The 144,179-nt window shown below is 44.8% G+C and overlaps 3 protein-coding genes across 3 annotated transcripts in view; 2 read left to right on the plus strand and 1 right to left on the minus strand.

Moving 5' to 3' along the window:
- Nucleotides 1–20,190: 20,190 nt before the first annotated feature.
- Nucleotides 20,191–97,196, plus strand: PEMT (phosphatidylethanolamine N-methyltransferase). Its single transcript, XM_075285230.1, has 7 exons — nucleotides 20,191–20,396; nucleotides 22,891–22,998; nucleotides 47,668–47,783; nucleotides 59,621–59,766; nucleotides 81,586–81,697; nucleotides 95,641–95,715; nucleotides 96,906–97,196. The coding sequence occupies exons 2-7, from the start codon at nucleotides 22,906–22,908 to the stop codon at nucleotides 96,955–96,957; spliced, it is 594 nt and encodes a 197-aa protein (XP_075141331.1). The 5' UTR covers nucleotides 20,191–20,396; nucleotides 22,891–22,905; the 3' UTR covers nucleotides 96,958–97,196.
- A 36,061-nt stretch (nucleotides 97,197–133,257) lies between these two features.
- RASD1 (ras related dexamethasone induced 1) lies at nucleotides 133,258–135,133 on the plus strand. The gene is made up of 2 exons (XM_075286099.1): nucleotides 133,258–133,599; nucleotides 134,130–135,133. The coding sequence occupies exons 1-2, from the start codon at nucleotides 133,278–133,280 to the stop codon at nucleotides 134,657–134,659; spliced, it is 852 nt and encodes a 283-aa protein (XP_075142200.1). The 5' UTR covers nucleotides 133,258–133,277; the 3' UTR covers nucleotides 134,660–135,133.
- Nucleotides 135,134–139,480: 4,347 nt separating this feature from the next.
- Nucleotides 139,481–144,179, minus strand: part of MED9 (mediator complex subunit 9) — a 6,340-nt gene continuing 1,641 nt past the window's right edge. Inside the window, exon 2 of the mRNA XM_075285822.1 lies at nucleotides 139,481–140,227. Within this exon, the coding sequence (XP_075141923.1) occupies nucleotides 140,011–140,227 (217 nt within the window). The 3' untranslated portion in view covers nucleotides 139,481–140,010. The remainder of the gene's footprint in view (nucleotides 140,228–144,179) is intronic.

Consider the following 144,179-nt stretch of genomic DNA (forward strand, 5'->3'; position numbering starts at 1 on the left):
ATAAAATCAATTAGTGGCGCTGCACAATGTCTCGGCGTAGCCCTTGAATACACAATATTTCTTTTAATAGAATTCTTGAAAATTAGGTGATAATAAGTTTTTATACAATTTCCTGAGTTTCCCTCTTCACTTCCATTATGCAATGATTCATGCGAGGAAAGTGCCCCTACCTATTGCATCATCAATGCCGGCTCTAGAGCTTATGCTGGGCCTTATACTAGTAAGCTATTCACCGCCTTCCACCCACCCAAAAAAACCCTTTTCACTGAAATTATAATGATTTACGATAAACAAAATATTCTATAAAAAGATTTTCCAAGATTTGCTTTTCCAAAAACCGAGCTGTAATACTTGACCCAATCGAGATAACAGCTGCGCCGTTTTTGGGACAAACAGACCCATTTCTCTAATTCTGGGCAAAGCTTTTAAATGGTTAATAACTAGGGTTGGGCAATCGGGATCGGAAAAGATCGGATCCCGATCGGCGATTGAGCAAATTTCACAATCGGGATCGGCTGAAAAATGATCGGAAATCGGATTTTGAAATCTCAAGATCGGCTCAACCCTAAAAGTGACTTTCCCCATAGAGAAGCATTGACTAGGGTTGAGTGATCGGGATCGACTGGAAAATGATCGGAAATCGGATTTTAAAATCGATCCTGAAATCTCAAGATCGGCTCAACCCTATTAATAACTTTTCAGACAACTTACACTAGGTTCACACCTACGTCATGGTGTCCGTTGTTCTGGTCCATCAGAACGGAAAAAAGACTACTATAATATTATGGAGACCGTCTGATCCCACTGACTATAATGGGGTCTGTAGGGTGTCCAATGTTTTTAACTGAAAGTGTGAATTTACGCAGAGACTGTGGCAGAGTCTCTGAAAGGATGACCCCAGCCATGTACTGTAGGGTCGTCATAGTCGCTGCATGTTTGCACACAGCTTTGCTCCTTCTATACCTGTATCCTGTCCGTGGTGACCTCCATGCGGGAGAACAAATCCCACCCCATGTATGAGACCTTGATGGGACTTGGCAGCACTGTAAGTGACCGTCTGCTTCACCCCAAGTGTGAGAAGGAGCTTTCACAAGTCCTTCCTTCCATCCACGACCAGGCTGTATAATCTACATCAGACCAAGTGAAGACACTCCGCACAGAGAACTAATGATTATGACTATGAAGTCTTCCTTCTTTCTCTTCTGTTCCTTAGCTGCTATGGACTCCTAGTATATCTACTCTTCTCAGCTTATGTGTGTCTATGTCTGTATTATATTACTGTGTATTATCCTGTATCTGTATTACTAGGCTGCTGTAACATGCTGAAATTTCCCCACTGTGGGACTATTAAAGATGATCTTATCTTATCCTGCTCAGAGAAGAGTCTGCAGTTTAGCCTATTAATTGATGAAAGTAACATCACCGATTGCTCAGGAACGGTGGGGGCTAGAGAAAGAATTCTAACTGCATTGAAATCAGTGGAGGGGAGTCTATTCAAGGATGTAAAGAGATGAAGTTGGTGGAGGTGGTGAAAGGTCCCCTTTAAGGCACCATATGTATAACAGCATGCAGATACTCTGAAAGCAATGAAGAATGACTATAGAAATGGTATAACTTCCCTAATTCATTCTGTAGTTCCCCTTTAACCCCCCCCCCCTCCATATCTTCTCTATATTATTTCCTCCCGTGCACACAGTAGATTCTATTTTGGTCAACAATCTTATAACAGTATTACCCTACTTCCATATTTTTTTTTGTGAATTATTAATAATGAGGGTTCGGTCTGGGTAAGATAGTGACCACCAGGGAAATAAACGCCGCACTTTACTGAGAGTTATACTTACTACAGTTATGGCATTGGCTGGAGCACTACATTTCCTAAATTACCCCTTAAGCCTAAATGGACAAACAGCTTGAGCGAGGCGCAGGTACAAATTGACCTATCATTCACTGATGAAGCCTCGCTGTAATCACATTTGTCTCGACACGTTGCGAGCTTCTGCCATGAGTAACCTTCGCTGTACCGTCTCCTTCCTGCTTCATTACCCACTGAAGACTGCGAATGGCGCAGACGAGACCTCGATCAAGTGCGGCTTTACCACCGGCGTAGACGAGGGCTGATTTCTCATATGGACAGGAGCTTATCACAGAAAGACAAGATGAGTGGATGAGTGGCGCGAGCGGCCGCTTCCTGCCATTACACATCCATCATGTCTAACAACCCAAACATCAAACTTTCTTATTTCTGAGTTCTTCTATTCAGACGTGGCGAAAAATCCTTTTTAAGTTTTATTCCATTTATTTTTTCGGTTCTAGGTCGCAAGGCCAGGCAGATGCCTTAATAGATGAGCCACAGACTCAACTATCTTCAGCCAGAAGAACCTCTGTGACTATATCTCTTCTTCCCATACATAATGTACTGGTATATAGAGACCGGCACTTCCGGGGTCAGGGGGGTCAGCGGCGGGCCTGAGGCTATTTAGACCCTATTCTGGTTTCGGCCCTCCGCTGGTTATTCGTTTACCCCACGGTATCCGCTCCCTAGTGACAAGCCTCTCCTGCTTCACCTGTCTCCTGTCCCTAGTTTTGGATTCCCTCGATTAACTGTCCGTTCCCAAAGATGTCTTGACTTTTCAAGCGGACAGCAAAACCCGACATGTAGGTTTCTGCTGTCCGCTTGAAAAGTCGGACATCTTTGGGAACGGACAGTTAAGGACAGACACGGACAGTAAAAGAACGCACCCGATCTCCATTTAAATCAATGCAAAATGTCACGGACACAGCTAGTGTCCGATGCTAATGTCCGCGCAAGATTTTGCACAGACAATTACGTCAGTCATTGACAGTAGTGTGAACGCTCCCTAATTTGGCACCTTGCTGACCTCCTGTGTATGACCTTTGGCTTCCACCTAACCTCCCTTTTGGATCCTGATTTGGCTACCCCGTTGACTTCCTGTGTATGACCCAGCTTCCCTGACTACTAGAGATGAGCGAACACTAAAATGTCCGATGTTCGAAATCCGATTCGAACAGCCGCACGCTGTTCAGCTGTTCAAACGGATTTCGAACCCCATTATAGTCTATGGGGGGAAATGCTCGTTTCAGGGGTAGGCAAAATTCAATACAATTATACTTACCAAGTCCACGAGTGGCGGTCGGGGAGTGACGGTCGGGCTGGATTCCCCTTGAAGTCTTCTCCCGGCGCAGCGCCCCCGTGGCGCATCGGGGTCTAGGCAGAGCCGACTGCGCATGCGAGAGCATGCCCGCGCATGCACAGTCAGCTCTGCCTAGGCTGGATGCCTAGGCAAAGTGAATTCCACCCGGAAGAAGACACGGGGACGCAGCACGGAGAAGACTTCGGAAAGGTAAGAGAAGAACCAATGTTGATTGGCAGAATGTATAGCATTCTGCCAATCAACGCTGGTTCTGCATCGAACCTTAAACTTCGAACAGCTAGTAGTGTTCGATCGAGTACGAGTATTTTGAATACCGTAGTATTCGATCGAACACCTACTCGATCGAACACTACTCGCTCATCTCTACTGACTACGCTTCTGCCTTCTGCTACCATGTGGCATTGGCTTAAACCTTCTCTTAGGTCAGAGAGACCGTCCACTCGTGTAGCATGTCTCATCTAGCTTACCAGCCACTTGCTTGATGGTGTCTGTTCCTTCAAGGGTTCTGGCTAATGGGTGGAGTTTATGTGTTTGTGGGTGGGATTTAAAGGGAATGTCTACCTTCACAAACCAAGTGTCGTGTTCTGCCTAGTATATCTATACATGGTAACAGAATCCAAACATGCCCAGCGTGGTCTAATCTTGTAGCCATATCACCATTCATCTGTCCATAACTTCTGTCTTATTTATAGTCCTGGATATAATGTATAGTCTTGTATTACCTTGCTGGTGTTGTCAGTCTACTTATGTAAGAATTAGGATCTAGATCATGACTATAGAATAGAAGAATTTCCGGTGACCACTTCCGTACACGTTGTTGCATGTGCTCCGATGGTGGTCACCCAGACAGGAAGTGGGTGCTAGTCAGACTGAACTCAGAGGGTGGCGCTACAAGAGGCAAAATACATATTGGTTCTGCACACTTATGTAATACTTGTGATATGATGTGTATGCCGATACTGTATAAAGTGTCCCTTTAATATGATTTATTGGCGCAGTATAGCGATCTATGTTCACTTGAGGTAACGATTTAACCTATTGCATCAGTAACTCTCTCCCATATGGCATGTACATGAGAAGTGACATTACACTTATGTAACATGCATTCAGTGCTCCTATGTGTTCACTCCTTGGAGAAACATCTGCTTAATGCAGCCATCTAAGCACATTACAGGCGTATAACTCACTTTTCACTCCATTTACCTGAATTGTACCTATTCCTGTTATAAAATGAAAAAGTGGATGGAACACAATTTCACAAGACTCGAAAAATTGCCACAGTAGCTACAGGAGGACGACAATCCTTACAGTATGCCATATACATGCGATTTAAAGGGGTATTCCCCATAAAAAAAACAAAACAAAACTATAACTATAACTAGAGCATGGCCAGGGCTCCTATAATACAAGAATCATAATGGATGAGGGTGCAATATACCGAGATCACTACTAGATAAGTAATGTAATGTATGTACACAGTGACTGCACCAGCAGAATAGTGAGCGCTGCTCTGGAGTATAATACAGGATAAGTAATGTAATGTATGTACACAGTGACTACACCAGCAGGATAGTGAGTGCAGCTCTGGAGTATAATACAGGATAAGTAATGCAATGTATGTACACAGTGACTGTACCAGCATAATAGTGAGCGCAGCTCTGGAGTATAATACAGGATGTAACTCAGGATCAGTACAGGATAAGTAATGTAATGTATGTACACAGTGACTGCACCAGCAGAATAGTGAGCGCAGCTCTGGAGTATAATACAGGATAAGTAATGTAATGTATGTATACAGTGACTACACCAGCAGGATAGTGAGTGCAGCTCTGGAGTATAATACAGGATGTAACTCAGGATCAGTACAGGATAAGTAATGCAATGTATGTACACAGTGACTGCACCAGCAGAATAGTGAGTGCAGCTCTGGAGTATAATACAGGATGTAACTCAGGATCAGTACAGGATAAGTAATGTAATGTATGTACACAGTGACTGCACCAGCAGAATAGTGAGTGCAGCTCTGGAGTATAATACAGGATAAGTAATGTAATGTATGTACACAGTGACTGTACCAGCAGAATAGTGAGCGCAGCTCTGGGGTATAATATAGGATGTAACTCAGGATCAGTACAGGATAAGTAATGCAATGTATGTACACAGTGACTGTACCAGCATAATAGTGAGCGCAGCTCTGGAGTATAATACAGGATGTAACTCAGGATCAGTACAGGATAAGTAATGTAATGTATGTACACAGTGACTGCTCCAGCAGAATAGTGAGCGTAGCTCTGGAGTATAATACAGGATAAGTAATGTAATGTATGTACACAGTGACTGTACCAGCAGAATAGTGAGTGCAGCTCTGGAGTATAATACAGGATATAACTCAGGATCAGTACAGGATAAGTAATGTAATGTATGTACACAGTGACTGCTCCAGCAGAATAGTGAGCGTAGCTCTGGAGTATAATACAGGATAAGTAATGTAATGTATGTACACAGTGACCGTACCAGCAGAATAGTGAGCGTAGCTCTGGAGTATAATACAGGATAAGTAATGTAATGTATGTACACAGTGACCATACCAGCAGAATAGTGAGCGCAGCTCTGGAGTATAATACAGGATAAGCAATGTAATGTATGTACACAGTGACTGCACCAGCAGAATAGTGAGTGCAGCTCTGGAGTATAATACAGGATGTAACTCAGGATCAGTACAGGATAAGTAACGTCATGTATATACGCATATGGGGGGGGGGGGGATTTACCATCTTTTTTATGCAAGCTTTTTGTGCACAGAGAATCCAGATGAATGTAACGCCAGTCTTAATAAATTCCCCCGTGACTTCACTTATGTAAGTACAGTAGAATAATGTCTTACATTACTTGCACCGTTGTGTTCAGACGTGATCATGTGTTTGATATGTGTTGTTATAACTTATGTTCATGTTTTGATGGCACGTATGGAGTATATACATTGTGTTTTGTTCCCTTTGTGTGTAATTCATGTATACAGCGATGTTTTACATCAGCTCATACTTGCAGCTCCTGAACACTGTCAGTGGAGGCAGCGAGATGATAATCCCCTCCGTGTTGCTGAGAGCCGGCCTGTAGCTAGGAAACAGATATAGCTTACAAGTCTTCACGCAGAAAGAACAGAACATCTGACATCTAAATGGTTCTCCGATTTTTGTACATCACATACATAACGCACCACAGTACATGAGGAAATCTGCAGGAAAGTTGATGTCACAAGTCGGATCGGTTAACACGCCATTTCCCCTTTCAGTTAGAATTTGAGGGTTTTGCCAATAGGGGGCCCACTGCTCGGAGCTCTCCTCTAAGAACCAATACCAATCACGCTCTCATAGACTCCCATGTTCCTATATTACATGGTCACCTGTGAAAACCAAATCTTGGATTCCCAATGATCAGGTACAATCACTTAGGAATGCAGGTTGCAGGTGTTTCATTTCCCTACAGCACCACCACAGGTGAAACAAGGTATTACACGTCAATTAGGTCTTAACAGGATCGGTGGAAAGTGTCTGGCAACTGGGGGTCTATCCATTGAGACCCCCCCACCCAACAATGAATAGGATAGGGGCCTGAAAGTTCCCTAAGTGTGCAATTACTTGGGAAAGCAGTGTTTAATTTCATTACAGCACCACCACAGGTGAAACAAGGCATTACACATCAATGAGTATAGACAGGATAGGAGGTAATTGTCTGAGAACTGGGAGTCTTAACAATTGGGACCTCCCATTGATTAACAGGACAGTGGCCTGAAAGCGTTCCATCGAGCGATGGTGCGTATATGTGGCCACCGTTCCTTTACATTTGATGGGGCTGCTGGAGATCACCATCCTGGCAACCCCTCACCACCACTTTTTGCCATAGTTAGACCACCAGCAATCAGATACTTTGCCCTGATCCAGCTGCTTGTGCCCCGGCAGGGCGACTATACAAGTGACCCTCTGACATGTCCCCTTTAAAGCAAGTTTGCATTTGATGGTTAATGAGATAGAAGCCGATCACAAGCTACATAGTAAAATAAATAAGCGCGCAGAACAGATTGAAACTCTATGACACACATTGAAGCTACATGACCATGTGATGAAAGTAAAACAAAGATTACATCATGATGTTTATTCAAGAAAACCAAACAAGACGTGATTTACCAAGTCTGCCCGGGGTAGCACAACCGCCGTACTCAGCATAGAGCCAACCAATCGGAGAATAATCTGCCCCAGGTACCAGGCTGGCTCTGTCCATGAGGAAAGGGGAATGACTTGCTATGTGATTTTCTTTTAGATTTTTATTTTTAGTTTTGTGTTTTATTTTCCTTATTTTATTTTACCAATCCTCTACTTTATTTCAGTTTGATATTTATGGGCCGTCTAGCGCTCTCACAGAAGCTGATGACGTCTTGATTTCCATAAAGGATAGGTTCAGGGATCAAGATGGAGATGGCCAGAGTCGAACTAGCCTACCAGACAACCCATGAAGGTATTGAGCAGATTTTGACTTGACCTCTAGAGGAACCTCCAATATATTCTGGCTCTGATACAGTCATAAAGTAATTGGATACAGTTGGACTGGCCCAATGGAGGTTCCTCCAGTGACCTCAGGCTCTGAGACAGTCATGAAAGAAGAAGATGAGTAGAATTGAATTGGCCCACCATTAAGCTCAGGTTCTGACACAGTTATGAAGGCGTTGGCTAGATTTGGACACACCCATCAGAGGATCCTGCTATTGCCTCAGGTTCTGATACAGTCATGATGGAGTTGGGTAGAGTTGGACTGGTTTATCAGAGGATCTTCCAAGGGGCTCAGGATCTGATACAATCAAAGTAATGCTGGGTGGATATGGATTATCCCACCAGAGGACAATGAGTCTAGGTTACCATCATGAAGGTGTTGGATAGGTTTGGACCTGCCCACCAGAGAATGATCCACTGGAATGAGGCTCTGACATAATCATGAAGGAGTTGGGAGGAATTAGGCTGGTCTACCAGAGGATATTTTGGTGGGTCCAAGTACTGAAATAATAATAGAGCCCCAAAGGTCCAACAGAAGACGACCTCACCTAAACTAGTGGATCAAAGGCCTGAGAGTAGTTGCATTTATTCTCCAAACCATAACTTTTTGGAACCTTCCAGAAATTATCTGTCATGGAACAACAACCAGGACAACAAGCTCTTGTACTGGAACAGGCTGAGGAAACATATCATGAATCTTTTGGTACCTTGTATGCATGTGACCAGTTCCTAATATCTTTCTTGAATGGCAAAGTCCAAACCTGTTGTCCCAACTATCTGTCTTGAGGTCATGCAATATGTCAGACATTTGTTCAAGTGACCAAATGACCGACTGTCTAATTTTTCAACAACCCATTTAACCTCATGGGTCTTGTTGAGGTGTGCCAGAACGTGGACCATCGTAGGTTTCTATGGTGGGACAATTTGGCACTACCAAAATGGAAGAATATCTTGGATGACCTTCTGATCTCCTAGAAAGAGCGAAAGCACGTGTCAACAAACTTTTACTTACCATCCTCCGATTATTAGTGAAGTTATATCTGCCCATGTACTGAACCTTGGTCAAAGAGAAGACGTAGTCAGTGTACTTTTCTAGACTTGGAACCACTGATGAGAAGGAAAAATTACCAGTCACCTCCCACACAAACACATTTATATAGTGTTTTCCATAGTGACCAGCGATTGTCCAGTGACGTCTCTGGAGACAGTGGGCTATTAATATGATCTATTACGCAGGCACTGACCACTGCGGTTACGTTAATACTTTATGCCATCTGATACTTACCAATATCTACTCCGTCTACAAGTTGTTTCCATGGAAAAAAATATTACTTTAGAAAGATTGACTTTATTTTTTATCACCATAAGAACCTGCATGATTCACCTTCGCATGATGTCTCTAAGCAGCACTTTGTAATACCGTAATTCCGATTCTCAAAGAGAAAACTGCGCTTTTAGTAGTGAGCCATTGGGTTTGTAGGAACCCTTCGGTGGTGGAGCCACAATGGGCGCCCAGTCTCCTACACTCTTACCGTGTCAAGTATACGGCATATTTACAGAGAATACAATGGCCTCATAATTAAGGAGAATGCAAAAGCCCAGTAAGCCTTAACATTACCAAGGTCTGTCTGGTGCTCATAGTAGCCTGAAGACAGTCTCTAAACTGTACGGACAACTGTTTAATCCTATTTGGTTCATGTAAATACTGCACATGTTATGTAATAGTCACATACTGTAATATATCTAGAAATCCCAAAAGATGCCCCGGCCCAATGCTCAGTATTATAAGAGTTATATAACTGCACAGAGGTTACAGTATTATAGTAGTTATATTCTTGTACATAGGGGCAGTATTATAGTAGTTATATTCTTGTACATATGGGGCAGTATTATAGTAGTTATATTCTTGTACGTATGGGGCAGTATTATAATAGTTATATTCTTGTACATAGGAGGTAGTATTATAGTAGTTATATTCTTATACATAGGAGCAGTATTATAGTAGTTATATTCTTGTACATAGGAGTAGTATTATAGTAGTTATATTCTTGTACATAGGAGTAGTATTATAGTAGTTATACTCTTGTATATAGGAGCAGTATTATAGTAGTTATATTCTTGTACATAGGAGTAGTATTATAGTAGTTATATTCTTGTACATAGGGACAGTATTATAGTACAGTAGTTATATTTCTATAGAGGGCAGTATTATATTAGCTATATTTCTGTCCATTAGGAGGCACTATAGGTTGAGTAGTCCAGGAGTCAGAAACTTGTTTCAAGCAGTCATCATCTCCCTTTTTCTGCTCTTTGTAGTAGGGGGACAGCACAGGACACTAATACCAGTTCCCCATAATAATTTACACTGACATTCACATTAAATTGGAGACTTTACAATGTAACTGAAATATTTTCGGCATTATTAATGTTAGTGTCTGTTACGTCTGTCCTTTAACCTCTTCTCTTCTCTCTGTCTGGAGTGACACAGGAAATGGTTTCTTCATATACAGGCAGCGCCGTCCTCTCTGACAAGCTGAATAACAATGTTCTGAGTAAACCATTAGATATAAGTGCTTGTCTATGAGCTCTTCAGATCTGTCTTAGAATCCATCTTCATGTAAACGTCAAGGACAGCATCCATTATCCAGATGTAATTCTATACTGCAAGGGTCAGTATAGTCAAGTGAGAGATGTAAGTAACGCACACGCTGCGCCTTCTAGCACATACACCCCCAGCTGTTCTCCATGGAAGTATTTTGACCCCCAACATGACTAAAACTGTCTGCACTAATCTAAGTCCCCAATGCGGACATAGAAATCTGAGTCTCAATAATGGAAAAACAGACTTCGTGTCCACACATAAGACAGCAAGTCAGAATGATGGTCACATGACACGGCAAAGGACCAGAAGGTTTCAGATAACTCACAAATCCATCTACTGGCAAGGTTACCTTCACTACAGGCTACATCACGTCGCCTTATAACAGGCCAGAGAGTGCATTTTTTTCGGGAGTGCTACTTTAGCAATCCTATATCGCTTTTCCTCCTGCCTAAAGGGCTCACTTTCTGGCACCCGTTGTATTAAAAGAATGGCCGTCCTCTGCCTTCACTTGCTTATTATGGGTTGTTCCAGGTGACTCGCTATTAATAGACAGTACATGATTTTATTCATTTTGTGGCTAATTTCTGGTTTTATACGTTGATCCTGGACAGCTGCACATGGGCTTAGGATCAGGACACAAGTAACAGACTGCTTTTCATAAACATGGCCCGCACACCCCGACACATGGCTGCAGTCATATACCTCCCAGTCATTCACCCCGTCCTGAAAAGACACAAGAGGCCGGGTGAAAGTGGTGTACTTCCATAGGGAACATATACATGGGTCAGTATAGAGGAAAAGCTGCTGTAAAGGGGTTGCATCCTATACCATATCCAGAGGGGTCCTTAGAGGACTAGTGAGACAAGTCAAAAAGGCAATAAAATATTACTTAATTACACAATAAACTTAGAGTAGGACCTCTACATTGTGATGTCATCACTTTCCATGGGACATCACTGGAAATTAGGTGTTACAGTTTTATGCAACTACCAATTAACCTATAGGGAGCTGTATGAATCTGTATACAGTGTGCTCCCTCTAATGGTGGTCATGGGTAAGTACAATTTAGCAATTTCACTCAAAGGCTTAATAGGAAGCAGTGTGGGTACTTTCATGCTATCTGTCTATCATTACATGCCCTATCGCTTCGCCATATTCGGCCTCGAAAGATACCGCTCTGGGCACACGGAGAGCATCTTGAGTTTTCCAAACCTGTTATGTCCCTGGTTGTGGTCGTATACATTGGCAATCAGTCAAAACAAAAGATTGTCACCACTAAGATAGTTAGAGGTAATCCTTAAAGGGGTTTCCAGGATAACTCGTTCTTTTTATATATGAGGCTGGCGAACGGATTACCAATGCAAATGTGAACAAGGCCTCACTCCATGTTACCTACAGATGAAGTCACAAATCAGCCCATTTGCAATATTCCTGCTTCTTCCAGGGTCTCCACATAATCTTTATAGCCAAGTTTTACCCACAGCTGCTTTCACAATTCAGTCGCTTTTCTATTTTCCTGCTTGTTCAGTATCTGATTCTTTTAGTCCATTCTTTCCTATATCTACATTTACAGCAAATCTCTCAGTGTTCGGTGCTTGTTCAGTTCTGCCTGCTTCTAGAATCAACCACAAAAAATTGCAACCAAATTGCATAGGGAAAGATTTCTGGTGGCGTTTCAGCCATTGAGTACCAAACCATCCAAAAAAATTTGGTCATTCTCCATCGAGATGGTTTTTTTGGACTGCTTTCAGCATTGTTGTGGGTTGCAGATACCTTACTAACAGACAATCCCTATAAATATACAGTCTTTACTTTCATACACAATTTAACAGGTGATGTTCTCCCCATTACACGGTCTGGTCTGTCAGGTCACCAGGTTCATTTGTGCCTGCTAAGAGAGCTATTGAAATGGAAAAAAGCAAACATAAAGCTTCTGTGATTCTCAGTATTTCTCAGAGTGGAGACTGCTATTATTTCTGGCTATTACAGCCGGCGTCTTCCTTCTACATTAACCACAATCTCTAGTACTAGTCACCCATCAGAAACCATTATGTGCATCGCTGTATTATAGGAGACACATAGAGCAGGTACACGGGCAATGTTCGGCCTGTGTACTATATTGCCACCAAAATGCCAAACCTGTGGTCAGCAAACATCTTACAGTATATAAGAATTGACATTCTTGGCAGCGATGTTGCACTTTGACACAAGTTCTCCTACAACAACGTAAAAGTGGTTCAGAAGTGATTTTGGTGTTAGGAAGGGACTAAATATAGAAAAAACAACTTATCAATAGAATTATGAGTACAATGCAGAACCAGCCTTCAACCACCTGCTCTAAGTCTCCCTCACCTTTGGGCGCACTGCTATTGAGGCTGCTTACTGTAACTGAATCCCACCATTCACTCCCTAGATTCTGATAGACTGTTAGGGCCAGTTCACACGGAGTTAACGGGCGCGCATTCTGGCATGTATACACGTGTCAGAATGAGAGCGCTCAAAACAGATCCCATTCATTTCAATGGGTCGTTACGAGCGTATAACGCGCGTAATTTTGCGCGCGTAAGTTTGCGGCCTCAAAATTACACGCATTATACGCCCGTAACGACCCATTGAAATGAATGGGATCTGTTTTGAGCACTCACATTCTGACACGTGTATACATGCCAGAATTTGAGCGCGTTAACTCCGTGTGAACTGGCCCTTACACATTCTACTTATCTTGGACTCCTGCTCCACTCTGTGCTCCTCGTGGCTATGGCTTTGTCTGACACTGATAGTAGGGGAGCTTTGGCTGACACTGATAGTAGGGGAGCTTTGGCTGACACTGATAGTAGGGGAGCTTTGGCTAACACTGATAGTAGGGGAGCTTTGTCTGACACTGATAGTAGGGGAGCTTTGACTGACACTAATAGTAGAGGAGCTTTGACTGACACTGATAGTAGGGGGGGCTTTAGGTGACACTGATAGTAGGGGAGCTTTGACTGACACTGATAGTAGGGGAGCTTTGTCTGACACTGATAGCAGGGGAGCTTTGGATGACACTGATAATAGGGGAGCTTTTTCTGACACTAATAGTAGTGGGGCTTTTTCTGACATTGATAGTAGGGGAGCTTTGTCTGACACTGATAGTAATGCAGCTTTGACTGACACTGATAGTAGGGGAGCTTTGTCTGACACTCATAGTAGGGGAGCTTTGTCTGACACTGATAGTAGGGGAGCTTTATCTGAAACTGATAGTAGGGGAGCTTTGTCTGACACTGATAGCAGGGGAGCTTTGAATGACACTGATAGTAGTGGAGCTTTTTCTGACACTAATATTAGGGGAGCTTTTTCTGACACTGATAGTAATGCAGCTTTGACTGACACTTATAGTAGGGGAGCTTTGGCTGACACTTATAGTAGAGGAGCTTTGGCTGACACTGGTAGTAGGGGAGCTTTTTCTGACACTAATAGTAGGGGATCTTTGTCTGACACTGATAGTAGGGGAGCTTTATCTGACCCTAATAGTAGGGGAGCTTTGACTGACACTGATAGTAGGGGAGCTTTAGCTGTCACTGATAGTAGGGGAGCTTTAGCTGACACTGATAGTAGGGGAGCTTTAGCTGACACTGATAGTAGGGGAGCTTTATCTGACACTGATAGTAGGGGAGCTTTAGATGACACTGATAGTATGGGAGCTTTAACTGACACTGATAGTAGGGGAGCTTTAGATGACACTGATAGTAGGGGAGCTTTGACTGACACTGACAGTCGGGAAGCTTTTTCTGACACTGATAGTAGGGGAGCTTTTTCTGACACTGATAGTAGGGGAGCTTTGTCTGACACTGATAGCAGGGGAGCTTTGAATGACACTGATAGTAGGGGAGCTTTTTCTGACACTAATAGTAGGGGAGCTTTTTTCGACACTGATAGTAGGGGAGCTTTGTCTGACACTGATAGTAATGCAGCTTTGACTGACACCGATAGGGAAGCTTTGGCTGACACTGATAGTAGGGGAGCTTTTTCTGACACCAATAGTAGGGGAGCTCTTTCTGACACTGATAGTAGGGGAGCTTTGCCTGACACTGATTGTAGGGGAGCTTTGTATGACACTGATAGTAGGGGAGCTTTCCTGACACTGATAGTAGGGGAACGTTTTCTGACACTGATAGTAGGGGAACTCTGTCTGACACTGATAGTAATGCAGCTTTGACTGACACTTATAGTAGGGGAGCTTTGGCTGACACTTATAGTAGGGGAGCTTTGGTTGACACTGGTAGTAGGGGAGCTTTGACTGACACTGATAGTAGGGGATCTTTGTCTGACACTGATAGTAGGGGAGCTTTAGCTGACCCTGATAGTAGGGGAGCTTTGACTGACACTGATAGTAGGGGAGCTTTAGCTGTCACTGATAGTAGGGGAGCTTTATCTGACACTGATAGTAGGGTAGCTTTATCTGACACTGATAGTAGGGGAGCTTTATCTGACACTGATAGTAGGGGAGCTTTTTCTGACACTGATAGTAGGGGAGCTTTATCTGACACTGATAGTAGGGGAGCTTTATCTGACACTGATAGTAGGGGAGCTTTAGATGACATTGATAGTAGGGGAGCTTTATCTGACACTGATAGTAGGGGAGCTTTAGATGACACTGATAGTAGGGGAGCTTTGACTGACAGTCGGGGAGTTTTTTCTGACACTGATAGTAGGGGAGCTCTTTCTGACACTGATAGTAGGGGAGCTTTGGATGACACTGATAGTAGGGGAGCTTTGGATGACACTGATAGTAGGGGAGCTTTTCTGACACTGATAGTAGGGGAACGTTTCCAAACACTGATAGTAGGGGAGCTTTGTCTGACACTGATAGTAATGCAGCTTTGACTGACACTTATAGTAGGGGAGCTTTGGCTGACACTGATAGTAGGGGAGCATTTTCTGACACTGGTAGTAGGGGAGCTTTTTCTGACACTGATAGTAGGGGAGCTTTGGCTGACACCGATAGTAGGGGAGCTATGTCGGAGACTGATAGTAGGGGAGCTTTGTCTGAGACTGATAGTAGGGGAGCTTTGTGTGACACTGATAATAGGGGAGCTTTTTCTGACACTGATAGTAGGGGAGCTTTGTCTGACACTGATAGTAAGGCAGCTTTGACTGACACTGATAGTAGGAGAGCTTTGACTGACACTGATAGTAGGGGAGCTTTGTCTGACACTGATAGTAGGGGAACTTTGTCTGAGACTGATAGTAGGGGAGCTTTGACTGACACTGATAGTAGGGGAGCTTTGGCTTTGATCCAATGCAAAATAATGGGAACTGATCTGTAATACCAAATGTGGCCACTACATAGAGAATGGAGCTGTCTGCTTCTTACTCCATTCTTAATGTATAAGCTGCCGGAAACAGCTGATCGGTGGGAGTGTCAGGTGCCGGATCCCCCACCAATCTGATATTATTGACCTTTCCTTGGGATAGATCCTCAATATTTTTTAGCCCAGAAACCCCTTCAATAGAAGCAGGCTGGCTCACACTGTTAGTACAGTGGCTTTAGCTGGTGGCAAGTCCTGGATGTTGGTGACTACGTGTAAGCCACTGGTTAGCTATGGCGACTCCGGCAACAGCCTGGTTCTCCAGCTGAACGTTGGTAAACCTGCCGCATTGTTTTTGGATTAGAGTAGTAATTACGGCTGATGACGCCCATCAGGTTTCCTCTTCTGTCATAGCAGTGATGCCCGGTTGTTTTTGGCTAATTATATTACACAATTTTATTCATTCCTAAATTATTTTATACCACTATTCAGACTGTCACCCTTGTAGCTCCACCACCTCTTCCTGGACTCTCTATGCACGAATTACCCTCAAATTATCCTTGTCCACCTAACGCGGGTAATTACCTCCCATTCTGAGCCATGATTCCGAAAACTCATTATTGCTTTTATTACTTTAATTATATGCAGAGATGTGAAAGCAAACGACAACTGGGAAAGACACGGCGGCTGGAGTGGTCGGCGGTCATTACATTCATTACCGCAATATCTTATCAATGGGTTTTTAATTGCTTTCCAAACTAAGCTCCTCGTTTACACTACCGTGCCATCTTATGTAACGCAATACACAAGCCTGAAACATGCGCCGTTATGTAACGCTGATAAGACGCGCCTGCCACCTACTGGCCGCCATCTTGCTTTAGGTCCTGAGTAGTGAATGGCTTATTGGCTGCTCTGGATCCTTCTAGGAGATTAGAGGGATCTACACTGGTGACCACTCCACTAACCACCAGCCTGTTCTCCAAGTGGACAATTGAGGGTGGTTTTTGGGTTTATTTTTTACATGTTTTTTAATCCATCACCTAATGGTTTGGAAATTCTCATAATCTAGCATGTAATAAAACAGCCCATGCTGGGGTAAGAGGATATATGCAGGGGCGGACTAGTCATTTATGTCTGGGGTCCCCCCTAGTCAAAATGTCTACATACCCATGCCTGGTCCTTTCCAGACGGGACTACACCTCAGCCTCCAGGGGGTGTGCGGCACACTGCATGAAGAACAAAGTATCAGCACCAAGCCACCTTGGACCAAAACAGGGCCCACTGGACTCAGGGAACCCATAGTCACCTGTATAAGCATGCTGTATGATTTTAAATCGGAGGGTTGGGTAGATGGGGTGTGCTATGACCGTCCCGTGCACCCAAATATACATAGTAGTATACACTCAATATTCTTTATATATATTTCTTATACTTATACATATATGCTACATGGAATTGATCCATAAATATATAAATGTGCATTGTCTGTGGCTGAAATCCATCTCCCGGCCAGGTTTTAGAGGATGGTTCCTCTTATTTCACTTAGCATATTGAGATTGGAAGGTATCTTTGTTATGTTGCGGTGCTCTCCATGTCCTCAGCGGCCCAGATCGTCCGCAGTGCTCAGGCAGAAAAAAAGGCAGATACGTGAGGTTAGGTGGCTTCACCTGGAGTAACCGGACCCTGTAGATCAGCGCTGAGATCAGCTGTTCATAAACAGAGTGTCTTGCATCCATTATTTATGTGAAGAGCCGTTTTAAGGTAATGGCTGCAGCAGCTGTTCTCTACAGCAGTGTATAGGGACATTTAAAGGGGAATTCCAACTCATGGGCACAACTTATTTCGGCCTATAAGGAGTCATTGCATGATCCCATTCCCAAACGTTCCACGATATAATACAAAAACCATTACACACTGCATTACCCACTACACTACAGGTGTAGTTGGGACAGGGGTTTTACCCTTCCATGTGCAACAGTCCAACTTTCAAGGTGTGCGGCCATACCACCTTATACCCGCTAAGACATCAAGGTGTAGATATGACTGCTTCTTCTGCATCCCTTATAGATTAGGCCTTGTATTAAAGGCATCATCGTGGCCAAGATGAGAATAACTAAGCATAAAAGGAGAGTGACGCTTCTCTATGTAACTCCCATAGAAGTCAATGGGGGCTATGGAAACAGCGTACCTAAATGGGCTACTATGTATCATCGCTCAGCTCTTTCTCTAAGCCCCATCTTGGTGGTTGGGACCCTTTAAGGATTCATGCACAGGGGATAACTGTGACAGTCCATACAGTTCTATACTATGACGCTATGGACACTCTTAATGGCGTAACTAAAGTCTTCTGGACCCTGTGCACCAGTTTGCACAACTTTTGTCCGTGGCCTCTACCTCATCCCTACAGCGAATTCTTGATAGTGATATGGGTGCTAAAATGTTTAATCCACCTTAGTGTGGTTAGGGTAATCTGTGGGTCTCCTTGGTTTATGGGCTAAATGGAAGCTGCAATCTCAATACTGATGTCAGTGCTGATGGGTCCTTTAAGGCTCCTGGGCCCCTCTGCATCCCCTCAAGTTAAGCCCCTGGACACTTCGTATACCACTGTTGTGTTACTATATGACATATTATGGATAGATTCTACGCTAAAAACAAATGCACTTGGAAATTTCCCAGAGAGATGAGTACTCCTTCTCCACCCCCTTAGTCAGCCTGGTTATATCAGCTAGAAACTGACTTATCTAGGGGTTGCTTTCCAGCAAAGTAACTGAAAGGTCTTGTAGTCTGCAAATATGAAAGTCTGCAAAACATAACCTTGTACAAACACATGGGAGCGAAACTCATCAAAACAACACGTCAGCGAGAGGAATGGGTGGAACTACAGACACTGAGAATGGGGGCAGCTGGGTAAACAGCCATCCTTTGCACAGGGACGAGGATGATAGAAAAAGTCAGCGTGACACGAGGGAAAGACAGAAGAAAGAGATTGTGACCCTGATGACATGTTGGGGTACATATCAATGGTTACAGTAAAGGGAGCGGGCTGAGCGTGTGTCTGCAGTCAAAACATTCTCATTGTATGGTCTCGGATTCCTTCAGAGCCTGGTGGGTGAGTTAAAGGATGATAATAAAATCTACCGCAAAATGGGGTCCATTGTAAAGGCAGCACCACAGCCGGGCTGTTGTCTATATGACTTGGATGAAAGACCTATAGAATATGGGCCTGTTTGGGACCACTTCCAATGTCCATACTCTGTAGTGCACGGAGCTGGTAGCAGATGACTCCGTGCCTTATATAGTGACGAGGTGCAGTATAGTACAGCCATTGGAAGTGGCTCCAAATACTTGATCCTTTTGATAGCTGGCTGTCGGCCCACCACCGAATGGACATTTATAGACTATCCTTAGGAAAAATTATTGAACAGCCCCTTTAAGCTACTGAGTGCTCCTAACTATAACATGACCAAGTGTGCAGGCCAAATTGGTGCTGCTTTTTTAATGGAAGTCACTCGCATCCCAGATGACGTTCGGGTGTTATTAGAGGGGGAGCCTTCAATGCTTTATTCATTTCTATGGGGGCTCTGTCCTTTTTCTATCTGATATCATGGAGCAGGATATGACCTGCCCTAGAAATATTGGAGCCCTTCTTGCAAGGTATACTTGTAGTGTCCATGGGCCCTCATACGGACGACCGTGTGTTTTCATGGGCCTATGAGCCTGGACCAGGTGCTATTTGTGGCCTGGGGTCACTGAAGTAAATTAAGGGGTTCCCAAAACGTCCATGAAGTTTCTAATATAGGGGTGACCTCCTGACATCCCGGAAGAATGGGCAAATCTCCCACATCAAACATATTTTATGTTACCCCAAAAAAAGGAGGTGTCACCCCATCCGTAAATGGGGTCGTGGCCATATCGAAATTTTCATCTGGGGACCTAATTCTAAAAGATGGCGAGCACATTTACAGTACTTTCCTCTGTATATTTTGAGGAGACACCTCATGGGCCCCCTAAGGCTCCCAGGCCCGGGTGTGCACCCCCTCACGTTCTGGGCGCAGGGGCTTCAAAGTGAACGCAAAGGTAAACCTTGGAGTGGACGCCATTACACACCAATGCAATAGAAATGGATGAAATAATAATGTATATTCCTGAAATAATAAACTATATCTGCCATTTTGTTAGCACCGCCGCCTCACACATGGCGATGCTAGTACTGTATATATTGGTATATCACGTTATATTTTATTGTAGTATTGTTATTATTATATAGACTATGAAGTCTCTGAGGTGTATAGTGTATAGTGAGTTATTACGTCACACCAGGCTATGATTTATTATCGTTTATTCTACTTTTCTTCCTTCACAATCACTTTATTTCCTCAGCCCCGCCATTACAAGGGATGCTGTTGTCATAGCAACCAGACTAACTGCAGCGGCATCCCGCAGCTCCCGCCCAAACCAACCCAGGGGGCGGGGCATTCGCTCAGCGTCGGCCAATCAGAGAGCGTCTTATATAAACCAATCGTCACAGTGGATCCCGTCCAGCCAATCAGAACACAGGTAACGTCTCAGGATCCCGGAAGTGTGTGAGTCTTTGACACGGTCCACGTGTGTGCTGACAGGAGCCGCAGTGTCCAGTGTGTGAGACCTTTAGTCAGTGACTTCGGTGGTGTCCTGATGAGGGCGCCACTCACTGGCCGTCCGTCATACACACGCTAGGCTAGCACACATAGTGGCTGCTGAGCACTTGGAGTGCTGTGGTGGGCTCAGTAATTTGGATTATTCTAAGGTAAATATCGCATGTGATGATTTATAGTGTCCGTGTACATTGGGGCTGAGTTACCTGTACAGCTGCCACTACTGGGTTAACCCTTGCACCATCTGACCATTGTTTACATTTAAAGGGGTTGTCCACTATGTTATACACAACATCTTGAGAATAGTAAGCTGTTTCCATGATTACAACAGCTTTTTGCTGCTGCGACCTGTTATGACGAACTCACTGAAAGATGAAGAATCCGCTGAACAGGAGATATCCAAAATGGACGATTCTTTTAAATGAAAGGGATTGTCCAAAAGTGATTCATGTTCCTAACGATAGAGCTAAACAGGTGGGAGGAGTCGGACCCTGATGCACCATTTCGATGGGATCCTATTGGGTTAGACTTTTGCACAGTCCTCCCTAGGGTCCATCTTTCAGGACTGTGTTTTTGATGCAGATTTGGAACTGACCATACAATGACTAATATGTTGACTACATCACTCTGTGAAGCTTCTGTCTAGTTCCTGCCTGCAGATGATCGCCCCTGCAGCATATTACGGCTTATAAATGTGTATGGTATAACATTGTAACGATCAAAATTTACTTCAGGACCACACAGACCTGTATGACGTTTCATGGCTTTGGACGCATCCCTGACCACATTGCGTGTTCTCATCCTAAATAGAACTTTTGGATGAGCCCTTTAAAAGGAGTCTATGAGGTCCTCAAGCAATAATAGCGCCAAGTCGGGGGTCTTTTTCTTTTTTTTTTGAGCTGTAGTTTTTATTGAAAGGATTTTTATAAAATACAATATAACAAAAGAGTTGAAAACAAAAAATAAGAACGTGAAGCAATGCATATACCGCCAAGTAGACTGGGAATGTATACACATCACAAAAAACTGAGAGTGGAAATGAGGGGGTGGGGGAGGAAAGGGAAGGAGTCAGAGACCATTCAAAATACAGTATGCGTCCCAAGGTGACCGTATAGCCTGGAACGCCTCAACAGTATGGTTAAGTCAAGTTCTCCACACTACGGACATCCTTAACTCGGGTTACAAGATCAGAGGGAGGAGAGGCACTCTTCCATCGGAGAGCGATGAGAGTTTTGGCTGCGGTACAGAGATATAGAAACAATTTAGAGGTCTGTTTACCCAGATGAGCAGGGGGGAGATTGAGGAGATAGATGAGGGGTTGAAAGGGACACCTTGGATAAATAGAGCGTCCGTAAGGGACCTGACCTCCAGACAGAAAGGGTGGATCCCTGGACAGTCCCAAAATATATGATACAGAGTACCCACTCCTGCCCAACACAGGGAAGAGATGTTAGGGTTAAGGGAGTGGAGCAAGGCTGGGGTATGGTACCAGTGCATAAGTAGCTTGTACTGGGTCTCCCGGAACGTAACACAGGTGGAGGATTTAGCTGCACGGGAACAGACAATTTGCCATTGGTTCAGGGAGATCTGCCTGTTCAAGGCCCCAGACCACTTCTCCATATATTTATGTGATATGGGGCCCTGCCATCCAGAGGAGGAGAGGATACATAAATACTAGAGATAAGGCCAGCAGTAGAGGTGCCCGCACGACATAGTTTTTCAAAGACAGTCGGTGGGGACAAGTTGGGGATCTTTAATAAGAGCAGAAACATACCTGTGTGATCACAAGCCAATGATGCGATACAGACGTAATCCCCTTTTAATGGATATGCAAATCAACTTGCAGGTGCAGTGGGGGCGGGGCCTGATTTTCTGGATTTGCCTACAGACAGCTGAAAGTGCTCCAGCTTGGCTCTAGACTCAATGGATGCAATGTCATGAGCCTCAGAAGAGAGAGCGGAATTCACCCAAGTGTTGCTGGGTCCTTAGACTAGATTCACACTGCAGAAAATGAAGAGAAATTCATTTTCTGCTGCAGGATTGCTGCGACAGAATGCCGATGTCCCTGATTTTTTCTGTGTCCTGCAGCAATCTCTGCCACCCATTGAAAGCAATGGGAGGCAGATCTGGGCCAGACTCTGCTCCCAAATCCATGGAAAATTCCTCAGTATGAACCTTGCCTTAAGTAGCTTATTGGCAGGAGACTTTACGAATGTAATATTGTCCTATAACGAAGTAAAGGTTGTCAATATCACAGTCTCGGAAGACCCCTTTAAGCTCTTTAGACACTTTAAATTGCATTGGACCTATCATGGGCTAGTGACCTGGTATCTTCATACTAGTAGGGACCAGGCTGACATCAGGGGACAAAGTCCAGAACACGGCCGGTGCTGGGGACTTTGTTCCGTGCAGCGGCAGATTGTCTGGGAATCGATGTACGACTTCTGATATAGATCACACGTGTCACTGTCTTTTAGGCCACTTATCTGTACTTGCTCAGTTATGAGGTCCTCTGCGCCTCAGTGACGTGTTGTAGCCTAGTGAATTATTAGGATGAGAATAACCAGTGGTCACAGGAAGGGATTCTGAATCACTCTACCCCTGAATGCTTCATATTAACACCAAAAAGGGAATTTCTTCTTGCAGGTTGATCTATCCATCATGGCGGACTTGTCGCAGTCCGTGCACCTGACAGATTACAACTTCCTTTTTGCTGTCGCCTGCATAATATTCAACCCGCTGTTCTGGAATGTGGTGAGTATTACAAGCTGACAGGAGAGAGGGTTTTCTGCACAATGTCTCTCCACAGAGTTCTTGTCCTCCTGTTCCCTGTCTCTTCTACCTTGTGTCTTGCGTGTTTTGTGATGCTGTATTTCGTGTACAGAGGCAGTATACAGAGTGCAGTATACAGAGGCAGTCTAATGTACAGCAAGTAAAACTCCCTGAACCTTCCTTCAGTAAGGCTGTGAAGCTTTTCATTCTACATCCGGTTTGTCATTTTTCACGAAAATGACATAGTGTGAGTTCATTACTAATAATTCAGGGACTCTGATTGTTCTTCCTGCAGGATCTGCAACCTGTGTTTCTCCAGCTGTTGCTCGGACTACCTGGGCAGGCTGGGAGTTGTCATTACGCAACAGCTGTTCTGCAGTTTTCTTGTTGCGAAATTTCAATTCCCAGCCTGCCATGATAGCTGCAGGCTGCCAAGGAATTCTGAGAGTTGTAGTTCCGCAGCAGTTGAAGGCCATTGTTTTAGGGGTTGACAAGCTGTTGCGGATCTACAACATCCAGCTTGCCTTGACAGCCAAAATTTGCCAAGGCATGCTAAGAGCTGTAGTTTTGCCACAATTGAACAACCACAAGTTGAAGACCATTGTCATGGGGGTTATCACACAACTTTCCTGCCTTCTGCTGACAGGACATGCTGGGACTTGTAGTTTCACAAGAGCTGAAAAACTTGTGTTTGGAGTCCATGGCCATAGAGGTTATCATATAATTCTGTTTCAAAACTACAATTCCCAGCATGCCCTAACGGCTGAAGACCATCAAGGCGTGCTGAGAGTTGTAGTTCTGCCGTCCTGACCCCTCATTACATCTCTATATATTAATAACCTTATTCTGCAGCACTTTACAAATTATAGGGTTCAAGCTCAGACAAAAAGACGTTACAGAGTAATAGTCAGTTCACACAATGGCACTGAGGGCCCTGCTCGCAAGAGCTTACAATCTATGAGGTAGAGGAGGTGACATCGGAGGTAGCATTGCTCATACAGTGGTCCGGACATTTTTGTGATACAGGTTACTGTCATTACACACATACGCATATATATATATATATATATATATATATATATATATATATATATATATATATATATATATTTAAAGCTGTAGTATCCGTCACCACTCTGTCTTTTACTGTGCAGTCGGTGCCTGGAAAATTTATGTAATGTGGATGAGGGCAACTTTGAGGCGATGGCACAGTTTTACATGGCGGGTAGAAATCTGGGACATCCACTTCATGCAGCTTGTGCTTGTTGTCATTGTTTAGATGACATGTAGCCTCCGAGTTCCTTCTACAGCGCCCATTCATATCTAGATGGACTTAATATCAGCTGCCCGCAGCGCCAGCACCTGCCATATAGAGCGGAGGTATCATTTCATAGGAAATGGAGTAACACAGATGGGGACAGTACAGGGGTCATCCATAAGCAGACGAAGTACCACAGTGCCTATCATGTTCTGCTTGGCCGGTGTATATAAGCCTATGATGTGTGGTGCTATCTCAGAGAACCATGCAACTTGTCCTCAAATATGATATTTCTGTATTTCTCAATGAAAATATTTAGGGACAGTGTATCACAGAGTCAGTGTATCTAAGCGTCATAGGTGTGATACTGTCTGCAGAAAGTACATCAAAGCCCATCGTTGTGTGATACTGTGTGCTGAGCTGTGTATCTAATCTTAGCGTGTTTTACATTATCTGCTGAGCCTGCGTATCTAACCCAGCCTTGAGGTACGGTTTGCTGGGCTGCTGTATCTAAGCATGTCATGTGTGATACAGTCGCAGATAATAAACTTATGGTGCATGTTTGTCGGTCAAATGATAACTTACTTTGCAGGTCAGTCCCATTTACGTGAAAGGGCTGAGCTTCGATACCAAGCATGGCCACTATACAATCTAGGGCGCTGTGGCTGGTAAGTAGTGAAGAGGCCGCAGTGCTCACTTGAATGCTGCTGCCTCTTTAGTCAGCTGATCGGTGGGGGGCCGGGGTATAGATCTATCCTAGGGATCAGTCCTCGATTAATCAGCCTGGAAAACCCCTTACATTGCATTGCACTTTGTTAGGTTATATTAATGTGTTGATATGTTTGGACTTAGATACCCGGCAGGTAAATATCTAACTCTCCTGGCATCAGATGCCGCTTGTGCACAGTGTTATGGTGTAATCCCTGCTGTGTTCACTGGGACCCAGAAGACTCGCTCCCGCCATGGTCTGTAGATTCCCTACTAATACTGACAGCAGATGTTCCCGAGTACTGACCTTCACCCCGGGATATTGCGCACCGCTCTGTACTCATCATATTTACTCCTATTACGTAAAGGTGGAAAAGGCTGGAGGATTGTATTAAGAGATAAAATACTCATACAGTTTAGGATCTTCTCTTACAGCTTGTCTTACACTCTAGTCACATCCAGAGCTGCATTTATCTAGGTGTCCTTCCTAGGGGTCATTCACAGCATAACTAGATTACAATAGCAGTAGAGGAAGTCATATTGGCTGCTATGGAGCCCTCGGAGACAGGGGGCCCATTCTACTGTTTTAAAGGGATTCTATCATTAGAGCCCCTTTTAAACTAAGTACATGTTGGAATAGCCTTAAGAAAGTCTATTCTTCTCTCACCTTTCTTTTTCTGATACGCAACTCCGTTCCTGAGAAATTTCTTCTTTCTTCCATATGCAAATGAGTATTCAGCACAGGGGGCGTCCCCTGTGCTGTCCGAAAACTCTCCAGCGACGCCTTTGTCTTCTTTTCCAGAACGCCTTTTCACCGGGTCATCGGCTGCAGCCTCAGCCAAAAGCTCCAACTTCGCAGGTCCGTCGGCCATTTTCCTGTGGCCTCTCATAAGCGCCCATTCGGCCACAGGAAAATGGCCGACGTACATGCGCAATTGGCGTTTTTGGCTTAAGATGCGTCTGATGATCTGGTGAAGAGGTGGTCCGGAGAAGAAGACAGAGGCATCGCTGGAGAATTTTCTAATGATAGAATCCCTTTAAAGGGTGTTTGGAATCTGTACAAGGCCATGGGAGTACCGGACCCTCTGTTGGAGGGTTTGCTTTGGACTACATGTTTTACATACTTCCATTGAAGTGAATGGGGCTGAGCTGCAGTACCAATCCCAGCCACTATACAGGGTACGGCAATGTGTTCAGTGTTGAGTAAAGTGGACGCAGCACTCACCTGACTCTTCAGCCAGCTGATCTGCGCAGGTTCTGAGTGTCAGACCCGCACCAATCACATAATGATGACCTACCCTACGGATAACTCCTCAATATAGAAGTCCTAGAAAGCCCCTTTAATACTCTTCACGATACACTTAGGGCAATTAAACCTAGTCAGCGACTATCGCCCCTATTTCCTGGTCCCATGTACGTTGTGTATTTGCACAGGCTGGCTGTGCACAGTATTCATTGCTCTGGATCTTGCTCGCTTGCAGCCTGGGCCTTTGTTCTCTGTCTGGGACACTTCGGTTATGTCTTCTGGTGGTAATTGTAGTTTGTGCATAGTTGGCAGGATGTGCAGCTGTCAGTGGCAGCGGGTTACAGATCTGTACAGGATTAATGAGCATGGCATGGCTGCGTTCCTTCCAATCTCTGAACATAAACCAGTTCACTTGGCTGGACTCATAATTAGGTCATGTTTACATAAGGAAATCCTACTAACCCCAAATATAGAGCGTTCAGGAGTACTGTCACCCCCTGAATCACTGCGCCCGCCGCGCCAAGGGTCACGTTTCTGGTCAGCGGTGGTGCTAGGCCGCTATGTAAGGGAATCTCATACGCTTCAGTCACTGTTATACTTCTATTTATACAACTGGTCTCTCTGCAAGAAAAAGTGATTGAGTCCTAATTCACTAATTTCGTGACCTGTATCTAATTCTAACCTGCGACTAAATCTGTTGTCCTCCATGTCATCTATTGTTTTCAATGGCCTGCTTCCTTTTATGTACTGCCTGCCAGCTTGTGCTGCAGTATAAAGCATAGTGGAGGGTTTGAGCAGAAGGTGACGCTCGAAAGAGACAGAAGGTAAGTCTCAGACAATCAGAGTCCCTGGTAGGACATCCAACTAAACTGGAGTCCCTGGTCGCAGCTATACAGTACCCTTATAGAACGGAGCTAAAAAAATGAAAAAAAATAATTGCCTACTCTCCTCTCCCCGTTGCTCCGGTGTCCTCCTCGTTCATCCGTTCCCGCGGCATCTTTTGACTTTGTGCTAAAGCGGCTTCACAGACCAATAATGTCATGTTCATCAGTTCCATAGGCTTAGTCCTATTCAAGAGAGCTGCAATACCAAGCATAGCCACAATGCTTGGTAAGCAGCGAAGAGGCCACAGCATGTACTCAAATGCTACGGTCCCTGCAGACAGCTGATCGGCAGGGTTTCCCTTTGTCGCACTCCTACCAATCTCCAGTTGATGGCTTGCCCCAAGATCACAGCCTGTAAAGTGCATGACCTATCCCATTCATGTTAATGGGAGAGAGCTGCAGTACCATTGATGGCCACTACAAAACGTTTGGCGCTGTGCCCCGAGCTGATCAGTGAGAGTTGCAGGACTTTAACGTCTCTCGATTTTGGTATTGATGAGCTATTCTGAGGTTAAGTCCTCAATGATAACGTCAAGGATGCCCATTTAGTTTACATTTATGCTGTTCATGTCCAGGGTTGCAGCTTCTTTGTACTCTCAGGGTGTCAGTCCTCACATCTCACAGCACCCCCTGCTGGTGCTGTATATACCTCTCTTGATAGAACGTTCTTTTCGGCCTAAAGCTTGGGTGGAGAGGTACAGCCAACATAAAGTTCTTAAACTTGTCCCTGAACCTTTCGCTCTAAACATTTCTGCTACCTGCCTGGTGCATACTGTACTGTGGTGCAATGCTCCCGACAGGTGCAGCCGCTACAGGACACATTGCCATGGGACTCCTGTCCTTGTTGCTGCCTCTACGGTCTTGCTTGTTTTTATTCCCCCCCCCCCCCCCCCCGCCCAATCTGAGCACTGAGATCAAGGCGCTCTTCTCCATTACCGATCCGTTCACCCGATAGTTCCAGGGAGCTCTGTCATTCCTGGGAAATGTTCCAGACTGTGCCTCTACCCAAGAATAGGGAACTCTATCCTATGTGCTGCGGTTGGGCGCCTGGGAGCCGCGGCCCGAGTGCAATTAGAAGGATGCGTACATCCAGTGATTGCGGATTTGTTATGTGTACAGCCGGGGAGATTGGGTTTCGCCTTGTGTTTTGTATCTTGTCATTACCTCCCTGCTGCCGCAGCTTGTGCAGGTACAGCCTGTCCTGCCCCACTGTAACATTGAACCACTGTAGGTGAAATTAAAAGCAAGTTAACCCCTTACGTTCCAAAGGCGAGGCCGACTGAGAGCGCTCGGCGCTCACGTCGTACCAAGTCCACAGGACGAGACATTCTAGTAGAGCTCACGTCTCTGAAGGTGCAGATAATTCTCCGACTTCCCGTGTAATCCAAGGACAGTCTTCGTGGTCTAAAATGGTGGCAGCTCCTGTTGGTGCAAGTTTTGGTGTTCGCCCCTTCCTTGTTCACACACAATAGACGATCCAAGTGTCAACCATGGATCTATACTATGCAAATCCAACACATATGAACAACCTTTAGGGGCATCAGTAGGATGTATGGAGGTAGGTTTGCCTTACCGTTGGCTATGACTGTCCGCTAGCATGGTAGAAGATACCAGCTCCACCATGTTCCTGGTAACTCACCATCATCGAAGGAGTGAAGAGGGTCAGATCTGTTTTCAGCACTGTTGAGTTTTAACAATGGGGTTCTTGGATTTGAATCCAACCATCGATGACTTCCACATGAAGTTGACATGTTCTTGTGCTTGTTTGCGTTTTCTCCCACATTACAAGATCCTACGGAAATGTAGACTTTGGTTCTATGGCACCTCAGAATACTTGGACTACTGCCACCACCTGACACTTTCCCTATTGGAAGGAAGATGAACATTTTGCTGTTTTGGACTTTTTATGGACCTCCATTTTTCCATTCCTTTTTTGCACTGACATCCTCCTGCTGTAATAGACATACTAAGGTGGATTTATTAGGAAATGTATGAAGACTGGCATTTTCAGCGCTGGTTTTTATATCTTCTGCCTCATTTATTACGAAATCTTCTCCAGTTTGTACTGCTGCATTAGATGATACGGCGAAGGTAGCGCGGTGGTGCAGACGCAAACGGTCAAAGATAGCAACACAAAATATGCAGCAAACCGGTTTATTTAGGGAAAAAAACAAAATCAGGAAAATAAATAAACCTTCACTTCAGGCACAAAATGAGCAAAGCAAAATTCGAAACGGCCATTTCGAATAGCACGCACCCATAGGAATGAATGGAAGTGGCCGGCACGCAGACTTTGCTGGCAGCCGGCCGCTTAACCCCCTGCGTGCTGGCTGCGTCCATTCATTCCTATGGGTGCGTGCTATTCGAAACAGGAGTTTCGAATAGTACTCACTCATCTCTAATGTTAATCTAACTATACGTCTGGCTTACTACCAGCCACACGAACAATACAAGCACGATTTTGTCTCACTGGACTCAGGGTTACAGGACAGATCCAGCCACTGCATCCTTTCACTCCCTGGATCTGCAGTGGAGTGCAGGACCTGCAGCCTTTTTCTAGGCCAGTATTGAGCCAAGGACTCACCTGAGCTGAGGCCTTCTCAAGACCTGCACTGGAACACACATAACTTAAAAAACTGGGGGAGATATAGCGATATTCCAACACTCTGCCTAACTCCTTCTCACAATGAGTAGACAGATAAGTAGACCATAACCGTCAGAAAACAGGCCATAGACTGAGACACAGGAGAAATACATCAGAATGCAGAACAAACCAGCAAACGTCCTTACAGGAACAAACAAAGCTGTGAACCTATATTGCTCAGGCAGGGAATAGCTTGTGAAGCTAATTTTAGATGCTCAAATTGAAAGGGATAGGATTGTAGGTGTGTAAAATAACTGATTGGGATAGTGTGCTTGTCATGTGGGTGGATCCAACAGCAGAAGGAAGTCTACGTGTCTGGCAGTGTAAAAGAGGACAGTAGGCGGCCAAAGTTATAAAGTATTAGGGCTCATTCACACGGGGGTCGGTGGGACGGATTTTAGCACCGAGAGTGACACGGGGAGCCGCGTCACTTTTGGGTCAAAACCCGCCTGCCACGACCGTTGCAGTTGCGGCTTCCCCCTCAAGAGTCGGCTCAAATGAATGGGCCGACTCCAAAGGTTGCTGCTGCCCAGCAGAATCCGGGCAAAAAGGGCTGCTTGCTTCTTAGATTACCATTTAATGGAGGCGGATTTTGAGGCGAAATCTGCTGTCAAAATCCGCCTCCTTGCCCCCGTGTGAACTAGCCCTATGTCAGAATCCAGAGGTTCAAACCAGTAACAACTGCTTTAGACTTTGGTATTGAAGGATTCCCCAGAAGATGAGACTGGAGTGAGGTCAGGAACAGGGACAAGGATCAGAGCCAGAGGTAGAACAACAGAAACCAGGGTGAGGATTATGCAGTTTCCAGGAACAAGGCGGAGGTCAGGATCAGTCAGAGTGAAATCAGCAACAAAGACAAAAGTCTGAGCCAGAAGCAGAACAACATGGACCATGTAGACCATCCTAGCAGTGAGACAGGATCAGTCCGAAGTCTCCACTGATACAATTGATTGCTGTTGTTGGACACAGGAGTTTACAGGAGGTGAGTATGTTTTGGGAGAAGCTCTTGAGTCGTCTGGTGGTTTTGTTCAGTCCAAAACAGAACTACTACTATACTCTGGGGTCTCTTCAGCTCCTATAAAGTGTATAACTCCAACAGGGGGCGCTGGTGAAAACAGAAGAAAGTTCCTCCAGGGATATTGAGGATATAAATCAAAAATAAAAAAACAAACAGTAAACTCTTTAGTACGACTTTAGTCCCTATTATCCAGGATTGACCTTTTAGCCCTTATTTTTATTACAAAGCCTTTCTCTCGAGTTGAACGTTTGGCCTCCAGGAATTCTCATACACTTTGTGTGTCTGCGGAGAGGACAAGGGAGTTCGGTGCGTTCCCATTACACGCCTGTAGAGAGCTGACGCTGTATTGTTCATACGGTAGGGACAGTACATTATCTGTAGCCTTGAGAAATATGAACCCGCTCCTCTTAGGAAGCTTTTTCCTGTCTATTGTGTTTTATGAGTCTGTTCTGTTCAAGTATGTTTTATGTCTAGATGTGAGGCTGCGTCCCTGTGCGATCATTTCATTGCTGTTTACTATGTATCAATAGGTCAGATACACAGCAGTAGTGCATTAATATATTATAGTCCTTAGTATAATGCAGCACTGTTATGTCTGAAAGTATGCTTCTTAAAGGTACAATTTAAAGTCCCTCCCTGGGGACAGCATCGGATAGAGCAGGAGACACAGAACTCAGGGGTATATAGTTTTCTATGATTTGCTTCAGTATTTTAATCTTAAAAGCTGCTTAAAGGGATCCTATCACTCAGACACAATTTTTTTTTCTAGGTACCACGTCTTCTTCTCCTACCTTTCGTCGTCTTCTCCGTGCCGCCGTTCGCCTACAATCTCGTTTTTTCTCGGTATGCAAATGAGCTCTTGCAGCACTGGGGGCGTCCCCAATGCTGCGAGAGAACTCTCTCCAGCGCCGCCTCCATATTCATCAGCGGCGTCCTCTTCAGCTTCTTCTTCCGATGGTGGCTTGTAACTTCTAGGCCTTGGGCAGAGCAGACTGCGCATGCCCACAGGCCACGAGAAAATGGCCGCTTACAGTACTGTGCAAGCGGCCATTTTCTCCTGGCCTGTGGGCATGCGCAGTCTGCTAGGCCCGAGGCCTAGAAGTTACAAGCCACTGCCAGAAGAAGAGGATGAAGATGACGCTGCTGACAAAGATGGAGGCGGCGCTGGAGAGAGTTCTCTGGCAGCATTGGGAACGCCCCCAGTGCTGTTTGAGTGCTGGGGTCCGCCCCCAGTGCTGCGAGAGAGTTAATTTGCAAACCGAGAAAAAACGAACGTTGGCGCGGAGAAGACGACGAAAGGTAGGAGAAGGCTATTCTGACGTGGTACCTAGAAAAAATTGTCTGAGTGATAGGATCCCTTTAAATGCATCCGAGCCTGTGAGTCCTGCCCCTCCTGCCCTAGGAGTCACATGATATTGTCACATGTCCACAAGTCATCACACTGCTATGGACCAGATACAAATCAAACACATTGCTGCAAGATACTGGAGGCAGATGAAGTATCCTGGAAATCTCTTTAAGAAGGGATACGGCTGTATAAATTAAAGGGGCAGTCAACTCCTTTAATACAACATCCACTGTGGTAACCACGTAATGGGTCTTGGACCATGACTGATCTGTATCATAATCGATAATATGGAACGGATCTGTCACACCTGTGCCAGTGCGAACAGTGTCTGATATGCAGTAACCACTGTGAAGAGACAGCTGCAGTGTAAAGCATGGGGGAGAAACAGAAGCTTGTAGTAGTTATAACTCACTGCCGGTTCCATGGTTGAATAAGATGCCAAATTTGCAGTAAGCTGGGTCATGAGGCTTATATTTTTGGATCCTGCTTCAGTCTCTGCCTGGAATATGGCGCGGACTTTGCAGCAGAATCTGCCTCCAGGATAACATTTTTGAAGCTATTTGTGATTCCGCGTTCTTCTTCATTCTTTCACGTTCTTATCAGACTTTTTGGATTACCTGTTGGGGACAGCCCGGGGGGGCCTGGTTTATGTGCAGATTTATTTTCTTCCCGTTTACTCGCTGACTGTGTCGTCCCTTGGGATTGTTTGTGGTCACTTCTGCTGTGTGAGCTTCTTCTTCAGTACTTGTCCTGTTCACATCCCATCAAGCACGTACGTCTGGAGAGACTCGGATCACACAAGTCCAGGCTGTCTTTCCATGGAAAGCGTAGGCGGGCTCTTTCTGTAGAATCGGGATACCTACTGGGACCTCCATATGATAATGGCTGCTGCCAAGCGCTGCTCAAATGGCAAACCCCAGGTATATAACGTACAGCTCCCGGAGAGCGGGGAGGATGAGTCGAGGTAAATCTTCATCTCAAATCCCAACGTGGCGCGCGCTTGTTAAGACACTTACTGGCCCATCTGCCGCCTTGGCTGCGGTTTCCGTCATAGGGCTCTGTAAACTCGGTTTACCTTGTTTTGTCATGTTCAGTGTCGACCAAGTTACATGTTATACATGGATTCATCTCCATCGTATGATGGAAAGTTCTGCAACTTTCTTGCACGCAAAGTCTTTTAGTTTCTCAGCGCTTTCATGAGGTCGGCTTGGTCCATGCTAGTCTTGGTCATCCCTGTCCTACCGAAGATTGCAGCCAATTTATGGCCCAGGGTCCTCCTGAGTCCATACACTGAAGCAGAAATCTACCCAACTCCTTGCTGACGTAGATTTATGGCATCGTGTACGCCGCCTAAATGATACCCGCTGTCATGTCCCCATTGAAGAAAGTAGCGTGTGGGGCGTGGAACTGAGAAAGTTGTAATTTTTGCCCCCAAATTTTCAGTTTTCTTGCATTTTAGGCCAGTTATTGGGTGCACAAGCCAAAGATAAGTCAGCCCCCTAGGGCTTCTCACAGCTGAGGGTTCGTTTCAGTATTATCATTAAAGGGATTCTAACATTAAAATGCTATTTTTTTTCTCCCTAACACGTAGGAATAGCCTTAAGAAAGGCTATTCCTTTCCTACCTTTAGATGTCTTCTCCGCGCCGCCGTTCGTTAGATATCCGGGTTTTCTTCGGTATGCAAATGAGTTCTCTCCCAGCACTGGGGGCGTCCCCAATGCTGCGAGAGAAATCTCCAGCACCGCCACCATCTTCGTCTGGTACGGCCTCTCTCCGTGTCTTCTTATGGCTCTGACTTCAAACTTCTACGCATGTGCAGTCGGCTCTGCCATCGGGACTCGGGCAGAGCCGACTGCACATGCCCGCGCCCAATTTTTTGTGGCCACAGAAAAATGTTGGCATGTGCATGCAGTTGACTCTGCCCGAGGCCCGATGGCAGAGCCGACTGCGCATGCGTAAAAGTTTGAACCCAGCGCTGGAAGAAGACGCGGGGAGAGGCCGTTCCAGAATAAGATAGAGGCGGCTCTGGAGATTTCTCCCGCAGCATTGGGGACGCCCCCAGTGCAGCCAGAGAACTCATTTGCATACCAAAGAAAACTGGAATTTCTACTGAATGGCGGCGCGGAGAAGAATAGCCTTTCTTAAGGCTATTCCTATGTGTTAGTGAGAAAAAATAGCATTTTAATGATAGGATCCCTTTAAGTAACACATAATGCCGGTACTGATACTTTGAGGCTAAGCCCCTTGCAGATGACCGTATGACTGGTCAATGTTCTCTCCTGGTTTTTACCGGATAGCACACTGACCCATTCATTTCCATGGGCCCGTACACATGTCCGTGAATTACAGGGCTGACAGTCCGAGCCACAAAATATGGAGCAGGCCCTATTCCTGTCTGATTTTGCGGCCCTGCTTCTGCGGCTCCTATTCATTGAATGAAAGGGGCTGTGGGACCAGAGAATGGTTACGTTACAGAGAATGGTTTAGACTGGACACCGTTGTAACAAACCCCCAGCTGTGAGAAGTAGGAAGCCGGGACAGATCAGAAAGAAGTGCATTATGCAACATGGCGATGATCTCCTATGAGAGATTGTATTGGCTCACGGCTACTCTCCCTATTCATGTGAAGTGAGCGCTGGTGCAACGGCGGTTTGTAGTGATTTATGATGTGACAAGCTGTGTACGCACAATGCCGCACATACACACACACAAATCCTGGCAACTTTGCAAAAAAGTGTCTACTGGTTTTTGCAAATCCCTGAAGGTTATGTAATGGGCCATCTGCATAAGAGATTCTACATCATGTACTGCTGCAAATGCAGAGCGGAAGATCAGATTGTGTTTGGAATCACAAAGTATGATCCGATGCTGCATACAATGGCAATGTATGGGGACCCCCAAAAATCTATGAGCCAAACAGTCTAATTCTCTGCCACATAGTACAGTGCTCCTCAGTAACCCACACAAACATAGTATAATGCTCCCCAGAGTCCACCAAAACACAATATAATGCTCCAGTAGTCCCTTACCTGGTACAATGCTGCTCGGTAATCCCCCCCACACACAATATAAGGCTCCCCAAAGGTCCTTCACATGGTCCAGTGCTCTTCAATGCTCCCTACATTACAGCTGGACATTCAGTTAGTTCGCCCAGAGCGTTTCAGACAATTAAATTTTTTAACAGCATTGTCTAATTCGATTTACCCGACATCCTCCATAACTGTACTGTATTCATTGCTGGGCTTTAAACGTGGCACCTGCATCAGTTGCTGCGAGCTGAGTGGGGTCTCTGCAGCAGAGTCCAGGCAGCGGTGTCTGTGATTAGACACATCTCTGCTCGCAGGCACTTATCCCTTTAGGTGCCGTAGTCAGATGTGACTGCGGCACCTAAGGAGTTCCATTGCTTTCACTCTCCAAAACCTTCAAATAACACAGTATAATGCTTCCTAGTGGTCCTCTACATAGTATAATGCTCTCATGTTGTCCCATACTCACAGTATAATACTACCCAGTGTCACTCACGTACTGTATAATGGTCCCCCACGTAGTATAATGCTCACAATTCACCCCATACTGACAATATAATACTACCTAGTGTCCCCCCCTAGACATTATAATGCTCCCCAGTGGTCCCCCACGTAGTATAATGCTCACAAGTCACCCCATACTCACAGTATAATACTACCTAGTAGCCTACACACAGTATAATACTCCCAAGTATCCCCACCCACACACAGTGTAATACTACCCAGTGTCCCTCTGACACATTATAATGCTGCCCAGTGTCGCACTGCATAGTATAATGCTCCCCAGTGGCCTACACACAGTATAATACTCCCAAGTATCCCCACCCACACACAGTATAGTGGTCCCCCATGTAGTATAATGCTCACAAGTCACCCCATACTCACAGTATAATAATACCTAGTGTCACTCACACACTGTATAATGCTCCCCAGTGGCCTACACACAGTATAATACTCCCCAGTATCCCTACCCACACACAGTATAATACTCCCCAGTATCCCCACCCACACACAGTATAATACTCCCCAGTATCCTCACCCACACACAGTATAATACTCCCCGGTATCTCCACCCACACACAGTATAATACTCCCCAGTATCCTCACCCACACACAGTATAATACTCCCCAGTATCCTCACCCACACACAGTATAATACTCCCCAGTATCCTCACCCACACACAGTATAATACTCCCCAGTATCCCCACCCACACACAGTATAATACTCCCCAGTATACCCACACACACACAGTATAATACTCCCCAGTATCCTCACCCACACACACACAGTATAATACTCCCCAGTATCCTCACCCACACACAGTATAATACTCCCCAGTATCCTCACCCACACACAGTATAATACTCCCCAGTATCCCCACCCACACACAGTATAATACTCCCCAGTATACCCACACACACACAGTATAATACTCCCCAGTATCCTCACCCACACACAGTATAATACTCCCCAGTATCCTCACCCACACACAGTATAATACTCCCCAGTATTCCCACCCACACACAGTATAATACTCCCCAGTATCCCCACCCACACACAGTATAATACTCCCCAGTATACCCACACACACACAGTATAATACTCCCCAGTATCCTCACCCACACACACACAGTATAATACTCCCCAGTATCCTCACCCACACACAGTATAATACTCCCCAGTATCCTCACCCACACACAGTATAATACTCCCCAGTATCCTCACCCACACACAGTATAATACTCCCCAGTATCCTCACCCACACACAGTATAATACTCCCCAGTATCCCCACCCACACACAGTATAATACTCCCCAGTATACCCACACACACACAGTATAATACTCCCCAGTATCCTCACCCACACACAGTATAATACTCCCCAGTATCCTCACCCACACACAGTATAATACTCCCCAGTATTCCCACCCACACACAGTATAATACTCCCCAGTATCCCCACCCACACACAGTATAATACTCCCCAGTATCCTCACCCACACACAGTATAATACTCCCCAGTATCTCCACCCGCACACAATATAATACTCCCCAGTATCCCCACCCACACACAGTATAATACTCCCCAGTATCCCCACCCACGCACAGTATAATACTCCCCAGTATCCCCACCCACGCACAGTATAATACTCCCCAGTATCCCCACCCACGCACAGTATAATACTCCCCAGTATCCACACCTACACACAGTATAATACTCCCCAGTATCCCCACCCACACACAGTATAATGCTCCCCAGTATCCCTACCCACACACAGTATAATACTCCCCAGTATCCCCACCCACACACAGTATAATGCTCCCCAGTATCCCTACCCACACACAGTATAATACTCCCCAGTATCCCCACCCACACACAGTATAATACTCCCCAGTATCCCCACCCACACACAGTATAATGCTCCCCAGTATCCCTACCCACAAACAGTATAATGCTACCCAGTATCCCTACCCACAAACAGTATAATGCTACCCAGTATCCCTACCCACAAACAGTATAATGCTCCCCAGTATCCCCACGCACACACAGTATAATACTCCACAGTATCCATACCTACACACAGTATAATACTCCCCAGTATCCCCACCCACACACAGTATAATGCTCCCCAGTATCCCTACCCACACACAGTATAGTACTCCCCAGTGCCCCCTACACATTATAGTGATCTCCAGTGCCCCGGTAGCCTTCAGTAGTGGTAAGAGAAGATGATATATGACTGCCAGTAGATGGCCACATTGGAAAAAGGAAGCTAGAAAGGGAGTTGACCGAAAGGAATCTTAACTTGACACAAGAGGACAAGCTGAGTATATTCTCTTTCAGGGTGAGATGCTCTGCAGATACGTACAGTGTATTACCTACTTGTATCTAAGTAATAGGAAGCAATTACATGAAGAGAACATGGCCTGTTTGTACCGCTCACCAGGAATAGTGCTCAGCCCCGCTCAATTACAAGCGAGCAACAAGAGGTCAAACATGGCATGAGCGGCCTATTAGCGGGCGAGTGCTGAGCGTGCGGGTGATGGACGGCGCATGTCATTATCTCATCAGTCCCGACCCCGTCCCATCGCTCCTATGACAGGTCTGCAGAGAGAACAGACTAAAATAAACTCCTGATGGATCCGCCGTACACATACACAGAGACAATTATCTTACCCTTCTGATAATTAATTCGCAACTTATGTTCTGTTCGTCAGAGCGGCCGCCGTGTGAAGTCTCCATCGCGCCCCCACTTTGTTTATATGTGATGTAAAAAATACCAACAGATTGAGAATAATATCAGTACAGTAATTCCTGGAACTTGTCATTTACAGCCGGATGAACTTTTGTTGCGGCCGCGTTCACTTCTTCACCCGGCGTACATAACATTCACAGAAAGTCATTAAGTCAAAATGGCTTCTGTAATATTTACGCAAGGCGGCGGAAGTCAATAAATGGCGATTTTCCAGTTATTGTGATGGTATGTTTGACCCAGAACAACATGTCAATGGGGACACTTTTTATATAACAGGTGATACATCACTCGGGGGTGGTATCGAATACACAGTCCTGGTCTTCAGTGGCCTCACATACAACTATCTCATGTGCAAGCTTCCTTATGTGCTACAGGTCCCGTGTGTGTAGTGGTTTAGTAACTATATACTTAGAATAACATTCTTACCACCTACTACGGCAGAAATATACCCCTGGTGCCTAATAGTAGTGTGTTATCCCTGGCATATAATGGGTTAGTAATGATATCCCCTGGTGTCTACTTCATTAGTAATGATACCCCTGGTGTCTAGTGGGTTAGTAATGATATCCCTGGTGTCTAATGAGTTAGTAATGATATCCCTGGTGTCTAGTGGGTTAGTAATGATATCCCCTGGTGTCTACTTCATTAGTAATGATACCCCTGGTGTCTAGTGGGTTAGTAATGATATCCCTGGTGTCTAGTGGGTTAGTAATGATATCCCTGGTGTCTAGTGGGTTAGTAATGATATCCCTGGTGTCTAGTGGGTTAGTAATGATATCCCTGGTGTCTAGTGGGTTAGTAATGATATCCCTGGTGTCTAGTGGGTTAGTAATGATATCCCTGGTGTCTAGTGGGTTAGTAATGATATCCCTGGTATCTAGTGAGTTAGTAATGATATCCCTGGTGTCTATTGGGTTAGTAATGATATCCCTGGTGTCTAGTGGGTTAGTAATGATATCCCTGGTGTCTAGTGGGTTAGTAATGATATCCCTGGTGTCTAGTGGGTTAGTAATGATATCCCTGGTATCTAGTGGGTTAGTAATGATATCCCTGGTGTCTAGTGGGTTAGTAATGATATCCCTGGTGTCTAGTGGGTTAGTAATGATATCCCCTGGTGTCTATTGGATTAGTAATGATATCCCTGGTATCTAGTGAGTTAGTAATGATATCCCTGGTGTCTAGTGGATTAGTAATGATATCCCTGGTATCTAGTGGGTTAGTAATGATATCCCTGGTGTCTAGTGGGTTAGTAATGATATCCCTGGTGTCTAGTGGGTTAGTAATGATATCCCCTGGTGTCTATTGGATTAGTAATGATATCCCTGGTATCTAGTGAGTTAGTAATGATATCCCTGGTGTCTAGTGGGTTAGTAATGATATCCCTGGTGTCTAGTGGGTTAGTAATGATATCCCTGGTGTCTAGTGGGTTAGTAATGATATCCCTGGTGTCTAGTGGGTTAGTAATGATATCCCTGGTATCTAGTGGGTTAGTAATGATATCCCCTGGTGTCTATTGGATTAGTAATGATATCCCTGGTATCTAGTGAGTTAGTAATGATATCCCTGGTGTCTAGTGGGTTAGTAACGATACCCCTGGTGTCTAGTGGGTTAGTAATGATATCCCTGGTGTCTAGTGGGTTAGTAATGATATCCCTGGTGTCTAGTGGGTTAGTAATGATATCCCTGGTGTCTAGTGGGTTAGTAATGATATCCCTGGTATCTAGTGGGTTAGTAATGATATCCCTGGTGTCTAGTGGGTTAGTAATGATATCCCTGGTGTCTAGTGGGTTAGTAATGATATCCCCTGGTGTCTAGTGGGTTAGTAATGATATCCCCTGGTGTCTATTGGATTAGTAATGATATCCCTGGTATCTAGTGAGTTAGTAATGATATCCCTGGTGTCTAGTGGGTTAGTAATGATATCCCTGGTGTCTAGTGGGTTAGTAATGATATCCCTGGTGTATAGTGGGTTAGTAATGATATCCCTGGTGTCTAGTGGGTTAGTAATGATATCCCCTGGTGTCTAGTGGGTTAGTAATGATATCCCTGGTGTCTAGTGGGTTAGTAATGATATCCCTGGTATCTAGTGGGTTAGTAATGATATCCCTGGTGTCTAGTGGGTTAGTAATGATATCCCTGGTGTCTAGTGGGTTAGTAATGATATCCCCTGGTGTCTAGTGGGTTAGTAATGATATCCCCTGGTGTCTATTGGATTAGTAATGATATCCCTGGTATCTAGTGAGTTAGTAATGATATCCCTGGTGTCTAGTGGGTTAGTAATGATATCCCTGGTGTCTAGTGGGTTAGTAATGATATCCCTGGTGTATAGTGGGTTAGTAATGATATCCCTGGTGTCTAGTGGGTTAGTAATGATATCCCCTGGTGTCTAGTGGGTTAGTAATGATATCCCCTGGTGTCTATTGGATTAGTAATGATATCCCTGGTATCTAGTGAGTTAGTAATGATATCCCTGGTGTCTAGTGGGTTAGTAATGATATCCCTGGTGTCTAGTGGGTTAGTAATGATATCCCTGGTGTCTAGTGGGTTAGTAATGATATCCCTGGTGTCTAGTGGGTTAGTAATGATATCCCTGGTATCTAGTGGGTTAGTAATGATATCCCTGGTGTCTAGTGGGTTAGTAATGATATCCCTGGTGTCTAGTGGGTTAGTAATGATATCCCCTGGTGTCTAGTGGGTTAGTAATGATATCCCCTGGTGTCTATTGGATTAGTAATGATATCCCTGGTATCTAGTGAGTTAGTAATGATATCCCTGGTGTCTAGTGGGTTAGTAATGATATCCCTGGTGTCTAGTGGGTTAGTAATGATATCCCTGGTGTATAGTGGGTTAGTAATGATATCCCTGGTGTCTAGTGGGTTAGTAATGATATCCCCTGGTGTCTAGTGGGTTAGTAATGATATCCCCTGGTGTCTATTGGATTAGTAATGATATCCCTGGTATCTAGTGAGTTAGTAATGATATCCCTGGTGTCTAGTGGGTTAGTAATGATATCCCTGGTGTATAGTGGGTTAGTAATGATATCCCTGGTGTCTAGTGGGTTAGTAATGATATCCCTGGTATCTAGTGGGTTAGTAATGATATCCCCTGGTGTCTATTGGATTAGTAATGATATCCCTGGTATCTAGTGGGTTAGTAATGATATCCCTGGTGTCTAGTGGGTTAGTAATGATATCCCTGGTGTCTAGTGGGTTAGTAATGATATCCCCTGGTGTCTATTGGATTAGTAATGATATCCCTGGTATCTAGTGGGTTAGTAATGATATCCCTGGTGTCTAGTGGGTTAGTAATGATATCCCTGGTGTCTAGTGGGTTAGTAATGATATCCCTGGTGTCTAGTGGGTTAGTAATGATATCCCTGGTGTCTAGTGGGTTAGTAATGATATCCCTGGTATCTAGTGGGTTAGTAATGATATCCCCTGGTGTCTATTGGATTAGTAATGATATCCCTGGTATCTAGTGAGTTAGTAATGATATCCCTGGTGTCTAGTGGGTTAGTAATGATACCCCTGGTGTCTATTGGGTTAGTAATGATATCCCTGGTGTCTAGTGGGTTAGTAATGATATCCCTGGTGTCTAGTGGGTTAGTAATGATATCCCTGGTGTCTAGTGGGTTAGTAATGATATCCCTGGTATCTAGTGGGTTAGTAATGATATCCCTGGTGTCTAGTGGGTTAGTAATGATATCCCTGGTGTCTAGTGGGTTAGTAATGATATCCCCTGGTGTCTATTGGATTAGTAATGATATCCCTGGTATCTAGTGAGTTAGTAATGATATCCCTGGTGTCTAGTGGGTTAGTAATGATATCCCTGGTGTATAGTGGGTTAGTAATGATATCCCTGGTGTCTAGTGGGTTAGTAATGATATCCCTGGTGTCTAGTGGGTTAGTAATGATATCCCCTGGTGTCTAGTGGGTTAGTAATGATATCCCCTGGTGTCTATTGGATTAGTAATGATATCCCTGGTATCTAGTGAGTTAGTAATGATATCCCTGGTGTCTAGTGGGTTAGTAATGATATCCCTGGTGTCTAGTGGGTTAGTAATGATATCCCTGGTGTATAGTGGGTTAGTAATGATATCCCTGGTGTCTAGTGGGTTAGTAATGATATCCCTGGTGTCTAGTGAGTTAGTAATGATATCCCTGGTATCTAGTGGGTTAGTAATGATATCCCTGGTGTCTAGTGGGTTAGTAATGATATCCCTGGTATCTAGTGGGTTAGTAATGATATCCCTGGTGTCTAGTGGGTTAGTAATGATATCCCTGGTGTCTAGTGGGTTAGTAATGATATCCCCTGGTGTCTATTGGATTAGTAATGATATCCCTGGTATCTAGTGAGTTAGTAATGATATCCCTGGTGTCTAGTGGGTTAGTAATGATATCCCTGGTGTATAGTGGGTTAGTAATGATATCCCTGGTGTCTAGTGGGTTAGTAATGATATCCCTGGTGTCTAGTGGGTTAGTAATGATATCCCCTGGTGTCTAGTGGGTTAGTAATGATATCCCCTGGTGTCTATTGGATTAGTAATGATATCCCTGGTATCTAGTGAGTTAGTAATGATATCCCTGGTGTCTAGTGGGTTAGTAATGATATCCCTGGTGTCTAGTGGGTTAGTAATGATATCCCTGGTGTATAGTGGGTTAGTAATGATATCCCTGGTGTCTAGTGGGTTAGTAATGATATCCCTGGTGTCTAGTGAGTTAGTAATGATATCCCTGGTATCTAGTGGGTTAGTAATGATATCCCTGGTGTCTAGTGAGTTAGTAATGATATCCCTGGTGTCTAGTGGGTTAGTAATGATATCCCTGGTGTATAGTGGGTTAGTAATGATATCCCTGGTGTATAGTGGGTTAGTAATGATATCCCTGGTGTATAGTGGGTTAGTAATGGTATCCCTGGTGTCTAGTGGGTTAGTAATGATACCCCTGGCGTCTAGTGGGTTTGTTAGAAATAATGGTATAATATTTCTGGCATGTGGTGGGTTAGTAATGATACCCATGGATTTTATGAATGGCTGTGTAAAGGCCCACTATCTGTATCCCTGGTGGTCCAGTGGCTATCACCCATCCAGGATCTGTCACAGTCCCTATGCTAGGCCATCTTCCTGGAGCGTGGTGATGGCAGTGACCTCCTTTAGCCATGTAGCTGCTGATGAAGGTGGACGTAGATCAGTAAAACCATGAGGTGCCCACACATTTCTATATTATTTGGACTAGAAGCCCTCTTTACTAACCCCATCTTAACCCATCGCTTTTCAGATCCATCTGCATGCACCAGTAATGGTCAGGTCTGTCTAACATCCTCCTCAGCTCACCCGTCTGTTCTTATTCTGAAGTGCACACATCACCCCGACCTCAGCCGCGTCTTCTCTGCCATCAGGCCATCCAGCCGCAAACCAGATAAGTTCAGCCATGGACGTGAGTCAGGACTGCCAAGTTACTGCTGATGAGACACTGACTATTGGTCATCCATCCAGACACAAAGCCAATGTCCTGTCCTGCACAGAGGCGCGTCTGTTCCAAGACAGGAGTACTAATGGGCAATTAGTTATTTTAGGTCATTTTTAGACAGATATTTTTAGATCACCCCCAGATTTGCAGCTGCTAAGATGGAAACCAAGACGCTCTTGGCTGCATTATGATGTGCGCTGGTGACCGGTCATTGTGTCACTATATGTGTCACCAGCATGTGATCTGCGCAGCTGGAAGATTGTACTAAATAAAATCAGATTAAATAAGCGGACACATAGATAATTCTATTACATGATGCCATGGTACTGAGCTGAACACAATGAAAACACAATAAAATTGTATTTCATCAGAAACGGGTTAAAGTAATGCACCGTGAAGCCACTAGGGGAGCTCAGGAGCTTTTTGTTGACTGTTTATTCATTGAACTCAATCTTAGACCAGTATGCACTAAGCTCACAAGTTCCCCCTAGTGGTGGCTACAGGCAATTTTATTATGTAGCTTTGTGCATTCGGGGCCCTTTATCAGGAAAACTGAGCTCCGGCCGCTATAAAGATGTATCAGGTTGTAGGGTTAAGGCAATGAGATGTGACAGAAGGTGCCGCTGATCAGTACAGAGTGCTCTGAGACACGTGGGAGACGCTGGCGATATGACCCTGCCCTGGACCAGACAGGGACAGAAATGACGTGAGTTGAAATCTGGTGCACCTGGTGTTTCCTACCAGTCTCAGGGCCGCGGCAGAGACAGCTGATAGGTAATACCCACTGTACTCCATGCAGCAAGCGGCTCATATCTCCTCTACGTGCACGGCTATAACACCTGGTGTTCCCCGAACTTACTGTACAGATATCTGAAAGGATTTCTAAATGTTTTCAGCCATACTATCATTGCTCCGATTTTCTTAAATAAAAAATGGGACTTTACAACTCATCTTCTTATGTCTCTCTTACGCAGATCCGTCTTCATGGTTACAGACTACATATGACCCTTGTCGTATGCATGCAAAAGATGGAAACCTGTCATGCTGAGTCCGGCCGTGAGCGCCGGGGAGCGTTTTGAGCTCTCCGCGGTGAAACTGTTTTTTTTTTAAACCGGACTCTGTGTCCAGTTTAAAAAAACGGTTTCGCCGTGGAGAGCATAAAACGCTCACGGCCGGACACTTTTCAAACCCATTCAAATGAATGGGTTTGGAAAGATGGCGGCAAGTTTCCGACTCCTGCCCCTGTTTTGTGCAGGAAACGGAAACCTGCAGAACGGACTCCCGGGCGCAGATGTGAACGAGCCCTGAGATGTACTGGACTAGTATAAAGGGTCTTTATACCCACAAAAGTTGTCACGATCCTGAATAGCAAATCTTGCAACCATTTCAGGCCCGGCTCACATCTGCGTTTGGGCCATTCCGTTCCCCTATCCGCAAGCAGCACTTTTCTCTGCACATTTTTCGAGTGGAAACCACACGGACCCCATTATAGTGTATGGGGTCCATGGGTTATCTTAGGTAAACCGCTTTTTTATGTGGATAGGTTTCCATTTGGAGGGAAAACCTGAACACAGATGTGAAACGGGTCTTATATGTTTAGGTGAAATACATACTTATTAGAGATGAGCGAGTACTGTTCGGATCAACCGATCCGAACAGCACGCTCGCATAGAAATGAATGGACGTAGCCGGCACGCGGGGGGTTAAGCGGCCGGCCGCCGTCAAAGCGGAAGTACCAGGTGCATCCATTCACTTCTATGGAGCGTGCTGTTCGGATCGGCTGATCCGAAAAGTACTCGCTCATCTCTAATACTTACACCTTCTATGTACTGAATATTTCCTATTATGGGAATATGAGCTAAAATCCTCATGGAGACCTTTAAAGGCCTTTGTCGAAATGACGGCATCCCTTTAAGTGGCCCCATAAGGTGACGGTATATGATGAGATGTTTATGGGAATGGTTCCATTCACACCTGTAGTGCAGAGTCACGCCTCTGTATCATCTCTTCATCTCTGTGTATCATATACAACAAAATTCTAGGAAAATCTACATCACACCAGTATGTGAAGAAGAGGCCGGCTCGGCTATACCACACGGGGCCGGGCGATGACCCGATTCTCAGGCTGTAAATTTTGGTGTCCTGTCTACCCTGCATGACTCATATGGGTACAATGTTGTTGAGCTAAGAGGACAGCTGAGGTTTTGCTACAGAGAACTAGTCCTGACCTTGGTTCCTAACCTGCGTCTCTCCAGAGGTTGAACCACTACAACTCCTGCTATCAGGACATGCCGAGAGTTGTAGCCAGCAAGTAACGTTCAGAGTCACAGAATAGAGACCGCGGCTCTAGACTCCACATCTCCAAATATCCAGAGCCGAAAGCCGCGACGGTCGAAAGTCGTGGCTAGCCATCGCAGGCGCATTTTGGTCCGGATTCTGACGCGGCTTTCCGTGTCAATATCCGGACCAAAAAGTTACGTGTGAAATAACCGTAAGAAAGTGAAACACGAAGTGACAGAAGAGACGAGCCCTTCACTGATCACACCTTCAGCCTGCAGGTACCAAACACGCTCAGGTGCTTTGTCATGTTACCAGACGGCATGTATAATGGGTCAGTGCATGACAGCCGTGTGCCAGATCTGTGCTCGCTCAGGCGGGCAGCTCATTTACAGATAGGCGCTGTTTATCACATTATTAGGGGGTCACTTAGAGGGCTCCGTCTATTGTGCAGCCATTAACATTGATAAGTTTGGCGAGCAATCTGTCCTAACGTCACAGCGAGCTGGTCCCAATGCCCTTGCCGGGCACCTATCTCCTGCCAGGGTTGTTTGCTGTCTGTTATGGGGTTGGCATTTCACTATTACAGTAAATGGTCATTCAGGTAAATGGGCAGATTAGCCGCATTGTGCTCTGTTCTATGGGATGGTGCAGAAGACCTTGGGCGTGACGCAACCTTCTCCATTGGCTCTGGGGCATCTGCTTGGATACCCGAGGTTAGGCTAATAAACAAAAGCCGCTTGTAGTTAGGGAAACACGGCCTGCACCAGTTTCATACATCAAAAATAGGGCAATGTCCTGTGTACACAAAACGGAGACACAAAGCCTTGGGGTAAGAGATACAGTTGCATAATAAATAGAAGGCTGCTATGGGCGATGCCCAGCCTCAGGTTGTCATGTTACTCAATCAGGTGAGGCCAATGGTGCAAAACAAGCAATAGTGTCTAATGCACATGCGGAGCTTAAAGAGGACCTTTCATCACTTCCACCAATTCCAGTTCTCATCTTCTACTTTTCCTGTCTTATCTATTGGAATTTGGAATTTTTTTGTCTAGCTCGTACCATTCCTGAGCAAGTCAGTGCAGGTAGTTTTGGTGCCTGATCTGCTAACTAGACTCCCTTATGTCAAGTGGGTGGTGTCAGGCAGGATCAGGCAAGAGGTGTGACTCAGAACTCCAGTCAAAGGTTGACAGTGTCAGTGCTCAGTATCACACCCCTTGCCTGCTCCTATTTGACTTCACCCCCTTGATATTAGGGAGTTTGGTTGGCATATTGGACACCAAAACGAACTGCACTGATTGCTCGGGAACGGTGGGGGCTAGAGAAAAAATTCCAACCGCATCAGAATCAGTGGAGTGGCGAGTACTAAAAGATGAAAATAGTTGGTGGAGATGGTGAAAGGTCCTTTTTAAAGGCCACACTAATTCTGGACCTGAGGCCCCTTGTTTTGCACCCAATGATGCATTTTAGTATATACTTTCTGAGTGATTTATTTTAACATTGTCATTCCTACAGGTAGCACGATGGGAGTACCATACACAAGCACTCTCCAAGTTTTTTGGATCACCATATGTCGCATGCTACATCCTGGGGACTGTAATTATACTTCTGGCCATCGGTAGGAGTCATTGGTAAGTCAAGGCATTGTATCTTATACAGGTCAGAAATTCAGAACTTCTCTGGAGACCAGTACTGCTGTAGGTCATGGATATAGCTGTGGTATTATGTTGCCATTATGTGGCGGTATTAGTAGTAACCTATAAGTTTTCAAGAGACTGCCTAGTGGTGCAGACCCGAGACCAGCTGAACTGCTCAGAATGACGCTTATGTCACTGGATTGTCTCTGCTCTGTCACATTTAAAGAGTTGGTTATGTAACGTCCAGACGTCTGAGATTTTATTTTTGCTCCAGAGATGGCGGTATAAAGTGTACACAACTTATGTCACATGGGATCAAAGTGTTATAGATGTCTACTAATCTACTATGAAAAAATCTTTTGTTTTCTCCCATTCTGCCTGCAGAAACTCCATGTAGCATTACTATGGAGTATACAGTCCTATGAAAAAGTTATTGCCCCCCTATTAATCTTAATCATTTTTAGTTCTAAATATTTTGGTGTTTGCAGCAGCCATTTCAGTTTGATCTATCTAATAACTGATGGACACAGTAATATTTCAGGATTGAAATGAGGTTTATTGTACTAACAGAAAATGTGCAATATGCATTAAACCAAAATTTGACCGGTGCAAAAGTATGGACACCTCAACAGAAAAGTGACATTAATATTTAGTAGATCCTCCTTTTGCCTCTAGTCGCTTCCTGTAGCTTTTAATCAGTTCCTGGATCCTGGATGAAGGGATTTTGGACCATTCCTCTTTACAAAACAATTCAAGTTCAGTTAAGTTTGATGGTCGCCGAGCATGGACAGCCCGTTCTCAAATGATCTGAAAACAAAGATTGTTCAACATAGTTGTACAGGGGAAGGATACAAAAAGTTGTCTCAGAGATTTAACCTGTCAGTTTCCACTGTGAGGAACATAGTAAGGAAATGGAAGACCACAGGGACAGTTCTTGTTAAGCTCAGAAGTGGCAGGCCAAGAAAAATATCAGAAAGGCAGAGAAGAAGAATGGTGAGAACAGTCAAGGACAATCCACAGACCACCTCCAAAGAGCTGCAGCATCATCTTGGGGATGGATATTTCAGCAAGACAATGATCCAAAACACTTCTCCAAATCGACTAAGACATTCATGCAGAGGAACAATTACAATGTTCTGGAATGGCCATCCCAGTCCCCAGACCTGAATATCATTGAACATCTGTGGAATGATTGGAAGCGGGCTGTCCATGCTCGGCGACCATCACACTGAACTGAACACGAATTGTTTTGTAAAGAGGAATGGTCCAAAATCCCTTCATCCAGGATCCAGGAACTGATTAACAGCTACAGGAAGCGACTAGAGGCAAAAGGAGGATCTACTAAATATTAATGTCACTTTTCTGTTGAGGTGCCCATACTTTTGCATCGGTCAAATTTTAATGCATATTGCGCATTTTCTGTTAGTACAATAAACCTCATTTCAATCCTGAAATATTACTGTGTCCATCAGTTATTAGATAGATCAGACTGAAATGGCTGCACCAAACACCAAAATATATAGAACTAAAAATGATTAAGATTAATAGGGGGTCACTAACTTTTTCATAGGACTGTATGCTTGGTATAGGGCACCATTATGTTACAGACCCATACCAGATTATCAGAATGTGCAGATTATTGCTGAATTAAAGGAACTCTTCTACATAGAGAGACGGATTCATTCACTGCTCCTCCTACCATGAGAAGAAATCAGAATATACTTCTTATAAGTATGTATGGGCTATACATAGTGCAGGGCTGTAGGGCAGAGCATGACAAGCAGTTTACACTATGGTTACCTGGTTGCGCTTGTCATTGACCTTGTTGCCTCTTACCACAGCTCAGCCTTTTACATATAGCGATATTTATGTCCTATCAGTTGTGGGACGTGTTTGTCGACCTTGATGTTTACTTGGTTTAGTCAATGTAGATACTTGTAAGATATAGTAAGTACTTGTAAGACCTAAGAATATCACATACCGTAAGTCCCTGGCAATGGAGATACATAGAGAGGAATAACCTGAATATAATAACCAGCCAGAAGACTTCATATCTGATGGGTTGTCAAACATGGCAGCTAGTTATATACTGTACTTATACATAGGAGCAGTATTATAGTAGTTATATTCTTGTATATAGGAGCAGTATTATAGTAGTTATATTCTTGTACATAGGAGCAGTATTATAGTAGTTATATTCTTGTACATAGGAGGTAGTATTATAGTAGTTATAATCTTGTACATAGGAGCAGTATTATAGTAGTTATATTCTTGTACATAGGAGTAGTATTATAGTAGTTATATTCTTGTACATAGGAGCAGTATTATAGTAGTTATATTCTTGTACATAGGAGGTAGTATTATAGTAGTTATAATCTTGTACATAGGAGCAGTATTATAGTAGTTATATTCTTGTACATAGGGGGCAGTATTATAGTAGTTATAATCTTGTACATAGGAGCAGTATTATAGTAGTTGTATTCTTGTACATAGGGGGCAGTATTATAGTAGTTATATTCTTGTACATAGGAGGTAGTATTATAGTAGTTATATTCTTGTACATAGGAGCAGTATTATAGTAGTTATATTCTTGTACATAGGAGCAGTATTATAGTAGTTATATTCTAGTACATAGGAGCAGTATTATAGTAGTTATATTCTTGTACATAGGAGCAGTATTATAGTAGTTATATTCTTGTACATAGGAGCAGTATTATAGTAGTTATATTCTTGTACATAGGAGCAGTATTATAGTAGTTATATTCTTGTACATATGAGCAGTATTATAGTAGTTATATTCTTGTACATAGGAGCAGTATTATAGTAGTTATATTCTAGTACATAGGAGCAGTATTATAGTAGTTATATTCTTGTACATAGGGGGCAGGATTATAGTAGTTATAATCTTGTACATAGGAGCAGTATTATAGTAGTTATATTCTTGTACATAGGGGGCAGTATTATAGTAGTTATATTCTTGTACATAGCAGGCAGTATTATAGTAGTTATATTCTTGTACATAGGAGCAGTATTATAGTAGTTATATTCTTGTATATAGGAGCAGTATTATAGTAGTTATATTCTTGTATATAGGAGCAGTATTATAGTAGTTATATTCTTGTACATGGGGGCAGTATTATAGTATTTATATTCTTGTACATAGGGGGCAGTATTGTGGTAGTTATAGTCTGGTAAACAGGAGCGGTATTGCAGTTGTTGTTTTCAGTCCTCTGACTCATGAATCACTGTGACGGTTGAGTCTCTCTTGGCTGTTACATAACACTGTGATACTTCCATACAGAATGATTCCATTTACTTGATGTGTTTGTAGTTTTGCCACTTATTGTGTATAATCCACCCTTGAAGCTGTGACGTCAGACTTACCAGATATCAGTAAGATGGTGGTGATGAATTATTTGGCTCTTATTCAGAGATCTTTAATCCTCTCCTCCAGCTGCAGTATACGGACGTCCAGCGGGATCTCGACACATTACCGCTCAGTAGGTTCTTTATATCCCGGTTTTATCATTTAGGACACGTATGACAAATTGATCCAAGTTCATCTACGAAACTAACTTTCTTATTTTTCCAGTTCATGTAAAATAAATATCAATTTTTCATATCATCTTAGTTTACAATCTCTCTATCATTTCATGTTTGCAGCTCCCATGTAGGCTTATTTGTCTCCATGATGACAAGCCCTTTGGGGTCTATTCCTGCAGTCATACAATGATTACAGGGTCAGACTACAGATAGTTTGTTGTCTGTTACCATGATGACAGTGTCCTGTTTTGGAGCTGTAGACTCTAAAGAATAGGAAATTTTAACCAAGTTGCTACTCCTGGCTTTTGCTGTTGTAGATTTGCTGGTACTTGTAGTTCCCCTGCAGCCTTTCAGATGTTCTCCCTCGTTTTGTGCCGCCATTGTCACATCCGCTATGTATACCGCCCCGCTGTCTATTTATATGAAGTTCCTTTTACCACAATTACTTACTCTGTGATTTTCGTCTGTCTCGCCGCCGCCGTCTCCCTCAGCGTTGTTTCCTTTCTTCCTGGTTAATTTTACTTTGTGGATTAATATAAAGATCAGAAGGCGCGAGCACCGTCTCCATAGAGGTACCGGGCCCCTGTTGTGTAAAATTGGGTAATTAGGTTAAATGAGGATTTAATTGGAGGCGATGGCGGGGCGCAGCGTTTCTGGGCAGATGCCGGCTGTTTGCTCTGTCATGTTTCCGAGCTGTGTCATACATGGCGTATCTGACCCACACGGAAATATATTCTGCAGAGCATTGTCTGTGCCAAGAAGCAGATGGCGCCCACCAAAGCTGATGGGACCTTGTAAGTGTAAGTCACTGATCCCCTGCAGAGCTAAATGTGAGCAGGTACTAGCTAGCACTCTGCAGGGGGTGCAGTGCCCAGAGGGGGTGCCATTGCAAGAACCAAGCTCCTTCTATACACATTCTGTCCCAAGGTGCCAAAGATGTAACTCAGGCTCAGTACAGGATAAGTAATGTAATGTATGTACACAGTGACTGTACCAGCAGAATAGTGAGCGCAGCTCTGGAGTATAATACAGGATAAGTAATGTAATGTATGTACACAGTGACTGTACCAGCAGAATAGTGAGCGCAGCTCTGGAGTATAATACAGGATAAGTAATGTAATGTATGTACACAGTGACTGTACCAGCAGAATAGTGAGCGCAGCTCTGGAGTATAATACAGGATAAGTAATGTAATGTATGTACACAGTGACTGTACCAGCAGAATAGTGAGCGCAGCTCTGGAGTATAATACAGGATATTACTCAGGCTCAGTACAGGATAAGTAATGTAATGTATGTACACAGTGACTGCACCAGCAGAATAGTGAGCGCAGCTCTGGAGTATAATACAGGATAAGTAATGTAATGTATGTACACAGTGACTGCACCAGCAGAATAGTGAGCGCAGCTCTGGAGTATAATACAGGATAAGTAATGTAATGTATGTACACAGTGACTGCACCAGCAGAATAGTGAGCACAGCTCTGGAGTATAATACAGGATAAGTAATGTAATGTATGTACAGAGTGACTGCACCAGCAGAATAGTGAGCACAGCTCTGGAGTATAATACGGGATAAGAAATGTAATGTATGTACACAGTGACTGTACCAGCAGAATAGTGAGTGCAGCTCTGGAGTATAATACAGGATAAGTAATGTAATGTATGTACACAGTGACTGTACCAGCAGAATAGTGAGCGCAGCTCTGGAGTATAATACAGGATAAGTAATGTAATGTATGTACACAGTGACTGTACCAGTAGTATAGTGAGTGCAGCTCTGGAGTATAATAGTCTGTAACATTTGTGATATTTGTTATACATATGAATGTATAGGTATAATTTGTGTTATTGCTCTGAGTATATTGGCATATATTATGGTAATGATTGTTGATGGGGGTGAAAGTGTTTTGGAATCCTTCGGGATCAGCTAATCCTTGTCTATGAGTTTCTGAGTCTTTCCCTTTAACTACTGGCCGTCTTGCTCTGTGACTGTATTAGTGTGACCTCCGCACCTGCTGTGCCCAGTGAAGTTTTTGGCACTGACGTCTTGTGGTCAGCAGGTCCTTGTTGTTTTCTAGCATTGTCACTAGCCCATTCACATGCCCCCGTGTTTGTTATTCCCGAGAAATCAATCATCTGGCTTTTTCTGTCTTAATCTGTTCCATCCAGCAGTTTGTTTTCCAGCGTTGCGTTGCCGTTGCCAGCAGTGCATTATCCCCGGTGCAGATGAAAGCCTATCTGTCCTTTTTATAATGTTTCTCCTGCTGTAATTCATTAGTGGGATAAACAGTAGTATTACATACGGCCGGGCGGATGATAAAACCGCCATCTCTGTTTATCTCCCTCCGATTACTCCGGAAAGTTTGTTAACTGCTAATTGTAAGCGAAGCAGCGGGGATTTAAAGGGGAACCGAGAGCGCCATTGTTACATTGACCTAGTAAAAAGACCCGCCCCACTGTGCAGCGCTCCCTACAGCGCAGAGAGATTTTATAATGTTATTGGAAATCGTTGTGCCACGAAAAAAAGTCCTCAGGACCCTTAAAGTGTCTTTCTACTTTCGCTGTTCACATCTATGCAAGAAGTGGAGGCATTTTGCAAATATATTACTTTACCGATTTTGGACAAATTTTGAGTTACATTATGATATTTTCAATCCTTATTATAAACGTGAAAGCTTGTGTGTTTGGATGTTTGAGGGTTTGGATGTTTGTTCCTCAATAACGCTGTAAACGACGTATGGATTACAGTCAGATTTTGCACATACCTAGAATGGCGCTTGGAAGGAAACATCGGCGCCTTACCATCCCTGTAGGTTGGCGAATTTCACAACCACGAGCACCGAAAGCGGAGGCTGAAGGACCTGAGAGGACGTCATCGCCCTGAGCTCCGATTGGAGCAGGCGATGGAGAGGGCGGAGGTGTAGATACTCAAGCCAGCCACAGAGCCTTCACGCTGGCATCTGATTGGAGCGGCCAATGCGGGGGGGCGGGGCTATCGTGGCTCAGGCCGGCTGACGCGTGGGACGAGGAAGATGGCGGCGCATATGCGGAGTGCTGGACACGGCGGCATCGTTGGAGCGCGCCCCACGTCGTGGATAGGTGAGTTTGCCTTGTACCCGTCGAGCGCAATGCCTGCCCGTACCTTCTGCGCAGCACAGTCTGCAGCCCCAATACACGCCGGGACACTAGGCGCACTGCAGCCTCATGGAGGGGTGCCAGGACCCCTATACCCCTCCAGTGCCATGCATGTCCATAGCTGCTGCGTCCCACTCTCTGCAGACCCTAGACACGCCGGGACACTAGCCCCACGGCAGGGGTCCAGGGGTTGTGGCGGGGGCGGCCTGGCCCGACTGCAGATGTCTCGCGCACGGAGAGAAGGGGGCCGCGGATGAAGTCATGGGTATTGATAGTCTTCTATAAAGGGCTACGTGAACTATTCATGTGGATACCCCAATACCCCATTGTGTGTAATATGATGGGAGTTGTCCTCTTTCAGGAGGTCCCCTAACCTCACCGAATTGTGGTTGTAGTCTTCCGGGAGACCCCTGGTTGATGGGATTTGTACTCTACACACGGGACCTCCAGATTCGTAGCTCAATGAGGTTGTATAATTTAGGGAATTACTCAGGATAATGGGAGTTTTCCTCTTTGGGGTTTGCAGCTGACCCTCGGACCTGTTGATGTGTCCTCAGGCTTGCGGGGCGTCAGCTGAATGTTATTTTATCCAAATTGTATTAGTTTGTTTTGTGGTTTCTTATAGAACAACACTGAGGTCCCGGACAGTGGTTTCCATTGTGAGGAGTCTAGACCAGAGTCACGTAGCCGACCGCCCTGTTATGTAACATTGATTCCCATCATCAAAGAGCCCAAATCCTATCAGGGTGGAGAGAGTCGCCCATCAGGTCACACGTGGATCCTCTTATGTAATTCCAAAAGTTCAGAGCGCCAGAACACTCTGTGTAAAATGTGACCGCCATGGCGAATGATATTATGTAAGTGCGATCTAATATCTGTTTTCTATGGGCAGGTCCCAGTATCCAGGAGATGGCGGTCACTGCACAATCCATATGGCGGAACCTGTTACCGACCCGACTCTTCTCTTTCATATACCAACGTGTAATCGGCCGAACACCAAGGGGTTAAACGCTTTGAATATTCGATGCCTTTATCCCCTTGGTGTTCGGCCGATTACACGCATTCCTATGCCGGCGAGGTATTCGATCGAATACCACTCGCTTCTCTGACCCGATGGACATGTGGATGGGGCGACTGATTCCCTTTTAAAACAGGCCTGTCGATTCTCAATCAGAATTCTGGATGCAGCTTTGGAAGTGACTGGAGTATAAGACATGGTCATGCCAAAAATCACCCCTGACCCCCTAACGGTGATGTCCCTTTAAGTGTGTGTTCATGCACTACTGCACCGCACTCGCCTAGTACAAGGGGGCATCACGTGAGGGTTGCCCAGTTTTAGTGGTATCCTGGCAGCACAAGTTGCCACTCTGTTCACAGCAGGGAGGGGGCAGTATGACAGCAGATGGCATCTCCTGGTTGATCCAGAAGCAGCACTGTCCCTCCATATGTGAAGTTCCTTCAAGCAGAAAGCAAACAGCGCAGGTTATGACAAAGTGCAGTAATATGTCAGATAAGAGAGCCGCGGGATGTGTTGTGTCTGCAGAGCTGACAACGTGGTGCGCAGCATCGCTTCAGTAACCCCTTCAGTTTTCCAGAAATGACAGTCACTAGATTGCAAGCTCTTTGGTCGACAGTCAATTCTACTGTATAAAGATCTGTGTCAAATCTTCAGCTCTGTTTAGGTCCTGTTCATCCTAATCCCCTGTTTCATGAATAGAATTCCAGAATTATGGTAAATACTGTTGATTGTGTCAGTTTGCGTGCTATTCGGGGTTGGCGGAAAGCTGGGTGTCCTTCGGCAGAGAAAGCTCTCTTCTGTGTCCATATACGTCCATGTCCATATTTCGCTCTCTCCCCGGGTCACATGAGGCTTAATGTTTTGTTTGCCCATTTTGCAGATCTGCAATGTACACAACCATTATGTGTGATCGGAAACTTAGCGCTCGTAATGTGCAAGTGGAAGAGTCATCACTCAGGTCTCCAGAGCTGTCGCTCTCCTCGTACACTGGGCATTATTTACGTGAGGTCTAATAAGGTTGCGAGAGGATGAGCCGTCAATTGTAAGAACGCGGACAACCCCTTTTTCCCAAAAATCTGATTAATATGGCAGGAAGAGAAAGGTATAGATTGTATTTATGGTACTGCCGGTAGTCTTAGCACCCTACTGCAAGACAAGCGGTCACAACCGACCCATCCCCATCTGAAACTGCTTTATTGAAGAGGACCTTTCATCCCTTCCACCTATTCAAGTGCTTTTTATCCTTCAATCGCCACCCTCCACTGACTTTTGTCACAGATGCAATGTTTTCGCTAGCCCCCACCGTTCCTGATCAATCAGTGCTGTTAGTTTTGGGCCATAGTATGTTAACTAGACTCCCTAATGTCAAGTGGGTGGTGTCAGGCAGCAGGCAAAGGAGCGGGACTCAGCTCCAATCATACGTAAACAATGTCACAGCTCAGATTCACACCCCCTTGCTTGCCCTGCGTCAAACCACCCGCTTGCCATTAGGGAGTTTAGTTATCCTATTGGGCACCAAAACTACCAACACTGATTGCTCGGAAATGGTGGGGGCTAGAGAAAAAATTCTAAAGGTGAAGGAAGTTTCTCCAAAACATCTTACCTGAGTGATAGTCTTATTGTCTGTAAGAGGCGGTCACGTGATACCGGTCCCATTTCAGACCAAAATTAATCAGATTTTCTAATGAGTACACGTCTAAGGGTGAGGACACATATTCAGGTTTGGTAAATGCATTGAAAATGAGAAGTATCATCTGTTCTTTAGGGTATGGGCAGATGCCTTGACTACCCACGGTGCCCAGTGGTTGCATGATCTTGCAGCTAAGCACTTAGGCTTTGTTCACACAGCGGAAAATGAAGAGGAATTTCTTCATTTGTAATCTAGGTGCCATTTTTTCTAGGTACCTGTCGCTAATTTTTGCTTGTTGTATCTGTCACCATGTGGAGCCACTGAAGATGGCTGCCAGATATTGAGTGCACTGCCCCTTTAAGATCAGATGTTTCCGTAATAAAGCCATGTTCACATACCACATGGATAAAGAGATGAATGGTCTTTGGACTGGATTCAAGAGCTCATTGACCTCGGAAGACGGAGATCTGGATGAGGTCCAGATGTGAGATTTATGGAAAAAAAATGCCTGTGTATAAACACAACATGGACTTCAGGGTGGAAAGACACTCAGAGGCCGAGACCGGCCCAAATAACTACAATTACGGCTTATCCTGAACTCCATAAATGTGAGGAGCAAAGACCATTAAGTGCCTGCGACTGTAAAGTATCCATATACTAACAGATGTAGTATCTATCCATCTATGGAAACTCTTATCTATCATCACATTAGCTGAAGTCTTCTCACTGGTACCTGGTGGAAATGATACAAATCTGATCTATCCGGACAGAGAACATTGTAACGGGGATTGGAAACATTAAACTAATAAACCGATAGAGTACGAGTCCTAACCCTCTATTGGGCTGCATGACTGAGGCTCTGACTTCCTAATTACATCATGGAAGACAGATCTGCATATTCATGTAGTACATGGAGAGATGGATAAATATAAGATGTGAGGCTGAGGTATACATGGAAGGTAAACTCACTGAATTCAAAAAATATTGTGCCCACCTATCAAAACTATAATCACAGGATTTCTCAGTGATTATACATGGAAGGTAGACACTAGGCAGATATGGAATAGATATTAATGAAATATTATATTCATAGATATGAGAGAGTAGATATTTAGATAGAGATAGATTGAATAGACAGTTTTGTTTACATTTGATTAGATGGATAGATAGATAGATAGATAGATAGATGGATAGATGGATAGATAGATAGGAGGGGGGCCACACGGTGGCTCAGTGGTTAGCACTGCAGCCTTGCAGCGCTGGAGTCCTGGTGTTCAAATCCCGCCAAGGACATAAAACCATCTGCAAGGAGTTTGTATGTTCTCCCCGTGTTTGCATGGATTTCCATCCCATGTTCCAAAAAAGACATACTGATAGCGAAAAATGTACATTGTGAGCTCTATGTGGGGCTCACAATCTACATTTAAAAAAAAAAAAGATAGATAGATAGATAGATAGATAGATAGATAGATAGATAGATAGATAAATAGATAGATAGGAGATAGATATTTGATAGATTAAATAATAGATTTTCTACCTAAATTGATAAATTTAGTATATAGATAAAAAGACAGCTAGTGAATAGATGATCTGAGATGGCTCAATAGATAGATATGTAGATAGATAGGTAGATAGATAGGTAGATAGATAGGTAGATAGATAGGAGATGGATAGATAGATAGATAGATAGATAGGAGATAGATAGATAGATAGATAGATAGGCGATAGATAGATAGGTAATAGGTGACAGATAGATAATATATAGATAGATGATAGGTGATAGATAGGTAGATAGATAAGAGATGGATAGATAGATAGGAGATAGATAGATAGATAGATAGATAGATAGGCGATAGATAGGTAATAGGTGACAGATAGATAATATATAGATAGATGATAGGTGATAGATAGATAGATAGATAGGTAATAGGTGACAGATAATAGATAGGTGATAGATAGATAGATAGATAGATAGATAGATACATAGATAGATACATAGATAGATAGATAGGAGATAGATAGATAGATAGATAGATAGATAGATAGATAGGTAATAGGTGACAGATAGATAATAGATAGATAGGAGATAGATAGATAGGTGATAGATAGATAGATAGATAGATAGATAGATAGATAGATAGATAGATAGATAGGAGATAGATAGGTGATAGATGAAAGAACTCTCCAGAAAGTGCATGCTCACATATACATATGGCTGCTTGTGGAAGGGCATGGGTGGGGCTTTGACTGTTCGGGGGCAGGGCTTAGCTGTATCCCAGTCACTATTTGGTGCCACCATGTGGGTTTCTATTAGTTTTGGGACCTTTATTTAGAAGAAAAAAAAATCACAAAAGCAGCTTCTCTGTCCTCACTTGGTCACCGTTACTTCTATGGTGGGAGTAGTCCGTGTTTGGGGATGAGTCTGTGTCACGTTCTGCGGTTGTGTTTCAGTTTTTCCTCACGTTCTGCCTGTTGTCTGACAAGTGTTTATGGTTATTTTCAGCTTCACTGAAGCGATATCCAGTCAGCCCCACTCGTGGTTACTGAAGAGACCTGGATTCTATTATCTTGGAGTGGCGCTGGTGGCGTCCGGCGGCGTGCTTGTTATCTCCAGCTTCCTGGCGCTGGGGTTTGTCGGAACCTATCTAGGTAATTTCTTCATTTCTAAAATCAGATCTTGTTTATGACTTCGACTTCTAGATTGTATCGATGGCCTCGCAGCAGAGGAAACCCCATGTGATGTCTGTGTAGACGTAAATTGCCGCCTGCTCCAGACATCACATGTCGTAGAAGTTTTCTTTAAAAAGTAGGAGATATGAAAAAATGTAACACAGATTAAAAGATCCATTTATCCCGGACCGCTTCTTGCAAAATAATCGATTGCCGTGGTCCAGATCACGTGTCAGACCTAATGAGTGAGCTCAACAGCGCTAAGGGTGTATTTGGGACCCCCTTCTTGTGAACTCTAGGGGTCTATCTGCTTTGGATATCTGAATGGTGAACAAATCCCAATGGTAAAACAAATAATTTTGGTTAAGAATCTACTGTTTTGTGCATACATCTCCTATGAAGGCCTATGTGTCTCCATGATTATAGACTACAACTAGTCCTTGAGAGCCGGCTTTAATATAGTCTGCCAGATCCCGTAACACAGGCTACTACTAGAGATGAGCGAACACTGTTCGAATCAGCCGATCCGAACAGCATGCACCCATAGAAATGAATGGAAACACCTGTGACGCCGGCCGGCCGCCGGCAAAGTCAGCGTCACAGGTGCTTCCATTCATTTCTATGGGTGCGTGCTGTTCGGATCGGCTGATTCGAACAGTGTTCGCTCATCTCTAGCTACTACCTGTGAGAATGGGAGAGGAAGGAGGAAACGGGATGACCAGGGGACCATGTGCTGGTTCCGTGACCCAGCATTGGTACCAACCCACAATTCCTAGCGACAGAGTCTAAAAATCTCCAAAGGAAACTGAGTGAAAAAAGACTGCCCCTTTAAAGGAAGTAACGGACATGACTGCAGAATCAGACTACACAAAGTTTTTCCATAGTCTGTTTCCGTGGACGTACAACAGTGCCAGACCTGTCAAACCATGGACACCAAAGGCGCCCAAAGGACCCTACTGAGTTATAATGGGGCCCATCAGGTTCTATAGAGGTGTCCATTGTTTTAAAGAGGACCTTTCACCATTTTGCCCACAGGCAGTTCTATATACTGCTGGAAAGCTGACAGTTCAGCACACTGTCGGCTTTCCCGATCTGGGCCCGGTGTGAAGAGCTTACGGTCCGGTACCGTAGCTCTTCTATGGTCAGAAGGGCGTTTCTGACACTCAGAGACGTCCTTCTTCACAGCACAGCCAATCGCGCTGTGCTGTGGTGCGGGGAGGAACGCCCCCTCCATCTGCTCGCAGTACTCGTCCATAGACGAGCATTATCAGGGAGGGAGGGGGCGTTCCTCCCGGCTCTCACAGCACAGCGCGATTGGCTGTGCTGTGAAGAAGGACGTCTCTGGCTAACTGTCAGAAACGCCCTTCTGACCATAGAAGAGCTACGGTACCGGGCCGTAAGCTCTTCACACCGGGCCCAGATCGGGAAAGCCGACAGTGCACTGAACTCAGCGCACTGTCAGTTTTCCGGCAGTATATAGAACTGCCTGTTGGCAAAATGGTGAAAGGTCCTCTTTAACAGCCAAAAATTGTGGTGCTTGCATCATATACGATAGAATTTGCAATGGGTGTGAACATAGGCTAAGGCCCCGTTCATACGGGGCAAGAGGGGGTGGTTTTTGGCGCTGAATCCACATCATAATCCGCCCCCTCACAATAGAGGTCTATGTAGACCACTAGCTTACTTTTTTCCGTGAGCGGCATGTTGCCGTTCACGGAAAAAATAAGCGAGCTGCCCTTTCTTCAGGCGGATTCCGCGGCTGATTCAGCCCCGGCATCCGCCTCGTGGCAGCACCTCCAGGCTAGGCCTATTCATTTGGGCCTACTCCAGAGCGGGAAGCCGCAATTGTCAGAAGCCGCGACAGTCGTATCAGAATCAGGACCAAAATACGCCATCCCGTGCCCTGTGTGAACGGGGCCTTAATGTTGAGGTATGAGAATATTATGGGGTCGGGGCAGTTTTAGGGACTTGCTACTGAACGGGCTAATTTTCTGATAAAAATATAGATTTTTTTTTTCTAAAACATTTTGACCTGTAAAAGGTTAATAAGGTGAAAGGGATTTCCCTTGTGTCCAAATTTTTCACATATCTCAGCAGGGAACGAGCCTGATAATATTTACACAAAATATACCGCAAACAAAAAAAAGCGCCCCCGGGAATTGAGTTATTTTTCCTCCTAGTCACAGCAGCTTGTTTATGTCACTTTTAGCTCATTTCCAGCTAAAAGTGATCGGAGCGGTCGGGGTAGGAGCCGGCACATTTCACAGTAATCATGTCGCGTCCCCGTACATTATCCCCGGATGATCGGCCCTCGGCTTCCTGCAGAAATAGCTGCACAGGCTGACAGCTTCATCTAACCAGACGCCGGCTATGTATACAATGTATGGCTCGTCTAATCTGCATATTTGCGTCATCCGCCAGGCGCAGGCTGCACAGCGCACAATGACCTTTCTCAGACGGCTGAAGACTGATTATTTTTTTTATTATTTTTTTTTTCTCCTGTTTTTCAACGATCTGTGATTACAAGTCATGTTTGTATAAAGGGGGGAAGGAATTTTTGAAATATTGCACTAATGTGACATTCGTTTGCTTACGTAGCTGCATCAAAACCTGACGAACATGAGGCGTTGTGGGGGAGATTGGTAATAATTGGAATAAAAGTACAAAAATACATTCACTTCTGTGGGACTACTGAAGATAGACAAGTAATAAATGAAGCGGCTAGACCACTATCATCCCATTTAGACAGGGCACAAGGGACCCCCCATTTTTGTGAACAGGGGGGCATCATCCAACTGCCAAGACCCATGTGAATGTTTGATTAGTGGTCTCCATTCATCTTTCTTTTTGTGCCCTATTAGAGGGACAGCAAGGATGTATCCCAATTGCTCCCTATAACTTCTCCCCTGTGCGGCTATCCTGGTAAGAAGGGACTGAGTTCCCCTATTCCAGCCATTAGTCAGGATCCCCATGTTTAGAACTCTTCAGTTTTACTCCTGACCCATGTTGTCTGTTTTACGTCTTAAAGGGGGTGCATCAGCAGAACCCAGCCCGTACATGGATAGGTTAGGGTCGCATGAATCAGTGTATTCCCCTTGCGAATCGCTCCCACCGTTACCAGCTACCACCTCCATTGTCAGCATGCAAATAAACTCTTTGGAGCAACAAGGACATTACCATTGCATCAAAGAGGTAAGTGGCAACTCCTTCATTGCTCCAAACAGCTCATTTGCATATTGATAAAAATCATATCTCCGCAACAGAGGCAGCAATTCACAAGGGGAAAACACAGTTCGGTTAGAGTCCCCTGAATCAAACTGAGGGGCTGGGTAGATAGGCCAGTTTCTGGTGACACACTCCCTTTAAATTCCTCGTACCTGACAGCTTGAACTTGACATCAACTTTTATCTTGTAAAAGTTCTGTTTCTCACGTCATAGATCCTCGGGGGTGTGGAACTGCTCTAAGAGATAAGCAGGGGCGTTACCCTCAGCCATCAGCATGGTCTCTGCTGAATTCTGATTGGATACAATGGGCCACGCCTCCACTCATCCCTTGCACGAACCTTCACAGACATTCCCCTTTATTTTCTTACCTCTTCCTCCTGGTTTTAGCTTTTTTTCTCCTCTTTTTTGGCCCGGGTTTGGTATTTTCTTATGTAACAGGGAGGTAGCTGTGTACTTTAGATTTAATATAAATTCCTTAGTAAGTGATGTAACATAAGTCTGATGACAGACTGTAGACAGAAGACGCAGAGAATAAGCAGAACCTCTATGAAGTAGGAAGTAATAGTCTGCACAAACATAGCTTACCTCTGTCCCAGCGTCCGTGCCAATGGCGGGCCGCCCATGGCTCCGTAATCCTGGGTGAAACCTCAATTACCTAGAATGTAAAGTCAACAAAAAGAAATGAATTCAGTTCCTTGGAAGCTGTGATGGCTGGCGGAGCGAACACAGAACCTCCCGCCTCATACATGAAGGACATATAGGAAACACATTATGGGTGGAGTGACGGTGTCCAGGAACGCAGAGTACCAGACGTGATCGGGTCAAGCGTCGAAATTCTACGTCATTGGGAAATTATCTGCCTTATGTGGAATGTATAGAAAAATATACAAAAATATATGGAGACCAGCACCAGTACCGATTCCACAAAGGATATCTATTGAAGGCGGATGTCAAATTCCTCTTTATTTTATGCCATGTGACCTAGCCAGGGTCTCGCACAAGCTAGAGCTTAGGAGTACGGATATATCCGATATGTCCTTGGCTACTGAACTAGTTCCTTGCCAGAATGTAACACAAACTTCCTGGCAGGCAAAAGGAAATGACATCTATTTGGACTGTCTGGGCAAATACATGTCATAGAGGAGCGAGACCCCACCTCTATAAGCCTGATCAGAGGGACGCCTACGAGGAGAATGGGGGGTGGATATATATTGGGCTGAGCTACACAGACCTCTGAGCTATACATAGCTTTGTCCATGTTACATCTTGGCCCGGTGCCCACAATATCCTAAATCTCCTTACACCAATTATATTAGAATATACCATTTCATAGACATGCGGTTGTCACAGCTCCGCCTCATAGCGCTTGTAATATCATGTGTTCTGCTTATGGCGCCATCATAAGAGGGATTCTAATACGAGAGGTATGTTAGGGAATTTTTATGTAGACCGCACAGTGGTTAAAGGGATCTTATCATTGGATACCCTTTTTTCTTGCTAACACGTACGAATAGCCATAAGAAAGGCTATTCCTCTCCTACCTTTTGATGTCTTCTCCACGCCACCGTTCGGTAGAAATCCGTGTTTTCTTCGGTAGGCAAATGAGTTCTCTCGCTGCACTGGGGGCGATCCCCAATGCTGCGAGAGAACTCTCCAGTGACGCCTCCATCTTCTCCTGGAACGCCCTCTCCCTGTGTGTTCTTCCGTCCTGGGTTTTAATCTTCTAGGTCTTGGGTAGAGCTGCGCAGGACTGCGCATGCGCGGGCCACAAGAAAATGGCCACTTACACCAGCTTACTGTGTAAGCGGCCATTTTCTTGTGGACTGGACATGCGCAGTCGGCGAGATTGAAAGCCAGGATGGAAGAAGACAAACGGAGAGGGTGTTCCAGGAGAAGATGGAGGCGTCGCTGGAGAGTTCTCTCGCAGCATTGGGGACCGCCCCCAATGCTGCGAGAGAACTCATTTGCATATCGAAGAAAACCTGGATTTCTGCCAAACGGCAGCCCGGAGAAGACATTGAAAGGTAGGAGACGAATAACCTTTCTTAATGCAGTTTTAATGATAGAAAGTGTTGCAGCGCTAGGTTCTTGAATGCAAACCAAGGACCACATCTGCATAGCCTTGGCCTGTCTTCCCTATATTTGTGTGGGCTAGCTCCAGTCCCCTCCCACATTACAAAGACATATTCATAAGGTAATATGGAATTTATAGTGTGAGCCCCAAGGGGAGCAGGAACCAGTTTGAGTGATGGCTATCTCTGTACAGCAGCGCAGTATATAGCACTTTTTTTTTTTTAGGTATGATCGTGCACTTCCGCATTTTTTCTTCACCTGTGTTGTGTGTTCACCGTTCTTAGACAACCTGAGAGTTGGTTTAATCTAGAGTGAATTAATAGCCATCCGAGGCTGTATTATGACCCTACATCCGGTACACACCAGGCCAGTCCGGCTTGGTAATAGCACAAAGTACCTTGTAATGTTGTGTGTAATGAGCTTGTTTTTCTGTGTAATGACATGTCCTCGTATGGCTCGGGGGCAGTTTCCACACTGAAATAAGAGACCACCAATAAACTGGACTAATAGAAAAAGGAAATATTTACTTAAAGGGTTATTTCCTTTGGATGATCCGCTATTGGTAAGAGAGTCACTTGTGATAAACTGATCACAGAGCATGGTGCTGCAGGTTACCCCCACCATTAGCTATAATCTATGGCTCGATCCCTCAGTGATCAACTACAGTCTATGGTAGATCATGGCTGCAAGTGTTTAATTTTCCTACAGTGACACCGCAGGCGAAATGAAGTATTACACCATTCTTGGTTAAATCAGTGGACTGCATACCTGTGAACATTCTGGGGTCATCCAAAGCCCGCGGCATTCTCTGTAGTCACCGGATATGGGACCCGTTCTCCATTAACTCCTTAATAAAGTATTTGGAAATGAGCTTTCTGAACCAGACACCATCTCGCTAGGGTATAGTTCCCTCTGCAAATATCATTCAGCTTTCTGAGACTACTGACTGGTAATACTTTGACAAATACAAACCCCCCTCTCTTGATACAGCGTTTTGTATTTTTGACATTCTGGTTTCTAGAAAAGTTGGGTGATAGAGTCTTCCGTAGTGTATAAGAATAGTGTTCTATAGATATAGGGCTATATAGCCAGTATTGCGGTCAGTGGGACATCAGGTAGGTAAAGAAGATCAGCATATACTCTCCTCTATCCCCTGCCTTTGGTTATACACTGCTTGCCTCCATCAGCCAGGTAAACAATGCAGCCCCGAGTAGTGAGTCACCCGCTCAGATTGAGGTTTCTATGTCATGGTGACTAAGACATCAGCTCCTGCCCGAGAATGAAAAGCGCCCATTGTCAACCTGACTACGTAACACCTCATTGTGTGCAAATTGTAGGTCAGCTAAGGAATGATCCAGAAGACCCTGAGGGCAACAAGTGCACCTACGTCCGTATTACTCTGCAAATCCGACATCTTATTTCTAACCACCATTAGATGTTGGTTTTTCAGTTGTGTTGTAATGGGTAGTTTATGCTGTGGCAGTATAGACCTCAAAATGGCCGCCATCGCTAAAAAACTCCAAAAAAAGTGTCAGCCCACATCCAAAATAGGAACGATAAAGTGTATTTGAACTGAAAAACCTAAATATCTTATGCAATTCTTGAGTAACATTATGTTTTCTTCTCCACTCACATCTGAATTCTCATTTATATGGCCGGCTTTAGAGCTCTTGTCACATGTCTGACAACGATGTGGAGGTAATCTGTTGTCTGTTTCCAAGGGCAACCAGTAGAAATTCGAAATCAGAAATGTTTGAGTGTTTATGAAGTATAAAACATGAAATTACTGAAAATCTGTACCAAAACCCTAAAGCCAAGGATTTACAGAATACAGTTGAAAAAAGGTATACCGTACATCCATCCAGTTCAACTGACTGTTCTGCAATGGTTGGATGAGGCGCCTAAAACGTTTCATCCCATGTGGCATTGTCTAAAATAAGTTGTATGTAACCTGCAGTGCTGTATAATATGCCCATTTGCCATTTGAGACTCTGGAAAAGCACAAGACCTGCTCTATAAGCTGAAGGAGCAGCCATATTGTTTGTCACAGCTTTCTCTGGAGCTATGAATCTTAAAGAGGGCTTTTACCGACTGAAGCTCTTTAATGGATTCCACTCCACTAATTCCAGCACATTTGAAATTTTCTCTCTAGCCCCCACCATTCCTGAGCAATCGGGGTAGTTATTTTTGCTGCCTGATAACCTATCTAGACTCCCTAATGTCCAGTGGGTGGTGTCCGATAAGAACAGGCAAAGGGCCGCGATTCTGAGGGTCTTTAAAGATGGCAGCCGCTTTGTTGAAGCATAGCCGCCATAGCTACCGGGTCTCTGTTGTATTCTACAGCGGAGACCCAGCCCTAATGCCATTCTGATCAAATCAAATAGAAAAAATAAAACTAAATAAATAATAATAAAAAGTTTTAAAATATATTAAAAGAAAGAGGAAAAAAAACTATATGTTCAAATCGGCCCCCATTCCCTAGCATACAAATAAAAGTAATAGATTACTGTGACACACAAACACATGAGGTCTCCCTGTGTCAAATAAACACTCGGTCTACAAACTTCTAAAACAGTGAAAAAAAAAGAAAATGGCCAAATGTTAATTAAAAGTGAACAAAGCAATAGACATTCCCCAAAATGGTAAAACTGAAAAGTACACCTGACCCTGCAAAAAAAAAAAAAAAAGACGCCCTATGCATTCCCGTACACAGAAATATTAAAAAAAAAGTTCCGGGTGTAACTTATGGCGACTTTAGAAAAAATTTTTTTGCAATGCTTTAGATTTTGAGATTCTACCATTAAAAACCTTTTTTCTGTGAATAAGACGTCGGAATAGCCTTTAGAAAGGCTATTCGTCTCTTACCTTTAGATGTGATCTCCGCCGCGCCGTTCCTTAGAAATACTGGTTTTTACGGGTATGTAAATTAGTTCTCTCGCAGCGATGGGGGCGGGCCCCAGCGCTGAAAATGCGATGAGGGCGTCCCCACTGCTGATCGAGAACAGAATCCTGTGACGACTCTATCTTCTGCTGGATCCTCCCCTTCTTTCCTCGTCTTTCTTCGGCAGCGTCATCTCCGACGCCTGCGCAGTTGGCCCTGCCAGTGAGACACTAGAAGAGCCTACTGCGCATGCCGGCCGGCAGCCATAGTTCCGAGGCCGCAATTGTGCGCAGGCGCAGTCGGCTCTACTAGTGTCTCACTGGCAGAGCCAACTGCGCAGGCGTCGGAGGTGACGCCGCCGAAGAAAGACGAGGAAAGGAGGGGAGGATCCAGCAGAAGATAGAGGTGTCACAGGATCCTGTTCTCTGGCAGCGGTGAGGACGCCCTCATTGCATTTTCAGCACTGGGGCCCGCCCCCATCGCTGCGAGAGAACTAATTTACATACCGGTAAAAACCAGTATTTCTAAGGAATGGCGCGGCGGATATCACATCTAAAGGTAAGAGACGAATAGCCTTTCTAAAGGGTTTAAGGGGTTAAAATGTATATAAAATCATATAAGTTTGGTATCCCCGGAATCGTACTGAAACACAGACTACAGGTGACATGTCATTTTGGTTGCACAGTGAAGTCGGTAAAAACGAGACCCTTAAGAATGTCGCACAAATGCACTTTTTCTCCAATTCCACCCCATTCTGAATTGTTTCCCATATTCCTAGTACAGAACAGAAGAACAATTTGTCCCACAAACATTAAGCCCTCGTAGGTAACGGAAAAATGAAAAAGTTATGGGGTTTGGAAGGTGGGGAGTCAAAAATGAAAATTGAAGGGAAGGGGTTAATAGAAAAATTTGGACATGTTTTCAGGAGACATGAGCTGAATTGAGCTCCGACTGATCGGTACAATGCATCTCTGTGCCCCAGATCCCAGATTTGCTGCTATGTATGATGGTGGGTGCGTGCGTGCATTATATAAGCGTTCAGTCTTGTGTACCCTTATATAAGGAGCTGAATCACTTGCTCGTGTCCCCATAGGCTTTACTTTTAAATAAGAGTATGGAAAAACATTCAGAAAATGCTAGAAGCCCACAATGTAGGTTATAGTGACGTGACGCTCGTAGAATAAGGTTACTGTGCCAGTCAATGCCATCTCCGCCGCAGCATCCTGCTCATTGTTGGTGAGAGGCTTTTGTTATACTCTCCATGTACTCGTAAAAACAATAACTCCTCTCCGGAGGCCTGGACACCCGTGTGCTGCACGACCGCGCTCCCCTCGTATTCATCCTCTTCACCGTCAGACCTTGCCCTCACTAGCGGCCTTGGCATTTTTTAAACTTCATTGTCTTTCTCTGCCTGCCCTACTTCCTGACGTTGAGAGACTGCCGAATGCGTAGATCTCAGACCCCCTCCTACTACACACCTGCCTGCGCCACTGTTGTGGTCCAGAAAACACGGCTGACAGAATTTACTGTCCATTTTTCATTCATTGGAAGGTCAAGGGTGTTATTCCAGGAAAAATACTGCTCATTTACCCTTGTTTTATATTCTAGAGCTGCGCTCACTACTCTGCTTGTGTCGTCACTGTATACAAACATTACATTACTCATCCTGTATTATACTCCAGAGCAGCGCTCACTATTCTGATAGTCACTGTGTACATACATTACATTACTTATCCTGTATTATACTCCAGAGCTGCGCTCACTATTCTGCTGGTACAGTCACTGTGTACATACATTACATTACTTATCCTCACAGTGACTACACCAGCAGAATAGTGAGTGCAGCTCTGGAGTATAATACAGGATAAGTAATGTAATGTATGTACACAGTGACTGTACCAGCAGAATAGTGAGCGCAGCTCTGGAGTATAATACAGGATAAGTAATGTAATGTATGTACACAGTGACTACACCAGCAGAATAGTGAGCGCAGCTCTGGAGTATAATACAGGATAAGTAATGTAATGTATGTACACAGTGACTACACCAGCAGAATAGTGAGCGCAGCTCTGGAGTATAATACAGGATGTAACTCAGGATCAGTACACGATAAGTAATGTAATGTATGTACACAGAGAATGCACCAGCAGAATAGTGAGCGCAGCTCTGGAGTATAATACAGAATAAGTAATGTAATGTATGTACACAGTGACTACACCAGCAGAATAGTGAGCGCAGCTCTGGAGTATAATACAGGATGTAACTCAGGATCAGTACACGATAAGTAATGTAATGTATGTACACAGAGAATGCACCAGCAGAATAGTGAGCGCAGCTCTGGAGTATGATACAGGATATAACTAAGGATCGTTCACATCTGCGCCCGGTCTTCGTCTGTCAGGTTTCCGTCTTCTGCAGACAGAAGACGGAAACCCGACAGACAGTGTCCGGCTGTGAGCACCAGGGAGCATTTTGGGCTCTCCGTGGCGAAACCGAGAGCACAAAATGCTCACCGGCGCTCCCGGCCGGACAGTTTCTAAACCCATTCAAATGAATGGGTTTGAAAACTGACTGCAGGTTTCTGTCTCCTGCCCAGTTTCGGGCAGGAAACGGAAACTTGCATAATGGAGCCCGGGGCGCAGAGGTGAACCCGCCCTCAGGATCAGTACAGGATAATTAATGTAATGTATGTACACAGTGACTGTACCAGCAGAATAGTGAGCGCAGCTCTGGAGTATAATACAGGATGTAACTCTGGATCATTGCTGTAGTTATGATGTATTTTCCCCTATTCTATGTGTAACCTGTCAGCCTTGATTCTTTGTGTTACCACCTCGGGAGTATTTTAATAGAATCCACAGAGACATATGTTGTATAGGTCAGCCATTGATGCTAACAAGACACTGACTAGAGATGTTCGGAGAGCGGTGACTAACATAACAGTGGGAGCCCTCGGATTAGTTGTTGCTCGCCCTGTAGGGGTGAGGACTGTAAAAGGTCAGTGTCCCTAATAATATGACAATGATGACAGGTAGACATATAATAATCCTATGTACAGTGTATTGTTCTGCCTTCATCTTGTCAGGTTATAGATAGGATAAGTATAGCTATGTTATAGATAGATATGATAGTGGCTGACATACACATCGGGCACCGCTTCTCTTCAGAGTAAAAGATTGCACAGATTACAGTGTAACTGGATAGATGATACATATTAATAGTGTTATCAATTTGCAGCTTTGTCTTTAAGGGACCGTTCCGCCTTTATACCCCTGCCCATAATATACAGTCCTATGAAAAAGTTTGGGCACCCCTATTAATCTTAATCATTTTTAGTTCTAAAAATACACACGCGGTGCCCTCGGAGCGCCTGGCGTCAGCCTTGGTATTCAGAGGAGAAGAATAGCGTAAAGCAGTGCCTGCGTGCAGTCTGTCTTGGGTGTGAAGTGAATGAGAAGACTCCAGGTGAGGAGGGGGCTCACATCCTTGAGCACGGAGATCGTGCATGAAACCAGGTTAAATTGCGCACTTTACTAAATGGCATGTACGTGCAGCGTAACGTGTCACACCTAATGCATTAGGCCATGGGTATTTGTTCTTGACTTTGTGTAGTACAGCAACAGCATGACATCTGTGATGTCATAGCCCGTCTACCTGTTCAGACTTTGAATGCATCCTTAAAGGGATAGTTTAGAATAACGCATTTCAAATACCCTATTATGTACTTAACGGAGTAAACACCTCGTTCAGAACTGTCACTTAGAAAGAGTGTCTCTTGATCTGAAGGACTTTCCACATCCAGGAATTATGTAAACAACCCATAGATTTAATAGACACTGTACTACTCCATTTCACCTTTAGGGGTGCCATAGGGATAATAAACACCTGTTACCATATTATAGACTTGATGGGGGGACTACCCATTCTGGACCCTTGTGTATTAACTGCAGTAGCTACAAAGAGTGTCTCTGACTCTGGAGGACCCAACACGTCCATATATTACATAAACTACCATAGATTTATTTTACAGACACGGTGTAATATTCTGCCTCACCCCTAAGGGTGCTACAGGGGCATTGAAGATCTATTGGCATAATAGAAAGGTGTTCCTCCCTTATGGACTTTCAACTATTATCCAGAGTGGATACAAAGGGTATCTCTTGCCCTGGAGGACCCAGCATGTCCAAGGATTAAATAAACAACCCTTTGATTATAATGGACACAATGTAATACTCTATTTCACCTTTAGGGGTGCTGCAGGAACATTGAACACAATATATCTTACAAATGTCTCTTGACCTGGAGGACCCAGCATGTCCAGGCATTACATAGATGCTCCATTGATTATGATATCACACTGTAATACTCTATTTCACCTCTAGGGGTGCTGTAGGAACATTGAACATGCTACCTTACAAATGTCTCTTGACCTGGAGGACCCAGCATGTCCATTCATTACATAGATGACCCATTGATTATGATAATCACACTGTAATACTCCATTTCACCTTTAGGGGTGCTGCAGGGGTAGTGAACATCCATTACTAGATTCCCCTGCAGATTACAGCTGATCACTAGGGGTTTCCACAGCAGCAGTCGGACGTTCTGGGATCATCTTATTATTGGGGGGACCTAAAAGGGGGATGGTCGAGCCCCTTCCAATGGTTACAACCTCAGATGCAGCGTACCTCACCCATCATAATCTCCTGCTTTCTTTACATGGCTCTTTATCTTCCATATAATGCAGCATTACATCATCCTGATCCTCCTGGTTCATGAACATCATTGTAAACCTGTAGAGAGAGACAGAGCAATACCTAAAGGGGGGAGGACTCCTAAAAATATGTAATAGGGTAATGGCTATGTAAGATGTCATCCCTCTTCTACGGCCATTTATAGGGTGAGGACATGCGTGTGCAGCTCGCCCCTATTTCTGGATCTGAGTACCCTGCACTAATACACGGCTCTTATGCCTGGCATGTCCTGTCAAGTCTTGAATTTTCCTCGCTCTTGTTTTCTGGCCCCGTCCGTCTCCTTCTCAAGGGCCACTTTACATGTATTGCGCTATGAGGCATCTGGCTATGAGACTTGTGTGTTGTTTGTGACGGGAGGTTGAAGTGAAAGCTGCGGCAGCCGAGGTAATTACACGCTGCCGTAAGAACCTTCCCCGCCGCCGCCGTGCGCTCTGCAGAAACCGCGCATTGTACATTATATAGATTATACTGTGTCCCCTTACCCCCTCTATAACCTCTATTACCTAAAAGTGCTTGCAAATGGAGTTCTATCTGATCCTGAGAAAGTTAGGTGTCTCCAAGCTCTCACTGTCATGCTAGGTCCATATTAGTGTTCGGTTCCCCACGGGGACCTGAAAGGCAGGCAGACTGTCCGCTTAAACAGTGGTTAACCGTAGACACCATAGACTATAATGGAGTCCGTCAGGTTTCTGCTGGTTTCATACTGAAACCAGTAGGACTTTTCTCTCTGCCGATTTCAGGCGGAATCTGCCGCGGAGACTCCAACACAGCCTTATCAGCTTTCCTGGGGTCCTGAATGGCATGAAGTCTAGTTTTGTAATAATGTATTCCTTACTGCTATACTAGTATAAAAAGTTGCGTATGGTATATGGGGCCCCTGGTATAGGTATTAGTTTTGCCTCTGGTGTCATTGGGGCAGATCCTATTAATTAATCCTACTAATATTATAAGTGTGAAAGTTTGTGTGTTTGGATGTTTGTGAGTTTGGATGTTTGTTCCTCAATCACGCTAAAACGCCTGGACGGATTTGCGTGCAATTTTCCACAAACATAGTTTTCCCTTAGGATTGAGTCACAGGCTACTTTTGGTGCCACAAAACAACATGGCTTCCTAGCAGGAGACTCACAAAAGCAGGACTCCTAGCCCCAGCTATAGACTCACACACACTGCCTGGCATTTCCTGCCTCAACCTGCCTGCACACTCCTTACTGTCACCTCAGGAGTAGCCCTCACTCTACTCACTCACATTTACATATAGCTTTCCACTATATAACACATCACATTGTCTGTATCACGACATACACAATACAACACATCACATTGTCTGTATCATGACATACACAATACAACACATCACATTGTCTGACACAATACAACACATCACATTGTCTGTATCACGACATACACAATACAACACATCATATCGCATTTGCTAGCCCACCAAACTTTTTAAAGCACTTTTACAGTTTCACACGTCTGTGTCCGCCCAATTCTCAAATCACCGCAGACGAAGTCGCGGGTAAAAGCTAGTAATATTATAAAGGTGAAAGTTTGGATGTGTGTTCCTCAATCACAGCCAAATGGCTGAATGGATTTTGGGGGCAGAGATGGGGGGGGGGGACAAGAAACTGGGGGAAGAGATGGAGGGACAGGAAACTGGGGGCAGAGATGGGGGGACAAGAAACTAGGGGAAGAGAATGGGGGACAAGAAACTGGGGGCAGAGATGGAGGGACAGGAAACTGGGGGCAGACATGGGGGGGACAGGAAACTGGGGGCAGAGATGGGGGGGACAGGAAACTGGGGGCAGACATGGGGGGGACAAGAAACTGGGGGCAGAGATGGGGGGACAAGAAACTGGGGGCAGAGATGGGGGGACAAGAAACTGGGGGCAGAGATGGAAGGACAGGAAACTGGGGGCAGACATGGGAGGACAAGAAACTGGGGGCAGACATGGGAGGACAAGAAACTGGGGGCAGAGATGGAGGGACAGGAAACTGGGGGCAGATGAAGGGGGAGACAAGAAACTGGGGGCAGAGATGGGGGGACAACAAACTGGGGGCAGAGATGGGGGGGACAACAAACTGGGGGCAGAGATGGGGGGCCACAAGAAACTGGGGGCAGAGATGGGGGGACAAGAAACTGGGGGCAGATGAAAGGGAGGACAAGAAACTGGGGGCAGAGATGGGGGGACAGGAAACTGGGGGCAGAGATGGGGGGAATGAAACTGGGGGGACAAGAAACTGGAGGCAGACATAGGAGGACAAGAAATATAAGCGGTTCAGCGCCACTGCCAACCCGCAGACGAAGTCACGGGTAACTGCTAGTTTGTTATAATGGTCTAAAAAGATAACGGTCTTAGTTGCCCATAACAACCAATCACAGTGCAGCTTTCCTCTGATGTCATCAAATTTTCCCTCTGATGTCATTGAGTTTATGCTCTGATGTTATCGAGCTTTCTTTCTGATGTCAGTTTTTTTTTCTGTGATGTCATCGTTTTCCCTCTGATGTCATTGAGTGTATTCTCTGAGATCATCCGGTTTTCCTTCTGACATCATTGAGTTATTCCTCTCCTCCTGAATTTTGCCTCTGATGTCATCGTGTAATGTCATGTGACGTCTTCCTGCATCAACAAGGTGTGAAGAGTGAGTGTCCCCCATATTTTGGAAAACCTGACCTAATGGCGACGGCAAGGGATATCCTGAGACTTAGTCCTGGGGGTCGGATACCCACGATCAAACATAGCCCAATCTATGAAGGGGCTTCTTATATGGGCTCTATGGGAGTGTGCTGCAGTACCCGCCACAGCCACACTTGTATGCATGGTGCTCTTCTTGACTAAGCAATAAAGGTCTCCTACATTCTGCTTATATAAGGGGGTCCCACACTGATCAAACATTGATGGAAAGACCCTTTAAACACCCAGCTTTCCCAAAACATGATAGGAGTCTCAGGGATTTGTAAGGATGTCTCCTCAAGGTCAAGTAGAAACCCAAAAGCAGCTGTGAACCAGCTCTTACCATCTCACCAGTGTGACTAACGTGTCTTGCAACATATTAACAGGCCGTGTTATCCGTGACTCACCCCTATGTCCTGCGCTACATTCCCATACATTATCATATAGATTACCGCCATTACCTGCCACCATTTACTGTCCAGCGATTCCCGGGATTGTTGTGAATGGGAGAATCATTTACTAAGACGGAAGATGGTGTAACCGAGCGTTCTGCGAAACCGATAATTGTGGCCCCCAAATAATGCGCTTCTGCCTCCTGCTCCCCTCCAGCCGTTGTGCGAGAGCCCCGTGATATGTGCACCGCCGTCACCATGGAGAACGCATTCCTCGGGGAGACGAGAAAATCGCACCTAAGAATCACAGATCTGTGTCACACTCCGCAGCGCAACGCAAGAACGTCGCCTGCCTTTGAAATGCAAAGTAAAAGCAGTTATAGAGTAAGAGGCTGAGTGACGGCTTAATGGGGAGACTTTTATGTGGCTGCTCCGCTGACGTCCCCCCGTATTCTAAGAACTCGCACAATCCTCGACAGAAAACACTTCTAGGCAGTATTACAGTACACCGGAGCGATCCAGGAGAGCACAGCACAACAAGTCTGGGACCCCAATATTCTGTCCTGAATTTCATTGTCCTGTACCCCAAGTATCAGCGTGTCATTATCCTGTACCCCAAGTGTCAGCTTTCCATTGTCGTGTACCCCAAGTGTCCACGTATCATTATCCTGTACCCCAAGTGTCAGCCTGTCATTGTCCTGTACCCCAAATGTCAGTGTGTTATTATCCTGTACCCCGAGTGTCAGCTTTCCATTGTACTGTACCCCAAGTATCAGTGTGTCACTGTTCTGTACCCCAAGTGTCAGTGTGTCATTGTCCTGTACCCCAAGTGTCAGTGTGCCTTTATCCTGTACCCCAATTGTCAGCGTGTAATTGTCCTGTACCCCAAGTGTCAGCCTGTCATTATGCTGTACCCCAAGTGTCAGCGTGTCATTATCCTGTACCCCAAGTGTCAGCCTGTCATTATCCTGTACCCCAAGTGTCAGCCTGTCATTGTCCTGTACCCCAAGTGTCAGCGTGTCATTGTCCTGTACCCCAAGTGTCAGCCTGTCATTATCCTGTACCCCAAGTGTCAGCCTGTCATTATCCTGTACCCCAAGTGTCAGCCTGTCATTGTCCTGTACCCCAAGTGTCAGCGTGTCATTATCCTGTACCCCAAGTGTCAGCGTGTCATTGTCCTGTACCCCAAGTGTCAGCGTGTCATTATCCTGTACCCCAAGTGTCAGCGTGTCATTGTCCTGTACCCCAAGTGTCAGCTTTCCATTATCCTGTACCCCAAGTGTCAGCTTTCCATTGTCCTGTACCCCAAGTATCAGTGTGTCACTGTCCTGTACCCCAAGTATCAAAGTCTCCTTGCTCTAGTTCTCTCTATTCTCCCTGGTCTATCAGGGGGTCCCACAATAATTCCTCTATACTGCATGTGTGTCCTTTATCCACCGGCTGTCCGGGTTTCACTAGGGTGCGCCCCCTTTTTTGTTGTATACAGCCCCCTATAAGGACCTCAGATGCAGGTTCTCAGTATTGCTGTATACATGGACCTGCAGTTCCTCCATCAGTGTAGGGATTGTATTACATGTATCTCTGTATTGGTGATTCGGGGTATGTAGGGCACTGACCTGACCTCACCCTATACCTTAATCCTATGGCCGGGTGCACTTATGAATGTTATTCACAGCGCGGCTTCTAAATGAAGTGAATTGAGCGCTGATGGATTTCGCTCTTCATCGGCCTCAGTTAATTGTCTCGTCCCCGCTGTCTTTCAGAATCAATGCGTCGGAGTTTATTTCTGTAGATTGTTTGGTTGACTTGTTGTTGTGTCTGCTGACCTGCTGTGTCCCACTTTACCGGGGGGATATTTGTAGATGTGGGGCGGGGGCTGCGGTCAGTATAGAAGCCCTTACACCTCTCAGTTACATTACATTGTAAGGACACGGCCTCCTGCACTACATAACCCCGCACCTTGTGGAAGGAGAGAAGAAATAGCCTGCAGACTTCTTGTCTTAGTTTTTTTTTCTTCCTTTCCTTATTTCTCCTCTTACCTTTTATTTCTCGCTTTTTTTACTTTCTCCATCTTTCCATTTTTCTTTACCATTTTTCTTTCTTCCTAATCCCCTCACACCTTCTTTTCTTCCTCTATTACTTAGCTTTGTCTTCTCTTTTTTCTATCTGTCTTATTTTATTCTCTAGTCTGCCTTCCCTCTTATTTATTGTTTCTTCCTTCTTACTTCCCTTCACTCTCTTCCTTTCTTATTTGTCATACTTTCTTCCTCCAAGATCTCCTTTGTCCATCCTCTTTCCCACTGTTAATTTAAATTTTTTTAAAAACTTTTTTCCTTCTTTTTTTCCCATTGTCTCTTCCCTCCTTCCTTCCATCTCTTTTCTTCCTTCCTTCTCTTCCCCCTCTAACTGCCCTTCTATTACTCTTCAATATGCCCTTCCTCCCCTTGCTGTCTGTCCTTCTTTCCTTCCTTCTCTTCCTCTGCTATCTGTCCTTCCTTCCTTTCTTCTCTTTCTCTGCTATCCATCCTTCCTTCATTATTTTCCTCTATCTGTCCATCCTTCCTTCTCTTCCCCTGCTATCTGTCCTTCTTTCCTTCCTTCTCTTCCTCTGCCATCTGTCCATCCTTCCTTTCTTCTTCCTCTGCTATCCGTCCTTCCTTCATTCTTTTCCTCTATCTGTCCTTCCTTCCTTCTCTTCCACTGCTCTGTCCTTCCTTCCTTCTCTTTCTCTGCTATCCGTCCTTCCTTCTCTTCCTCTGCTATCTGTCCTTCTTTCCTTCCTTCTCTTCCTCTGCTATCTGTCCTTCCTTCCTTCTCTTCTTCTGCTATCTGTCCATCCTTCCTTTCTTCTCCTTTCTCTGCTATCTGTCCTTCTTTCTTCTCTTCCTCTACCATCTTTCCTTTCCCTTTTTCTGCTATCCATCTCTTCTCCTTGAAGTCTGTGAAATAGAGCAGATATACATAGCATATCTACAGCCATCCGACAAGGAGAGCAGCCTTGGGATCACCTACTCCTGGAGTGACCGTCTTTCCTAGAGGTTACCGTGTCCCGTATGGTATATACCGCTGCTTTACTGCACATTGCCCCTAGACTACTAATGGAGGTGTCATCCACCACACAGATAACCCCTGAGGGACCTACACAGTGTAACTGGACCCCACACCACTGCCCCATCATATCTGTGGAAGTTCCAGAATGGTTGTCACCCAGTTTTCCTAGACTATAAAGTATAAACCAATACAGCAGTATGATCCTACTTTCCTAGTTTACTGAATGTCACATCAGCCTAGTTCTGCAGACACTGCCCGTCCGCTTTCCTTGCTGACATTTCACTCCATCACTAGGGCATGCAGGATTCTAGGAAAGCCGTGTGACACCCCGGCAGCGAGCTGTTACAGATATATTTATTTTTGGCGAAAACTCCAAACTTTTGCCATGTATTATGTATCCGCCTGGTTGGCGCAGTATTACGTGTGTACATTGGAATATATAATACACCGCACACATAAATATCCACGTCTCCCCGGGAGACTGATCCATCTATCTGGTTACTAACGCACATGTCACCGCGTGGCAGCCGCCGACAGCAGAAAACTGTGGAGTTCATTAGTGGAGAGGTTTACTGGAGACCTCATTACCATCCCGACACAGTAACACCAATATGTAGACCCCTGACATTTTTATGGATTCGCACCGTGCCACTGACAGCTTACGTAATGTAGTTGTCGTGTGTGTTAGGGCAGGACACATTTATAAGACAGGTCACCTTATTATAACCCACATCCTATGTAATGTTATTATACAGCATGGTTATTAGCTGCATTTAACTCCTTAACCCCTGAAGGATGTGACCTATTTTGGCTTTTGATATCTCATATGATATGCTACAATACCTCCAATAGATACGGGGCCCAGGACCCCAGCTGCTGATAATCTGTCTACATGCCGCAGTTGCGTTACAGAGTTGTCAATAGGAGAGAACGTTTACTGCAGTATATATGGGATTGGAGTTATATCCACTCCCTGCCGGATGTTACAGCTGACACCCGCTGACTAAGGTGCAGGATCAGTTTCTGGGATAGCTCGAGCACCCTGTAGTGCAAGCAAAATTTACTTACGTGCAGAAATGTCAGGCATGAGGTATAGGGCGCCTTCATGTACAGTGCCTACAAGTAGTATTCAACCCCCTGCCGATTTAGCAGGTTTGATAAGATGCAAATAAGTTAGAGCCTTCAAACTTCAAACAAGAGCAGGATTTATTAACATATGCATAAATCTTACAAACCAAAAAGTTATGTTGCTCAGTTAAATTTTAATAAATTTTAAACATAAAAGTGTGGGTCAATTATTATTCAACCCCTAGGTTTAATATTTTGTGGAATAACCCTTGTTTGCAATTACAGCTAATAATCGTCTTTTATAAGACCTGAACAGGCCGGCACAGGTCTCGGGAGTTATCTTGGCCCACTCCTCCATGCAGATCTTCTCCAAGTTATCTAGGTTCTTTGGGTGTCTCATGTGGACTTTAATCTTGAGCTCCTTCCACAAGTTTTCAATTGGGTTAAGGTCAGGAGACTGACTAGGCCACTGCAACACCTTGATTTTTTCCCTCTAGAACCAGGCCTTGGTTTTCTTGGCTGTGTGCTTTGGGTCGTTGTCTTGTTGGAAGATGAAATGACGACCCATCTTAAGATCCTTGATGGAGGAGCGGAGGTTCTTGGCCAAAATCTCCAGGTAGGCCGTGCTAGCCATCTTCCCATGGATGCGGACCAGATGACCAGGCCCCTTGGCTGAGAAGCAGCCCCACAGCATGATGCTGCCACCACCATGCTTGACTGTAGGGATGGTATTCTTGGGGTCGTATGCAGTGCCATCCAGTCTCCAAACGTCACGTGTGTGGTTGGCACCAAAGATCTCGATCTTGGTCTCATCAGACCAGAGAACCTTGAACCAGTCTGTCTCAGAGTCCTCCAAGTGATCATGAGCAAACTGTAGACGAGCCTTGACATGACGCTTTGAAAGTAAAGGTACCTTATGGGCTCGTCTGGAACGGAGACCATTGCGGTGGAGTACGTTACTTATGGTATTGACTGAAACCAATGTCCCCACTGCCATGAGATCTTCCCGGAGCTCCTTCCTTGTTGTCCTTGGGTTAGCCTTGACTCTTCGGACAAGCCTGGCCTCGGCACGGGAGGAAACTTTCAAAGGCTGTCCAGGCCGTGGAAGGCTAACAGTAGTTCCATAAACCTTCCACTTCCGGATGATGCTCCCAACAGTGGAGACAGGTAGACCCAGCTCCTTGGAAAGGGTTTTGTACCCCTTGCCAGCCTTGTGACCCTCCACGATCTTGTCTCTGATGGCCTTGGAATGCTCCTTTGTCTTTCCCATGTTGACCATGTATGAGTGCTGGTCACAAGTTTGGGGAGGGTCTTAAATAGTCAGAAAAGGCTGGAAAAAGAGATAATTAATCCAAACATGTGAAGCTCATTGTTCTTTGTGCCTGAACTACTTCTTAATACTTTAGGGGAACCAAACAGAATTCTGGTGGTTTGAGGGGTTGAATAATAAATGACCCTCTGAATAAATTTTTCACAATTTAAAAAAAAATTAAACAAAGAAATAACATTCTTTTTTGCTGCAGTGCATTTCACACTTCCAGGCTGATCTACAGTCCAAATGTCACAATGCCAAGTTAATTCAGAATGTGTAAACCTGCTAAATCTGCAGGGGGTTGAATACTACTTGTAGGCACTGTATATGTCATACTCACATATGTATGTTTTTTTTCTTCTTCCAGGTGATTATTTCGGAATCCTGATGGAAGAGAAGGTGACTGGCTTCCCATTTAATATCATGGAGAATCCAATGTACTGGGGTAGTACCGCCAACTACCTGGGTTTGGCCCTCCTGTAAGTTACCCTGACTATTGTCTTCTCTACAGCCATGATCCTACCAGTCATTGCCAGAGGCCACTTTGGGGACATGACCTGGAGATGACCCACTGCCAAGTCCAGATATTCAGAACCCCAAACAGGCGCTGAAGGGATCATGGCCATTTCTAGAAGCTCAGTAATTGTTGCATTGGTATAGGACGACACCTTACCAATATAGTGTATATATAGATGTATACGGTATAGAACGACACCTTACCAATATGGTGTATAGATAGATGTATACGGTATAGGATGACACCTTACCAATATGGTGTATAGATAGATGTATACGGTATAGGACGGCACCTTACCAATATGGTGTATAGATAGATGTATACGGTATAGGATGACACCTTACCAATATGGTGTATAGATAGATGTATACGGTATAGGACGGCACCTTACCAATATGGTGTATAGATAGATGTATACGGTATAGGATGACACCTTACCAATATGGTGTATAGATAGATGTATACGGTATAGGACGGCACCTTACCAATATGGTGTATAGATAGATGTATACGGTATAGGACGGCACCTTACCAATATGGTGTATAGATTGATGTATACAGTATAGGATGACACCTTACCAATATGGTGTATAGATAGATGTATATGGTATAGGACGACACCTTACCAATATGGTGTATAGATAGATGTATACGGTATAGGACGGCACCTTACCAATATGGTGTATAGATAGATGTATACGATATAGGATGACACCTTACCAATATGGTGTATAGATAGCTGTATACGGTATAGGATGACACCTTACCAATATGGTGTATAGATTGATGTATACAGTATAGGATGACACCTTACCAATATGGTGTATAGATAGATGTATATGGTATAGGACGACACCTTACCAATATGGTGTATAGATAGATGTATACGGTATAGGACGGCACCTTACCAATATGGTGTATAGATAGATGTATACGATATAGGATGACACCTTACCAATATGGTGTATAGATAGCTGTATACGGTATAGGATGACACCTTACCAATATGGTGTATAGATAGATGTATACGGTATAACCAAATCTTAGAAGAACGTTCTCTCTGATCATGTACTGTTCGCTCTCCATCACATGAGAGATATCAGATTCTTCTCTCATGTCCTTGTCCAACTGAACTTCTGTATTTTATTTTCGGTGATGGCCAGTGAAGGTTAGGAGGGGTCAGCAGGGGGCATCCCATAGTCGTTCTTCTGCCGTCAGTGTGTTTAACCACTGAGTGTGCAGACCGTACTTGTAGGACACTAGTAGGACTACAGGATGTGAAAGGTCCATTATATTGAAGTGGGTGAGAATAGCGCCCCCTGTAACCAGTCAGATCATGGGAGTGATAACAGGGTAATAGAGCATATCGTAACCAATCAGATTACAGCAGTGTTCATGGGAAGATCTGTTGTGATCTAGGTGGGGATTGAACCAATCAGATCACAGAAATGGCTACTGCAGGAGATCTGTAATAAAGTAGACGGGGATAGAACACTCAGTAACCAATCAAGTCAGAGGAATGTTTACAGCTGGAGATCTGTGGATGAAGTAGGCGGGGACAGAACACTCAGTAACCAATCAAATCATTGGAGTGAGGAGATCTGTTGTGTTGGGCAGGGATCACACTCTAACCATGTTAATGTTAAGTGGCTGTGCTCAGTAGCGCCCCTTGTATTCCCAGGTTGGCCTGTACCCCTGTATTATTGGCTATGCCCCAGTATTGAGGCAATGGAATATACTCTGCAGCCCGAATTACTGCCTCACACACCTAGAAATAGACTGGGGCAACTATAGGATGTCTATGTAATGTGTTGTAGAGAAGGTGCAGATCGGTTCCTGCCTGACAGTTCTAGAACCTTCTGTCTGTCCCCACCCCCACCCCAGGGGCCCTGAACGGACTGTTAATAGTCGTGTTCCAGGTTCTGGGCACGTCTGGCGTACAGGGATCACTTATTACAGAGAGTACATTGTCTAATTATTGTCCTCATTATCCGATTATCATCTGATTGAATGTATATCACCGACCACTTACAGTAACACGGCCCCCGCAACGTAAGGGAAAAGACGAGCGGCTCGCCAATAGGCGCTTGTGTAATGGATTAATGCCGGCTAACCGCGCTCGGCCTCCGGGGACCCAGCACAGTTAGTCAATTAGCGCGGCCATGTAAATTTGTTCTTGTTTGCATAAATAAATCAAGGACCTGATAGGAGATGTATTAGGAAAATCAAGACGGAGCCCGCAGGAAAACCGCCAAGCTGTAATAACGCCGTACAAGATCTGTCGTGTATATGTCAGCGCAGACCCGGGTGCCACACATGTTACTTCATAAAAGTGTAAGGGTGTGACGGGATATGGTGACGCAGCGGTGCCAGGATCCGTTTTGGACATCCAACCGTCAGCCATTGCCAAGGATTGGGACACCCCCATTCACCTCAGATGGCTGGCCAGCCACAATGAAATTAGCAAGCTCGCCGACATCCATCTAATAGTGAAGTCAGAAGGACAGTCTTGGCCTAACACCGATCTTGACAGTGACATTAAAGGGGGTTTTCCAGAGCTCGCAAACTGATGACCTATCCTATGTGATCGGTAGGCGTCCGACACCCAGGACCACCACAGATCAGCTGGTCGAAGAGACCACAGGGTTCAAGGCGAGCATTGCGAATACTAAGCACAGCTCCACACATTGTATAGTGGATGTGGTGGGTATTACAGCTCAGCCCTATTTATTTAAATGGGGCTAAGCTACAGTTGTACCATGTGACTCATAAGTGTGATGTCATTGGTGCAGAGAAGAGGCCACAGTGCTTGAAACGGCTGATCAGCAGGTGTCTGACCCCCATCGATCACATTGGGTCAGTCATCAATATGCAAGTCCCAAAAAACCCTAATGTTTGCATTGTATGTGATCGGCATTGTGACCAACGTTAGAGACTGATTGTCCCAAATTTTAGTAGCCTCAACTTCAGCCGTATAGACATATTTTGGTATTGAGTTCCTTAAAGGGGTCCTCAACATTTGCAAACAAAAAAAATGGCTAAAAGGGGTAGAAGAAGTCCTGGTTTAGTTCCTGACAAACCCCACTGTTTCATCTCTGTCCATTGTAGTCTACAGACTGGTTGCCTATGGACTCTTTGGACTCTTTCAGATTTTTCTTTAAAATTTTGGTTAATTTCCCCTTTTTCGTTGACAACCTGCCCCTTCATCCTCACTTGACTTCTCCCCAGGCCGTCTCCCGGAACTATAACCTGTTTGTTTTTTCCGTTGACCTCACGCGATCCCAGCCGCCATCATTGCTCCGCTCCGCACACCAGCACTCTGTCAATTTCAATCTGCTTCTCCGTAACGTAAGACGTGGTCCTGCTGAGTGCGGAGAGCGAGCAGGTAAACAAGTCTCCGAGACCTTCCATATGAACAGCGGCCCTATAATTATGAGAAGTGGAGCGCGCGAGGACACTGCCGGCATGTACACGAGGGTTGTCAGAGTCTGTCAGCTGTGTCAGAGACATTAAGATGGTCCCATATCTTTAAGACATCACTAGTTGCTCAGGTAAGCTGCAAGGACCGGACCGCCACAGTATCATGACCACTGTATCCAAAGGTAGAACCTACAGTCCTATGAAAAAGTTTGGGCACCCCTATTAATCTTAATCATTTTTAGTTCTAAATATTTTGGTGTTTGCAACAGCCATTTCAGTTTGATATATCTAATAACTGATGGACACAGTAATATTTCAGGATTGAAATGAGGTTTATTGTACTAACAGAAAATGTGCAATATGCATTAAACCAAAATTTGACCGGTGCAAAAGTATGGGCACCTCAACAGAAAAGTGACATTAATATTTAGTACATCCTCCTTTTGCAGAGATAACAGCCTGTAGTCGCTTCCTGTAGCTTTTAATCAGTTCCTGGATCCTGGATGAAGGTATTTTGGACCATTCCTCTTTACAAAACAATTCAAGTTCAGTTAAGTTTGATGGTGGCCGAGCATGGACAGCCCGCTTCAAATCATCCCACAGATGTTCAATGATATTCAGGTCTGGGGACTGGGATGGCCATTCCAGAACATTGTAATTGTTCCTCTGCATGAATGCCTGAGTCGATTTGGAGCGGTGTTTTGGATCATTGTCTTGCTGAAATATCCATCCCCGGCGTAACTTCAACTTCGTCACTGATTCTTGAACATTATTCTCAAGAATCTGCTGATACTGAGTGGAATCCATGCGACTCTCAACTTTAACAAGATTCCCGGTGCCGGCATTGGCCACACAGCCCCAAAGCATGATGGAACCTCCACCAAATTTTACAATGGGTAGCAAGTGTTTTTCTTGGAATGCTGTTTGTTTTTTTGGACGCCATGCATAACGCCTTTTTGTATGACCAAACAACTCAATCTTTGTTTCATCAGTCCACAGGACCTTCTTCCAAAATGAAGCTGGCTTGTCCAAATGTGCTTTTTCATACCTCAGGCGACTCTGTTTGTGGCGTGCTTGCAGAAACGGCTTCTTACTCATCACTCTCCCATACAGCTTCTATTTGTGCAAAGTGCGCTGTATTGTTGACCGATGCACAGTGACACCATCTGCAGCAAGATGATGCTGCAGCTCTTTGGAGGTGGTCTGTGGATTGTCCTTGACTGTTCTCACCATTCTTCTTCTCTGCCTTTCTGATATTTTTCTTGGCCTGCCACTTCTGGGCTTAACAAGAACTGTCCCTGTGGTCTTCCATTTCCTTACTATGTTCCTCACAGTGGAAACTGACAGGTTAAATCTCTGAGACAACTTTTTGTATCCTTCCCCTGAACAACTATGTTGAACAATCTTTGTTTTCAGATCATTTGAGAGCGGGCTGTCCATGCTCGGCGACCATCAAACTTAACTGAACTTGAATTGTTTTGTAAAGAGGAATGGTCCAAAATACCTTCATCCAGGATCCAGGAACTGATTAAAAGCTACAGGAAGCGACTAGAGGCTGTTATCTTTGCAAAAGGAGGATGTACTAAATATTAATGTCACTTTTCTGTTGAGGTGCCCATATTTTTGCACCGGTCAAATTTTGGTTTAATGCATATTGTCCATTTTCTGTTAGTACAATAAACCTCATTTCAATCCTGAAATATTACTGTGTCCATCAGTTATTAGATATATCAAACTGAAATGGCTGCTGCAAACACCAAAATATTTAGAACTAAAAATGATTAAGATTAATAGGGGGGCCCAAACTTTTTCATAGGACTGTATATGGCCGCCATTACATCTTCTACTAGAGTCCACTATGCACGATGAGGGCTTTATCACTCAAAGCCTAGATAGATATTGCATTCAGGGCTATAGGAAAGCTGGGTGACAACCCCTGTAAGGTACTCAGGTACTACTTTTAGGTACTCAGGTACTACTTTTATTTTTGGAGAAGACTGAACCCCATCACCTTGTCAGTCCTTCTCGCCAGTTCCGGATGAGGGTGTTTTGTTTTGGGCTGTCAGGATAATACCGAGAACTGAATCCTATAATTTAAGGGGCGGATTCTGAACTCGTAGACCCATGAGTCAATCCTATCCCCATTATTTGTCCCAGGAAGCATGTCACAGATCATTGGGTTTTACCTGCCTGACCGTTGGCACCAGATTAGGACACGACCTCCATGACCGGGGACGTAGGGTGACCAGCAGAGTGACGGGTGTCATAATAGAAACCCTACAGATCCCATTGTAGGCAATGAAATGGATCCCTCGCTGGAGATGGGATCTTTGCATAGGCTCGGGCCCTCTCGTGACACTTCCTGGCAGTTCTGAGGAACAAGTAGAGCTGTGAATCCAAGTAGTGACGGATGCTCTGGAGTCTAAACTGAAATTGGAAAATGATAAAATCAGGTTTTGATTGGTGGGGTCCGTGTGGTGAGACTAAGATGCTGTCAGATCCCTTTGCTCGGCACGGCTGATCCTAGGAGATTGGTGGGGTCCTTGTGATGCGACTAAGATGCTGTCAGGTTCCTTTGCTCGGCACGGCTGATCCTAGGAGATTGGTGGGGTCCTTGTGATGCGACTAAGATGCTGTCAGGTTCCTTTGCTCGGCACGGCTGATCCTAGGAGATTGGTGGGGTCCTTGTGATGAGACTAAGATGATGTCAGGTTCCTTTGCTCGGCACGGATGATCCTAGGAGATTGGTGGGGTCCGTGTGGTGAGACTAAGATGCTGTCAGGTCCCTTTGCTCGGCACGGCTGATCCTAGGAGATTGGTGAGGTCCTTGTGATGAGACTAAGATGCTGTCAGGTCCCTTTGCTCGGCACGGCTGATCCTAGGAGATTGGTGGGGTCCTTGTGATGAGACTAAGATGCTGTCAGGTCCCTTTGCTCGGCACGGCTGATCCTAGGAGATTGGTGGGGTCCGTGTAATGAGACTAAGATGCTGTCAGATCCCTTTGCCCGGCACGGCTGATCCTAGGAGATTGGTGGGGTCCGTGTGATGAGACTAAGATGCTGTCAGATCCCTTTGCCCGGCACGACTGATCCTAGGAGATTGGTGGGGTCCGTGTGATGAGACTAAGATGCTGTCAGGTCCCTTTGCTCGGCACGGCTGATCCTAGGAGATTGGTGGGGTCCGTGTGGTGAGACTAAGATGCTGTCAGGTCCCTTTGCTCGGCACGGCTGATCCTAGGAGATTGGTGGGGTCCGTGTGATGAGACTAAGATGCTGTCAGGTCCCTTTGCTCGGCACGGCTGATCCTAGGAGACTGGTGGGGTCTTTGTGATGAGACTAAGATGCTGTCAGGTCCCTTTGCTCGGCACGGCTGATCCTAGGAGACTGGTGGGGTCCTTGTGATGAGACTAAGATGCTGTCAGGTCCCTTTGCTCGGCACGGCTGATCCTAGGAGACTGGTGGGGTCCGTGTGATGAGACTAAGATGCTGTCAGGTCCCTTTGCTTGGCACGGCTGATCCTAGGAGAGGGAATAGCGGTACAAGTGCTGATAGGGGGCCGTTCACACGGGAGATCCATTTTCCGTCACGGTTTTGCTCTCAGGCACATTGGGATTAATCCATTACGTTCTGGATGAAATCACAGGAGGATCGAGCAGGACACGTCCATCACTGCCACCCAATGACAACAAGAGTAGCCAGAATTTGGTGTCGATTTTGAAGGAGTATCGACCTCAAAATCAGCTCCTTGTGAACATACCCTCACACTTCGGCCCCTTCCTTTCAGTAATCGGCAGGGTTCCCGACACCCAGACCCTCACCGGTCAAAACTATTGACGTGAGAAGTTCTCTGAAGCTACAGACACTCTTCTAGTTGGCTGAGCCTTCACAACAACAAAAAAATGGAGTAAAAAAAAATTGACCTTTATCTATAATGAGATGAAAAACCCCAAAAAATAAAAATCTGAAATAAATATTGGCAAAATGTGACCGTGTGAAGCTAAAATTAGATGGAAACCGCCAGCCCATCCAGTACATTGAATCCTTGGAGGATATGAGAAGGTCATGTGGGCGGTAGTATGGCCTCACATCACAGTGGGTGGATACGGATCAGACGTGCACCTCATTATGGCGGATAAAATAACCGAAACGTCGGCTTTTGCCGACAGGCGTCAGATTTGTATCCAAGAAGGGGTTAAACCTGCAGATTCCTTTGAATTCGGCAGCCTTTTTTTTTTTTTTTATTTTACGTCCAGCTTTGGGTCACGGATGAAAGTTTGGCTCTTCTGTACTTCGACAGAGGAATGAGTAACGTCGAACACCGATTGTTCCCAGAAAAGATTATCCCTCGGGGGCGCGAGGAGAGAACAAGGGAAGGAGCTGGCTTTCTGTCATTTGATTCATAACCTCATTACCTGTGAAGGAGCGTTTTTTTTTTTTCCTTCACAGTCGGCAGAAGGATTCATCTTTCCTTAGAAATCCGGGCCTCTAAAAATACTCTGAATGCCAGACGTTCGATAAATGGCGATTCTTTGTCGCGATGCACGCAGCCGGCAGAGTGAGAACGTCCATATGTACAGCTGGCAAAGATGACGCTCGCCGATAATGGATGGGAATGGTTTTGTTTACTTCGCAGCTGTGGGTTTGTTACAGTTGTATCCATTGTGAGCTAAACCGTCTAGAATACATTATACCTTGCCCTGATACATTGTAGCAAAATACCAGGACAGGCCGATAGCTAAAGCACTGCCCAGACTGATACATAATAGCAGGACTAGACCAGGACTGTGTTAACCATTGTCTGGCTCACAGAGCTGGTGGTTCGTTTTTATGTATCAGTCTACAACGGCCCCATATTTTTTACAGATCCTCGTGTGGGCCACAGCATTGAGCCGCAAATATAGACCAGGTCCAATCCCAATGGTTTAGGATTTCCAGACTGGATGCAATAGTAACAAACCCTCAGCTGTGAGATTTGTTAGACCTGTACTGGTATTCACACTATATATGTGATTCTCTGTCTATGTTCATGATCCCCTGTCATGCCCCTCGCCCTCAGGCCCTATACTAGACATGACAAGATGTTTAATATGTGACATGTCATTCCAGAAAACCTGAAATCTAAAAATATTCAATTGGATGATTTCTGATGTCCTGGCGAGTCACCTGTCTGAGTGATGGTGGTATGGCGTCGTGACACTAAAACACAGACTTCTCTCTAGCAGAGCAGCAGCTAGAAATAAAAATAGCGATTACCGCTCATCTACTGTGATAAATAGTCCCTACAGCTCCATATCACAGACTCATACACCCTGCAACCCTGCAGTACAGACATTAATATTACCAGTCACCCTGAGGCTTCCAATGTGAGTAATCTGTGACCAGCACTCATTTATTATGGCAGAAAAATACCACCATGGTCTGCGGAGGTGCAGCAATATTTATCCTTTATAACCAATACAATACAATGCCACTAGAATATAACTACTATAATACTGCCCCCTATGTACAATAATATAACTACTATAATACTGCTCCTATGTACAAGAATATAACTACTATAATACTACTCCTATGTACAAGAATATAACTACTATAATACTGCTCCTATGTACAAGAATATAACTACTATAATACTGCCCCTATGTACAAGAATATAACTACTATAATACTGCCTCCTATGTACAAGAATATAACTACTATAATACTGCCCCTATGTACAAGAATATAACTACTATAATACTGCCTCCTATGTACAAGAATATAACTACTATAATACTGCCCCTATGTACAAGAATATAACTACTATAATACTACTCCTATGTACAAGAATATAACTACTATAATACTGCTCCTATGTACAAGAATATAACTACTATGATACTGCCCCTATGTACAAGAATATAACTATATAGAAAAGGATAGTAGGATCCGCTCGACCAGGTAAGTTAAAAAATAACTTTTAATCCGACATGGTTAAAAAACACACAAAAGTAAATAGATGTGAAATGACAAAAAAGAAGAAAAATGGTGATTAAAACCACATTCTGATAGCTCTAGCTGACGCGTTTCAAGACGCAGGGTCTCTTACTCATAGCTTTGCAAAGATAGCAAAGCTATGAGTAAGAGACCCTGCGTCTTGAAACGCGTCAGCTAGAGCTATCAGAATGTGGTTTTAATCACCATTTTTCTTCTTTTTTGTCATTTCACATCTATTTACTTTTGTGTGTTTTTTAACCATGTTGGATTAAAAGTTATTTTTTAACTTACCTGGTCGAGCGGATCCTACTATCCTTTTCTATATGCTTCAACTACAAAGTGCCTTAGTCAGAGGCCAGGATCGTGCACCCAGGAATTATAAGGACTTATCAAGCTAACTGGAGGTGGTGAGCTATATGCTTATTTTTCTTATCTAAGAATATAACTACTATAATACTACCTCCTATGTACAAGAATATAACTACTATAATACTGCCCCCTATGTACAAGAATATCCTATTAATATTATAAATGTGAAAGTTTGTGAGTTTGGATGTTTGTGGGTTTGTGTGTTCGGATGTTTGTTAGTCAATCACGCAAAAACCGCTTGACCGATTTGGCTGAAATTTTCCACAAACATAGTTAATACACCCCATTGCGCAATAGGCTACTTTTCGTCACAATAGCGCACATACGTTTTTCCCAGGACCCCCCACAAACCCCAAACTCACATCACTATCTCTGCAATCTCACACACTTTGGACCCCGATTTGGCTGAAATTTTCCACAAACATAGTCCCTACACTCAATTGCGCAATAGGCTACTTTTCGTCACAATAGCGCACATACGTTTTTCCCAGGACCCTTTGGATGTTCGGATGTTTGGCGGTCAATCACGCAAAAACCGCTCCACCGATTTGGCTGAAATTTTCCACAAACATAGTCCCTACACTCGATTGCGCAATAGTCTACTTTTCGTCACAATAGCGCACATACGTTTTTCCCAGGACCCTTTGGATGTTCGGATCTTTGGCGGTCAATCACGCAAAAACCGCTCCACCGATTTGGCTGAAATTTTCCACAAACATAGTCCCTACACTCGATTGCGCAATAGGCTACTTTTCGTCACAATAGCGCACATACGTTTTTCCCAGGACCCCCACAAAACCCAAACTCACATCACTATCTCTGCAATCTCACACACTTTGGACCATAGCAAGCCACAAAATTCATATTACCCCCTACAGCAGAGGTCAGCAACCCCTGGCACACATGCCAAGAGTGGCACTCCTGCCATATTTCACTGGCACGCCAGCAGCACAGGACCTGCAAGAGTTAAATGAAGTCCGAGTCTCTTCAGTGCTGTGCTAGAGCTGAGGCATAAGGACACTCCCCTTTGAGAGGGGTGCAGGAAACCCAGGGGGTGGAGCTTAATCGCTCAGGTCTCTGCCTGCTATAGTGATAGCTCCTGCCGAAGCTGCTAGCAAACTGAAAGTAAGAAACACACAGCTCCCTTCCTTTACTTCCTATTCTCATTAATGTCAGGCATGTGGGGTTATTAGTTTAGTGTTAGTAACTCCATGTGCCTCACATTAATAGGAATAAACCCCATCATGTCCCTCATATTAACCCCTGTGTGCCTCATATAAAGGTTACTAATATGTGAGACATGGAGGGACTAATAAAAGACCTCAGTAATGAAGATACTTAATTATTACCTCCAAGTCTCTCACATATCAGTAACTAGAGATGAGCGAGTACTGTTGGGATCAGCCGATCCGAACAGCACGCTCCATAGAAATGAATGGATGCACCTGGTACTTCCGCTTGGACGTAGCCAGCGCACTTAACCCCCCGCTTGCCGGCTACGTCCATTCATTTCTATGCGAGCGTGCTGTTCGGATCGGCTGATCCCAACAGTACTCGCTCATCTCTATCAGTAACTCTTACACTGGGGTTAATGTGAGGGACATGATGGGGTTAATTGCTATTAATAAGAGGCGCATGGAGTTACTAAACTGTCATGCACAGGGCCAGACTTTATGTTGCTTACTCAAGAGTATCCTGTGCCCAAATCTTACATGTACTGGCGGAAAATAACAAATCATACAATGTCGTATATCGAAGTATATTAACCTGAAATACCTCTGTCCCAAAGTCACTATGTACAGTTTATACCAACACCGTATAGCGGCTGAAATACAAATTACATTCATCACAAAAGTCTCATGTGTTCTCAGAATTACAGCAACAACAAGATACACAGTTACATTTTATATCCCATCCCTTATACACAGTACGAAAACCTTACCCGCGCATGTATATACACACTTCTACAATCACCGCAGACGAAGTCGCGGGTACCAGCTAGTAACTACTATAATACTACTCCTATGTACAAGAATATAACTACTATAATACTGCTCCTATGTACAGGAATATAACTACTATAATACTGCTCCTATGTACAAGAATATAACTACTATAATACTGCTCCTATGTACAAGAATATAACTACTATAATACTACCTCCTATGTACAAGAATATAACTACTATAATACTACTCCTATGTACAAGAATATAACTACTATAATACTACTCCTATGTACAAGAATATAACTACTATAATACTGCTCCTATGTACAAGAATATAACTACTATAATACTGCTCCTATGTACAAGAATATAACTACTATAATACTGCTCCTATGTACAAGAATATAACTACTATAATACTGCTCCTATGTACAAGAATATAACTACTATAATACTGCTCCTATGTACAAGAATATAACTACTATAATACTGCTCCTATGTACAAGAATATAACTACTATAATACTGCCCCCTAAGTACAAGAATATAACTACTATAATACTGCTCCTATGTACAAGAATATAACTACTATAATACTACCTCCTATGTACAAGAATATAACTACTATAATACTACTCCTATGTACAAGAATATAACTACTATAATACTACTCCTATGTACAAGAATATAACTACTATAATACTGCTCCTATGTACAAGAATATAACTACTATAATACTGCTCCTATGTACAAGAATATAACTACTATAATACTGCTCCTATGTACAAGAATATAACTACTATAATACTACTCCTATGTACAAGAATATAACTACTATAATACTACTCCTATGTACAAGAATATAACTACTATAATACTGCTCCTATGTACAAGAATATAACTACTATAATACTGCCCCCTATGTACAAGAATATAACTACTATAATACTGCTCCTATGTACAAGAATATAACTACTATAATACTGCCCCCTATGTACAAGAATATAACTACTATAATCCTGCCCCTATGTACAAGAATATAACTACTATAATACTACTCCTATGTACAAGAATATAACTACTATAATACTACCTCCTATGTACAAGAATATAACTACTATAATACTGCTCCTATGTACAAGAATATAACTACTACAATACTGCTCCTATGTATAAGAATATAACTACTATAATACTACTCCTATGTACAAGAATATAACTACTATAATACTACTCCTATGTACAAGAATATAACTACTATAATACTACTCCTATGTACAAGAATATAACTACTATAATACTGCTCCTATGTACAAGAATATAACTACTACAATACTGCTCCTATGTACAAGAATATAACTACTATAATACTGCTCCTATGTACAAGAATATAACTACTATAATACTACTCCTATGTACAAGAATATAACTACTATAATACTACTCCTATGTACAAGAATATAACTACTATAATACTGCTCCTATGTACAAGAATATAACTACTATAATACTGCCCCCTATGTACAAGAATATAACTACTATAATACTGCTCCTATGTACAAGAATATAACTACTATAATCCTGCCCCTATGTACAAGAATATAACTACTATAATACTACCCCTATGTACAAGAATATAACTACTATTAGGGAGCCTTCACACGATGTAACGCTGCGCTCATTGTGATTGTAAAAACACGTTCAGAATGAGCGCGTAAAAAGCAGCTCCCTTTGACTTGAATGGGTGCCTGCATACGTGCGCTCCCCATTGAAATCAATGGGAGGCTTTTGTCCCTATGCTTTCAATGTGATACGCACGTATGCTGGCACCCATTCAAGTCAAAGGGAGCTGCTTTTTACGCGCTCATTCTGAACGTGTTTTTACGATCACAATGAGCGCAGCGTTACATCGTGTGAAGGCTCCCTAATACTGCCCCCTATGTGCAAGAATCTGGATCTGTTGTGTTGTATACTTCTATACATTTTTTTACACTAAGGCTATGTTCCCATCTACATCTGAGTCTCCATCACAGTTTCTGCTACAATGATCATACCTGACTGTTCTTATATCTATTCGCTCAGGTAATATCCGCGTACATCGGACGTCCCCCGTTACATTACACCCTTATCTGTACATATTTGGGGCTCCTCTTCTGCATCTCTTACATTCTTGTATATTTCTGTTTTATTTTAGGAACTCCAGCCCGGCCGGTCTTGTCCTGACAGCCATAGTCGCCCTGTGCTACAAAGTCGCCATCTTGTTTGAGGGGTAGGTGGTCTCCTTTCTTGCTGTATGGACACTCATGCCTCTTTTTACCCATAACTGCGGCACTATTTCTACCCACTTTCAAGTACTCACTTATGCCTTCTATGCTAATCTATGGCACTGCTCATGAATTAAACACCGGCACTACAGTAAGGACTGACACATCCATAGGCAGAGCAATAGGAAAAGCATAAGAAATGTCATGAGACAATACATATATTCTGTAGGATTCCTTTATTCCATCCTTAGTGGGACCAGACCAGATTATCAGATAATTGGATGCCAGATTAAAGAATTTTCACTATTTTTTTGAATTTAGGATTGGCCAAAAACTACAGACAACATAATTGGACATTGTTGTGACTGCGTGAATGATTAAGCCTATTAAGAAAGCGTTTGCACCCCAAATACGGCTATTCACTCAGCTTTCCGGGATCCTGATCAGCACGTCTGCCTAGTCAAATAGCAATGTAACCTGGAGAATAAATAGTCAGTTTTCTGTTCAGGAGTCTGACTAAGCTGGGTGAGACCCCTTGCACTATGCAAGGACTGAGTTAATAGTTGTCACCCAGCTTTCCCAAGTAGAGATGTAACAGAGCAGAGGGGAAGTCCCTCGTTTTTAGGGTGCGACTCTGTTGTTTCAGCCACCATATTGGCGGCCACACACGTGCGTCTAGTACGGACATCTCCGCACCTGATAACACAGGAAGCAGCCAGGACATTACCAGACAAGCGAGGCAGCGATGGTCACTGGGGCGTAATAAGTATCCGCGCCCAGAGGCCGCGCCGCAGGCTCAGTAATGGCGTCCGCCGCACACACAGACCTGGCAGCGCTGTCTGTCACCGGGCTCCATAAGGTCACAGCTAATGAAGGATAATAGAGAGTCCACCTGGGACATCAGGCCGGAGCGGTGCCAGTAACGTTCCGCTCCAGCGCGTCCACAGTCAGAATTAATGCCACTCGAGGCGGGCGCTGGATAACCCAGGGTGGCCCTTACCCAAGGACGGAGGGGGGGGCATGGGGGTCCTAGAGGTTACAGCTGCTGGGAAGTAATAATAATCCAGGAGATCTTCAGTTATCTCATTCTTGGAAAGCTGGGTGACATTCAGTTTATGACTCCTTTATTGAGGGTGGAGGTGCCCTTTAAGGTTGCCCTAATATATTAATAGTTGCTTTTTTCTCTCATTTTAAGGCCATTTACCGAGAAGATTTACAAGAACAAAGATAAAAAGAAAATCCGCTAAACGCCGCCATTACCTGTGAGCGGGGCAGGGGGGTCTTATTGTTCTATACGTCATACGGTCCGCAGGCGGCCATTGTGTTCTGCATACAGTATTTAATAGTCAAAGCCTCAGAGAAGTAAAAATCTCCCCGAGGCACCAAGTACCTCCTACCTCACGGCCGTCCTAGCTACATCAAATATGGCCGCCTGCTGATTGTAGAGTTTACAATGAGAACACATTACTATTCAGGGACCACGGGGAGGACATTGTGTCCGGCTTTATGTGTTTTACAGACCTGGAAGAGTCACAAAAATAAAGTTTAAAAAAAAAAATCTTGTTCTTGGTCATTGAGGAGAGAAGGAAGAAATGATATTCCGTCTGCTGATCATCTAATTCACATGGAGACATTCCTGGCTAATTAGAGTAATGTTCCCCGAGCAGCACATTGTGTCAGGTAATTATACCGCAACGCGCTGCTCTGCAAGGGAAAATAAGACCAATGGTAATTGTCCTGTGTAATTGTCGGAACAGCAAGAGGTATGGCACAGCGCCCGCTGCCCAATCCTACTGACTGACTAATACTAATGCAGAGACTGAGAGATAGATAGATAGATAGATAGATAGATAGATAGATAGATAGGAGATAGATAGATAGATAGATAGATAGATAGATAGATAGATAGATAGATAGATAGATAGATATGAGCGATAGATAGGAGATCGATAGATAGATAGGAAATAGATAGATAGATAGATTAGATAGATAGATAGATAGATAGATAGATAGATAGATATGAGAGATAGATATGAGAGATAGATAGATAGATAGATAGATATGAGAGATAGATATGAGAGATAGATAGATAGATAGATAGATAGATAGATAGATAGATAGATAGATAGATATGAGAGATAGATAGGAGATCGATAGGAGATCGATAGATAGATAGGAAATAGATAGATAGATAGATAGATAGATAGATAGATAGATATGAGAGATATGAGAGATAGATATGAGAGATAGATAGATAGATAGATAGATAGATAGATAGATAGGAGATAGATAGATAGATAGATAGATAGATAGATAGATAGATAGATAGATAGATAGATAGATAGATAGATAGGAGATATAGATAGATAGATAGATAGATAGATAGATAGATAGATAGATAGATAGATAGATAGATAGATAGATAGATAGATAGATATGAGAGATAGATAGGAGACCGATAGATAGATAGGAGATAGATAGATAGATAGATAGATAGATAGATAGATAGATAGATAGATAGATAGATATGAGAGATAGATAGATAGATAGATAGATAGATAGATAGATAGATAGATAGATAGATAGATAGGAGATAGATAGATAGATAAATAGATAGATAGATAGGAGATAGATAGATAGATGATAGATAGATAGATAGATAGATAGATAGATAGATAGATAGGAGATAGATAGATAGATAGATAGATAGATAGATAGATAGAAGAGATAGATAGATATGAGAGATAGATAGATATGAGAGATAGATAGATAGATAGATAGATAGATAGGAGATAGATAGATAGATAGATAGATAGATAGATAGGAGATAGATATTAGATAGATAGATAGATAGATAGATAGATAGATAGATAGATAGGAGATAGATATTAGATAGATAGATAGATAGATAGATAGATAGATAGATAGGAGATCGATAGATAGATAGATAGATAGATAGATAGATAGATAGATAGATAGATAGGAGATAGATATTAGATAGATAGATAGATAGATAGGAGATAGATAGATAGATAGATAGATAGATAGATAGATAGATAGATGGAGTTACCATGTCCACCCTCTAGACACAGGGGGCACCTACATTACACCCCCTTATCTCTAGCCGGAACATTTCCAGGGTCTCATTCGAACAAACTTTGTTGTCACAGCGTCCATGTCCAGCCATTGACAATCAGGCACTGTCGCCTTCATATGCAGTGGTGTTGTGAACAAGATATCTGGACTATACAGACTGGGCCGTATCCTCTATAGTGATGAATCAGGATCTGATAGTGGCCCAGCTGTAACATCTGGGGATAAATGTGCCGTGGAATACCATACAGAACCCGTATACCTCTATGTCGTGCCGTATATCATCCTGTATCCAAGCTATAGGTGCCATCAGGGTCCTAGAGCCTGCACTCAGTTTTCCCCAATAGCCTTCTCCTTTGGCTGTAATATTGTCATCACCTCCATAGATCACCATTACATCGCACTGAGGAACTTCACCAGGACAGGAACCAATTCTCAGTGCCCATGATAGGTGGGGGGCTGCACATCTGTATATAGCCTGTACATCTGTATATAGCCTGCACAGTGCAGTCTGACCATGAACGTGCTGTACAAGCATCATTGTCTAACCCAATATAACGTCCAGTGCCGGAGCTGTATGTGACTGAGGTACCGGCTGTGAGTCACGCTCCGTTCTTTATTATGACTGTTTATACCGCTATAAATGTTCTGTAACCTGCAGGATGAATCTGGTTTATATGACCGCAGCCTGACAGGAGAGCACAACGTTGTCAGAGACTCTCTGTGTTTGCTGTAAGCAGAGATAAAGGACGGAGAGCTGAGATATAAGTGATAAATGCAGAATATTCTAGAAAACCAAAAGTGACCCTGTGCTTCATAATAACAGATGTACCAATAATACAAAGTACCGTACCCAGTGCACTAATAGTTCATCATGTATCCGATTCTCAGTACCCTTTTTATTGCTGCAAAATGGTCTCTAACATGTCACACGGCTCTATTCACACTGTGCTCTGGAATTCAAGACCCTACCCCTACTAACAACTGCTCCATCCAGATAGCTACATGACATAGGGGGCAGTATTATAGTAGTTATATTCTTGTACATAGGAGCAGTATTATAATAGTTATATTCTTGTACATAGGAGGCAGTATTATAGTAGTTATATTCTTGTACATTGGGGGCAGTATTATAGTAGTTATATTCTTGTACATAGGAGTAGTATTATAGTAGTTATATTCTTGTACATAGGAGCAGTATTATAGTAGTTATATTCTTGTACATAGGAGTAGTATTATAGTAGTTATATTCTTGCACATAGGAGTAGTATTATAGTAGTTATATTCTTGTACATAGGGGGCAGTATTATAGTAGTTATATTCTTGTACATAGGAGGTAGTATTATAGTAGTTATATTCTTGTACGTAGGAGGTAGTATTATAGTAGTTATATTCCTGTACATAGGTGGCAGTATTATAGTAGTTATATTCCTGTACATAGAAGCAGTATTATAGTAGTTATATTCTTGTATATAGGAGGCAGTATTATAGTAGTTATATTCTTGTACATAGGGGGCAGTATTATAGTAGTTATATTCTTGTACATAGGAGCAGTATTATAGTAGTTATATTCTTGTACATAGGAGCAGTATTATAGTAGTTATATCTTGTACATAGGAGGCAGTATTATAGTAGTTATATTCTTGTACATAGGAGTAGTATTATAGTAGTTATATTCTTGTACATAGTAGTATTATAGTAGTTATATTCTTGTACATAGGGGCAGTATTATAGTAGTTATATTCTTGTACATAGGAGCAGTATTATAGTAGTTATATTCTTGTACATAGGAGTAGTATTATAGTAGTTATATTCTTGTACATAGGAGCAGTATTATAGTAGTTATATTCTTGTACATAGGAGCAGTATTATAGTAGTTATATCTTGTACATAGGAGCAGTATTATAGTAGTTATATCCTTGTACATAGGAGCAGTATTATAGTAGTTATATTCCTGTATATAGGAGGCAGTATTATAGTAGTTATATTCTTGTACATAGGAGTAGTATTATAGTAGTTATATTCTTGTACATAGGAGCAGTATTATAGTAGTTATATCCTTGTACATAGGAGCAGTATTATAGTAGTTATATTCCTGTATATAGGAGGCAGTATTATAGTAGTTATATTCTTGTACATAGGAGTAGTATTATAGTAGTTATATTCTTGTACATAGGAGCAGTATTATAGTAGTTATATCTTGTACATAGGAGCAGTATTATAGTAGTTATATTCTTGTACATAGGAGCAGTATTATAGTAGTTATATCTTGTACATAGGAGCAGTATAGTAAGTATATGATAAGTAGTAATAGTGTTTATTTGCTCTCGCTCTGCATTTCCTTATAACTTACGGGATCTTGGTGTATTTAATATAAATGACTTTCCTTCCTTGTAACTCTGATTTTTCTGGCACATTCAGTGTTGGATCCGGTTTCAGTATCATGTACAGGCAACACGTGGGTGATGCAGTCTTGGCAGCGTTGCCGTCCTGGGACCTTCTTTCATTATTTATATTTTATTCTCGGTAGGAGATTTTTTTTTTTTGTTTATCCATGAAGTAAGCCATGTGCAGGAAGGTTCTGTGAAGTCAGAGCTGAAGGCCTTCTGAGATGTGAGGGTCACGTCTTCTTTACTGACTATATCTGATCTATTGTATAGGATGTGTTTATTGTGTATCAGGACCCTCTGAGGGTCCGGAGTAGTATCTGGGACGACTGGGCATCTTCATCTTTCCTGAGAATTCCTTATGTCTCAGAAGGCTGACGGTCGTACGACATACCAGAGCGCTGACTACAAGGACTCCGGCTTACCCAGGGCCATTTCTAAGTAACAGCCTTTGCTTTTCTGCACATCAGCAGATTGGTACAATACATATTAACCACTTCTAGTTCAGGGGGTTCACATAGTTTTGAACACATAGGGACTTTACTGATGACCCCTACCACCTTAGCCTCACGTTCACGGTAATGTTTACACACAGCTTCTTAAGAATGGCTTCAAAGCCGAGACCAAAGGAGCCCATAGACCAGGAATGTGCCAAGTCCTTACTAAGACGGCGGCCATTTATTTACAAGGTCACAAGGGGCTGAGAGCCAACGTGCAGGAGGAGAGTGGTCACCTCTGATCGGCTCCGCACGTGATCACTGTTGGGGAGGTGCGAGCTGTTTACAAGCTGAAGGAGTCCACTGTCTTGTTTACAAACTACAGGGATATATTCTGTGGGAAATATGTGCAAATGGACAGGAGCGATTCCCCCGGGGTCAAGGCTGGAACTCTCCGGGGAAAAACAGTGGGATTTTTATCATTTCTGCATGGACACGGTAAAATAAATGTAGAAATCCAACATAAGGGGATCCTAAAACAAAGAGAATGACCCCTTAAAGGGAGTGTGTCACCAGAGTCAGCATATCACCCTAGCCCTGCAGATAGATAGGTTAGTGTCATCAGACCCAGCATATCACCCCAGCCCTGCAGATAGATAGGTTACTGACACCAGAACCAGCATATCACCCCAGCCCTGCAGATAGATAGGTTACTGTCACCAGAACCAGCATATCACCCCAGCCCTGCAGATAGATAGGTTAGTGTCACCAAACCCAGCATATCCCCCCAGTCCTGCAGATAGATAGGTTACTGTCACCAGAACCAGCATATCACCCCAGCCCTGCAGATAGATAGGCTACTGTCACCAGATCCCCAGGATATCATCCCAGTCCTGCAGATAGATAGGTTAGTGTCACCAGAACCAGCATATCATCCCAGTCCTGCAGATAGATAGGTTACTGTCACCAGACCCAGCATATCACCCCAGCCCTGCAGATAGATAGGTTACTGTCACCAGAACCAGCATATCATCCCAGTCCTGCAGATAGATAGGTTACTGTCACCAGAACCAGCATATCACCCCAGCCCTGCAGATAGATAGGTTACTGTCACCAGAACCAGCATATCATCCCAGCCCTGCAGATAGGTTAGTGTCACCAGAACCAGCAAATAATCCCAGCCCTGCAGATAGATAGGTTACAGTAACCAGACCCAGCATATCACCCCAGCCTTGCAGATAGATAGGTTACTGTCACCAGAACCAGCATATCACCCCAGCCTTGCAGATAAATAAGGTTACTGTCACCAGAACCAGCATATCGCCCCAGTACTGCAAATAGGTTAGGATTAGCTGAATCAAACAGTATTCCCCCTTGTGAATGTCTGCCTTAGTTACCAAGCTATCACCACCTCTAGACCACCAGGGATATCTCAACAATCTCTTCATCCCCATGAGCCACAAAGTACATTACATTAGCCTAAACTTCCCTAGTATTTACCCCATCACCATCCCTAGACCACCAGGAACGTCACAATAACCACTTTTTCCCCATCAACCACCAAAGATGTTACAGTCACCCTCTCACCACCCTAGACCACTCATGTTGTTGCACTTACCCCATCACTGACCCAAACAACCAGGATTATCCTCTTCAGCACCATAAACCACCAAAGATATTAGATTAGCCTCACCACTACCTTAGACCACCAAGGTAACCCAGTCGTGTCAAGTTTCCATCTTGTTGCTATATTAACCCCATCACCTCTTCCAGGAATGCCATACTTACATCCAAACCACTCAAGGCCATCATGGATTTTGGAATAATATGTCCGATACCCTAGATCAGCAGGGCTGGCATTTGTTTACCCCTACAATACTGTATAGTAGTGAGAATAGGGGTACAATCAGTGGAGGGGAGAACATTTTGGGTCCTCTACATTGAAGCTTATGGGGTTGTGTTGGTGCACATACTACTGTCTGTTAGCGACACACGTTCCGGTTCCTCAGGACCTCAGGCTTACCCTTTATTTACATTGAGACTTGTTTCCTCAGGTGCGTATGTGGAGCACAACAGTATAAAGTGACACGAGGACATTATCCAAAATGGTTTCCTGTTACCAGAGAGCAGTGCATTGTGGGGTCTCAGCCATTAGGTCACGTGACTGACAACAGAGTTGAGCTATAACGTTGTCTGTTTCCAAGGGCAACCAGGTGAAATTTGAACCTATCAATAAATGAAGGGAACGTCACAAAATAACCGAAAATCAGTCCAAACGCCATAAAGCGAAACACCTAAACTGTGTTGGTGAAATTCCACTTTAAGCATAGAAGTGTATACATTTTCTAAAATGGTGGACAACAACAAGCAGGTTCTCGATGATGGGAATGAGGATTTCACACATCTATAAATATTTCTATGGGGGCTCGGGACGGAACATCATTACATATTGAGATGTCCCTCTAAATATGGAGCGTGCGTCCTTACTGGAAGTCAGGTGTGAACTCGGTGCCCTGTGCGGGAGACGTGTCACTGAGACATATGTGCAGAGGGAGCGGGCTCTAAACGGATGACAGGAAAATGGTGGGTGTGAGTAAGGCGCCAATGTAAATATCCATGACCATAAGACTTCTATATAAATAGTCTATATGGCGGCATTATATACATGAGCTTAGTATTTGTGACCAGAGCTGTATATTCTCACATTACTGGACCTGACTATATACTGTGAGTAGTCAGCTATGGCTTTCCAATGATTCAATAACAGGAGTTCTACACTCTTAAAGGGGATTTGCCACTAAATTTTATTAACATTGGGTGGGGTATAGCACCACTAGATAATGCAAAGGGGGTGCTCTAGGACCCACATGATCAATAGCCATCTGTGGTTGAGTTAGGCAAGCATTCAATTTTTCTGCAGTGCCCCCACAGGTGAAACAAAGTATTACACAGCCCTCATTGATATCAGTGGTCTCACCATGTAATAGATGGACGTGTTGGGTCCTCCAGAGGGTAAATGCTCTGTATATTCCTTCTATAAATAGATGAGGCTTCGGAGAATCCATATTGATAACTAAAAACAATTCAAGCACAATAATTGTGTAAACGACGTGTAAGTTCTTATACTTTGTGCTCTTAGTGTCGGGTTTTATAGAACTGTTCCGGTTTGATGTAGTGTTTTATGTCTCAGCTGTGCAGGTTGAACTCTATAACCTGGAAATTTGCAAAAAAAAAAAAAATGTCAATTTTTTGGAGCTTCTGTCTGTCCATATGTGAAATGTAGATGAACTCAATGAACTGCGGGGTGAAATTGAGCGGAACTAACCAGAATCCGATAGAAGTGTAAACTACTGTCTGGCAGAGGTGAGACGCGAGGGGCCCATCCTATAAAGACTTGAAGGTAATCCGCCTTATGGACTTAAGTGATGTCTTATAGGTTGATAGTTCAGCCACATCAGTCTGAGAGTATGGCTACTATATGGCACCCATATACCACTATATAATGGCTTCCTGCCATCCCCTCCCTGATCTGGGACCCCAGGGTCAGATTGGGATGCCTTTGTTCCAGAATAAGGCCTGGTAGGTTAGTAGAGTAGAAATAACCAAAAAGTGACCCGCTCCAGTCATGTGTTTAGACGTGGTTGATACTAGGCCTGGGTGTAGCTGGTTATCGTTATGGGGTCATCCTACTGATCCTCTGGTGGGCCACGTTTACCCTACAGGGTCATGTAACCTCTCCTGCGCCTCTTAGGTTAGGAGGGGTAACTTACCTTTATGTTTCCACACCATGGGCTGATCTCCAATACATTGAGATGATATCTCAGAGCTGGGCGTGGAGATTGTGGGGTGCAGAGTGTGTCATGACGGGCACAGGAGAGGCCGGAAGCCTTGTGTCATGTTCATACTATGGCCATATACAGGTATGGTTTATGTTAAATATGATTTATCATTTCTGATCATATAATACTGCCACATACATCCTACATAATAGTACCATATAGTGCCAAGACAAAACTGACACAGCCTACGTAATGCTGCCATATATGTGGTAAAAAAAACTGACCTTTACAGTCCAGATGGTGTAATACTGCCATATTGAACAAAGATAAATCTGACACATGCAGCCCACGTAATACTGCCAACCCCAAATCGACACATTCAGCCTCAATAATACCACCATAATGTGCTACGACAGAACTGACACATACAGTCCAAATAATACTGCCATAGTGCCAGGAGAAAACTGACCAAACCCACATTAATGCCATCACATAGAGAAGAGACAAAGCGTAGTGTTCGGAGACAGAAGTGGCAGATCCAGTCTTTGTAATACTGCCATATCATGGCAAGACAAAAGTGACATGAATAGCCCATATAGTTTAATACTGCCATATTGTGCAAGGAAAAAAAACTAACACATCATTCTGTTTTCTGTCAAGAAATAAAATAAAACTACAATAAAATGATGAAGCTGATGGGATTTTGTTGGTATATGTAATAACGTCTTCTAGTGACACGTTCCAACTCCTCAGGACCTCAGGCTTACCCTTTATTTACATTCAGACTTATTTCTTCAGGTGCGTACGCGCAGCACAACAACATGAAGTGACATGAGGACATTATCTAAAATCCTCCTGCTTTCCCGTTACCTAAAAGCAGTGCATTGTGGGGTCTTAGAAGACAGATACATAGTAACAGCTGTTAGGTCACATGACTGACAACAAAGTTGAGCCATACTGTAGTCTGTTTCCAAGGGCAACCAGGTGAAATTTGAACCTAACTGAATAAATGAAGGGAATGTCACAAAGTAACGAAAAATCAGTCCAAACGCCATAAAGCAAAACACCTAAACTGTGAGATGTTGGGGCTTGGGATGGAACATCATTACATATTGAGATGTCCCTCTCTAGTATGGAGCGAGTCCTTACTAGAAGTCAGGTGTGAACTCGGTGCCCTGTGCGGGAGACGTGTCACTGAGACATATGTGCAGAGGGAGCGGGCTCTACGGGGATGACAGGAAAATGGTGGGTGTGAGTAAGGCGCCAATGTAAATATCCATGACCATAAGACTTCTATATAAATAGTCTATATGGCGGCATTATATACATGAGCTTATCATATTTGTGACCAGAGCTGTATATTCTAACATTACTGGACCTGACTATATACTGTGAGTAGTCAGCTATGGCTTTCCAATTATTCAACACTCTTAAAGGGGACTTGCCACTAGATATTATTAACATAGGGTGGGGTATAGCACCACTAGATAATGCAAAGGGGGTGTTCTAGGACCCACATGAGCAATAGTCATCTGTGGAAGAGTTAGGCTAGTGTAGACCTTTTTCTACAGTGCCCCCACAGGTGAAACAAAGTATTACACCGCTCTCATTGAAATCAATAGTCTGACCATGTACTGCATGGACGTGTTGGGTCCTCCAGAGGGTAAGTCACTCTTTAGATTGGTTAAATAGATCTTTAAAAATGTAATCACAATAATTGTGTAAACGATGTGTAAATTCTTATACTTTGTGCTCTTAGTGTCGGGTTTTATAGAACTGTTCCGGTTTTATGTAGTGTTTTATGTCTCAGCTGTGCAGGTTGAACTCTATAACCTGGAAATTTGCAAAAAAAAAATCACAATTTTTTGGAGCTTCTGTCTGTGCATATGTGAAATGTAGATGAACTCAATGAACTGCGGGGTCAAATTGAGCGGAACTAACTAGAAACCAATAGAAGTGTAAACTACCGTCTGGCAGAGGTGAGACGCGAGGGGCCCATCCTATAGAGACTTAAGGCAATCCGCCTTATGGACTTATGTCATGTCCTACAGGTTCACAGTTCAACCACATCAGACTGAGAATATGGCTACTATATGGCACCCATATACCACTATATAATGGCATTCTGCCACCCCCTTACTTGACATTGGACCCCGGGGTCAGATTGGGATACTTGTGTCCCAAAATAAGGCCTGGTAGGTTAGTGTAGAAGTGACCTGCTCCAGCCACATGTTTAGATCTGGTTGTTACTAGGCCGGGGTATAGTTGTGGGGTCCTCCTACTGATACCCTGGCAGAAGTCTTGTGTCCTGTTGGTACCGTTGACATATATAGGTATGGTGTTTGTCAAGTATGTTTTATCATTTCTGATTATATAATACTGCCACATACATCTTACATAATACTACCATATAGTGCCAAGACCAAATTGTCACAGCCTACATAATACTACGATATAGTGCCAAGTCCAAACTGTCACAACCTACATAATACTACCATATAGTGTCAAGACAAAACTGACACATCCTATATAATACTACCATATAGTGTCAAGACCAAACTGACACATCCTACATAATACTACTATATAGTGTCAAGACCAAACTGACACATCCTACATAATACTACTATATAGTGCCAAGACCAAACTGACACATCCTACATAATACTACTATATAGTGCCAAGACCAAACTGACACATCCTACATAATACTACCATATAGTGTCAAGACAAAACTGACACATCCTATATAATACTACCATATAGTGCCAAGACAAAACTGACACATCCTACATAATACTACCATATAGTGTCAAGACAAAACTGACACATCCTATATAATACTACCATATAGTGTCAAGACCAAACTGACACATCCTACATAATACTACGATATAGTGCCAAGACCAAACTGACACATCCTACATAATACTACCATATAGTGCCAAGACCAAACGGACACATCCTACATAATACTACCATATAGTGCCAAGACCAAACTGACACAGCCTACATAATACTACCATATAGTGCCAAGACCAAACGGACACATCCTACATAATACTACCATATAGTGCCGAGACCAAACTGACACAGCCTACATAATACTACCATATAGTGCCAAGTCCAAACTGTCACAGCCTACATAATACTATTATATAGTGCCAAGACAAAACTGACACATCCTACATAATACTACCATATAGTGCCAAGACCAAACTGACACATCCTACATAATACTACCATATAGTGCCGAGACCAAACGGACACATCCTACATAATACTACCATATAGTGCCGAGACCAAACTGACACAGCCTACATAATACTACCATAGTGTGGCGAAACAGAACTGCCAGATTCCAGCTACATAATACTGCCATATAGTGACAAGAGAAAACTGACACGTATAGCCCACATAGTGTTATACCGCCCTATTGGGTCAAGACACAACTGCCACATACAGTCCACATAATACTGTCATAGATGTAAAAATACTGTATATGTAGACATTCATCTATGTGACAACACAGCACCTGACAAGTCAGCAATGGACATGTCATCAGAGTCTCAGTAGTGCAGCCTCAGGCTTAGGGCCTATAACTTCAAGTTCTCATAGCTCAGCCCAGACGCGAGATAGTAAAGAGCGGTTTTCACTTTTACAGTGTACACTAAGGGTGCATTCAGACTACGTAACGCCGGGCGTGTATGAGAGCCGTACACGCCGGCATTACGGCAGACTGCCGAACACTTCCCATTCACTTCAATGGGAGCGCTCGTAAACGCCGCTGTTACGAGCGCTCCCATTGAAGTGAATGGGAAGTGTTCGGCAGTCTGCCGTAATGCCGGCGTGTACGGCTCTCATACACGCCCGGCGTTACGTAGTCTGAATGCACCCTTAGGGTGCATTCACACTGAGTAAACGCTAGCTTATTTTGTAGAGTAAAATTACACTTGTAAATTTTGCTATCCCATTGACTTCAATGATATTTTTTTACAAGTGTAAAAATACGCCTGTAAAAAATACGCCTGTAAAAAATACGCCTGTAAAAATACGCCTGTAAAATGTCATTGAAGTCAATGGGATAGCAAAATTTACAAGTGTAATTTTACTCTACAAAATAAGCTAGCGTTTACTCAGTGTGAATGCACCCTAAAGGTGTTTCTTCTCATAAGTTTCCTTGAAGACGTCTTCATCCTGTCCTTGATCTGAGGAAGTTTTTTAGAAACGCGGCCGATTTATCCCGAAATAGAAATCCTGGTTTAATTTCAGCAGAAAATCCCTTCTGTCCAGTCAGCGCAGAGGCGAGCGGCGCGTCATCTCTTACCCTAGAAGACAATGGGCGGTAATATTAATGGTCTGTGTCACGTCTGCACAACACAAATATGGCTTATATTCGCCGTTCCCCGGGGCCGGGACCCCCCACATGTATAAATAATTCTCCATTACTGACCACAAGGAGGGGGAGGGGTCATTAAGGCGCGAATTCTCCGGAATTATCCGACGACGTGGATATTATTAGCTCCAGTATTTTCCTAAACAGTGAAGGGAATCTCTCTGATCTTCACATGAGCTGCGAGGACTGTCTGGGGGGCCTAGGCCTCTGCAGTGGAGTGGCTGCTTTCATTTCCTGCATGCCCAGCTTTCCCGGGCTCCTGAATGGAAAACCTGTTCATTTATACTATGATACAGTGACAGCTGCCCTGACTTCCAGATCATGCCGAGATTTGCTGCAAAGGCATCGGCTCAGGGGAAACCTACAAAAACCAAGATGGTCTCGTTCCTACTTGTTACCCAACTTTCCCAACCCCCTGAAAGGATAACCTGTCTGGTTATAATGCAGATTATGATCTGCCGCCGTATTGCTGACTCACCTGATACAAGGCTTTAGTAAACCAGTACAGAAATAACATGGCCTCCTTACCTGTGCCCTTTTCAGTTATCACCCAGCTTTCCCAGCTTCCTGAATGGCAACTCTGCCCAGTTATGTTGTGATTTCCAAATGCTGCATTATCAGGTTGATTTAGGAAAGCGCCTCTATCCTCTATCCAGCTTGCAAAAGAGCTGTCACCCAGCTGTCCCAGACTCCTGAATGACAAATCTACCCTGTTATGTTGCACTTTATCAATGCTGCAAACCTGGACGATTTAATAAAGTTTAGAAATCAATGGCAACCAAAATGTTCCTGATCCCAGGATTGTCATCCAGCTTTCCTAGACTCCTGAATGACAAACCTTGCTTAGGTATGTTGCGGTATATTAACTTCTGCTGTATGGCCATGCAAATATAACTCAGTGAATAGCGATTTGTGACAATAGCGACATTTTCTCCCCAACTTTACTAAGCTCCTGAACGTCAAATCTGTGTAAACTATTATTTTGGGATAGCAGGGGTCTGGTAAAGTTGTGTGATAACCCCTATGGGTCCTGTAATGATGGCCGTATTATCTGTCACCAGACCCGGATATCCAAGAGGTGAGGACTGGAGAATTCTGGAATTTTGGTGGAAATCGTCAGAATTTTCTGTCCATTGCTGTTCTATAGGAGGAATGTTCCAGAGAACCCGTCTAATAATCTCTCCTGGTGACTTCAGGAAATAACACGACCAATTTACTGTAATCCGAGGAAAACTTCCCAGCACCTCTCAGATGGCAAACAAAAATTTGGCAGGAGGAGTCGAGACCTTCTAAGGAAACACGTGAGGCTGCGGGAAGGCGAGACATGTGACTTTACTGTATATGGAGGAGCCGCAGCCAAAAGTAGCCGAGGAGGAAGAGGCGTCCTGCAAAAATCATGTTACACAGGAACAGAACATGATGGTGGGAGCAGGTCAATAGGCATACATAATACAGGAAATGGCAGATTATCAGACCTCAAGTACTAGAAATGTACATTATAGGGCTGGGATGGCGAAACTTCGTAGCATGGCGTGCCAAAATTTGTAAAAAAAAAAAACCCAGCTTAAGTCAGGTGCCGCGTCACATCTAAAAATATCCAGGAATTTCCGATAGTTGTGGCTCTAGTAAAATAAAAAAATTCTATTTTTGATATATGTACTTGTATTATATGTGTTTCTGGCCCATCTTACATGGCCCCCCTCACTATATATATGACCTCGCTTTATATGGTCCCCCACTTTATATAACCCCTTGTTTATGAGCCCCCCACAATATATGGCCCCTTTATGGCCTCCACACAGTATATGACCCTCTTTTTTCTTTACCCCCCCCCCCCCCCCGCACAGCATATGATTCCCCTATTTATGGCCCCCCATAATCTCTATGTATCAGTAGTATTCAGTAAGCTCCAGAGCTCCCTCTAGTGGCAGCTGAAGGCAGAATGTATCTTGTAGCTGGCTATGTAGAAGGGGGGTTGGATCAGAAATCATGAGGTTTTGGAGATCTCTGCTTGCTGTCAGTGGATGGGATCGTTCACATTTAGGCAGGGGCTACATGGGATGAAAAGTGTGCAAAGTGTCTGCAACTTGCTATTGCATGACTATTTTAGAGGCACAATCTGGCGGACATGTTGCATGTGAGTCGCATATGACTTACAGTGAGGGCCATGCTGGTAATGTAGCGTGTAACCTGTGAGCAAATATGCAGCGACTTTGGATTCTTCGCAGCGGTCCCCCCTCCCCCTCCCGCACATGTGTCAGACTGAATGTAGATAGAAATACCAGATGGATCAGAAGACTGCATCTGTAGGGCTCACCTATATCTGGCACTAGTGATGGAGGGTTCCCGGACAGCAGCCATGACATGAGGCACTAACCGCTTCCTGGCACAGGTGGTATCATCCGTGGTCGGACCTGGGTTTCGGGTTTGTTCTCCGCACAGAAGCTGCGGTACATTCCAGACATGCCATCATATGTTTGCTATGTATTTAATAAGGGAAGATTTGGATGACTCAGGGGCAGAACAACATTAAGAAGGAGATGACAATGCAGGTTATTGTGGAAGATTCATTAAGACAATTACCAGAAGCCCGGGCAAGTCTCTGGGCACAAGCCATGGAGTTACACAAACATACAATGAGGTCATTTATTCCTAGGCGCGTGCGTGCCCGCCTCCGGCATTGTCACAGTGATCATGCCCGTCACCTGAGATGTCACCTTACCATGCCCACCATCTGCAGTGTCACAGTGATCATGCCCATCACCTGAGATGTCACCTTACCATGCCCGCCATCTGCAGTGTCACAGTGATCATGCCCATCACCTGAGATGTCACCCTTATCATGCCCATCACCTGCAATGTCACAGTGATCATGCCCGTCACCTGAGATGTCACCTTACCATGCCCGCCATCTGCAGTGTCACAGTGATCATGCCCATCACCTGAGATGTCACCCTTATCATGCCCATCACCTGCAATGTCACAGTGATCATGCCCGCCACCTGAGATATCACCCTTACCATGCCCACCATCTGTAGTGTCACAGTGATCATGCCCATCACCTGAGATGTCACCCTTATCATGCCCATCACTTGCAATGTCACAGTGATCATGCCCGTCACCTGAGATGTCACCTTATCATGCCCGATATCTGTAGTGTCACAGTGATCATGCCCGTCACCTGAGATGTCACCTTATCATGCCCGCCATCTGTAGTGTCACAGTGATCATGCCCATCAGCATAGGCCCGGTTCACATCTGCATTCGGGTTTGCGTTCGGGGAGTCCACTTAGGGATCCTCCTGAACAGAAACCTCTATGCATTAACCCGCGGATCCCATAGCATAATGGGGATCATGTGGTTTCCACTCAGTTTCCGCACAAAACCACACAGACCCCATTATAGTCTATGGAGTTCGCTTAGGTAACTGCCCCCTAAGTGACCCCACACACAATATATCTCTCCCTTACTGCCCCTACACAATATAATTCCACTCCAAGTAACTAACAAAGACCTAAAGGATCTGCTGCTCATATCTTGATGCCGGGAGACCCTACACAATATTAGGCAGGTGGTTTTAATGCTGTGGCTGAGCTTCTGGATTTCGGGTTAGTGTCCCTTTAATTGTAGATGGGCTGCAGCTAGTTTCTCAGTTATATAATGAGGGCGCTGTCCGTGGTGCTGAATATGAGTGTCTCATGTCCAATCATGGAGAACCTAGTGGGAGAAACACTTGAAGGCGAAGGACGGTTCCTCCTCATTGTCTTCCCCGGGTCAGATGAGTGTATACCGCTTACTCACTGTCTCTGCCGCTGCTCTCGCTCTCACCGGCATCTACATAATGTTCTCTCTCTCTTCTGCAACCTTTATTATTAATCCTACATAAACTACATAGCAAAAGGCTTTACCAAAAGAATCTTCTACTGTCGTTTTGTGTATTCAGCTCCAGTGCAGAGCTATGTGTCTTCATGGTTACAGACTGCCTATACAACCCTATGTAGTCTGATCCTGCCTTCATGTGTTCATGGTAGATGAGGAGATAACACATGAAGAGAGGATCAGACTACGCAGGATTTGTTTGTAGTCTGTCCCCATGGAGACACAGGTATCATTATGCAGAAAACCGTAGATTTTTAATCGAGGCTTCCAATTTTATTATCTCCTTTTGGACATTTAGACAAGATCATCTTCTTTGATACTTGCCTGAAACCTGTAGGTGGCGCCGTCACCCCGCCGTGCCTGATTTATATAGGTTCTTTGCTCTGACTTTCCATTTCTCAGCAGCTCCTGCTGGTTCCGTGTCTGTAAAGGGCAAGGCTTTGTGCGGGAGAAACAGGGACATCTGCCAAAATGCAATGTACTTATACAGGTAAGGACAAGGACAAGAGTTGAGTTTCGGAGCAATGTCTTCACTTCAGTCCTTTCCCTGGTTTCTTACCTGTCTGAGTGCTGGTTCTTGCAGATTTCGCTCCGTTGCTCCTCTCCTCCCTGTGCCCCAGTTTCTAAATGGATGACTTCATCACAATAAAGTAGTAAAATGTCGGAAAATAAATAAGTGTAACTTCAAACAAAGGGATCCTGAGGCGCTCAGCGGGGGGAGGAAGGTCTGGGATCTGAGCTCGCCTTTCATTCCTTTCCAATTTGCCGGCAGCCGCGCGCTGATTTCTCATTAAGTTTCCTTTATTCTCATCTTTTCTCCACCTTCACCAACATGTCCGTCACTTCTGTCTCCTCGCCTGCTGAAAAGCTTTCCCAATGTTATCTCACCCTACAACCTCTCAGCCATCTCAAATCTGTGGCCATCTTGGACCTGAGTCCTGCTTGTTCAGTGGCTTCACCTTTTGGATATCTTTCTGGTGTAAGAAGGTTGTCTAAAATTGGAAAAACATGACTGATTTCTTCTTAAAACGGCACCACCCTTGTCCACAGGTTGGGTCTGGTATTGCAGGTGAGCTCTAGTAATCTGACAGGGTTGAGCAGCAATACCACACATAACCCATGGACAGGAGTGGCGCTGTTCTTGAAAGGGCTGGGATGATATGTTGAGTATTAGTGACGCTCCCTTTAACACAAGTGAAAGTAGATTTGATACACCAGAAGGGGGTGTTATTCACTTTCCACAAGCCACATTGTGGATTAACCCATAAATGGTGCGTACAACCAGTTGACGTTTGTATCTATTTGTTTTGAGCGGGATCCATAATAAACCGCTGAGACATTGTAGTGTCTGCAAACATCTAAATTACATTTTCATCTCCTTATAATTGTTGCTTTGATACAGGAATTAGTTTTACCACAACCCTCACGCTGCGCCCATGTGGCACCTTGTGCATCACGTGAATACTCTGTCAATATTATCGCCTTTCTCAGTCTCATCTTACACGGTATAACCATTGGAGCGTTTCCGACGCCAATCTATTCCCTGGTATGAGATCACCACGCGCCTTCCGGACATCATCATGGGCTCTTTTGTATATTACCATACCCCTTTCTTGTGATGTGGGCACTGATAATGCCCCCTTTTAGGTTGTGACAGGCCCATGTCCAGTAGTGTAGTTACTACCATAGCAGCTATAGGGGATGCTATGGGGCGTGCATCCTTAGAGGTCCCTGTCGGCCCCCTACTTTTCTACAAATAGTATTACTCCATCAGGTAACGGCCACTATTTACTTACTGGTCCTGTTGACGGCCGTCTCTATCTCCATTTCCCCTTCAGCCCTTCAGGGGGCCCTGTGCGTCCCACATGACATCACTGACGCTGAACACTATGACACACTAGACCTCCTGGAGGCTGTGAGGGAACCAAAGATGGAGGTGGCTGTGGACAGGAGCGGGGACCAGTAAGTAAATAGTGGTTGTTACCTACTGGACTAACCCAAGAGCTAGTGGCGTATAGTCACTATGGGGCTCCTTACTGTACAGGGGCCTGCAAAGGAGACATATATACTGTGTGGGAGAACAATAAAGGTGGCAGTTAACATTATGAGGTCCAATAAGGAGGCAGTATACCGTGTGAGGCCAGTAAAGAGGATGTTATACCGTATGGGGGCCTGTAAATAAGTTGTTATACCATGTATGGACCTTTAACGGGAGCATTATACCATGTGGGGGCCCCAGTCAAACATTTGCTATGAGGTCTAGTCTTTTGGGACGTCTCCTGATCCTGCGGCCATGTTTTTTTAAAAGTTTTGAGTATGATGTCACTTTTTTGCTATCGTTCTGAGTGTAATACATTTGTCTGCACGGCGTATACTAATATATCCGAGCACGAGGTTCCCTATCTTTAGTGTCATCATCTTCCGGCCTTATTTTGTACTCCATGGCTCCAGTCGGTCATGTATTTGCCCCTAAGCCTCTTTTGCCTCTAACCTACTTTAGTATGTATTTTTCTTCCCTTGGTTTGTTGTTTTTCTCCTCCTCCCATTGTCCAATCCCACAACAGCTCCGCCAATGTAAACCTATAAAATGTTCACGTGTAAATAACCTGCTAGCAGAATGAAATTTCTAGATGATAATAAGTCAATGTGGCCGTGATCAGTTTTTACGAGGAGGCGACTCATGTCCATCCCAAACTTAGGGCTGTGAAAAATTTTGTCTCAATCTTTGGCTCTCCAACTCCTGTAAAACTTCAGGCAATGCTTGGAGATAACGTTGGCAGCTAAAGAGCCTTAAGTAGAAGACGACCACTGGACAATGACTTGGCTTCTCTTCTCTCACACTATGGACCTTTTCATATTTCGACCCTCTCATGACCCAGTACTTGTCTTGCACCACTTACCATCTAATTTCCATCCATATTGCTCCTACATGTGCTCTCCACCCCTCTAACCTGACCTTAGCCTTTCTGGTCTTTACCAAAATCTGGATCTTTTTGGGTCCTCCATCTTCTCAATGACACAGTCATAATTTCTCCAACGGTATAGTTCCATCTTGGGTTCTCACCCGTTCCCTGTCGTCCTCAACAGCGGCACAATGTGGGGTATTTCTGCCCCTGTGTGCTGGTAGGACAGGCGGATATTTAATTAGCCAATCAAATGCGTGGCAGGCCCTATAAGAGGGCACAAGAACCTCCCCTCTGCGTGTTTTTTTCTGTCCTGTGTGGACAGAGGACAGGTGGGAGGACTTGTGTCCTCTTTGAGAAGCTCAGCAGGATCACTCACCTCCTGAGCGGTTGTTTTCTTCTTGTCACCTTCTGTGCCCTGCGGGGAGAAGGTGCTTGTTAGCCATGTGTGGCTACCCCCCTCTATCCCCCCTGCCCCCCCTCTCCTCCGCTTCCCCTTCTCCTTGTGACTTACCTGACATTTTGGTGAGAGTCCGGGGACTCCGCATGCCGCCTCTGTTCCCCGCCGGCCGCTGTAAGCGCGCACTTCCGGTTTCGCCGGAAGTATCATAGCGCCATGGCAACGGCCTGGCGCCGGCGGCCGCTCACTCAGGGAAGATTCAGGCCTTATTAAAGGCCGGAAAAGACGGGGAGATGTGGGGGTAAGTGCCCGGGTTAAGGGCCTCTTGGTGGGGGGGAATGTATATCTTTGCAGACCCCTGATTACAGGGTTAGTTGTCTGGGCAGGTTGCCTCACCTGCTTTGATTGTGGCTCCGCCCACTTCCAGCCGGCCAGAATTAAGAGGCTGTCTGGCCTGGTGTCAGAGACCTTCCTGCAGTATCTGCTGAAGGTGTGCGATTGTGGTGTTCATTGATCTTGAACTCTTTTCCAGTTTGCAAACTTTATTGGGATCCGTCACCTCGCTGTCCGGTCTACAGGACCTGGTAAGATTTACCCTTTTTTTTAAAAGCTGGTATGATGTCATGGTGACAGTGTTGCATGGTCTATTATCTCTCTCTGTAGGATATGTCATCCTCTACTACCCCTCCTGGGGATGGTAGGAGGAAAACCTCTTCCAAGAGGAAACATCTTTCCTGCTTCGATTGCGACACACCGCTCCCTGATGGTAGGTAGCGGCTTGAAAGGTTGTGCCCTGCGGGGTACTACTGGTCCTATAACTTGCCTATTTTCAGGCTATGAGTGGGCCCGTTGTCGCGGGTGCAGAGGTCCTCCACCTGTGGAGCCCTCTCCCAGAGATATGATGGCATGGGTCAAGGAGATGGTGAGTTTGGGCATCGCTTGGGTAAATAGTTTTTCCCTTGCTTGTACTCTCTTTTTTGTTTTGCAGGATGATTCCCTCAAAGGGATCCATTGCACCTTGTCTCAGCTCACCAGGAGACCATGCTCTGAGCTCCGTTCCTCGTCTCTCCCCCCCCCCCTTGTAACACCTGCGGGTGGCAGAGGATGATTCCTCCGAGGACGACTCAGTTATTCCAGCAGAACTGCGTTCCATTATGAACAAACGGGCAGGCTGCTGAAGTCCATCCGGTCTACAGTGGGCCGAGATGTTGACGGGGAAGCCTCCACGTCTGCCTCTGGGGGACATATTGCCTTCCATGCGGACGCCACGCTGACCGACCTTATGGTGCAGCAGTGGAAACAGCCAGAGAAAGGACATTCGCTTTCCAGGATCTTCAAGAGTTTGTTTCCTATTAACACTACCCAGTGGGATTCCTGGGGGCCTCCCCCGAAGGTGGATTTGGCCGTAGCAAAGCTGTCCCGCAGAACCCTGGTGCCCTTGGAAGATGGTTCAAATCTTCAGGACCCTCTGGATCGTAGGGCGGACTCCGTTCTGAAGAAGGTCTACTCAGCTTCCTCCGCGCAAGCCTCTGTGGCCATAGCCTCCTCTATGGTTGGTGACTTTGCGCAACCGCTTAGCCGCCTTGGAGCGGGATATAGACTTGGGCGTAGACAGAGATGAGATTCTGGCCTCTATGAAAAGAGTTCATAGGGCTGCAGATTATTTGGCGGAATCCTCCTGCCATCAATTTAAAATCTCCGCCAAATCTATGGCGTTATCTACCGCTGCCCGTAGACCCCTTTGGCTAAAGCCTTGGCGGGCAGATTTTGCGTCTAAAGCAGCACTCTGTGCTCTCCCCTTTGAGCCGGGAAGGCTGTCTGGCCAAAGCTTAGACGCCATTATGGAGGGATTAGCTGAAGGTAGGGGAAGGTCCCTACCTCAAGCATCCAGGGGCAGACGTGCTCCCTCTAGAGGCAGAGGTTCTTCCTCTAATTATAGACGCCCTTCCCAACAACGGCGTTTTAGATATCGCCCTAGGGGAGCTGGTCGTGGCGCTTCCAAGGAGGACACCAAGAAGAAGCCTGAGTTTTGACGTGGGGCAGCTCCCTGTGGCCCCCCTTCCTGTGGGAGGACGTTTTTCCTCCTTTTCCAGAGCATGGTTCACCCATATCCAAGACCCATGGGTGTTGAAGATCATACAACACGGGTATCACATCGACTTTCATCTTCCACCTCCAGATCGGTTCGTTTCCACCCAAACTCTTCCACCTTCTCAGCAGGCCAGTCTAGAAGCCTTGGTTGCCGAATATGTTACCAAGGGCGCCCTGGAGAAGGTACCAGCCTCAGACCTCGGTCTGGGAGTCTACTCCCCCATCTTTCTGGTCCCCAAGTTCACCGGGGGCTGGAGGATGATAATAGATCTGAGGTACCTCAATCGGTTTATCAGGAAGAGGTCATTTCGAATGGAAACCGTGGATTCCGTGGCTGTGTTTCTTCAGCCAGGAGAGGTGATGGTTACCCTCGATTTGAAGGACGCCTATCTACATGTCCCCATTGCTCATTTCCACAGGAAGTTCCTCAGGATTGCCGTCGCTATGGCCGGCCACAGGGAGCACTATCAGTTCACAGCTCTGCCATTCGGCATCACATCCGCCCCACTGGTATTCACCAAGGTGATTTCTCCGGTCGCCGCGGCCCTCAGACTTCAGGGTCTTTTCATCGTCCCTTATCTAGACGACTGGCTACTGAAAGCTCAGTCTCCTGCTGCTCTCCTCCAGCAGCTCAACCTTGCCATCAACTTCCTACAGGAGTTAGGATTATCAATTGGGAGAAGTCCGAAATCGTTCCATCCACCCGAAGAAAATTCCTCGGATTTATAGTGGATTCAGAAGCGATGCAGATCTTCCTCTCCAGTCCAAGGAAGGAAAGGATCCAGGCCAGTGCACGATTCCTATTGCGCACTCGGCAGGTAACCATCCGGACCGCCATGAGAGTCCTGGGCCTGATGTCATCCTCGGCCAGGGCGGTGCCTTGGGCTTTATGGCATTTGCGTCCCCTGCAGATGGAAGTGTTGAGAACCTGGAACAGGTCTCCACGGGGATTGCACAAGAAGATCTGCCTTTCTCCCGCTACCCGTCTTTCCCTCAGATGGTGGATACACCTGAAAGACGGAAGGTCCACGGTCCCGACAGTCTGGACCCTGTTGACAACAGATGCATCCCAGTGGGGATGGGGAGCCCATTGTCATGACAAAACTGTACAAGGACGATGGAGATGTCCGGAGCTGGGGTCATCCAATCTCAAGGAACTCAGAGCAGTGTACCTGGCCCTAGTACACTTTGCCCCAGAATTGAAAGGCAAGTCTGTCAAAAACCGGTCAGACAATATGACGGTGGTAGTCTATATAAACAAACAAGGGGGCACCAGGTCACCAACCTTGCTGAGAGAGACGAATCTCATATTTGCCTAGGCGGAGAAGAATCTGGTCCAGTTATCCGCTGTTCACATAAAGGGCTCCCTGAACATAGTAGCGGATCAGCTGAGTCGGGGTATTACCGTATCAGGAGAATGGTCTCTCAATCCAGACGTATTTCAACAGATCGTCCAGAGATGGGGTCTCCCGGAGGTCGATCTTATGGCTACCCGACTCAACGCCAAGGTGGGGACCTTCTGCTCTCTGTACCAGGAGGACAATCCCTTGGCGGTGGATGCCCTGTCCATCCCATGGAGGTTCAGGCTGTTTTACATATTCCCTCCAATTCCAATCATACCGAAGGTATTGATAAAAATAAGACAGGACCAAGCCTCGGGAATAGCCATAATCCCGTTCTGGCCAAAAAGGGCTTGGTTTGCTCAGCTCATACAAATGAGTCAGGGCATATATTGGAGGCTTCCCCCACTCCCAGACCTGGTAACCCAAGGAGAGCTGAGATGCCAGGATCTGAGGAGACTCAACCTGACAGCCTGGAGGTTGACCAGTCCCTATTGAGAAATAGAGGACTGTCACAAGCCGTCTTGAAGACCCTATCCAGCGCCAGAGCAGATTCGACTAACAGGAACTACCGTCGAATAGGTAACATCTTTAATGCCTGGTGTCTGCAGCATCAAGTGGACTCCACCGATCCCCCTACGGAGGCGATCCTGGACTTCCTTCAAGACGGACTAGACAGAGGTCTTGCTGCGGCCACACTCAAGGTACACGTAGCGGCCCTGTCCGCCTATCTGGGGAGGCGTTTGTCTCAGGATCCTTTAGTGAGCACCTTTATTAAAGGGGCAACTAGGCTGAGACCGGTGGTAAACACCCCTGTCCACCAATGGGACCTTATTCCGGTCCTGAACGCCCTATGTGGCCAGCCATTTGAACCTCTGGAAGAGGTCTCCCTCAAGTCGCTAACCGGCAAAATGGCGCTGCTATTGGCAGTCACACCTGCCAAACGCGTTAGTGAACTACAAGCTTTGTCCGCTGAGGAGCCATATACCACCTTTTTCTCTGACCATGTACAGCTTAGGTTCCTCCCTGGGTTTCGTCCCAAGGTGCCATCTGCTGTAAACAGGAACCAACTGATTTCCCTTCCAGTATTTTTTCCGTTCCCTTCTTCTGCTGAAGAAGAAAGATGGCACAAGCTGGATGTGGTTAGATGCTTGCAGATCTACTTGCAGCGCACTCGCCCCTTTAGGTGGACTGAAAACCTGTTGGTCAGCTACACGGGGAAAAACAAGGGCGCCAAAGCCGCCAAAGCTACAATATCCCGGTGGGTTACCGAGACTATTAGAGTCGCCTATACCGCCCAAGGGCTGTCGGCTCCATCTTTCCTTCATGCCCATTCAACCAGGGCAGTGTCCACTTCACGGGCAGAAAGAAGTGCTTTGTCTGTGGACCAAATATATGCAGCTGCCTCTTGGGCATCTGAATCCACCTTCATTCGGCATTACCGCCTGAAGGACCAAGTGGCAGATTCCACTGCCTTTGCCCAGACCAGTTTAAGTTCGGTCATGGGTTTGTCCCACCCATCTTGGGGACCTGCTTGCTATATCCCCACATTGTGCCGCTGTTGAGGACGACAGGGAACGAGTGATTATGAAGATAATCTTGTTTCCCTTAGTCCTAACAGCGGCACAAGATTTCCCACCCTGGGAATCATATCTTATGTATAAAACTGTATATAAATGTAATGGAGGTACTTTTGTATTTACACGCAGAGGGGAGGTTCTTGTGCCCTCTTATAGGGCCTGCCACGCATTTGATTGGCTAATTAAATATCCGCCTGTCCTACCAGCACACAGGGGCAGAAATACCCCACATTGTGCCGCTGTTAGGACTAAGGGAAACAAGATTATCTTCATAATCACTCGTTACTTTGAGTTTTTCTGGTTCTTGTCTTTATCTACCATGATGGTCTTTCTCGAATCTCTTACTCTTCTGTCCTACCTCAACCTTGTTCTTCACTTCCAGCCTTTCCACATGCTGAAGCCTAAGGTGATACAGGTATCAGATGGGTTTTCAACTTTGACTCAAATTGTGTTGTACCTTTGAGAAGATGTTTTTTGTTGTATTTTTGAGTTTTATGCATCTGAAGCCAAAGAAAATTCTCTCCTGCCAGCATGCCATGAATCATAGGAGGATGTCCAAGGACCACTTGTACTTAACCTTTTTACGGTGAGGCAGTAGACTTAGTCGACAAGAAGGCCGCCACCATTGGTCCATAAATGGAAAATTGCCTTACAGCGAACATTTGTGCAAATTTTGTGATATGTTCCCACCCTAGGTCCTTATCTAGCATTACCTTCTCTAAACTCTTTCCACTTTGACCTACTTCTTAGACTTCTTTCTTGTTCTCCTTTCTCTTCTCTCCTTGTGCCCTAGTTTCTGCATAAAAGAACATGGGGGCAAGCAGGGATAGACATTGTGTAACTCCATGGAGTTGCCTATTATATTGATTTCGTTTGTTTGCATCAACATTCGTTGCCAAAATCTTTTAGACAGGTTTCAGTAAATTCTATCAGGAGTGATGGGCACGGGCAGCTTGACAAAGCGAAGGATGTTCCATCATAAACAGATGCAGCAATTAAGATCTAATATTGTCCTCGGCCTCTCGACCACCTGAGCCCCCCGTCTGTATAATTTGTACCATCTCTTAGAGGAACATTGAACGGAAGTCAAAACCTACGGCGCACCTGACGTCACCAATCTGAGATAAGTTTTCCAAAGTTTTTTTTTTTTTGGAACATAGAAGAAAGAGGACAAATCTCAAGACAGCTGATAAATCTTACTAGTTTTATGGAATGAAAGCAACTGGACGGGAGTTTTTCATCTACAGCCTATCATTAGGAGAGGCCGTAAATCTGTGATTGGTGGAAGGGCCCTGCAAAGATCTACGGTACGGAGCCCACTTCTGACACCCAAATTATACACTACATGGAGTCAGAAGCCAGTCCATGTATTGAAGCCCCGTACAGCTGATCCAATTGAGGGTCGCCTGTCAGCCATGACTTAAAAATTACCAGCCAACTCCTTTAACACTAGAAGTCCCAGACATTTCGAGCTCCCATTTGAAGCAATGGTAGAAATGTTAAATGAACCCTCTCTGGGACTTCTAGTGTTAAGGGTACATTCACAAGTTGGAAAGAAAGAAGCCTACATCCTTTTCATTTTCCGGCTTCCCGCCATGACTTTTACGGATCAGCTTCAGATGAATGGACCAAATCAGCAACGCGTTTCACGTCACGGTTGCAAACCGAAGCAAAATCAGCGGGATGCTTATTTTTTCAACAACTCTCATTACAGGTCAGATTATATTTACATGTATATTTATCAGCCATATAGTGTAAGCTCATACTTGCCAACATTTGGGGCAAAACAGGTGTAGTGAGTAAATGATAAAAGTTTTGGGTGATCCGAGCCCATATTAATAAGCCCACAGCCCCTTGTGCCCATGCCACATATAGAATGACAAGGTGCTCGGTGAACACGGGAGCGCCACTCTGCCGAGACTCCAGTAGGTCAGGAGTCTCCAGGATATAGGTGGAAGTCATTGAATCTACTTATCGGCCTACACAGTGTGTCATATAGCTGTTTCTGAGAACATTCGGCATAAGACCACACTAGAGCCTCCGCCTGTCTGAACAAGGTCACGTAAACCCCCATCTAGCGGCTTAGAGAGTCTCAGCAAGCCGATACCTGGAGATTAACATCAGAGATTGTCATTTTCTAATTATACTGAATCCATTCCCAGAGTAACAACATGTCGTAGGTTACCCGATAGCCAAAAAATAAAATAAGGATTAAGGAGGTGAGCGAGACCTTCTTATGACCTGACCTATTTCATGACCTGACTGCTCCCGCTTACAACTCGCCCGTGATCTTTACAGGTTGTTATTGACAAAATATTGGAGAAGCTTTAACCCTTTCCAGCCAGAGGCATTTTTTCGATTTTTCGTTTTTGACTCCCCGCCTTCCAGATCCCGTAACATTTATTCTCATAGAGCCGTAGGAGGGCTTAATGTTTGCAGGATAAATTGTTCTTCGTGATGCCGCCATTTATTAATCTGTACGATGTGCTGGAAAGCGGGGGAAAAAAATCAGAATGGGGTGGAATTGGAGAAAAAGTGCGTTTGTGCGACTTTCTTACGGGCCTCGTTTTTACAGCGTTCAATGTGTAATGACAAGTCACCCGTAGTCTATGTTTCGGTACAATTCCAATGAATAAATGAAATGATCCCAAAAGATGAATGTTCAGTAGTATGAGTTGAGATTTATTTCTATAAGCATTGTGCTACATGTGAATATGCAGGGTTAGGTACGACGTTTCGGCTGCGTTAGCCTTTATCAAGCTCGTGCATTTGACCTTAGTATGACAAGGAGGCAGAGAGGACAGAGGTCCAAATATTGAGCAAAGACAACCTTAGTAGGTCTCTGGTGGGTACAGTGTAGGGGTGTCGTCCCAAGGGGCCCACGTGACCTTGTAGAAAGGTTGTTACTGTACACACCGTGTATCAAGGCTGGTTTTTGGCTTTGTCTCAGAGGGTGACTATCCTCCCATTGCCAGTACGCTGGCTGTAGTTGATAAGGTGCTTCTGTGGAGCTGTCTTATATGGAGGGGGTCCCCAGGATGGCGTGGCCCGGAGTGGGTACCGTTGGTGGCGGTAGTGGGTGAAATGAAGTAGTGTAGTATACAACTACAGGAGCGTACTGTGCATGCTCAAAAAAAATGGCCACCGGCACGTGCACTCAGCTCTGCCTGCGGCGGTTGCAGAAGAAGATGGAGGAGTCGCTGGAGAGAGTTCTCTCGCAGCATTATGGACACCCCCAGTGCTGCGAGAGAACTAATTTGCATACCGACGAAAAACGGATTTCTAACTGAACGGCAGGACGAAGAAGACATCTAAAGGTAGAAGACGAATAGCCTTTCTTAAGGCTATTCCGACGTGTTAGAAAAAAAAAGTTTTTAATGATAGAATCCCTTTAATAGGCCGTTACCAGCCAAATTTGGTGAAGATCGATCCAGTCGTTTGGTTGCACATAAAGAACAGACAAATAGACAGAAACTCATTTCTATAATCTAGAGAGATGTAAGGTATAAAGCCATTACAGGTATTTAGTATATACACATGCTATAGGAGGGTCAGCGCTGACTTCAGCGGGTCTCTGTATATTATAGATGTATAATGTCTATACTGATCTGATTTTTGATAGATCCTCTTGTGACAGGTGACAAATCCCTAAAGTTGTTCTTTCTGATGACGCAGGAGGATTATGTCCTCGCTCCTGCCCGCAGACGTTGGTTATGTGGACACAATATTGGCCTGGCTGTGATGATGAGTAATGGGTTCGGCCTCCTCACATCTCGCAGCTGTTTATCTAGATAAGCGGTGTTATATATACCTAACACCTTGCTATCTGTGTATCATACACACAGCGAGGACCATACACATCAGATGAAAGTCTGCAGAGTCTGTCAATTATGGTAGGACTGGACAACCAACTAGTGTGTATGGAGGTGTTCAGAAGGGATAGCAGCCTGTGAATGAGACCTATCCTATTCCATGTCGTCCCACCAGCGGCACAATACGAGCCTTGTGCCGCTGTTAGGACTAAGGGAAAACAGATTATCTACATAATCATCCATTCTAGTGTATACAGCCAGTCACCTAGTGCCATGATGGGTGTTATTCTGTGTGTGTGTATATATTACAATGCACTCCATGCTGTGCACCTGTTACTATGCTATCTGCATTCTGTATATGTCACTGGAGCGTACGTTATATCTCATCTAACATGGCATAGTATTACAATCATCTGGATCAGCTCACCCTCCTTTGTAGTGTGATATTAGGAGGGATCCCACTGTCTGCCTGTATGTGCGGTACCAGTCACCAGAGGAGCGGCTTGGTCATGGCCTGGCTGACTAATGTGCATGTAATGTCTCCCAATGACCAGTCCCTCAGCTGGTGAACATAAGGTTTAGTGGCGGCTATTTTTAGAGTGGAGTCAAAGATATTAATAATGACAGAGAGAGACTGATAAACTCCAATCATTGGCCCATTTATTCTGGTAAATAACAAGTTACATCCCCTCACCCATATCCCTGCTTCCTAAGTGACTGAAAAGACCAAGTCCAGAACTATACTACTTATACCAAGATATACACAGGCTGGATACGATCTGTACAGGGCCGTGGTACAGGTGTTATATGTGTATTATACCTTACTTATACTATACTGTACTGATCCTGAGTTACATCCTGTATTATACTCCAGAGCTGCGCTCACTATTCTGCTGGTGCAGTCACTGTGTACATACATTACATTACTTATCCTGTATAATACTCCAGAGCTGCGCTCACTATTCTGCTGGTGCAGTCACTGTGTACATACATTACATTACTTATCCTGTATTATACTCCAGAGCTGCACTCACTATTCTGCTGGTGCAGTCACTGTGTACATACATTACATTACTTATCCTGTATAATACTCCAGAGCTGCGCTCACTATTCTGCTGGTGCAGTCACTGTGTACATACATTACATTACTTATCCTGTATTATACTCCAGAGCTGCACTCACTATTCTGCTGGTACAGTCACTGTGTACATACATTACATTACTTATCCTGTATTATACTCCAGAGCTGCGCTCACTATTCTGCTGGTACAGTCACTGTGTACATACATTACATTACTTATCCTGTATTATACTCCAGAGCTGCGCTCACTATTCTGCTGGTGCAGTCACTGTGTACATACATTACATTACTTATCCTGTATTATACTCCAGAGCTGCGCTCACTATTCTGCTGGTGCAGTCACTGTGTACATACATTACATTACTTATCCTGTATTATACTCCAGAGCTGCGCTCACTATTCTGCTGGTGCAGTCACTGTGTACATACATTACATTACTTATCCTGTATTATACTCCAGAGCTGCGCTCACTATTCCGCTGGTGTAGTCTCTGTGTACATACATTATATTACTTATCCTGTACTGATCCTGAGTTACATCCTGTATTATACTCCAGAGCTGCGCTCACTATTTTGCTGGTGCAGTCACTGTGTACATACATTACATTACTTATCCTGTATTATACTCCAGAGCTGCGCTCACTATTCTGCTGGTGCAGTCACTGTGTACATACATTACATTACTTATCCTGTATTATACTCCAGAGCTGTGCTCACTATTCTGCTGGTACAGTCACTGTGTACATACATTACATTACTTATCCTGTATTATACTCCAGAGCTGTGCTCACTATTCTGCTGGTACAGTCACTGTGTACATACATTACATTACTTATCCTGTATTATACTCCAGAGCTGCGCTCACTATTCTGCTGGTGCAGTCACTGTGTACATACATTACATTACTTATCCTGTATTATACTCCAGAGCTGCGCTCACTATTCCGCTGGTGTAGTCTCTGTGTACATACATTACATTACTTATCCTGTACTGATCCTGAGTTACATCCTGTATTATACTCCAGAGCTGCGCTCACTATTCTGCTGATGCGGTCACTGTGTACATACATTACATTACTTATCCTGTATTATACTCCAGAGCTGCGCTCACTATTCCGCTGGTGTAGTCTCTGTGTACATACATTACATTACTTATCCTGTACTGATCCTGAGTTACATCCTGTATTATACTCCAGAGCTGCGCTCACTATTCTGCTGATGCGGTCACTGTGTACATACATTACATTACTTATCCTGTATTATACTCCAGAGCTGCGCTCACTATTCCGCTGGTGTAGTCTCTGTGTACATACATTACATTACTTATCCTGTAATAACTTCTCAGAAGGATCAGCAGAACAGACTCTATAGTAACATTAGACCAGTGGTGAATGCAGGGAGATTTCAGCTCTGAGGCTGATGTCTTCCCTCCTTTGTTATTAGGTCAGACAGTCCTATATAACCCTTCCCCTATATCTCTTCCACACTGTGTAGCTCAGCAGTACCTATGGCTCTGGTTACACGGTAACCTGGAATGTACAGTGAGGTATACTATCCACGGTCACATGACTGTCACATCTACAGTTGTACACTAAGTAAAATCGCAACAACAACAGTCACACGGGGCTGCACAGGATATGTAGTAATCCGCTATCTGTACTATGGTCACATTCCTTTACAGGTCATTGGAAAATGTCAGGATGATATTCCATGTAGCATGCAAGATTGGGAATCTAGGCAATTGTCTATGGCCTCCATTTACAAGGGAATCCACAAGGACAACCCCTCCCCCGACATAACACATTCACTGGCTAAGAGCACTAGCTCCATATGTTGGTACTATTATTATTTAAATATTGAATGGAGGGCAGTAGGGGGCAGTGTTTGTGGGCACTACATGGAACAGGTTAGATACTGTATGAAGGTATTACTTGGACACTATAGGCGATGTACAGTATGAAGGTATTACTTGGGTACTGTTTGGCAGTATTGTTTAGATATTGTGTGAAGGTATTACTTGAGCACTATATGGAACTGTTATTTAGAAACTATATGATAGTATTATTTAGATACTGTATGAAGGTGTTATTTAGGGACTATATAGCAGTACTATTTGTCCACTTAGGGCAGTATTTTGTGGGCATTTTATAGTAGTATTATTTGGATTCCATATAATATTATTATTTATTTCATTTGTAGCTGTATTATCTGGGTAATATTATCTGGGCAGTATTATTTAGATACTGTATGGCGGTATTGTTTAGAAAACCTATGGCAGTATTAATTGGACAATATTTTGTGGTCATTTTATAGTAGTATTATTTGCCAGTATATGGAGGTATTATTTAATTGATTTGAGTTGTCATTATCTGCGCACTATTGTGTGGGCATTATATAGTAGTATGGAGGTGTTAGTTAGGCAGTCTATGGCAGTATGCACTATGGGCAGTATTATGTGGCGTCTATACTATCATCATTAGGATTCTGCAGTCAGTACCGTATTATTTGGGCTCTAAGGGCAGTGTTTTATGGCTATAATATAGTAGTATTATTAGAGGGCATTGTATGGTAGAATTATTTAGATACTGTATGGCGGTATTATTTAGACTATTTTGCCTTTTGCCCAGGACCCCAGCCCTGGTTTCATGGAATTAGGACTTGATCATGTAAGTCGTGTTTCATCCTCTGTGACCCGGGCTGCGCTCACGTGGAGGGCGATATCATCTATTTCCATATTATGTGTTATTAGGTCCTTTATTGTCGCCTTCTTCTCCTGCCATCATCTTATCATTTCCTGAGTCCACTTCCATCTGAGCGGGCGATGATCACCTGCGGTTACCTGAGTCCTTGACAATCCACGTGACCACAGCAAATCCCGCCACAAATCACTGAGCACAAGAGCTTTATGATTCCAGGGAAGAATGTCAATGGGGATGATGGGAAGCGTCTGAGCTCTGGAGCCCTCTAGTGGACACGGCCAGTACTGCAGCATGTATTATACCAGGGCTATGCCAGCTATTAAAGGCACAGTAACCATATATCAATATTTAATGTCTGATGCAGACAGTGCGGGGTCAATAACATTGTGTCCATATAGCATCTTATATAATTGTCACCTCCGGCCTCATAAGGTGATGTCTCAGGTCCAGTATAAGAACATTGGCAGTCACTGCAGAGGCCACAAATTAACCCATAGACATCCAGAGTCAAGCAAACAAGACATGTACAATGCAGAGGAATAGGATGAGCCCAATATAGAGGGGATGAGGGGGAAGGAGATGATATATAAACCCAATATAGAGGGAAGGTTATACAGTATATAAACCCATTATAGAGGGGATGAGGGGGAAGGAGGTGATATATATATATATATATATATATATATATATATATATATATATATATATATATATATATATATAGCCAATATAGAGGGGAGATTATATATAAACCCATTCTATATTAACAAGAACTTGAGGTCCATTCCAAGGGTTTAGAGAGAAAACACAGGCAGGAATGTGAGAGAATATCAAGGGGATCCACTGGATCTAAGTAACAGGGTGTATGATGTTATATCAGGGGATCCACTGGATTAGATACTCCACAGTAAACACTAAGAGTTCATCTTAAATGATTGCAAGCTTTTGAGTCCAGTCCTGTTATAGACCTGCTCTGATGTATAGGATCCAGACTATGCCTATATACCATTCATAGGCTGAGAAGACGTCTGGGCTACAGAGCTAACAATCTGCCTGGGGAGGAGGGGTCAATGTAAAGTATGAGGTTATCTATCTAACCTATTGCAGAGTGCTCTGATCCTCTATAGACTTCCAGGTGTGCTGTGTGCAGTATATACTCTATACCCTCTGTATATCCTCTCTGTATACCCCTGTGTATATATATATATATATACTGGATACTATATAGAGATAGGCTCTGTATATACAGGTGATGTGATCTCTGTACTATTAGAGTTCCGTGGTCCTGTGCACTGGGCGTTATGGCACCTGTACATGCACAGTATATAGTAGGAGTGCTGTATATAGTGTTACTATAATCTCCTATAGATATAGTGTGAGGTTCTTCTATCCTGGGGATATTCTGTGTGCTCTGTATTATCTCCCGTGTCTGCAGGAAAACTATTATCACTGCGATCTCCAACACACACATTATATCTACTATAGAAATATATCTGCCTGGGATCCCTTATAGATACATTATATCCCTGTGTATTCTTCCCGTATATACTCGTGTTTGCTGCTTCTTCCCTCTCTAGCAGTCCCGGGCTCCAGTGACAATGTTATCTGCTGCACATCCCCTGTATACCCCTATGTGCAGTATATACACTATACCCCCCGTGTTCTGTGGTCTATATACACAATATCCATTCTGTATATCCTTGTTCTGTATATACACTATATCCCCTTTGTATACGTCTGTGCTGTAAATACACTATATCCCCTCTCTATACCCCTGTGCTGTGTGCAGTATATACTCTATACCCTCTCTGTATATCCCTGTGCTGTATATACTCTATCCTCTCTGTCTATCCCCTCTGTATACCCCTGTACTGTATATACTCCATACCCCCTGTATATCCTCTCTGTATACCCCTGTGCTGTATATACTCTATCCCCTCTGTCTATCCTCTCTGTATACCCTTGCGCTGTATATACTCTATACACCTCTGTATACCCTCTGTCTATCCCCTCTGTATACCCCTGTTCTGTATATCCTCTATCCCCTCTGTCTATCCTCTCTGTATACCCCTGTGCTGTATATACTCTATCCCTTCTGTATACCCCTGTGTTGTATATACTCTATCCCCTCTGTCTATCCCCTCTGTATACCCCTGTGCTGTATATCCTCTCTGTCTACCCCTGCGCTGTATATACTCTATACCCTCTGTCTATCCCCTCTGTATACCCCTGTGCTGTATATCCTCTCTGTATACCCCTGTGCTGTATATACTCTATCCCCTCTGTCTATCCTCTCTGTATACCCCTGTGCTGTATATCCTCTCTGTCTACCCCTGCGCTGTATATACTCTATACCCTCTGTATACCCCTTTGCTGTATATACTCTATCCCCTCTGTATATCCCCTCTGTATAAACCCCTGCGCTGTATATACTCTATAAACCTCTGTCTATCCCCTCTGTATACCCCTGTGCTGTATATACTCTATCCCCTCTGCCTATCCCCTCTGTATACCCCTGTGCTGTATATACTCTATCCCCTCTGCCTATCCTCTCTGTATACCCTCTGTCTATCCCCTCTGTATACCCCTGTGCTGTATATCCCCTCTGTATACCCCTGTGCTGTATATACTCTATCCCCTCTGTATACCCCTGTGCTGTATATACTCTATCCCCTCTGTATACCCCCTCTGTATATACTCTATCCCCTCTGTCTATCCTCTCTGTATACCCCTGTGCTGTATATCCTCTCTGTCTACCCCTGCGCTGTATATACTCTATACCCTCTGTATACCCCTGTGCTGTATATACTCTATCCCCTCTGTATATCCCCTCTGTATAAACCCCTGCGCTGTATATACTCTATAAACCTCTGTCTATCCCCTCTGTATACCCCTGTGCTGTATATACTCTATCCCCTCTGCCTATCCCCTCTGTATACCCCTGTGCTGTATATACTCTATCCCCTCTGCCTATCCTCTCTGTATACCCTCTGTCTATCCCCTCTGTATACCCCTGTGCTGTATATCCCCTCTGTATACCCCTGTGCTGTATATACTCTATCCCCTCTGTATACCCCTGTGCTGTATATACTCTATCCCCTCTGTATACCCCCTCTGTATATACTCTATCCCCTCTGTCTATCCTCTCTGTATACCCCTGTGCTGTATATACTCTATCCCCTCTGTATACCCCCTCTGTATATACTCTATCCCCTCTGTCTATCCCCTCTGTATACCCCTGTGCTGTATATACTCTATCCCCTCTGCCTATCCCCTCTGTATACCCCTGTGCTGTATATACTCTATCCCCTCTGCCTATCCTCTCTGTATACCCTCTGTCTATCCCCTCTGTATACCCCTGTGCTGTATATCCCCTCTGTATACCCCTGTGCTGTATATACTCTATCCCCTCTGTATACCCCTGTGCTGTATATACTCTATCCCCTCTGTATACCCCCTCTGTATATACTCTATCCCCTCTGTCTATCCTCTCTGTATACCCCTGTGCTGTATATACTCTATCCCCTCTGTATACCCCTGTGCTCCGCGCTGTGTCTTCCCTCTCTCTGGCAGTTCCAGCTGCAGCCTGCAGGGACAGTATGACGCGGCAGGGGGCGTGTCGGTGCCGTCTATATAAGCGGCTGCAGGCTGCCTTGTCCCCAGTGCGCTCCGCCCAGTCCTCCGCTATCCTTATGCTGCTCAGCGCCGTCGCTCCGCGCACAGTCAGAGGAAAACTGACAGCAATGATCAAGAAGATGTGTCCTACCGAGAGCGAGCTCAACATCCCGGCCAAGAACTGCTACCGCATGGTCATCCTGGGCTCCTCCAAGGTGGGCAAGACCTCCATCGTGTCCCGCTTCCTGAGCGGCCGCTTCGAGGAGCAATACACCCCGACCATCGAGGACTTCCACCGCAAGTTCTACAGCATCAGGGGGGAGGTGTACCAGCTGGACATCCTGGACACCTCCGGGAACCATCCCTTCCCCGCCATGAGGAGACTCTCCATCCTGACCGGTGAGTACGGACTACAAGTCCCAGCAGGGTTGCATGTTGTTGGGGGAGTTGCATTAGTTTTAAAACCTGCAAGTGATGAGGAACTACAAGTGCCAGCAATTCCAATCTTGGAGATTTCTTACCAAAGCTACAAGTCTCAGCCCTAGTCCCTTATTGTATTACTTTGTATGTCTGCAAGTGATGGGGGAACTACAACTCCCAGCAGCTCCTTTCTTGTAGCCCTATTGTATTACTTTGTACATCTGCTAGTACTTGGGATTACATCTCCCATTAGTAATGATCTTGCAGTTTGTTAAAGTTGTGGAGTCTTAGAAGTTGCACTTGATGTCTTCAGGATTAGTAGATAAGGGCTAGGGCTGTAGTGGGACTACAAGTACCAGACAGATTAGTCCTGGTCTCTTCTCATTGTCTGAGTCGTGAGTCTTTGACATGGAGTTGTCAAGTATTAAGTCTTAAGGGGTGGGGGAGGGAAGGATCACCCTCAGCATCCTCTCCAGTCACTAACCCGTCCTTCTCCTTCTCTCCTCCAGGTGATGTGTTCATCTTGGTCTTCAGCCTTGACAACCGAGACTCCTTCGAGGAGGTCCAACGCTTGAAGCAACAGATCATCGAGACAAAGTCCTGTCTGAAGAACAAGACTAAGGAGAACATTGACGTGCCCCTGGTCATTTGTGGCAACAAGGGCGACCGCGACTTCTACCGCGAGGTCCAAGCCCATGAGATCGAGCAGCTGGTCGGAGAGGACAATAATTGCTCTTACTTTGAGGTCTCGGCCAAGAAGAACTCCCAGCTGGACGAGATGTTCCAGGCGCTCTTCACCATGGCCAAGCTGCCTAGCGAGATGAGCCCCGACCTCCACCGCAAGGTGTCCGTCCAGTACTGCGAGATCCTGCACAAAAAGTCCATCAAAGGCAAGAAAGTGAAGGAAGACGGCGACGCCTATGGCATCATAGCTCCATTTGCCCGTAGACCAAGCATCCATAGTGACTTAATGTATATCAGAGAGAAGGCCATCGGAGGTGGCCAGAGTAAGGACAAGGAGCGCTGCGTCATCAGCTAGGACCCACCCAGCCACGAGCCGAGACGGCTTTATAAATATATACATAGAGAAACAAAAGATCTGGGCATTTTCGTCACGAAGCCGAGCCGCAGAGGCATGTCTGTAGAGGGGAAACCGTTTTGCCCCCACGTGCCTTCTGGTCGGACCATCAAGGTTGACGCGTAGAAAGTGGTGGCCAGCCTTGTGTGAAGAAGTGGCGGTGACAGGTGTATATTGGACTTGGCGGACGTGGGAGTTGTAGTTCTCCGTCCGCCCGACTCCCCTCCTGTGCGGGTTACACTCTGGACTTCTATGGTGTATGTTGGGGGGAGATGATGGGTACCAGCGGACTGTGCAGTGCAAGGACTCTTAGTAACTGTTTACACGGTGCTGCGGCGCCGCTCTGGAGTATTGGACATTGATCTGAACAAATCCTCAGTCACAGATTTCATTGTCTCGTCTTATGTGTTTTTTTTACATAATAAACAAAATTAAAATTTATCTTTGTGTCTTGTTCTAGTATCATAGATGGGGCAGAACTAGAAGTCCCAGCGAGCCTTCACCTATAGGGATTATTCTCTATGCAGTGAGATAAAGCCGCACATGGTGCTGAATACACAGACAATGTGTATCCTACATAGTCCGGGCCAAGAGGTGGTGAAGCAGCTGCCACCAAACACTGCCTTAGTGCGAGCGTCCTGCCTGAACACTGGAGCAGCGCCACCTGCTGCCCATATAGGGAACTAACAATTAGAGAATGCAGCTGAGGTTACACTGCTGGGAGTTGTAGTGGAAGAACCTGCCGAGAGTAATGATCTCGATTCTTAGTATCAGTCACGACTCGAATCTGGGCAGGGGGTACAAGTGATTGTATTCTTAGGATCGTCCCCTTAACAACTCCTTAAGTTTTACCAATATAGCTAATTTATGATACAGTTAAAGGGCCGGTAACACAATGACACCTCATATCCTCCCACGTGTGATATATAGGCCCCTGGGGTGGGTGACAGAAGGTAGTGATCATGGGGGCGGTAGGAGATCTGACACTTATCCCAAACACTAGTCAGCTCCAGTCTGAAGTGGCTGATAACAGGGAACAATACAGGATATACACAGTAACTGGGGAGATGGGGTGTGGAGTCGGGGCCAGGGGCTACTCGCAGGGGGCAGAGGTAACAATCACTACTGGGCCCTGGAGCCTCAGGGGGCCCATAGACCTTTCTGGAACAGAACACCAGTATTATTGATATGATAAGTTGGGGTCCCATTACCTATTTTGCACTGGAGTCCATCAGCTTCACGTTACACCCCCATTAGGTTCAGTTCACACTGTGTATTTTGCCTACCAAGTAAGCAAGTTATGGGGGGCTGGAGACCCCCACAAGGTGACCGTCAAAGTCTTCAGATCAGGTGTCAGCTGTTAACTACAAGTCCCAGCATGCATCCTTCCCAAAATGCAAGGTTTACAATAGCCCTAATATTGAGGCTTCCTGACCCCTGGTCTCCCCATATTGAAGAGCCACAGCCCCCAGTATGCCCTGACTGCTGGGAGTTGTAGTTCTGCAGCAGTTACAGCGGAGATGATGAGCTTAGATATAAGACACATGATCTGCCCGGCCATGGTTACACCCATTCATGCCCGGGGGGTGGGGGGCCCGCCCTGCTAGATCCCTGTTATTACTAGTAATCTAGTAAAGCCACAGCCCACTCCCATTTTTATATAGAGATGGGGCTGATGTCACGGAGGAATGACAGGCCGTCTCCATAAGCCAGTATCAGAGTCACTCCACAACACCCCGACCCCTGGGTGGCAGACCCCTGAATGGGAGGGGGAAGTGCCTAGTGATATGTAGGGGAGGGGGCAATCATGTTCAGAAGCATGGGAAAGCTGGGTGGCAGCCATATAGAATCTTGTATTCTGCAATTTATTACATGAGATACAGTAGATCCTCCTGCAGCTACATAGGTCATGGAGCGCCCTCTAGAGGCAAAATCCAAAAACATGCTGCATTGTAAACATAACTTTAGGAAACAAGTGATGTAACACAAAAAGTGGTGAAGGCAGGCGAGCGGGCGATGTCAGACATTTACCTGAAAGAGGTGAAAAGGAGCAGCAAAGACTTCAAAGCGAATACGTCAGTGACCCCCTTATCTCCCCCCTAGTCACATCGGACCCCCAGAACAGCAGACCATACACTGACTAACATCTCCAGCACTTCCTATGGAGCTCCGCATTAGTCACCTGGCCCGACAATGGCACACTCCGGCGCGGAGGGCGATGACACGGGGAGCGATACTTCCTGGCCGCGCACACCTTCTTCCGAGGATTTATTCTCAAGCCACGTCAATGACATTCAATTAAGGCTTCATTAACGTAAGTGCTGATGTCATCAGAGACGGGTAAGGCCGGCATCACCGAGGACAACCGAGAAGAATCTGCCAGTCCTATTATCAGTGATAATTACAGTCCCTGGCGCCCGGGCACAGCGGGAGCCGCCATGATGTGGGGCACTGGTTGGGCACTGCCACATTAGGGACAGATAAAGCCGGGAGAGACGACAGATGGAACCGATTATTTAGAGGGGATGTCCAGTTTAGAAAACCCCATTTAAGTCAGGGATCCATGTGGCAAAAATTGCGGTTTGCCCATGGTGTAAAAACAGACACACTGCGATTTCCAAAACCATTGCGGTTCTCGATATCACAGTATGTCATTATACCTACGGAAACGCCAGCGGATTTCCTGTAGGTATAACTGAAGCAGAAAGTCCGGAGGAACAACCACGTTGCAGTTTTTCCTGCAGCACTATTTTCCTGTGGGACGCCACGTAGGGCCTAAGCCTAAAAGGGGTTATCCAAGACCCCATGCACGTCTGATACTAATGATTTATCCATAGGATGTTAGATGGGGGTCCGACGTCCAGACTGTGCACTGTGCAACTTATCTGGCTGCTGGAAACTGAAGCGAGACAAGAAGCTGCTCTGCATTATCAGGTGCTCTACACCGGCCACCACATTACAGTGCACAGAGTAGGAAATAGCGCTATGCACAGTAGTGGTGATAATGAGGTACTGCAGCTCACTTTAATAGGACTTAAGCTGCTTCCGATCCCTGGTCCCATCTCACGGCTTCTGGCACCAGAGGTAGCAAGATCAGGTGATTGGTGCAGGGCCAGGGGGGGGTCACACCGACACTAATCTGATACCGAAGAGCACGTGGGGTCCTTGATAATCCCTTTAATAGATGACAGGGATCTGTTCAGGATCCTCATCTCTTGGCCAGAGCAGAGGAACTTTTCTCCTGGGAACCTGTCCTGTATTCTGTACTACAAGGTAACCCAAGGATTTGAATGGACACTATGTAATACCTTATTTCTTCAGTGGTGGCGCTGCAGAGAATCTGAGCACTTACTGCCAGGCCTCCCCTCAGTTTACAGCTGATTTGGAGATGGGGATGGGGGGAACACCCTGATCAGCTTATTGTTTTTTTCAAAGCAGAGAACCCCTTTAAGAACTATAAAATGTTCACCTCTTATGCTTGAACCTGGTGGAGGTCTGGCAGGAGAGGAGTTTCCCTTTATAACCATGAATATTAATAAGTGGTCACCGGCATCAGATAAAGACCTCCAGAGCAAGAGAAATCCCACTGTGGTGGCCACGGACATCACCATAGAGCAGGGGGGGGGGGGGGGGGTTCAGCAATCTTTGGCACTCCAGATGTTGTGAAACTACAACTCCCAGCAAGCTCAATGCACGTCTTTGGAAAGTCCAAGAAGAACAAAGCAAGCGTGCATGCTGGTAGTTGTAGTTTCTGCAGGTAGAGCGCCACAGGTTGCTGACCCCTACCATAGTGTGTGCAGCCTAGAGCCCCCTGTGCCATGGGGTAGCTGTACTATGGTCAGGGGTTCAGGCTGTAAATCCTGGACGTTGCTGATAACATGCACATCTTTATTGTCAGGGGGACACAGTTATTGGACCCCCACTCACAACGAATAGAGATGAGCGAGTACTGTTCGGATCAGCTGATCCGAACAGCACGCTGGCATAGAAATGAATGGACGTAGCCGGCACACAGGGGGTTAAGCGGCCGGTCACCGTCAAAGCGGAAGTACCAGGTGCTTCCATTCATTTCTATGGAGCGTGCTGTTCGGATCGGCTGATCCGAACAGTACTCGCTCATCTCTAATAATGAAGTGTTTCGTCTTCACATGTGTCCTATGTCACCTGCAAAATTGGAGTCTGGAGGAGGTGAAAATCCGACACAGAGAGGGGCGCCTACAAGTCACGGTACGTGGTCTGTAGACCTATGTAAATGGGGTATAGGGAGCAGACTGACAACATGGCGGTATCCACAGCACCTCAGGAGGAGTCAGGGGTGCAGTACACGGTCCTTCTGATGCCTTGTTCATATCTACGCCTGGTGCTGAGCGAGTGAGAAACCCCAGATGAAAATGTCTGGCAACCCCAACATTATCATCAGCAGTGTCAGGGGAAAATAACAGGCCCCATTATACTCATTGGGGCCCCTCGGGATCCATTGTTGTCAGTCAGACAGTTTTTCCATTCTTCTGTTCCTGCAATGGACCAGAAGAATGGACAGAAGGACGCAGATGTGAACGCACCCCAAGCCCATCACCCGCTTTCATTTGTATGTATAGACTTTGTTGCAGCACAGGCCCCTTGTATTCATGAGGGTGTCTAGAATAGTGGCGGTACCTCTAAAGAAATGAAAACAAACCCTTGCAGCTCTTGACACCGGCACGGCCCCGCCACGCCCAGATGACACCCATTCATTACCTAAATCACATGGTGTTAGTCATAGTACGACAGGACAACTTTACAGAATCTTCTCCTCGTGTATTTCCAAACTTAACATACAAAAAACGTGTCAAGCACACCGGGCGATATCTGATCCATAGCAGAGTGTCCCAGCATACTGGATCAGACGAATATCTGCCCCCACAATGTCCCAGCATCCCGGATTAGGCGAATATCTGCCCCCCCAGTGTCCCAGCATCCCGGATTAGGCGAATATTTACCCCCACACCAGATGAGTTGGATATCTCCCCATAGTAGAGCATTGCAACATACTGGACCAGAGAAAATATCTGCCCCCATAGTGTCCCAGTACACTGGATTAGGCTGATATCTGACCCATAGTAGAGTGTCCCTGTATACTGGATTAGGCTGATATCTGCCCCCGGAGTGTCCTAGTATACCGAACCAGGCAGATATCTGCCCCCATATCAGAGTGTCCCACATGTCTGTAATGCCTTTGGTACATTGATCCACCAGTGATGTGGTTGTGTGGCCCCATGTATGTACATGCGAGGCCCCGCCAGCAGTCCTCCAGTGCACCCCTCGTACCACCTCTAGTCTTTGGGGATCTCGAACATGCAGAGGCTCTTGTACTTCTGCAGCAGCTCGTTCTTGGTCTGGACCTGCGCCCGCAGGTTCTGGAGGTGCTGCTGCTGTTGCTCAGGGCTCATGTCCGCGCCGGGCATGTTGCTGATCTGCTTCCTCATCGCCTGGAACTTGGACTTCAGCTCGTTCAGCTCCTGGTAAACGTCTTGGCTGTCCTTGTCCATACTATGAAGAGAGGAGAAGCATTAGACACTCGTCCACACAATCACACGATCCTATCCTCCAGTCACATCTAGAGCTGCAGTTATAATCCTGCTGGGATAAATGAGCCCTGTGCTGACTTATACCCGTCTTTCACATCTTAGCGGAGACTTCACTCATGTAATATGAACATCATAGAGAACCTGGGCTCTATCAGGAAACCAGAACTGTCCATGCAGCTCTTGAAGTGACTCGAGCATGACCCAACTCAATACTAGGACAAGGGTGAGCAGCCCAAGACACTACAACTCCCAGCAAGGCCCCACTCACTTCTATGGAACAGACGAGTAAGTATGTATGCTGGGGGTTGTAGTTTTGCAACAGCTAGAGTGCTAAAGGCCGCTCATCCTACAGTAGGGATCAGTATCGTAAACCGCAGATTTATGTACCGCAACGTCTAGCGCAGGGGCATAGGGGGCGGAGCATGACAGTGACTCAAAGCCACACCCCCTGCCTGCACTACACATAGCACAGTAGCAATACCGGTTTATGAAACCGTTTAGCACTGCGCTTCTGATCTGGTTATCCTCTAGTCCCATCCAGAGCTGCATTTATAATCCTGACTGACAAGTAGAAGTAAGATAAGAGTTACCAATATCAAAAAAAGAAAAATAAGATAAGAGTTAAAAAAAGAAACAAATGACAACCTCCCGTCTTCTGCTCAGGTCACAATCCAGGCTAGTTATATATAGCCCGCTCTGCGTCAGCGCCCTCCACTTACAGTCGTAGCATTACATTGCCAGAACTTAGATGTATCTGGTATAAATGACACCGAAGCCCCGGCGTGCCTAAAGTGTAAACAAGCGAACGGTTTATTGGGGCAAGGCAGGGCTATAGATTAGCGGCGGTGCCTGTCCGGTTGTGTAAACACGCTTGTTGTTGTAGTGACACTTGTATCCCAGGATGTAGATAGCGATCTGCCACCAGATGGGAGCTATAGTCTTTCATATGCATTCTGCGGAGGTCTACGCACTGACGGCCGCTCCCCGCATAGCTCCATATTTATATCACTCCGGTCACCTGTGCCGCTCCCAGCAAACAACGTGCCGCTGCGACACTACAGGGATACACACGAGATAATAAACAGGGCTGTCCAGCTCTACGTCTGGCATTGGGAATCTATGGGGGTGAGGGTCAATTTTGCTCTGTTTTTCCAAAAACCTTGTCACTGTTGTAAAAAATTTTCAGCGGACACTGTAATCCCTCGTTCCCCCTGCGGAGGCGCTGCAGGGAAATGGAACACTTGTTACAAGGCTCCCTCATAGATGACAAATGGTCAATGCTGGTTTGGACTGTAAACAAAAAGGGGCATCCTGAGGCAGGGCGACTGGTGCATGGTTTTGACACCCCGGCCCCTGCAAATTGGCACCTCATCTGTGCCAGGGTACCGTAACAGAGCTGTAATGTAAAGGGAATCCATCCTGAAGAAGAATGTATGTAATGAGGGGGTGACGGGGACATATGATGTATGGGTGACCTAAACGGCCATCATTAACCTGCAAGGTAACGCCCAAAAGAATGTATACAGGACCGTATGATGTCGACACTGCGGCACCGTCTCATTAGTCACTGATGCAGAGAGCTTAAAGGGATAGTCCAGGGGGATGTGGATGAAAATGTCTGCAACTCCCTAATACTATTTGTCTCAAGATCTCTGCTTGCCGTCAATGACTAGGAACGTGCAGTCAGTCAGATGAGAGAACGTATAGATGATACAACCTCGATCAGTGGGGGTCTCACCATTTGGACCTTCCAGCAGTTATATTGTAACCGATCTAGCAATTATCGCCATTCTAATACGATTCTGGTTGAGATACCCCTCAAACAAGATTCTTTCCATTCACAGACATCAAGCAGAAGAAACATGGCTTGACGTTATCATCCAACTCTGCAAAGACACTGAATGTCACATACTGTACATTAAATTCTCCTCTCCTTTTTCTGCCTGCGTGTCAGTCATTACTGAAATTACAGCATTTTATTCATTACAGTGAAAAGTTAGGAGGCACAAAGTGATTGATACCTGAGCGGCGGGGGATCCTATTGGAATAGGCAGAGGACTATAAAAGGGGAATGTGCGTTACATCCAGACTAATCTGTACCGTAAGCTATGGAGGCTTCTTGGACTCTACCAGATACATAGAGTTTGCATCTTATATACACCCAAGGTTAGCAGTTGGGGCTTAACATGCTTGGTATCTTATCACGTATAGGGGGGAGGCTCCTGCTGCAGCAAGCTACCTCCTAGTCATAGACAGCAGCACTGGCAGGGAGCGTAGACATAAGACACATCTCAAGGGGGACATTTACAAGATATTTCTCTCTATTTTCACGAAGAGTAAAGCAAAATGAGACGTTTCCAAGGCAAAGCAGAATTTTCGCTTCATTTGGCCTAATATTTTGTGTGACTGGAATAGCGGATTGATCCGAACCTGCGCAGGTAATGTACCGATCAATACTTATCAGCCCGCTCTGTGCGATGGATGGACGTGACTCACCGGAGGCGGCAGCTTAGGTCAGAGATCACATTTATACAGGATGGAGACGGACGAGGATTATCAGGATTATTCCGGTACGTGATACTTGAAGTAAATAAGGAAACGGCGCAAACCAATGACAGGGCAGCTTTTATTTTTAGTAAACAGATTATGAGATGTAAACTGAGGTTTGATTGGTTGCTAAAGCCCACCCGCCTGACCAGCAACCAATCACTGAACAGCCGTCACATTAAAGAAAATTTCTGAGGAATTTCAAAGCAACAACCAATCAGCATGCAGCTTTCATCCTGCCAACACCGTTTAAGACACGAAAGCTGAGCTCTGATTGGTTGCTATAAGCAACGGACTTGCAGGTTTCAATGAGCAGTGACTGATTGTGCAGAACAACCAATCGTAGCGCAGCTTCCAAGCTAACCAAGCAGTTCAAAAAATGAAAGCAGAGCTCCGATTGGTTAAATAAGGCCTAATATTCAGTCATGTGTAATATGGCGTTCAAGTCACCCCAAAGTTATCCATTTGGTCAACCGTACGGTTCTGTCACATGGCGATCAATATAAGTGCTCACCCACTAAGTGCGTCATAGCTAAGCGACGTAAATCACCACAGAATTTTTCCTTAGTTGCAATAGCAACCAAGACACCGGAGCGGACCCTTTAACCAGCCCCTCTGATAAACAAATGTACTCACTGCCCAGTCCAACAATGGTTAGGGTGTGGCTAATGGGTATTGGGTATGGCTATTTCTAGGTGGCTTTATAAAGGTCAATAATATCCCATCACGAGCCTTCAGGTTCACGGCTACATAAACAGGGCTCTGGTGTAGAAAGATTAATTCATTCATGGCGGATTCTCAGTAATCATTTAATATGCAGGCGGTGGCGGCGGCCGGGTCTAGGGTAATATTACCTCAGACGCAGCCCGAGATCATGGACACGTGTTATGTTATTATGTAATTGGGACATAATGCAGGCGACGTTCAGTACAGAACAACACTGAGTGTTCATGTCGCAACGTACAGGGTGCGTGCCCGTGCAATACCGGACAGGGGAGAACTAGGAATACAGGTCCCTGTCACTTTAAATCCCCTGTAAATAAGCAGCCAGGAGTCGGCCTCTTTTATGAGGTACTTACATGTTCTAGCCGTTAAATTTTAGTCCGTTCTAACTCAGGAAAAGCTGGGTGGAGGCTAATACGAGCTCCGAAAAGGTCACCCAGTGTTTTTGAGGTCCTGAACAGCAAATCTGCCTAGTTATAGCCACACAGTAGTCTAATTCTATAGCTGTATCTGAACAGCAGCTTAGGCTCTGGGATTACGTTCCCACGTGGAAACCCAATGGACCCCATTGGTGTCTATGGGGTCTGTGGGTTTCCACAGGTAACAACTTTTTAAGCGGATTGGGTTTTCGGTCCCCAAGCTGG

The sequence above is a fragment of the Leptodactylus fuscus genome, chromosome 8, assembly GCF_031893055.1.
Source record: "Leptodactylus fuscus isolate aLepFus1 chromosome 8, aLepFus1.hap2, whole genome shotgun sequence".
NCBI classification, from domain to species: domain Eukaryota; kingdom Metazoa; phylum Chordata; class Amphibia; order Anura; family Leptodactylidae; genus Leptodactylus; species Leptodactylus fuscus.

What these genes read in the sequence shown, in the direction of transcription:
- RASD1 (XM_075286099.1), top strand. Translation starts at nt 133,278, where the DNA reads ATGCTGCTCAGCGCCGTCGCTCCGCGCACAGTCAGAGGAAAACTGACA. An exon ending in GAGACTCTCCATCCTGACCG is followed by an intron (nt 133,600 to 134,129) that starts GTGAGTACGGAC and finishes TCTCTCCTCCAG; the next exon opens with GTGATGTGTTCATCTTGGTC.
- PEMT (XM_075285230.1), top strand. Translation starts at nt 22,906, where the DNA reads ATGGCGGACTTGTCGCAGTCCGTGCACCTGACAGATTACAACTTCCTT. An exon ending in ACCCGCTGTTCTGGAATGTG is followed by an intron (nt 22,999 to 47,667) that starts GTGAGTATTACA and finishes TCATTCCTACAG; the next exon opens with GTAGCACGATGGGAGTACCA. An exon ending in GTTTGTCGGAACCTATCTAG is followed by an intron (nt 59,767 to 81,585) that starts GTAATTTCTTCA and finishes TTCTTCTTCCAG; the next exon opens with GTGATTATTTCGGAATCCTG.